Here is a 129,541-nt window from a genome sequence, read left to right on the forward strand (position 1 = left end):
TTTTTTTTTTGCTGTATTTTTGGTCAGAAAATGTTTAGAACATATTTGAGCTGCTGGCTGCTTGAGGGCATGAGTAAAAGTGTGTTGCAGTTGCTATGTGTATGAGAATCTTCACTGTTTACTGGTAACTCTCTGGAACTCCATATCTTGGGTAAGTCCTTGATGGAGCAAAACTCCCTATGAAGTTATTGGGAGTCTTGTTGAATTCAAGAACTGTAGAACTTGACCGTTTGAGATTTCCTCAGCACTGTGTCTGTGGGCCAGATTCTGTACCCACTAATGTAATGTCACTGAATACATTTTTTTGTCAAATAGATGCAATACTGACCCCAATATGTATTTTTTGATAGTGTGTCTGAGCCTGTCACCTGTAACCATGTTTTATTCCACTGGTATTGCTGCTATTACTTCATAATGCTTCAGAATGATTTGTATTATGCTGAGTTAATCAGTTTCCTTTGACTAGCCAAAGCAAAGTGCAAAACCCCTCTACATCATACTTCATTATTTTTACTTTGAGTCTAGACAGCTACAGAGCTTTTAACTTGTACATTACCAGTCAAATCCAGCCCCAGTCTAGTAGTGACCAAAAGTTGCAGCCATTAAAGCCCTATTGAACAGCATGTAAAATGAGTTGAGTTGAGGAAAGTGGATTCAGTCCAGAATCATGCAGACAAGTGACCTCATTTCATGGAGACTGAACTTACCTTTTCACTGGAGGGACCACCTCAGAGTTGAGAGATGCTGGTGGGGGTCTGAGGCTGTTTTTGCTGCCCATGCTGTGGGTCTATTCTATCTGAAAAGAGGACTTCAGCCTACAGTGCTGTCACTCGAATACTAAATTCATTCAATCACTAACCAATTCTAATGCAGTTCTTCCAGGACATCTTCTATTGTTAAAACTCTCACCTTCAATTATTTTCATTCTGGGAAGGTGAAGGGTAAAAATCTAGCAAGGTATTTTTTTTTTCTGGAAGTTCTTTGTGGGGAAAAAAATTTATATGCTGCATGCTCACCCACTCTTTTCTATAAATAAATTACCTTTAACATTTGGATATTTGCTATATTCTAGTGGACTGTCTGAAGTGTTGACTACTTTTTTTAAAGTACCAGTCTGATCACTGTCACCAAATAGTGAAGTTAAGTTTATCACCGATTTTTGTGCACATTAGAAACAAACAAAAAGACCCACAATTCCAGCAAGATGATGTAAAAACTCACTCTACAATTTTTAAATTATTACTGCCACTATTTTAAAGTGCTAAGTTTGTGTCTCTGACTTGCAAGCGAGGTGGAACACCAATGCCTAAAAGGTTAAAGTAGTTCTTGCATGTGTATCCATTGCATACAATTGCTGGTTGTGTGTAAATATATGTATATATTTATTTATTTGTAGTTGCTGCGGAGAGAAAACTCTCCAAACTTTGGGCAGTCTTATCCTGTTGGTACATGCAGCTCATGTTGATACTGATATATGCATATGAAAGGCAGAATAGACCCATTTTTTGTCTAGATAGAGCGAGTCACTCTCAATCTTTCAAACACTGTGAATATCTATTATGCAATCTTTTTGTGTTCATGTAACCCTACTGTTTTGACTAGTAATATACTGTGTTATCTTTTAAGTCTAGAAGTTCTACTTTATTATTTGTTTTTGGATTAGTTGTGGTAGGGGGTAAAAATAAGCATTTTATCTATGATGTTATGAAACCAGCTGCCGATGTTTGTACAGCTGTAATATACTCATGGTATAAGTCACTCTATTTTAATGGCAAAAGTTTCTCCTTTCCATGAAAGGAATCTTTGTTTTTAAAAATTTAAATATATATAAAAATATATGTACACTTGTAATAAAGGATGGATAGAAAAAACAGATTTGAATGGATTCACAGTGCTATTCATGGTGTAAATGTAAATGTTCTTTCGCGAGGCATTTGGGTTGAGAAAATGTTTTTTGACTTGCTGATGAGGATGTCTGCATTGTATGTAATAAACCAGAGCCCACACAAGTTAAAACTCATTAGCCAAATCATTACAGTAACTTTTTATCAGTGGGGACTGGCAGGAAGAGAGTAAGCTTTCTTTTTTTTTTTTTTTACAATGGCAGTACTTCCAAATCCATCTATGTCTTGTTTTCAGGGTCCAGTCTAATTCTGATTAAAATCAGTAGAAAGACGGATGGGAATTGAATCGAGGCTTAAATGTACAAATTAGACTCTGCAAGAGTGAGGTGTTGGTTCTAGATGATTTGTGGATATGATAGTTGCTGCTCCAGGAATTAGAGCTTGTGGAAGATTCCAAGTGGTGTGAGGACCATTTCCCCATCTTGATCATCTCTGGGTAAATTAGCTGCCACCCACCAGAATCGAACTAGCATTTCTAAAGAACCCTCTCTTCTGTAGCATCTGGGTGCTGGTGTAGTATCTGACGTGTAAGGAACCTGTCTCTTTCCTCAGAGCATGAATTGCATTTAACTTTTTAATTACAAAATTTGCATTCTCTCTTGAGGACAAAAATAAGTCATTTGAAGAGGTGCCAATAACTTAGTGGCTGCTCAAATTTCTCCCTTTTTGACTGGTTTGCTGTAGATTCTCTGGCAAATTCAATTTCCTGCTAACTTCTGCGCACCCCATGGGTTATTAAGCTGCTATGTTTCTTTATATTTTTGGTTTCCTTCTGACCATTTCATGTTCTACAGTAAAAAAATCTCAATCATGAGATTAGAGATGTTAAAGTCTCATCTTTCTGTAATATATACTGTACTTATTTTATCATTTCCTCCCCAGGTTTTTCTCTTTACCCCCAGAAATACTTGATTTCCTTTCTCTTTTTTCTTAGTTCAAAACTGAGTTTCCCCAAAATGATTTTTTTCCATATTGGGATTCTCTTAATTCCACATTAAACTTCTCAAAAGGACTCTGCCATTTCCAGTTTTCTTCCATCTGCCAGACCATAGTGTTGTATTTGTTTGCTGTGGTGCATTGGCCAATAAGTGGTGTTAACCTTCCACACAGTGAAGCTGTCAGTATTAGTTGCTGGATGTCCTCTTTTTTTGAAGAGGTAGACTTTGCTATGGGATTCATCACTGTAGGATCTGAGCATCTTGCCAACATTTAATAAATGTTTCCTCACAACATGTACAGTACTTCCTTATGAAGTAGGGAAGTATTGTAATTACTAGTTGCAGAAAGCCTGTGATGTTGCATGGACAGAATTCATAGTCGTGGCTTTAGTTTTGTTTTGTTTTTTAAGCCAGAAATGGCTGAGAAATTGCATTATAACGGACTGAATCGCCGTGGTGATTGAACCCTGTGATACTCAACTAAAAGAACTTTTGACTATGCTTATATCTGTTTCTATCGCTTCACAGTGACTCAACAGCTATTCTAGGCTTTAGATGTTCTGGGTTATTGTTGTTTTGATTTGAGTGTGGGTTGTGTTGTGCTGGGAGAGCTGTATGCACAGTGGGGAGGGACTATGTGCATTTAGGATTATGAGGATGCTGGTTACATTGTTGTGGGTGATTTTGAAGAACTGTGGTAGTTCGGCCAAGTAATCCACCATCTGTGCAGTCTTGCTCATACAAACTTCCATGCAAATTAGCTGTAGAGGTAAGGGCAGTGATTGGTTGAGTTACTTCTGATCTCTCAGTAGTCTAAGACAGTGGTCCCCAACCTTTTTGTGGCCAGTAGCACATTCATGTTTCAGAAGAGTGTGGCAGGCACCAACAGTTTTTCAAGGCTTATTTTGTATTTGTACATTAAATAATACAAAAAAATCATATTTACTATTACATAATATATGAATCCATAAGATAAAAAGGGTAATTTTACATGTAAATGGTATTAATTAAATTATTGGCAATTTACTTTCACCTTACCATGTGAAATTGCTATTTTTATCTACCTGTAAGAAAAATTAAGGAGTTTTTACAAAATAAATACCATAAACAGTTTTCATCTTATTTTAAAAAGGTAAAACATCGTTGAACTGCTGGTCCAAATACATTTATTATTCTTTCTTTATCATAGAATGAAGCCTGCAGCCCTGGAGTTCTGTCCCCGGCAGGCATGGGGCTGTGGCTTCTCTCCCCTGCTGGGCACTAGGTGGGTTAACATAAATGCCCCGATGGGTGCCATGGTGCCCGCGGGCACTGCATTGGGGACCACTGGTCTAAGACTTTCCGCATGGCATAGCTACGTAGCCTGCTGTCACATAGGCGTAGGCTGAGAACTTAAAAATTGGATGGTAACATACTGTGAATCCCAGTGATGATTGAACCTGATGATCTGAACAAAGAGCTCTCAGCTATGCCTGGAGCAGTTTCTTCGGCTTCGTGCTGACTCAACAGACATTCTAGACTTCAGAGTGACAATCCTGGAATCTTATATAGATACACCAAACCTCTAAGATACTAATAGCGCACAAAGTGTACCATGACTTTGAGGCAAACACAGGAAGTGCTTCAGAGGCTAGGGCATAACTTTAGTGCGTTCCACTCAGACCTGTGGGAAAGTGAAGGGGTATTTTACTATGGCTGGCAGAAAAGGGAACGTTGCAAATATCTGAGATACAGACGCAATTTAAGGTAAAACAATAGTGCCTATGTGGATCGTGGAGGAGGACGGTCCAATAGAGAGTAGGGACTCCTCAGGTGTAGTTCTAAAGGCAAATAGGAGCTTGCAGGTTTCCAGGCCAGGATCAGTAAGTGGTGTGTCTTCTTGGGGCCCCTCTGTGACAGCACTCTGCCTAGTCTCTACTGTCTCCTCACACGTCCTGCATAGACCTGAACCTGGTTGTGACATCCACCAGTCACAGCCTGTTCACATGCAGTTCCCTGGCTCCTGCTGCTGCCAGCTGTGTATGCAGTTCCCCAGCATTCAGCTTCCTTGCCAATCCCAGTTTGCCATGCACTGGGAGGGGGTGATAGTGAACCAGGAGCATCCACCTCCTGCCTCCTCCAGACACCCACAATCCAGCCCCCTTCATCTCCCTGGACACCCAGCATTACCAGCCCCTTGCCTCCCTCTACACACCCAGCCCCCAGAGCTCCCTTCATCCCCCAGCACCCTGCTTCTCCTAGGCACTCAGCACCACTTTCTGGCATTTATAGAGCTCTTGACACCACCCCACCTTGGCACCCATAACCTTGTCTTCTACACAGAGCCTCTCGCCCAACCCTCAGCCCTGCAGTACCCATAATGCTTCCACAAGCTCTCATCACCATTCCAGTACTTAACTCAAAATCCTTTTTTTTTTTTTTTTTTTTTTTTTTTTTTTTTTTTTTTGCACCATCTAGAGACTTTTCAAGGTGAAGGCACTTAGCAGCACTGCACAAGAGGCCTTTGAGTGCAGAAGCAATTCCTCCACACCTCAATTCCAAGGAAGCAACAGGTGAAGAAATATCCACCTCCATGAAGTAAGTTACAGTCAGGGGAACATGAGACTTTTGGTGCTCTAAGGTGACCAGACAGCAAGTGTGAAAAATCGGGACAGGGGATCGGGGGTAATAGGAGTTTATATAAGAAAAAGACCCAAAAATCAGGACTGTCCCTATAAAATCGGGACATCTGGTCACTCTAAATTTTGCTGTGATGCCAGGAGTTAGTGATCAGCAATACAGTTGAAAACAACATGGCAGTATTCCTCGAGGTATAATTGCGGACCCACACATCACTGAAGCTCTGTCTAGTCAATTTTTAATGTGTATGTCAAAAAAACATGGTTTTAATGAAAAAATCTTTAAGGAAAAAAATCATTTTCAGTGACAAACTGGGAACTGCAAACTTTTTAGTAAACGCTTTTGAGTTTTTGAAAATTGAATTGTTTAGTTACATTTTTCATAAAACAAACCCAAAATTCAGTTGAGAAATTTTGACATGTGACCTTTAAATTAAAAAGGTATTTTTGAACCAGCTTTAACTACAGCAGCAAGATTTTAATGCGCCTCTGGAACAAGGGAAAATCCTGAGGCTATAGTCAGGACTACTGATCTGTTGCCTCCTCACTGTACTGTCAACAGTGTCTGCAAGCCCACCCACCTACCATGCTGATCTTTGAAAGGCAAATTTTATTCTTTAGTCAAGCTGTTTTTCCTCCTATGATCCTAACATAATTAGCAACAACTGGCATTGCCCACTGGAAGCACAAGAGGGCACTAGTGTCTATCAGAAACAAAAACAGCTCATGGCAAAAGCATGTGGTTTAGTCACTTCAGTGAGACTTTTCTTGCCGTGACAAGCTATGCAGGTACTGCCAATGGGTGAGAAAAAGACCCTTTTGTTCTAATGGCAATAAAAAGACTTGTTGCACAAAACAGTCTAAACCCAGAGAGGAGGGGGTGTGCAGCCCTGACAGAGGAGGGCTGAGTGAGGGCGAACAAAAGGGCATGGTCCACTATTGTTGTGCCACTTCTGCAGAGTTACTTCTCTGATGTAAGACACTCTGTATTTGAAATGGACAGAGTTCTGACTAGGAAGGATCTTGCAGCCAGTGTTAGTGGCTTGGATGGCTTTCCTGTTTTTTTTAGTACATAAAGGCAGGTACACTAACCCTTTCAGCGCCCTGACATCATCTTATTGAACTCTCATTAGAGTTGTATCTGTTCATAGAATATCAGGGTTGGAAGGGACCCTCAGGAGATCATCTAGTCCAACCCCCTGCTTAAAGCAGGACCAATCCCCAGCTGGCCCCCTCAAGGATTGAGCTCACAACCCTGGGTTTAGTAGGCCAATGCTCATACAACTGAGCTATCCCTCCTGCATGTCTCTGTGTGGTATAAATACGCTGCCAGGATGCATCAGGTCACAGTAATATACATTCTTAAATGCTGTTCACTTTTGCTGGATGACATTTGTAACTCAGATGACATTTTCAGGAATAACGTTAGCTTTTAAATGTAGCCATCAGGAAAAATCAGTGGGATTTTGTGCTAAAAGGATTTGATTTTGCTCTGGACAAAGGCTTAGAGTAGAGAGAGTGAGGAAGTCTTCTGAATTTTTATACAAACTAGTTTCCTCATCAGAAGCTTTGTGGCTCTCTATCCTTGCCTAGGACATGAGCCAGTGGAACAGATCTTAGCACTATTGCTTCAGATACTCAAGGGTATTTGGTAACACTTGCTTTGCAGTATATGTTACACTTCCTGCTCCCTGAAACTTCCATTCATGTTCAGTCTCAGGCTCTCAAGTGAAATCAGTTCAGTGGTGTCCACTGTGCCCTGAACAGTAGTTCACAGTATCACACCACACACGTGGATTGAACAGACAGTGTCTCTCTAGAGAAGCCAGACTGAAGCTGGAAGAAAAGTCTGAATCATCCATTTTGGAATGTGTGGTTCACTCCAGATCAGTTAGCGGTCACTGTCAACTCTCAGTCCGTCTGCCTCCACTAAATATAAGCACTGAACTTTGGTTCCAACCGCATCCACCCCACTTGGCTGCTGCCCTGCCACAAGCAGGAATGGTTCACATTAAAGATAAATTTACTTTGTGTTATTTTCCTTATCCGAACGAGAAGCAACAGTATGTGGCAGTTTGCCCCAGTGAAGGAGGGTGTAATGAGTTTATGGCCATGATATCTCTCTCCTTTTTTAGTAACCTGATAAATACATTCATGGATCTACCTATAGATTGGCACTCCACATTTGCCCTCTGCAAAGACTGTGATACCACAGTATCTCAAACTGCAAGTACAGGGAGAAACCAAGGTTACAGCAATTATCCAGGGCAGTGAATATTGCCTTTTCAATTATGTCTAATGTAGGAGTGTTTTTTAAGCTACTTACCATTTTGCCCTGGGTATGGCCAGTGCTCAGAGCTCTGAAAACCTTGCATTGCACCCACTGCATTTGTGAATAAAATAAACCAACAAAATGATGAACAAGATAGCGATTAGTCGTCATTAGAGAACTGGCACCAGCTCTCATGCTGTCTTCTATCATCTTAGCCTTCCAAATTCTCAGCACTCAGGGTGGCATGAAAGTGACATATGTTTGGTTTTGTAGTTTAATAGCTGGGTCAATAGCAATTGGATCTGAACATACTTACACCTCGAGGAGGTAGTCTTGGTAAATTTGATCTAGATACAAGTTCTGCAGGTTGGGCGTATCTGTTTGTTTACTCTGGGGTTCTTTAATTTTTTGTCTAACTCAAAAAGAGATGAACCTTTTCTTGTAACTTTGAAATAAAATACAATTTTGGCCTGAAACTTTCTGGGCCAACTTTTTAAAAATGGAGAGTAAAGGCTGTCCTGCAAAAAAAAAAAAAAAGTCCTTGTACTAGTTCATCCATGTTGCCATGTGAAGGTTGGGTAAATACATGTATAAGTGACTAGTTACAATAATTGATCAGCTAGTATGTACAGTTGTGCTAATGCTGCACACACATAAGTGTGTGTTTTTCATGTGCATTTCTGGCATGCTCAACCAAACTTTTTTCCCCTCTGAAAATGCGGCCCGCTGTGTCAATGGTCAGCCTTGAAGGAATTTGTATCATACTGTTATAAAACCCTGAAAATAAGGATTTATAATTGAGCCATTAGCAGGCACAACTGTATTGAACTTCTCAATCCAAGTACCTTCAAGCCAAGCCATTTTCTAGCCACTCCTAGTTTACTAGAATTGCTGGTTTTGCAATTAGCTCTGCAGGCATGGACCAGTATGCTGGGTCTTTGCCCGGGGGCTGGGGCTTTGCCCATGCAAATCTGATTGCAAGATCAGGAACGATACATCGGCTTCCCTTACCTGTGCAAATGAAGCAACTGTTGATTTCAGTGGGAGCAGCTCCCATCGGTTTGGTGGCAGAATTTGACCCATGGTTTTCTGGACACCTTACAGGAAAATTTCTTTGAGTTTAGTTCTAGGATGCCAGTTTGTAATTAAACCTGGCATGTGGCGGTAGAGCAAAGAACCTCATGCTGCTATTGTAAAGATAATAGGCTTTTCATCCTAATGCTGCAATGTTCCCTAAATACTCTGCAACACCTGTTTGTATACAATCTAAATCTACCTTTTCATACACTCATACAAGCATTATTCCCCATGCTGCACTGTGACCCCAAAAGCCTGTTTCTAGGTCTTCTGGGTTAAGCAGGGGATTTTTCACAAAATGCCTTTTTTTTTTTTCTTTCTTTGTGCGCAGATATGAAAGAATGAAAATTTGTTCTTGTTGTAATCTGGCTCCCGGCAGTGCTTCTGATCTCGCTCCCATTGCATCTAGCAGTGTATACTGTGGTAGTAACATAGGCAGGGCGGGAGCTAGAGTACTTCCTAAATTACCAATCTGACTTGAGTCTGGCTGTGTGTCTGTCTCAAAATACATGGAAACACAGGATACTTGTAGGAGGAAAGGAGAATGGGAAGCTCATACAAGCCCACTTTTTTCTTCCTCTGCCGCCTCCTTTGAGACAGTGGTGGAACCTGCTAGGCACCAGCTGTTTGTATTGATGATCGTGTGTGTGTGTGTGGGGGGGGCCTTAGTGGAAGGATTGTGCAGTGGTTAGGGCACTGGCTTAAGAGATGGGAGACTGAGCTTCAATTCCATGTGGCTTTGGGCAAGTCACTATGTAGAATGGGAATAATAAGGCCTATATCCCAGAGGTGTTATGTGGGTAAATATATTAAGAGTGTGAAGCACTTTATCTATTATTGAAAAGTGCTATATAAGAAATAGCCATTATTATTATTAGCAAAATCAGACCTTGCTCTCTCATCAAGTGATCTCATGTCATCCCCAAGTCACTTCCACTCATAAGAAGTACTTCTCAGATCTGATATCTACACAAGTTCATTATCATTTACATGGTTTACTCTCCTCTACTATAATCACTACATAAAAATAAAATATGAAGAGGTGGTAACATACACTCAGATACTCAGATCTGTTATGTCCATATCTTGTTTAGTAATTTGTTTTTATGCCATCTGAGAAGAGGCCTAAGAGATCTGTGTGAAGCAAGATCCTTCAGTTGTAATTAATGTGGACTCCTCAACCCTTAACTCATATAACAGCTTTCTAGCTATTCCCCTAGTTTGCCCAAATGTTATATTCCTGGAGGTCAGAGTAGATGATCACAATGATCCCTTCAGGCCTTGGAATCTATGATATCTTGATCTCTGCTGAAGTTTAGGTGAAATAGCTCTACATATCACAAACATTCCTGGTTCCCTGCTTACTGATACTAGCTTTGCCATAGTACCATGTAATCAATCGGAAGCAGTTTCAAATTGTAACTAAAAGGCTCTCTCCCTCTTGCCACTTAAGAATTATCAGCTGGTCCTGAAGTTTTGTCAGTCTTCAGCCACTCTAACTTCTCTGGGGTAATTTTGACTGACTTTAGTATTCCTCTTCCCTTGGAAAATCTGTATCCCTTTCTAGCATGAGTTATCAATCGTCATTAGTGATCAGAGAAGCAAAAGAAGGCATTGTATTTCTAATACAGTTTCCCTGCTGTGCCAATAACGTCCCCTTGCCATTTCTTGTAGGCTAGCTCTTCATCAATGACCTCTGCTTGGTCCCTGGGTACCTGAAATATCTGAATGTCCCGAGTGGTGGTGGTGGTGGTAACCCTCTCTCTCACTGCTGCTCCTTCAAAAGCACTTCTGTGCTATAGCCATAACCTGAGGTGGATTAAGATTTATTAAACATTTGGGCCTCCCACACTCCTGTCGCCATGAGGTCCTGCCCCCTGCTCCTCCTTGTCCACCAAGGACTTGCCCCCTAGCTTGGCAGGAAGCCAGAGCTTGGCTATGGTAAGAGCTGCCCAGGGAGCTCAGGCCACTGTGGGGAGACCTGACCCTCTGTCATAAACAGATAGTTAAGGGTTAATGTGTCTCTTACCTGTAAAGGGTTAACAAACAGGGAACCGGACACCTAACCAGAGGACCAATCAGGAAACAAGATACTTTCAGATCTCGGTGGAGGGAAGCCTTTGTTTGTGTTTTTGGGTTTTGCTTTGTTCTTTCTGGGTCCTGGAAGGGACTAGATGGGCAACCAGTTTTCTTGCCAATCTCCGTGCTACAGTCTCTTATATATTCAGAATAGTGAGTATTTTAGTAAAAAAGGCGGTTATAGTCTTTTAATTGTTTCTGTATTTGCAAATGTGTAGTTTGCTGGAAGTATTTTAAATTGTATTTTGCTGGAGGGAGGCTTCTTTCTAGTGTCTATAAGCTGACAGACCCTGTAATATTCCATCTTGAATTTACAGTGATTTTCTTTATACTTCTTTCTTTTAGTAAAAGTTTTGCTTTTTAAGACCTGTCTGATTTTTTTCCCTTGTTAAGGCTCAAGGAAATTGAGTCTGTACTTAACAGGGAAGGAGAAGGGTGGAATCCCTTTGTTTTAGATTCACGGAGTTTGAATCTGTATTGCCTCTGGGTGAGGGGAAAAGAGGAGTAGGGGGGAAGGTAACATTCCTCTCTGTGTGGTGATTCAAGGAGTTTGAATCACGTTGATCTCCTAGTGTACCCAGGGCGGGAAGAGCTGGGAGGAAGAAAGGAGGGGGAAGGGAAATGGTTTATTCCCCTTTGTTGTGAGACTCAAGGAATGTGGGTCTTGGGGTCCCCAGGGAAGGTTTCTGGGGGGAACAGAGTGCCCCAAAACACTATATATTTTTGGGTGGTGGCAGCTTATCAAATCTAAGCTGGTAATTAAGCTTAGAGAAATTCATGCTGGTATCCCATATTTGTGGACTCTAAGGTTCAGATTTGGGAATTATACCATGAAATGATGTGCAGCGTTGGGATAAGAATCCCAAAGCCAGTGAGTTAAAAGCAAAAGCCAGTAAGATTATTATTTTTCTTTTTTCTCTGCTAGCTGCTTATAAGCAGAGAAAAGGGGGTTTTTTAAAGCAAGTCTGCAGGTTTTTTTTTCTTTCTCTCTTCCTTCTGAGTACACTGAAGGCAGAGAGATTAAGGTTTAACAAGGGCCTTTTGTTAAACAAAGCAGGCTTAAGTGGTCAGCAACAGACTCCAGCAAAGCACATCTGCAAATGCAAGGGATTTATTTCTTTTTAATGTACTGAGGAAGGCACTGTTGCTAAGCATCCCTAGGAAGGCAACAAATAGGCAGTAAACACCAGAGGGCACCCCAACACAAGAAAGCAGGAACTATGCCTATCAAGGACCTGAAACAGGAACTGGCAAGACTGGATGCAGAGGTACACCTCAGAGATGCGGACTACAAGCAAGACATGGAAAGAAAACAAAAAGAAATAGAAATAAGAGAAAAAGAGGTGGAGCTGAGAGAAAGAGAAGAAAAAATCAGAGAGGAAGCCTACAAAAGAGAACAAGAAGCAAAAGATGCAGACCACCGAAGACAGATGGAACTCCAACGGGAGGCCCACCAGCAGGCTATGGAATTAGCAAAAACTAAACAGAATGACACAGCCAATCCTACCAACCCTTCGCCAGTTATTGTTCCACATCCCAAAAACTTTCCCACCTACAAGGCAGGTGATGACACTGAAGCCTTTTTAGAAAATTTTGAAAGGACCTGCCATGGATACAGCATCTCTGAAAACCAGTACATGATGGAGCTGAGGCCACTGCTCAGTGGACCCTTAGCAGAGGTGGCAGCTGAAATGCCTAAGGAGGCCATGAACGATTATAAACTTTTTCAAACCAAGGCCAGATACAGAATGGGGATAACACCTGAGCATGCCAGTCGGCGGTTCAGAGCCCTAAAATGGAAACCAGATGTGTCATTCCCCCAACACGCCTACCACATTGCAAAGAATTATGAGGCCTGGATATCAGGAACAAAGGTTAACAATATGGACGAGCTGCACCTCCTGATATAAATGGAGCAGTTCTTAGATGGTGTTCCTGAGGAAATAGAGAGGTACATCCTTGATGGGAAACCCAAAATGGTAACCGAGGCGGGGGAGATTGGAGCCAAATGGATAGAAGTGGTAGAAAAGAAAAAAGCTACTGTCAAGGGGAGCGAATACCCCAGGGGGCACACTGACAATAACCGAGGGCAGCCCAAGACCCCACCTACAACCCAAGGGAAGCCACAGATGCCTTATTCTCCCACCTCATCAGTCTCCCAGTAACCCACCTCGGCCCAGTGACCAGTCAGCTGGACGATGCTTTAAATGTAATGAACTGGGACATATAAAGGCCGACTGCCCCAAGAACCCCAACTGAGTGCAGTTCATTACACCACCATCATACCAAAGATCCCCAGGCCCAGATGCCTCTCAAATTCCCTTGGAGCGAAGGGAAACTTTGAGAGTGGGTGGAAAAAAGGTTACCGCGTGGAGAGACACAGGGGCACAAGTGTCAGCTATCCACCAATCATTCGTGGACCCCAAATTCATCAACCCAAAGGCCCAAGTGACTATTTACCCCTTCATGTCACAAGCTGTAGACTTGCCTACAGCTAAACTACCTGTCCAGTACAAAGGCTGGTCAGGAATGTGGACTTTTGCAGTCTGTGACAATTATCCCATCCCCATGCTGCTGGGTGAAGACTTGGCCAACCAGGTGAAGCGGGCCAAGAGAGTGGGAATGGTTACACGCAGCCAAACCAGACAAGCTTCCCGACCCATTCCTGTTCCTGAGGCGTCCACAAAGGCCCCGTCTGTGTTACCAGAGTCCCAGACAGAGGTAGTGGACCAGGATCCCCTACCAACGACTGAAACAGCCACAGTGCCTCCAGTCCCAGACCAGGAACTGGAAAAGCAACCAGCACCAGAACCGTTGCCAGCACTGATGCCAGCACTTGCAAACCCATCTTCAACCCCAACGCCAGAGGGTGCCAGCGAGCCTGAACTGGCAGAAGCAGCAGACAACCACACCCAAGAGGCTCAGCCAGAGCCTGGAATACCACCTGGTGCACCAGTGGAGAGTGGTTCACCAGCAACGAAAACAACCCCATCACCTACATCGCTTCCAGAGGGACCAAGCCCAAGTCCACAGTCTAAGGAAGAACTGGTGTCTCCAGCTTCAAGGGAACAGTTCCAGACTGAGCAGGAAGCAGATGACAGCCTTCAGAAAGCTTGGGCAGCGGCACGAAGCACCCCACCGCCTCTCAGCTCTTCTAATCGATCCCGGTTTGTTGTAGAACAAGGACTTTTATACAAGGAGACTCTTTCTGGTGGACACCAGGAAGACTGGCATTTGCAAAAACAGTTGGTGGTTCCAACTAAGTACCGGGAAAAGCTCTTAAGCTTAGCCCATGATCATCCCAGTGGCCATGCTGGGATGAACAGAACCAAAGACCAGTTGGGGAAGTCCTTCCACTGGGAGGGGATGGGCAAGGACGTTGCCAAGTATGTCCGGTCTTGTGAGGTGTGCCAAAGAATGGGGAAGCGTCAAGGCCCCTCTCCAGCCACTCCCCATAATTGAGGTCCCATTTCAGCGAGTAGCTGTGGATATTCTGAGTCCTTTCCCAAAAAAGACACCCAGAGGGAAGCAGTACGTACTGACTTTCGTGGACTTTGCTACTTGATGGCCAGAAGCAGTAGCTCTAGGTAACACCAGGGCTAAAGCTGTGTGCCAAGCCCTAACAGACATTTTTGCCAGGGTAGGTTGGCCCTCCGACATCCTTACAGATTCAGGATCTAATTTCCTGGCAGGAACCATGAAAGAACTGTGGGAAACTCATGGGGTGAATCACTTGGTTGCCACCCCGTACCACCATCAAACCAATGGCCTGGTCGAAAGGTTTAATGGAACTTTGGGGGCCATGATACGTAAATTCGTCAATGAACACTCCAATGACTGGGAGCTAGTGTTGCAGCAGTTGCTTTTTGCCTACAGGGCTGTACCACATCCCAGTTTAGGGTTTTCACCATTTGAACTTGTGTATGGTAACGAGGTTAAGGGGCCATTACAGTTGGTGAAGCAGCAATGGGAGGGGTTTACGCCTTCTCCAGGGATTAACATTCTGGACTTTGTAAGCAACCTACAAAACACCCTTCGACACTCTTTAGCCCTTGCTAAAGAAAACCTAAAGGATGCTCAGAAAGAACAAAAGGCCTGGTATGATAGACATACCAGAGAGCGTTCCTTCAAGGTAGGAGACCAGGTTATGGTCTTGAAGGCGCAACAGGCCCATAAGATGGAAGCATCATGGGAAGGGCCATTCACGGTCCAAGAGCACCTGGGAGCTGTTAACTACCTCATAGCATTTCTCAATTCCTCCCTAAAACCCAGAGTTTACCATGCTAATTCTCTCAAGCCCTTTTATTCTAGAGACTTACAGGTTTGCCAGTTCACAGCCCAGGGAGGAGATGATGCTGAGTGGCCTGAAGGTGTCTACTACGAAGGAAAAAGTGATGGTGGCGTGGAAGAGGTGAACCTCTCCACCACCCTGGAACGTCTGCAGCGGCAACAAATCAAGGAGCTGTGCACTAGCTTCGCCTCATTGTTCTCAGCCACCCCAGGACGGACTGAACGGGCATACCACTCCATTGACACAGGTAATGCTCACCCAATTAGAACCCCACCCTACCGGGTATCTCCTCACGCCCAAGCTGCTATAGAACGGGAGATCCAGAACATGCTCCAGATGGGTATAATACGCTCATCTACCAGTGCATGGGCATCTCCAGTGGTTCTGGTACCCAAACCAGATGGGGAAATACGCTTTTGTGTGGACTACCGTAAATGCAGTAACTCATCCAGACAACTATCCAATGCCACGCACCAATGAGCTATTGGAGAAGTTGGGACGTGCCCAGTTCATATCTACAATAGACTTAACCAAGGGGTACTGGCAAGTACCGCTAGATGAACCTGCCAAGGAAAGATCAGCATTCATCACCCATGCGGGGGTGTATGAATTTAATATGCTTCCTTTTGGGCTGCGAAATGCACCCGCCACCTTCCAAAGGCTGGTAGATGGTCTACTAGCAGGATTGGGAAAATATGCAGTTGCCTACCTCGATGATGTGGCCATTTTTTCTGACTCCTGGCCCGAACACCTGGAAAAAGTCTTTGAGCGCATCAGGCAGGCAGGACTAACTGTTAAGGCCAAAAAGTGTCAAATAGGCCAAAACAGAGTGACTTACCTGGGACACCAGGTGGGTCAAGGAACCATAAACCCCCTACAGGCCAAAGTGGAGGCTATCCAAAAGTGGCCTGTCCCAAAGTCAAAGAAACAGGTCCAATCCTTCTTAGGCTTGGCCGGGTATTACAGGCGATTTGTACTCCACTACAGACAAATCGCTGCCCCACTGACCGACCTGACCAAAAAGACCCAGTCAAATGCAGTTAAGTGGACTGATGAGTGTCAAAAGGCCTTTACCCAACTTAAGGTGGCGCTCATGTCTGACCCTGTGCTAAGGGCCCCAGACTTTGACAAACCATTCCTAGTAACTGCAGATGCATCTGAGCGTGATATAGGAGCAGTTCTCATGCAGGAAGGACCGGATCACAACTTCCATGTTGTCGTGTTTCTCAGCAAGAAACTGTCTGAGAGGGAAAGTCACTGGTCAGTCAGTGAAAAGGAATGCTATGCCATTGTGTACGCCCTGGAAAAGCTACGCCCATATGTTTGGGGACGGCGGTTCCAGCTACAAACTGACCATGCTGCGCTAAAGTGGCTTCATACTGCCAAGGGAAACAACAAAAAACTGCTTCGATGGAGTTTAGCTCTCCAAGATTTTGATTTTAAAATTCAACACATTTCAGGAGCTTCTAACAAAGTTGCTGATGCACTCTCTTGTGACAGTTTCCCAGAATCCACTGATTAAAATTTGTCCTTAAAATGTAGAAAGTCTTGCAGTTTACATAATTAGTAGTATATGTAAAGGTGCATGTGTTGTATTAATCTGTTTATTCTAAAGTTCTAGGAAAAAATCACCGCCAGTGAGGTTCCCCACTGTCTGCGATTTGGAGGGCGTGTCATAAACAGATAGTTAAGGGTTAATGTCTCTTTTACTTGTAAAGGGTTAACAAACAGGGAACCGGCCACCTAATCAGAGGACCAATAAGGAAACAAGATAATAAGGAAATAAGGAAAGCCTTTGTTTGTGTTTTTTGGATTTTGGTTTTTGGGTTTTGGTTTTTGGGTTTTGCTTTGTTCTTTCTGGGTCCTGGAAGGGACTAGACGGGCAACCAGTTTTCTTGCCAATCTCCCTGCTACAGTCACTTATATATTCAGAATAGTGAGTATTTTAGTAAAAAAGGCGGTTATAGTCTTTTAATTGTTTCTGTATTTGCAAATGTGTAGTTTGCTGGAAGTATTTTAAATTGTATTTTGCTGGAGGGAGGCTTCTTTCTAGTGTCTATAAGCTGACAGACCCTGTAATATTCCATCTTGAATTTACAGTGATTTTCTTTATACTTCTTTCTTTTAGTAAAAGTTTTGCTTTTTAAGACCTGTCTGATTTTTTCCCCTTGTTAAGGCTCAAGGGAATTGAGTCTGTACTTAACAGGGAAGGAGAAGGGTGGAATCCCTTTGTTTTAGATTCATGAAGTTTGAATCTGTATTGCCTCTGGGTGATGCTGATGGTGATAGTGTTTCTGTTTCCTTTCCTCCCCTGCCCCATTTTCCCCTACCACTCACAACATCCAGTTGTTGAGCTGTCATTGCCAATTGATTTTAAAGTAACCACCCCTCAAATCGTTTGTGTCTGTGCTTTTGGTGAGGGGAAAAGAGGAGGGCGGGGGAAGGTAACATTCCTCTCTGTGTGGTGATTTTGAAGTTTGAAGGAGTTTGAATTGCGGTGATCTCCTAGTGTACCCAGGGCGGGAAAGAGCTGGGAGGAAGAAAGGAGGGGGAAGGGAAATGGTTTTATTCCCCTTTGTTGTGAGACTCAAGGAATGTGGGTCTTGGGGTCCCCAGGGAAGGTTTTTGGGGGGACTAGAGTGCCCCAAAACACTATATATTTTTGGGTGGTGGCAGCTTATCAAATCTAAGCTGGTAATTAAGCTTAGAGAAATTCATGCTGATATCCCATATTTGTGGACTCTAAGGTTCAGATTTGGGAATTATACCATGACACCCTCCACTTGCCCTGGGTGGTACACCTTGGGGCATGGGCGTGGGGCAGGGACACTGGCTGGGGGCTGCTTTTGGGCACCCCAACCCCCTGCCCAGGGTCCAGGGCTCCCCACAGCAGCCTGGGCTCCCTGGCTGGCTCTTACCACAGCCTGGCTCTGATTTCTGTCCTGGCCAGGGGTAGGGCTCCAGGAAATCTTAATTCCCCCTACTTCTATATAGGTTTCGGCACTCCAACTGAGGCCCCTGGGCACGGGTTCTGTGGGCCACTACCTGTAGCTAGGGCTGCTGAATCTGCCTGTGAGCCAGCTGCATGGCACTACACGTAACCCGAACTTTGTGGTGCAGGGTTCCCCCCAGGCTGGAGGTGGTCCAGAATGCAGCATACACCAAGGTGAGCTCAGAATCTCTATGACCATATGCTGACCTTCCTGGTAGAGATTAGCAGTGGAATAGGGGAAATCAGGGCACATGTATGGGAGGTTTTCTTCAGCAAGGATAGGGAACGATGACTGGTAGGAATAAAAGTAAATGAATGGATTGGGAAGGAGGAAGGAATTACTTTGCTTCCTCTCCTCCCCTGCCCCATTTTCCCCTACCGCTCACAACATCCAGTTGTTGAGCTGTCATGTCCAAATGATATTAAAGTACACCCCTTGCCCCAAATGGTTTATGTCTGTGCAGTCTGTGCTTCTGGGATTGAAAAGGACTGTACTCCAGAATGCTTTGCACATAAGGAGATGATACTGATTTACTATGAAAGCTTAAAGATTCTATATCCCATTGTGGAAGTGCTAGAAGGTTCTATGGCATGTTTGGTTTAGCCATGGAGTATCTTCCTGCTCACCCCCGCAGATGGCGAGTGCACAATCCTGTTCAATTCTGAACTGGTAAAGTTAGTCAGGAGTAGGAATTGACTGGAGGAGGAGCTGATTAGCAGATTGTGGATTAAAGGTTGAATAGCTGAATCTGTGGATGGAAGAGCCAGTTGTCTTAACTCAGAGACGGAAGAGACACAAGCCACCTGTGTTCCTTTTAGTAGATACAGGACTTAGGCACTGAATTCTGTGAGCAAAGCAAGGTTTTAGCCACACCCCTTTCATTGGCATCACCCTTTGGCTAGCTTAGACAGTCCCCCAGCCCCACCCTCAAGCATGCGGGCCTAGCAAGTTGGGCCAATAAAATATACTCTCTCACCTACCTTGGCTTTTGTGGCTGGCCTGTGAGAGCATGTCTTTCCCCAGTCATTGTATAGGGATCCTAGGTGCCTAACTCAGGCTTTGTGAATCAATGATTTTCCAGGCATCTAAAAGTTAATCATTGCAATGCTCTGCAGTGTAAGGCCTGATGTCCCCTGGTGGATCTGGAGCTACGTCGCTGTGGTAGACCAACTGCCTTTTCCATCTAGTTTATATGTGCAAAAAAGAGCCATAACAGTCTTTCAGTGGAACTGAGCATCGTGATGCTGAAGTTCTGTAGCGGGACTATGTCCCGCCATTGCTTGCCTGCCCACCCGCCCTCATGTTCCCAGCAGCGTTTTATTTTATTGCTGTAACATAAGACAGTTGTGTGTGGAGGCAACGCTGGGCTGTAAGCTTATGTCATGATTAACAGCAGGCTCAATGGCGCTGCAGCTGGATGTGATTTTGCTTAATGCATTTGCACGACAACTCAGCCACAGTGTGTAAAACATTTCTTTCTAATTTGCGTCAAAGCAAACCACTTCCAGAGTCAAAACAACATTATTGCTGAAAAATAAAGTGCTGGTCCTGGCGTCTGAAGAGAGGATGCCATGTTCTTTACACAGCAATTGCCCTGTTTCCTGCAGCTTGATGCTGACTGGGCTCCTATATACAGTTGTATGAGCAGGATTAAACTTTAGGGCCTGATTGTCACAGGTATTGTGCACACTTAGTTCCGATTGACTCCTGGCTGCATTGTGGCTATTCGGCGCTTTTTCAAAAGCAGGAGCAGCTGCCTTCCATTTCTCACCATTGTGCCAGCTTCCTAGTTGATGCTGCCTGATTCTCATGTAGCTGCAAAGCTTTTAATATAAGTAAGTAAGTATTATCATTATGACATTTGTTTACTGGGCAAACAGCCATGGCTCCTCCTGCTGTTGTGAATAAAGGAGGGGTGGACGCTGTCCCCCTTGACGGTGGGTTCGGTTGTAACGTAGCACAAATGGAAGTGCTGCACAGCACAGTAATGCAGGGCCTACGGGGGTAGAAGGTGCATCTTCTAGAGGCCTGGGCTGCTGTCAGCTGGCGTGTTGTCCATCTCCATCACTCTGCAGCTCCCCCTGCCCCAAACCTGCACCTGGCTCACCAACAGCTTTGTCCTTTCTTCTCCCTCTTAACTCACATCTTTCCTGTGTTTGTAATGAAAGGGAAAGGATGAAAATGTAATTACTAGCCTAAACTCTTTGGACAAAATGTTCAAATTTGTGTACCTAAATTTAGGCGTCTAAGTAGTTGGTCTGGTTGTCAAAGATGGTGAGCCCCTACACCTCCCACTGACGTCATAGGGAACTAGTGCTTCTCAGCATCTCTTGAATAGCCAGACTCTTATTTAGGCACCTAAGTTTGAACATGTTGGTCTTACATACTGAGCTGTTACTTGTTAAGTACTCATTTGGCGGGCTTGGCTTTGAACAGCTTCCAAAGAATGCTTAAAACACTAGTCACCAGTGACAAATGAATAATTTAATCTGATGCGTCAAAGCGACAATGCAGATGTTTAAAAAAGCTGCTAAGTACTCAATTTGTGGACTCACATATCATCCAAATGCCTTGCCTGCTTAATCTCAACCCTTGTGGGGGCGAGGGGGAATATCTGTGGTCTCTAGCCTCAGGCGATAAGAGATGTCAGGCAGAGAAGAATTCTTTTGATTAAGTGTAGTAAAACCTGGGCTTTCAATGGAAACAAATTACCTTAACTGTAGAGATATTACTGCAACATCATCATGCTTGTTAGATCAGACTGAGTGTATAAGGTTCTTTATGTAACGTGTGGTTCTTTAAATAAGCCCCAGCAGTAGGTGAAGCGGCAGGCTATTCGTACACAAGCTGGGCCTAGGGTGAAGCACAAAGCTAAACCCTTCAAATAACGATTAGCAACTCAATGGTTTACTGTACAAATGCAGACACCTGCATGAACAAGGAGGCCTTACTGGATGATAGCTAAGCAGGTTGCCAGCAATAAGTGATGGGTTTTTGAGGGTATGTCTACATTGCAGCTGAAAGTAAGCCTTCCAGTACAGGTAGACAGGCTCATGCTAGCTTCGCTTGAGCTGGCATGCTGAAAATAGCAGCGAGGATGTTGTGGCATCACTGTGAACACTGTGTAAAATCATTTGTGTGTCCGCTTCTTCCTGAGCAGCACACAGCTGATGCTTTAGCCTCATCATGAAAGCCATAATCAGAATGATTATTTTTGTCATGAGGTACTTATGTCATTAGTTCATCAGATACAAATATTGCAAGGTTCTTACGTTCCGGAAGCACAGTGAAATTCATCCAGTTACTTAAAAGCACATATCTGCTTTCTACCACTCTTTGGATGGTTCTTGTACCCTCTTGAGCATTTTTGCCTTGTACACCCTAAACAGGTTCCTTGTAGTACCTGTCAAAACAAACATCTAATCTGTGGAAGTCTGCTTCAGTCCTAAGTTCTGTTTTTACAAATGTGTCTGCATGGTCTCCAAATGTTTGGTTCCAAACATTTGTAAAAACAGAACTTAGGACTGAAGCAGACTATGCCTTGTACCAAAGACTGTGCATCTATCAGTCAGCGTCTCCCACAGGAAGAACTGTTGATGGGCAGTAGATGTCAGCTGTCAATATATCATGCAGTATTACCTTTGTGACAGTTCTTAGACTGCCATTTGTCTGTGCTGATGCCAAAGGGATAGAAATTAATTCATGTTTCAAAATCTGTTGCAAATTCACAGTGCTGCACAGGCTGTGATTAGTCACTGAAGAATGTTTGTTTCTGCCCACCTTCATGGCTGAGGCCTTTCCTTTGACTTCTTTCCTTAGCTCATATAGCATGGAAGAAGTTGAAGCATTATTTTTTTGGAAGTGGATCATGAACATGTACACTTCCAGGATCCCCCTCTTGTGTTGTCAGCCATTTCTCAACAATGCTGTCCAATTGCACTTGTCCTGGTATCTTTGCATTCAACAGTGCCTCCTGTATGGCTTAAGTAGCCAGGTCTTTTGGTGCAATATTTTGCAATGAAGTGGGTGGTTCCAGCCCAGGTAAAACCTTGAATCTTTGACGAGTTCATAAGAGTGCATCCTCATCTTCATTGCATGTTGCTTCCTTGCCTGTTTTGACTCATTTTGAACAAGTGGGTTATGCAAGCCAACATGGAACATGGCTCTGCTATCCTCTGTGATAAGGGCTCAGGTTATAAAACAAGGTCTATCTGCCGAGGGCTGAGTGAGCCTTGATGATACTACAATTCCACCTCCTTTCTTTCCTATGGAATTAAGCCACTCTTGGCTCTGATCAGGGTCTATTTGTTTGAACTTCTGACACCATCTCTTGGCAAAAAAAGTTCCCTTGCTGGAACTGCTTAAGCACGTCATTTGGTAATTAATGCATTTCTGCAGTGTAGGTGGCAGAACCCTATCTTGCATAGTCTGTGTGGTCAGATCTAATGAAGAATGGTAGCATACATTTGAAAGTTAAGAGATGAAGCTCCCAATTTTCTTTTCTCTGGGAATGGTTGAATAAGAGTAGTCGGAGCACCATGCATTGCCACCAACACCTGAAGTTCACACTACCTTCTCTTTTGTTGGTCACAAATGCAGAGGTGAGATTTGGCAATCTTTGTGAAGTACGAACTGACATGCTCTCACCATGAGACTGTGACTGATAGGCTCTGCTGATATCATCTTTGCGCTCTTGATCATGTGCTTTCCTAAAGTCCAAGAGTTGTGAAAGAAAGCACCGCAGTGCTTGAAATGTCAGTTTATGGGCCCCATCACCCTGGCATCTGATTTGCCATTTGCCATGAGTTTGGTCCAAGAACTCCACTTTGAATCCAGGCACCTGCTAGCCCTAAAGCTGGTATGTGCTGGCCTATAAAAGTTCATTGAGATATGGAGGCCTTCTAATCACGGAATAAGCCACTCCCTGTATTTTTGTGTGGCCGATTTTAGTTCCATCAGCTTGAAGTACAGAGCTTCATCAACAGTTAGAACCACATACTGCTGCCCAAGCACTAATCCAGGCTGGTGCAACCATTTAGGCGACCTAGACGGTCGCCTAGGGCACTGGGATTTGGGGGGTGCCATTTTCTTCGGCAGTGACCGCGGCAGCTGGATCTTCAGCCGCCCTGGTCGCCGCTGGCATTTAGGCGGAGGGAGCTGAGGCAGGGGAGCGTGGCGCCCCTGCAACAAGGGGGGGGTGCGGCACGCAGGGGAACTCCCTGCCCCAGCTCACCCCTGCCCCACCTCCTCCCCGAGTACGCCGTGGCTGCTTCACTTCTCTCTCCTCCCAGGCTTGCGCCACCTAAGCTGATTGGCGCCGCAAGCCTGGGAGGCGGGAGAAGTGAAGCAGTGACGGTGGGCTCAGGGTGCTCGTGCTCGTAGCAGGGGTGAGCTGGGGGGGGGGGTGCCTCAGGGCGGAGAGCTGCCGCAAAGGGGGCGCCTCAGGGTGGAGGGGGGGAGCTGCTGTGGGGGGCTCAAGACGTGAGGGAGGGTGCATGGTGGAATTTTCTCCTAGGGCACGAAACATCCTTGCACCAGCCCTGGCACTAATGAGATGTTTGCATCTCTGTACAAAAAGGTACTTGGGGTGTCTAGCTCATGGGCAAGGGCTTGAATGACTGCAAATATCCAATGGTAGCTATTACTTGTTCTTCTGTCATGTTGAAATATGTCCGCTGACATCCAGGATTCTCATTTTGACATTTAGTGATAAAGGCCACATCAACAGCTCCTGCCTGCACAGCAGCTTTGCAGTTTTCTTCAGAGTACCCACTCTTTGCAGACATGGGCCTTGAATACTATTTTAGCTTTACTATTTCTTATATTGGCTGGTATGATTGTGGCGACTGCATCAGGAACACTCTATGTGCTGCTGTCTGATTACTTTAAATCAGTGAATAGCGGATCAGGTTCTCTTTGCCAAACAGTGACTTGGGTTGCATGGAATGTGTTTTTGCCATCCAGTGAATAATAATGTATTTCAGTATTGTCAGCTGTATAGTGAACAAACTTCCTGCAAACAAGATTGGGAAGAAAAACAGCACTGTTTTCAGCATCTGTATTTTGTAGGTTCTCTCTGCTAGGGCAGTGCACACCTTTTAGGATTGCTTCATAACAAATGCAGCATTCAACTTTTCCATAAGGTTGGCCAAGTTGTTTTGACCTTGTTTCCTAATTTGGTTGCCCTGCTGAGACCAATATGCTTTGGTGTTCCTTTCTTTCTACCATTCACCCCATATATGTCTTGAATTCACTCATTCACGCAAGAGATTGGCCTTCATACAGCACATGGAGGAATAGGTACAGACTATCTGGAATGCAAGAAGCTGCATAATCTTCACTGACATTGAAACCTTTGTGGCCAGGGTGTGACAAAGTATATTCCTGGATTTTCAATGCAACATGTGCCAGAAATATGAATTCCTGGGAATGGTAAATGAGGATAGCCATCTTGACAAGAATCCATCATTTGTGAGACAGCTACATACACACACACACACTTAGCTGGGACGAAGAGTATTTGTCTCTCAGCAGGAGACTGGTCAGGCAATTAAATGAACTGAAATAAATCCCCAGTATGAGCTTGGAAGTTTTTCCTTGAATGGTGATCTACATCTGATGTAGGAATATGGAATTTCAATGCAAGTTTCCTTTGAAAGATTGGAGTAGCAATGCCAAACCTGAAGATAACATGAAAACACGGTCCTGACTGGCTGCATACTGAAGTTCATTTTGAAGCCAAAGCACTGCTGGGTCAGTAATTTTGGTGACCCCACTTTTTTTCAATCATAGACCTCATAAACAGGATGTAACATGTCAGTCGGTACTTGACTTGAGCAGCTATAAGGTCATTGACTCCAGCTAAATGAACACTCCTTTTGTGATCAAATACAGCTGCCTTCATTATCTATCCACTCATCTTGAAATGTAATTACAGAGATGAGTCTGGGTTTAGGGTGCATTTCTTGACAAAAAATGCAGCATCTCCAGTCACAAAGGTTTCACAGAGCTGGACTGTCTTGTATTATGGACACTGGTGTCTTTATTGGGATCACTACAGCTTGCCACATATGAGACATCAGTTGCAGATGCTCTTGCTTTCTTGAACATCTTGAATTTGCCTTTGTCAATATATTGGGCATAGCAACTTTGTGGATACTGTCTGTTCTGAATGAAAGATGGTCTCAATTCTGCCAATGGCCGCCCAGTATTTGTCATCTTGTGGTTTCTTTCTAATGGCTGTTGCATCCCTTATTCTTTGCAATCCTTGTGCGTGAAGCAGATGAACATCTTCATTACTTGTTTCTTTGGAGTGGCTCTCTTGAGACTTACTTACTACCAGATCCACAATTTACCTACAGTAACAAATATGAGTGTCATAAATCACCTCACAGAATTATACAATATCAAGGTTGGAAGGGACCTCAGGAGGTCATCTAGTCCAACTCCAAGCAGGACCAATCCCAGATTTTTACCCCAGTTCCCTAATTGGCCCCCTCCAGGATTAAGCTCACAACCCTGGGTTTAGTAGGCCAATGGACCACACTAAGTTATCTTGCCCATTCTTCTAAACTTAAGGCAGGACTAAGTAATAACAAGACCATTCCTCACAGGGAATTGTCTAACCTGTTCTTAAAAACCTCCACTGACAAAGATTCCACAATCTGCCTAGGCAATTTGTTCCAGTGCTTAACTACGCTGACAGTTAGGAAGTTTTTCCTAATGTCCAACCTAAACCGCCCTTTCTGCAATTTAAGCCCATTGCTTCTTGTCCTGTCTTGAAGTTAATGAGAACAATTTTTCTTCTCCTCCTTGTACTTGAAAACTGTTACCATGTCCCCTCTCAGACTTCTCTTCTCCAGACTAACAAACAAACCCATTTTTTTCAATCTTCCCTCATCGGTCATTTTCCAGACGTTTAATCATGTTTGTTGCTCTTTTCTGGACTTTCTCCAATTTGTCCACATCTTTCCTGAAATATGGTGCCCAGAACTGGACACAGTACTCCAGTGGAGGCCTTATTGTTGCTTTCACTATCTGTTTAAGTTCATGCACATGCTGCTAGTATATCAAACATTTTTGGTAATGCATCCGACGAAGTGGGTATTCACCCATGAAAGCTCATGCTCCAATACGTCCGTTAGTTTATAGGGTTTCACAGAACTCTTTGCTATATTAATTTGCAAGTTTGGGGGTCTAAACATCAACATTCAGCTTGGTAACAACCATTTTCAAAATCAGCAGGTTCAAATTGTTAGAAAAAGTTGTTACCTACTTTTAACAAAAAATATGTCTTGACCACTTATAGAGGATTGATTCTGAGATTTCCGTCTAGTCTACATAAGAAAATGATATCTAAGGCCACATGAAGGACTAGCCTCAAGAAAAAGTGGGGCAGAGCCAGACCATCTGATTGCTCAGAAACTGATTTACTTGTGTTAGTGCAAAACCCTTGTGCGGCTAACTTACTTGAGCTTAAGAATGCCTTGTTTTGATTTAGTTTATCATGTTTTTACTGACAAGCTAAACCCACATAGGTCACTTTTTAATCCAAAATAAGAATGTTCACACAAAGGGTTTGCTCAAACTGTATCTTTACAAGCCCTTAATCTCTGTCTGTTATGACTGTGAATAAAACCTCCAAAATATGACCCGAGTGTAATCAATACGGAGACATTTGCCTGAATTTGCAGCAAGCCTGAACCAATAACTCGGAGGTGCGACCTACCCCATTCATCTCAAGAGGGTGCTAATTCAGACGCCAATGATATTACTTTAAATGTCAACTTTAACTAGTTCATTGTTGATCAAAGCATGTAAGAAGGGAAAGGACGTGTCATATATCATTAAAATGTGCACAATGAACTCTGAGTAACTCGGATTGCAGGGGGAGCATGATTGGTTGCATTTCCTGAAAAGGGGCTCAGATTTCAAAAGTCTGGGAAATACTGAATTAAGGAATTTAAAATATTAGTGACTTGGTTATAGTCTAAACATCCTTCTCTAGCAGTTTAATTTTTTCTTATTTTAATTTTCAGGTGCTTTGGACTCTCTCTCTCTCGCACACCTTCTCTCCTGTTCCTTATGAGACCCACTGACCTATCCTTAATACTTTGCAGAGAATGACCACTTTCCACTTCTAGCGTAAAGCTACATTTTTCTTGGTGATGAATTCCCAACTGTGCACTACTTTTTGATAAGATTATGGTCATTCTATATCTCAAAAGACCCCGCTAGTCCGTAAGGATGTGGCTTTGAAAAAAAAATCTCTGTGTGTATACATATAGGTCAGAGGCTATGTTACATGCACAGACTGCACTGGATATACTTCTTTCCTCATGCCTCTTCTCCCTCCCCATCTATCTTTGACTATCCTCTTCCTGCATCCAGCTCTGGTCTCATTTGTCTAGTAAATGGCCTATATATTTGACTGCTTGGGACTATTATTAATTACCGGTATACTCAGCAGAGAAAAACTGAGCCAGAGGGGATGCTTTCAGCATTCCAAGTGGCTTGGGCCAGGCCCAGTCTATCCCCTCCATGAACAAAAGCTGCAGTCTTTTTCGTTGGCTGAAAAGAGCTACACACTCCTTATCTTCCAACTACTGCCCACTGGGGGAACGCAAAGCCTTTTCCAGTAACCAGCCCCGCTCCTCACAATCTCTAGTGGTTTGGAAAAACACTGAAATAAAATAGCTTCAATGATGAATATTTAAAAACAAATTAAACATTATTGTGAGCATTCCAGTACTAATTATGGTTTTCCAAGCCCTGGCTAAAATGAAGAGCAGCCTTTCTTTGTGGTATAGCTGCAGCCAAGGCATGAAGCTATGTGCAGACAATAAAATAAGTAAAAATACATATACATACAAATAAAATCAAACTTCAACAAAGGTTGAGGTTTAGTTTAAGAATTGGCGAAAGAGGCATGATAGTTAATTGTTCCTTTTTTTAAAACTCTGAGCTGATTTGTGTAAGTATAGACAATTACAGCTCTATTTAAGCCCCCAGGAGCTGCTGGTGCTCAGAACCTCTGCAAAAAAATCAAACCACTTACTTAGGGGTAATAATATTTTCACAAGCACGTACCTGACTTAAATCCTATTTTCAAAAGTGATTTAGGGTCAGATTTCCAAAGGTATTTAGGAGCCTAAAGATGCAAGCAGGCACCTAGTGAGATTTCAAAAGCACCAAATCAGGTAAGATGTCTAATACACATTGATTAATTGAAATCTGGAATTTAGGTCCAGGTTCAGGGAGTAAAGCATCTAAATACCATTTAGGATCTGGGCGTTAGGATTTAGAGCCAGATTTACAAAGGCATTTAAGCACCTAAAGAAGTAGATAGGTGCCTAGTGCTACATGGACTTGAGAGTTAGGTGTCTAACTCCAACTGTCTTTCTGCATCTTTATGCACCTAAATACCTTTCTAAATCTGGCTCTTAGTGACTTGTCCACATTCATATAGCAAAATAAATTACATTGCTGGGAAAGATGTAATATATACTCCTTGCTATGGACTGCATTTCCTGATGCTTATGGTGCTGCACATTTTAATGGCAATAAAATGACTGCCTCTAGAGCTGTGGTCTTCATGGCATGAACTATAGAGCAAGGAGCACTTTAATCACAGAGTGAGTGAAGCAGCAATGCAAGAGAGAGTTCACAAAAGGAACAGCTGAACTCTAAGCTGTAGACATGTTTTGGCTTCATTAAGGGTTTTACCCTATTTTAGGAGTCTGTTATCCAGACTGTACGCTGGTTATGATTTTATAATTCTTACCCTTAATTTGCTTGTATTTTCATAATAAAACATCACTTCCTCTATGACACATTAGCCTCTTAGGTTATTATTAGTGCAACCCCGACAGACCATAGTTCTATCTAGGTACTAATGGAGCCACAAAACACTTAATAATAAACTTATTCTTTTCACACTCCTATGAGAGGTTTAGAATGGGTCCCATAACACAGTTATAATACAAAGTGATCTGGTAGGCACAACTAAACCATGTTACACCATAGTTAGGACACAACCATGTTATTACTCCACTGAGCCCCAGACCCAGTACATTAACCACACAGCATCTATCATCTCTATGATGGGGGGGAGGGGGAGGGAAGCTCTATCATAGTGGTAATTTTCGAGTAGACAAGGCCTTACGGCTAGAAAAGAGGAATAAAAAGAAAAGCAGCTACCAGGAGAGTGTAATAAGGCCACCTCTTTTAACTTGCACCTCAGCATGCACATTACACCAATTTAGATCTCCGTTTCCTTAAGAGGATGTGAGGGAGTCTTACTGCATAACAGAGTCTAGCTTACATTGCTGTATTAAAGCCATTTCAGTTCATGATACAATTTAGAAGCAGTCTGTCTCCACCACTCACATCCCTCTGTAAAAATAAAGGGACATCAAATACAACACTAAGATTGAGGAATCAAATCCTTATAAGCAGGAAATTCCAAAACCAAAGGTTTCTAGAGTAATGTTAATTTTGCTGCCCTGCATATCCTGTACATGTTATGATACAGATCAAACAGAGTAATGCACTACGGTAACAAGGAAAACAGGAATAGAAAATGCTACATTGTGCAATCTGGCAGAGTTAATGTTAATGTAGAAACTTTAACTTTTGGTATTTGCTGACATTTGAGGACTTGATTTCTCAACCTTAACAATACATTATTGCTAGGTTTTGTATCATGTAGATTTTGTAAATAAATACCTAGCTTTGAAGAAAAGCCTCAGCAAGGAAATAATAGTTTACGAAAAAATCAAGTTTGAAGGTAAAATTTTTTGAAGTACCTTCAGGCCAGATGGTATTTAGGTATCTAAAGGTGCAGATAGGGGCCTAGTGGAATTTCAAAAGCAGCTAGGTGCCTAACTCCCACATAATTTTATACTGTGCATTTCATTTTATATGCTAATATTACTCAGTCCAACCCTTTCTCCTCTGATTATTTTAGGAACCCTTGGACTTCATTATATCCTCTGTCCTGTCCATATGAAAATAAATTCCACCCAGAAGATGACTAGCTTTTTCTTGTGTTACAGCTAAAATCAGGTAAAGTCAATCCAGGAATTTTAACCTGGCTGCATTATTAGGAAAATGAGTTTTCTCACATCACACAATTACAATGCTGATGCACTGAGGGTCAGAGATAATACCAGAGCACCACATGCAATGTAGCAGCTGGTATACATTCAAGGGTGAAATTCCAATAGCAGTATGCTATATAATTGCGGGATAAATATTTATGCTTGTGAAAGTTAAGAGACTCAGAGCACTATAAACTCAAGTCTTTCAGATAGGCAAATGCAATTTAAGCCTCCTCACAGAGCCCCACCAATGACCTCTATCCCAGGCTAGAGGCAATACAATCCCTAGAGGCAAAAAGTCAGAGTGAATCACTGGCCTCTACTGAGCATTCAAACAGCACGAACACACATTAGATGTTAATAAAACTCAACTACATACCTCAGAATCTCTTTCAATCTGTAATGTTATTTGAAATTGCTTAAGACTCCTCCCTCAATGTCATTTCATTCACAAACCTCAACCCACCATCCTACACCTTCAGCACAGGGAAGATGGCAAAAGCAGCTAGAAGAAGACTGCCATAGTAGTTAAAGCATGGTACTTTAAGTTAGGTTGTTTGGGTCCTGTTTTTTTCTTGAGGGTATAGGAATGTGTTAGGAATAACCCAATGCTAGAGAGAGAAGAGCAAGTCAGCAAGATATGTGCCTAATTTTAACCCGAACATCAAACCAAATATTCCCACCAAGTTTGAGATACTGAAATGAAACAGAGTATTTAAAGACTTGTATTTTTTACCGAATTAACAGGACAGAGATTCAGCCCTTCCAGTGCAAACTGTCCAAGATCAGTGCACTGCTGATTTAATTTACTTATTTCCCAATGCTAAACATTTGCTCTAAAACTCTGTGTTCATGTTGCTCCCCTAAAAGGAATAATCTATTTCTATGCCATGCCATCCGTCATGCTTGGTAGCCATTTTCAATACCTGTTATCTTTGGAACAAGAACATTATCAGCAAGTTTATGGCTTTGTTAATGCCACATTGAGGAGTGTTTATTTTAACTGGCAGTTTACATCTTAAAGCATGGCTTTATGACAACAAGATACATTTCAGTCTGAGGAACTCATTAATAATACTTTAATCCACAGAAGCCTTAGCTTTTATTTTGATTTGCTAGACACCGGCAGATTTCTTTTCTTGACTTGTCCTCTCTGGACTTGCCGAGCACGAGTTCCGAATCCCAAGGATTGCAGCGATTCCGCTAAGTACTTCTGGCAGGGGGAGATGCACAGCATCACCAGCAATTTAGCGTTGCCCCCTAAAAACAGTAAAAAAAACCACACACACTTATTTCAAGAAGTTTTTAAATACTCACCTGCTAACTGCACAGAAGCCAGAGTAGGCTGTTATCAATTCTATGAATCAGAGCGTTATACAAACAGAGCTGTTGAAAGCATATGGGCACTACAGTCAAGTGCTACTACTACATATGGTATTGTCTCATTTAGCTAGCTGACCATTTGCTGTTATTTTTCACCATTTGTAATACAGAACCTTCTGCCCCTTTCACTAACAAGTCTACGTTTTGGGTATCAATGCTTTGTTGTATTTGTAAAATCACCATATCTAAAAGCTGAAGAGATCACTTGTATCTAAGTACTGCAAAAAAGGAAGCTTTAACTGTCAAGAGATCATGGTGGTAGTTTAAGGACATTCCCAAAATCATGCATGGGAATAATTGACATGACTAATGTCAAAGGATGGAAACTGTAGCTCAGAGTTTAGGTAACATGTCCGAAGTCCTACAACATGTCCATACTACAACTTGCATTAAAACCCAGATCTCCTGACTCACCAGCCTATGCAAATCCCTTCACCAGTCACTGTCTCTCTTTCCAGAATTTGAAAATAGGCAAATTTTATCCATTAAAAAAAAAAAAAAAAAAAAAAAAAAAAAAAAACTTACTGCAGATATTTTGCTAAGCTTCAATATTTGGCCTTTCACAGGGTGTACTGATTTCCCAAGGTTGTAGTGCAGGAAGAGGTGAATTTAGAATTCTGTGGCAAAAAATCCTCTTTGAAAATCTGTGCTCATATTATAATCCCCACACCTGAGATTGAACCAGGCAGCTCAAGAGCTAAAAGCTGGTACAGCTTGAGCTGAATCTCACTATCTAGGGGCAGTAAAAGAATCATATACTTCATGGATAGGACACAGAACGGGGCTTACAACACACATTCACCAGTGGGTTACACTGATTTTTGCTATCACTACCACACACATGGATGAAATGTTAGAGTAGAGCAGCCCATCCGAATACCAAAAGAAAAGACAGATACCTTTTCCGTAACTGGTGTTCTTTGAGATGTGTTGCTCATGTCCATTCCACAACAGGTGTGCGTGCTCGCCACGTGCACCGGTGCCGGAAGTTTTTCCCTTAGCGGTACTTGCAGGGAAACGCCCCTAGCGAACTCTGGAGTGATGCCTCCATGGTGCGGTATAAGGGGCGTTGCATGCTCCCCTGACCCTCAGTTCCTCCTTGCCAGACAACTCCGACAGAGGGGAAGGAGGGCGGGATGTGGAATGGACACGAGCAACACATCTCGAAGAACACCGGTTACGGAAAAGGTAACTGTCTTTTCTTTTTCGAGTGATTGCTCATGTGCATTCCACAATAGGAGATTCCAAGCTATATCTGTTGGAGGCGGGTAGGAGTTCACAGACACTCGGGATGGAGCACAGCCCTGCTGAACCCGGCCAGCATCCTCCCTGGTCTGGGAAACTATCGCATAATGAGGTGAACGTGTGAACCGATGACCATATGGCAGCCCTATAGATGTCCTGAATAGGGACATGGGCCAGAAAGGCAGCTGATGAGGCTTGTGCCCTCAGAATCGGTGGCGGGGGGACTCCCGCCAGGTCATAACAAGTCAGATACATGAAGTGATCCAGTTGGAGAGCTGCTGAGTGGAGATTGGCTGGCCTCTCACGAGCTTGGCTGAGGCAATGAACAGTTGTGAAGACTTCCTGAACGGCTTTGTATGTTCTAGATAAAAAGCCAGAGCCCGTCTCACATCTAGCATGTGCAGGTGGTGCTCCTCACTGGACGTGTGGGGTTTGGGACAGAGCACCAGCAGGATGATGTCCTGGCCCATATGGTAGGTGGAGACAGGCCCAGTGTGGTGCATGTGGACAGGAGGAGGGAAACGTGAGCCTGTACCTGTGACCTGGAGCTGCCCTTGACCAGCCAGTCGTTGAGGTAGGGAAAGATCTGGACCCCCCGGTGTCCGAGGTAGGCGGCTACCACAGACATATACTTTGTGAATACCCTGAGAGCCGTGGACAGGCCAAATGGGAGGAGAGTAAACTGGTAGTGCTCCTGCCCCACCGTGAAACGGAGAAAACGCCTGTGCCTCTCGAATATATGGATGTGGCAGTATGCGTCCTGTAGATCGAGGGTGGTGTACCAGTCCCCAGGATGGGGATGATGGAGGCCAGGGAGACTATGCGAAACTTGAGCTTTACCATGTACTGGTTCAGGCCGTGCAGGTCCAGGATGGGCCCAAGCCCCCCTTTGGCCTTCGAGATCAGGAAATAGCAGGAGTAGAACCCCTTGCATCTGAACTCCGCTGGCACCACCTCCACTGCTCCTAAGCCAAGGAGCTGCCTCACCTCCTGCTCGAGTAGGCTCTCCTGAGAGGGGTCCCTGAAAAGGGATGGGGATGGAGAGTGGGTGGGTGGGGTAGAAGTAAACTGGAGGGTGTAGCCGGAGACGATGTTGAGGACCCCTCGGTCTGAGGTCAGCCGCAACCACTCCGGGAGAAAAGCACACAACCGGTTGCGGAAGGGAAGCTTTATTGTGGGTGGATCCCTGGTATGAACTGGTAAGTTGCCCCCGGGGATCCTGTCAAAACTGGTGATTTCCCGCCCGTTTACCCTTAGAGGGCCCAGGGTGGGGCACAGGCCGGGATTACCTTTGCGGGCACTTTTTTATAATCCCTTGACTTCTTATAAGGGGGCTCATATCTGCACGACAGGAGGGCCCACGATTGCCTCATTGGGGAGGATGGGGATGCGGTACTCTGCGTCCCCACCAGTGCCGCAGGTTCCACCACTTGGTCCCCTTCTGAGTGCAGGACCAGGGATGACGCCCCACCAACTCCTTTCTATGGCACCAGTGGAGCGGGCTGTCCAGCCTGAGCAGCCTGGCCCATCAGCTGATGACTTCGAAGGGAGGTCAGGCTGGAATACGATTGACCGCTATCCCGGGACTGGGACTGGGATGAGTGGCAACGTCAGGAGCGGTGCTGACTGCGAGACCGTGATCCCAGCATGGAGAAGCGGCTCTGACGGGCAGATCCATGATGGTGGGGTGCCAGCGATTGATGCCTAGGGCTGCAGGAGTGGTGCCACAGTGGGGGCCTTGAGCAAGACAAAGAACAGGAACGGCATCAATGCCCGTACCACGAGGGACTACGGAAGCTTCTCAGAGACAATGACCTCCAGTGCTGTCTGTCCTGGTCTTGACAGGGCACGCTATCCTTGCAAGGTCTATGTTTCCTGGAGGTGGAGCAGTGCCTGGAACACCTGCCAGTTGGTACCCAGCAAGAAAACCTGGTGGGGGTTGACAGAGACCAGTGCGGGCTGTGCCCAGGGCGGTCACTGAGTGGGGAACATTGTCAGGAACCTTCCCTTGATCGTGAGTGGTACCGTCCAGGCGGCGACTGCGGAGATCTGAGCAGTGGCTTGTCTCTGGACCAGGGAGACAACAATACTAGCAGAGTCATAACATCTTGAAACGCTTGTAGGGCATCTGGTGTGGAGGGCTCCCGAATGTAGCCACTGGTGTTTGGGGAGGCAGGCTCAGAGTGGGCCAGGCTACTCTGCTCAACTTGAGTAGGAGGCCGCGAGGCCAACAGGGACTGAGAGCTACCTAATGCAGGTCTAGTCTCTCCCCCAGTCTTGCTCTGGTGTCTTGGTGGAGAAGACGTCTTCTTCACCTTTTTGGAGTGTCCTGTGGATGGGGAGCGGTGGCAACTGGTGATGGGCACCATTGAGTTGCTGTGCACCGATGCCACCGTGCTCAGTGCCAACTTGGAGCGGCGCAGCGGTGTTGGTGTCAGGACTGACTACCAAAATGGCTTGGAGCCGAATGTCCCGCTCCTTCTTGGTCCGAAGTTTGAAGGATCTGCAAATCTTGCAGCGATCGCTGAGATGGGTTTCCCCCAGACAATGTAAACAGTCCACGTGCGGATCACTCACGGGCCTAGGCCATTTGCAAGTGTTGCATGACTTGAAGCCTGGGGCACAGGGCATGTCCCAACCCGGGCACACACAACTAATTCTAACTAAAACTACTTTCTTTTAAACTACAGGCACTATTAACTATGAACTAACATAGTCCAAGAGGGAAAGCTACAGCCGAGCTGGAGCAGAGCAGTTCCGAAGCACCTTTACTGGCCGCAAGAAGGGGCTGAGGGTTGGGGAAGTGCGCAGCGCCCCTTATACCACGCCATGACAGCGCCACTAGGGGCACTCCCCATGGATACGACTAAGGGAAGAACTTCTGGCACCGGTGCACATGGCAAGCACGCACACCTATTGTGGAATGCACATGAGCAATCACTCGAAGAAGTTGTTGTAACACTTAAATGGATGTTGAAGCGTGTCCATTTATTGTTTCGGTATTGTGCATTCTGGGCAGCAAGAACAGCCACAAAATCTGCAAATTTCTTACACACGTATTAACAAAACCCTGGAAGAGTTAAGCTTAACTTTTACAGTCACTTGATATTAAACCTTAAATTAATGAATTAAACTTCACAATATCTTATGGAGGTAGGTCACTGTTATCAGGTACCAATTTACCAACGAGAAAAGCAAGACTCAAGAAAGTTAAATGACTTAAGCAAATCAGTGAGAAGAGATTCCAGAACAGAACCCGAGTTCTGACTCCCTGTGCCCTGCGATAGCCTCCCACACAACATTGCTCCACACCATATCCTTACAACTTTTGTTCTACCATGCTACACAACATCAGTGGGAAAAGATCAACAATAAAAGATCCTAATAAAATGTTTAAAAAAAGTTTGGGAGAAGAAATGTAACTCAATGTTGTTACATAAAAGGCAAAAGAAATAATCACCTATGGAGTCCTGGAGTAGGTGGGTAAGTTTGCTGTTTCTATACGGAATGTGAGAGCGCTGCTCTGCTATTGCTCCAAGCACATCTGACAGAGCTGATAAGCTACGGTTAATGAACGAGGTCTCTCGCAGGGCTACTCCTGTCACTCCAGACATACCTAATGCAATACAAGGAAACAACAGTCAGAATAATCAAAGATTCTTTGTCATCTTCAGGCATCTGCTAAGCTCAATGTACATAAGCTCTGTGCATGGTATATCACTTGGACTTGAAGTGTAACTTTTTTGTTTTAATAACACATTTAAAGACAAGTGGTAAACATCATTTACTATCTCTCTTAGGTACTTATATGGCCCCCATTGCTGTCGTATCTGAGCACCTCATAATCTTTGATGTATTTAACTAAACTGTCTTTTGCAAAAAATATCCAATATCCATGTTCACATATATACATATTAAAAAGTCAGAATACGTTATACTGTATATTTTTTCCTGACTTCACTCCCTCACATAAAATGTGAAAATACAAGTGAAAGCCACTTGTCCTGTTCTGAATACGAAATATCCCAAATACAGGAAGAAAAAGTACTCCTAATACCATTGACAGAATTATTTTTAAGTCAATATAAATCGGACAAGTTCATTAATATATGAAGAAGTTACAAAGTTTTAGCCATACAGGATTTGTTAGGGAAAATATTGCCTAATAAAGCATCGTTTGCCTTGAAAAATTCAAAAATATTTTATTAATTTAAACAGATAAACAAACCACACACAGGAATCGCATCCTCCTCCACTGAAAGGCATCCACTTCTGAGGTGAAATCCAGCAGCCGTTTAATAATGCACAGTAGCACTGCATTGTTCAATAACACATAGCAATACTCCTATTCTTATGAAAAGTGCTACAGAATCTTGAATGATCACAGGTGGTCTGGGACATTGCTTTTATTTCTCATCTGTACTTCTCCAGTTGTACAATATCTTCTGTGTCCATACTTGTCAGTACTAGGGCACTGAATCAAGTGCTAAATCAGAGAGAAGACTGGAAGACAATTCAGCAGGACAGTATCCCTTAAGTCACAGTGACTCAGAAGGAAAAGTGCCATCCCTTACCATTTCCTGCAGTAGGTAGCTGTCCAATGAATGTTTCTTATGGGAGAACTGAACTGGCATTAGACTGATAGGATCACAGCTCAAGATGGTATAGCAACAAGCAGAAAGACTGCATACTGGATATGAAGATAGCTATTAATGTATTCCTACAAGTATTTACCGTATGATCTTAGGTAGTAGTTTTGCCTAAGGGACTAGGGTGTCCTTTGATCTCTAGCCCAGTGTAAGAGTTGGCACATAGTTGTGCTACTCCAGTAGTAACCCAGGAAAGGTTGCCTCTAAAGCCTGGTTTACACACAAAGTTGCACCAGTTTAACTAAATCAATGTAACATCACAGTTTAGTTAAACTTGTTCATGTTGTATGTGGACAAGTCCTAGGAGGGAGAATTCCTTCCCTACTCTTGCCATGCTCCCCCGTGAGTAATAATGCGCTACCAGCACTAACCAACAGCAGATTAGTACCCTCCCCCACCTTTTCCATGCCTGCAGCTGAGATATGGGGAACTCATATAGTAGTGACGTTGGGGATGGGGCAGAAGAGGATCTTATTCCCCTTATGCCTTTTTGTGTAGGCCAAGCCCACGATCTGACTCAAAACGTTTACTTACGTTTTTATAGCGAAGGCCACTCTAGATAGATTTATAAGGAAATTTGACAAGAGTTTGCTAAGAACTAACATTCTGGCTCATAGACAACGATGTGAAAACAAACTACAATCATTTTAGATGTCCCTCAGGAGACCTATCAAGTTAAGGGGAAAAGGTGCATGTCTGCATCAGATTCATGTACAATAAACACTTTAAAAACTCTTCCTCACTTAAATTTGTCCCAAATTTGAACTTTCAAAAGATAATGTGCTAAAATCTGTTCTAAATTATACCTATGTAAATCCAGAGTAATTTTGATGTATTTGGATTTTCACCAGCATGGTTAAGAATAGAATCGAGCCCCCTGCATGTGTTGGGCCAGATCCCCAGCTGGTGCAAATCAAAATTGCTCCATTAACTTCAGTGCTGAAGTACATCATTTTACACCTGTTGAGGATCTGGCGTGTTGAGTACACAGAGCATCAAATGCTTGCCCTTGTCAAACTGAGGGAACAGACACATACAGTATTGTCAATTACATGTTCACCAAAAGGTTTCTAACACCCCCAGCAAATTAAAAAAATATATATATCTATTCCGTTATGTTTTTTATAGAACAAAAGTTAACAGTCACCAGCAGAAAGAACTCTTGGCAGTAACCTAAAGAGTTCTTTCATAATACAGATTCAGTTTTCAAAACATTATTCCTGGAACGGTACATTTAGCGGTGTGGCTTTTCTTGGTAAAAAAGCTTGTCCTTCAGGAAATAATCAAGTTTTTGAAATTATTGTGTGCATGGAGGAGGAGGAAAGTGCTTTGAAGGAACAATGAAAATAATATTATCTTTTCAATACACCAACTTCCTTCCAGATTTTTTCCACAAGCAGGCAGAAAAACCCACACACAGCGGTATGCTCATGACAAATATTTAGTATATTTAAATAATGTATGCACTTTGATCATTTCTGTACAAAAATAAGAACATGCTAATTTTTCTACATATTTTTGCACTGTAAAAATACAACTTTTAAAAACAGTCTGAACAAATAGAGCATGTACACCCTGCATGTCACCATGGGCCTGACTGTCCACTGAGTTGCTTTACCTTGTGCCACCCGATCTTAATGAAGCCCCAGTGACATTAACTCAGTGGTGAATCAGACCCAATAACTTCATTTAAATTTGGATGCATGTGTCTAAATCACCTCTTATGAAGAAACACAAATACTCAGTTAATAAGCTAAATGCAATTACTATCTCCATGGGATGGAAGGCTCTATGCTCTCAGTTCAAAATAGCCTTGTCATAAAAAGGTCTGCGTACCAACACATTCACTGCCCGCCAAATCCACCAGCTGTAGTTTAGTTTTGATGTGCTTCAGTTTCTCAGTAGATTCAAACTGTGCTGGAGAAGAGGCTCTGGAAGGAAAGATGAGTTTATCATCTTTCATTTGTTGAGGAAAGGTGCAGAAAAGCTCTTTACTTAGCCTTGGACTAGACTGTTCATCTGTCCATAGAGGAGCTGGATGATGGAAACAAACAAATGAGGAAAGTTTATTTTAACATCACAAAATGGGCAGCAAAAAAATGCAACAGTGATGGGTTAACCCAGTATCTTCTGTTTCAGATTGTTTTGTCGGCTATAATTAATGACCCAGGCAGGTTGGATTACTCAGATGAACAAGTATGAAATCTTGGTCTATCTTATTTCACTGCCAATCAGGAAGGTGATACCAACTAGGTAGCAAGGCTTATTTTTTTGTTTTGTTTTATTTAATATCGCCAACAGCTCCATCACTACATTCAACTCCACACTTGTATGGCAGGTAGGGTACTACTGAGAATGTGCAGAAAAAGTCATGTTTGCAATTGATTGTTGCCTAGCAGTCCCTTGATTCCTAGGATGGAGTGGGACTTGGTATCTTTAAGAGCCTTGAGCTCTGCAACCCATTTCCAATGCTGCTGGTCCTTCAGCTACTACTGCTCTGGCCAGAATTCTCTCTCTTGTTGTCTCACCCTTTGTTGCAATTCCCTCTGGAATCTTTGGAACTCCTCTTTTCTCCATCTCTGCCTAATGAGCCACAAGCAACTTTAACAGTACCTACTTGTTCAGGTAGGTCACCTATTATTATTATTTATGTGTATTATCATAGTGCCCAGCAGCCCTAGTCAAGGGTCTTATTCTGTCAGGTGCTGTATAAACACAGAACAAAAGATAGTCCCTGGCCCAAAGAGGTTAGTAGTCCTGGCCTTGGTTCTGCAGCCACAGTTGGAGGAACCCAGACCTTGCAAGTCATCCGGCACCTTAGCATTCTGGGACCTGATCTGTGCTTGGGGGGACAGGCAGATTCTTTGGAGGTCCTTCAGTGCTAGCTTCACTTCTGATATCTTGGCTATCTCTCCCCTAGGCAGTAGGATTCTGGGCAAAAGATTTTTCACTGGGCAGTTTAGCTTTGACTTTCTTCTCCAGTGTCTTGCTTTAATCTTTCCTCTCCTAGGCTGGAGTGGAGTGGCAATCTACCCATGACAGCATACGTCATAGAGACAGAGCAGCTGTGTTGGCTTACATAGAAAAGAATGCTTCAGATGAGAAAGCATGAAAGTAAAATCTCTTTCTCTTCCTCACTATAGGGCAAGGAACTAAAACAACCCTCTCCCCACACACACAACAAAAGTTATTGACATAAAATCCTAAAGCTCTGGCTTTAAGTCCCATTTCCAAAGCCTAACTACCACTCCTTAGCTTTCTGATTTTATCTAATATTTATTTCTTCAGTGTCTACCATTTGGCAATTTGCTGCGCCTAGGCCTTAAGCAAGGTGTGTTTCTTATTACAGAGGCAGACCACACTGTCACAATTCCACTTTGAGGTCACATTTTGTAGTGCTTCTCCACCTACTGTAATGCTCATTCAGCTATCGTAACTCTTATTCTGTGATCCTGAAACTTGGGCGTCCTCCATCCATCAACATATGGCAGAAATTTCTATTTGGCCTTGCTGTGAGGCTTAAAGAAGAGTAGTGCAGTAACTGGCATAGCGTGTCAGCTAATGAATGACTGAAGGAAGCCCGGACTAAACAAGATGGCTGGTGAGTTAAAATGGCTGTATTTTGTAATGTCTGCCTGATTGACAAAGATCTGAAGCTGGATAGATCTAACATCTGGAGTGGTAGTGCTGCAGCATCTGAAGTAGCTGTGTTTTTTGGCAGGGGCTGCAAGTAAACCAGGGCACCATTTGTTCTGTTTTGCTAATATCCTCTGTTTAATTTCCGATAGAGATCTGGAGAAAAAAGTTTTAAATATTTTCCACTTCCTAAAACCATATTGTTGTTGCAGGGTATGAAGGAGACAGACCACAGTGCTACAAATGGAGAGTCTAATTACAACATGAGCAAAAGGAAAGGAAACAAAGTTAACCTCACAAGAGCCGGAACTGCTCCTAATGCAACAGACTGGCAAACTTATATGTGACACTGAAAAGCAAGAAGAGACACAACTATAATATAAGAATACAGGGTTTTCCATGCTTGATAAGATCATTGGTTTGTCTACTCTGGGAGGGACCAAGTGAAAACCCCCTTAACACACCTAACTAATTGTGTAATGTAGTATGTAAAGAGAAAATCCCTTCTGCCCCAGTAGTGATCATATGCCCTGTGAAGCATAAACTTTTTGTTCTAGCTCTGATCTTAGCATATATAACTAAATAATAATTCCTTGTAAAATTATCCAGCTCCACTATTTGATTCTATGCCTGTTAGTAAGAAAAAATACACCATAGACTGCTTCACACTGCATGCCCATAAGTACTACAGCAGCATGTAAAAATCATCACACAATGTTAGAAGTGTTAAGAAAACATCTCAAACACAGCAACATTAAGAGGTGTTCCAAAAAGCAGCCAAAAGGTTAAATAGAAAAGAACAGGGGGTTTAAAGAGTGTAGCAAGAGACAGTCAGAAGAGAGAAAAGAGCAATAAGAAAATCCTTCAACCCAGATACTGCATTTCTGACACAAATGGCTCTAGATATATTTTAGCACTATCCTGCTTACCAACGCTATCTGCAGAGACAGCCTTCGTGGTTATGGTCAATGTCACTACCAGATGAGAGCGAGAGGAATGAGCATGCACCAGTGTTGGATGTTGGACCCTTAGCTGCAGACCTTTATCAACTAGCTGTAAGAATTCTACAGCATTTTCAACAGTCCTGGCAAAACAAAATAGTATTAGTTGATAGTAAAGGTGACATTAAAAATGTGGCGACTTGAACATGAATTGATAATTTCCTCTTATGCCCCTCCCAGTTCCCAATCCCGGCTCCAAAATGCTCCCCTTGTCTCCTTTGCTAACTCTTATAGAATCATAGAATCATAGAATATCAGGGTTGGAAGGGACCTCTTGAGGTCATCTAGTCCAACCCCCTGCTCAAAGCAGGACCAATCCCTAGACAGATTTTTGCCCCAGATCCCTAAATGGCCCCCTCAAGGATTGAACAATCCTGGGTTTAGCAAGTAGAAAGTTATCTCCATAAGTTGCTGCCCTGCAGAATCTTTCAACTAGGGCAAGTTCCATTTCAGCCCAAGATGAAGCTGTGCCTCCTACTGAATATGCTGGCACAATGCACTGTTAACCCGTGGAACTCTTTGCTAGGGTCTGTTGTGAAGGCCAAAACTATAAAAAAAAGAATTAGATAAGTTCATGGAGGATAGGTCCATCAATGGCTATTAGTCAGGATGGTCAGGGATATAACCCCACGCACTATGTGTCCTTAAGCCTCTGACTGCCAGGAGCTGGGCCTGCACGACAGGGGATGGATCTCTCAAAAACTGCCCTGTTCTGTTCATTCCTTCTGTAGCATCTGGCACTAGCCATGGTCAGAAGGCAGGACAGAGGGCTGGATGGACCATTGATCTGACCCAGTATAGTCATTCTTATGCTCTTATGTAGCCTGGACACCTTGTATCTAAAGTATACAGCCCCTATCAACACAGCACCTGAGCACCTCAGAATATTTAATGCATGTGTCCTCACAACACTCTGAGAGGCAGGGAAATATTATCATCCCCATTTTACAGACTGGGAACTGAGACACAGAGAGGCTAAGTGACTTGCCCAGTCACACAGGAAGTCTGAGTCAGAGCAGGGAATTGCACCTAATTCTTGGAAAAAGTTCAGTACGGTTTTCCACTGAACATGGCTCCTAGCTCAGGCATCCTCTTCACTGAAGTAAAAAGTCTAGGGATCACTAAGATTGACATGAAGAATGGAGACGTAGATTTGAGAAACTCAGGAGGAGGATTCACCAGAGTAGGGGACACAAATGTGAGGCATTTTTTAACTGGTGGTAGGTTAGCCAACTTGATTGACATGCGGAACCCGAAAAGAAGGAATAGAAAAAGATTTTCCCTAAGAGGAGTCTAACTAAATGAACTATATCATATTGTAAATATTACACTGCACACAGACAGGTTTTCAGGGACCAGCTGCTACATAGAGAGGCCATGCTGTAGTTAGGCTGAAAATTCGGCCCTGGATATTGTCTAATACCAACTTACACATACAAGAAGGAAGAACATGAGGTTTGGCTGATTCAGTTGGATGTACATGTTAACAGGAAAACTTCCACGGTGTTCTATTTAGTGTATGGAGAAGCCAATGAGACTCAGTGGGCCAGTACATTTTAGATGAAATATTAACACAAAGGAGGATGTGTTTTTATTCAAAACGCCATATGTTTGCTTAGACTTCAGACAGCAGGGGTGGCCTTCCTCAACTGTTTCCTTGAGTTGTTTGGGTTTGTTTTTCATTGTTAACCTTTTTAATTAATTATTAATATAGTCTGTTTACGAATTTGACTTTTTTGCTGCTTTTATAGTAATCAAGATATAAATACTGAACACTTATTGATTGACTTAGATAAACATTTTCCAAAAGTGCTTATCCAAACCTCTAAGCACCTTTGCCATGTATTGAAAATTAAAGAAATAAATCTTGAAGTCACCTCAAGAAGAAAAGAAAAACAAAGGAAACCCATTCCAGCCACAGTTTCCAACCCCCATGGCACAAATCTCAGCCTGTACTGTACCTTCCCCTCCCCAAAAGCTGGGAAAAAGAGGGGTCAACAACTAGCCAGGCAGAACTCCTGTGATCAAGTAGGCACAAAGGTTATTTTTCAAGCATAAATTAAAGCCAGATTTGAGTCATTGGGATTCCACAGTCAGAAGGTGCCTGGACAGTGCAGTGAATTAGAGGCAGAGAGATGGGCAATGGCAGAGGGCTCAACTGATAGCACAATGTGCTGGGATGAGCTGTGTGGGCTGCCTCACTTGGGAGGAGGAAGTCCAAGAACTCAGAACTGAGGAAGAAAGAGCCCATATAGTACTGGACTGGGAGCAAGAGTGTTTCCAGACTGCTCCTAAAAGTGTGGATGAATCTGAGCCCCCAATTAGCCTTAATTCACTCCCTGCTTCTCTTTTCAGGAGTACAGATGAGGGTGCATTACTATGCCTGGAAATCAAATTTAACCCAAAGACTTTCGTATTCAGTGATCTGAAATTGAATTTTACTAGGATGAACCTTAAAAGTTTTGTGTTTAGCTGTAAATAAGTAGGAAGAAAAAAATCATTCCTAGATTACTATAGTGACTGTAATTCCACAGAGAGGAAAATTACAAATCCTAGATTCTGGAAAAAGCAATTTTACAGTTTCTATGTGGGCTCCCATTTTGTATGAACAGTTCAGTGGAGAGAAAACGTCAGTAAATACAAATAACCGCGGAGAAAGAATTATGTCTTTTCAACCCTCCAGAATATTTGTTGTATTCTATCAAGATTTTCTGGCAATAATATAAAACCACATAAACAAATCTCAAGTGGTTGCTTATGTTACTAAAACCCACAAGATAAAAATACTGCTGTCAATTATTTCCATTGAGAGTGCAGTTTGTTTTAATCCATGGAAGAAAAAGATACTTCTTGCTCTGACTCCCAATTCCACTGAAGTAGCATAGAACAGCTTTGACAGGCATTATGATTAGAGATGTTTGAAAAAAAATCATGTTTCCACCAGCAACAGAACATTTTATGGTTTTGTGCTGAATTGTTCAGTGTGATGGACAGTTTTCAGAGAAGAAAATTAGTGTTTGCTCTCACACACCTCTTCTTGTTCTTGGCCTCAAAAAGACACCTACAGAATGATTTGCCCAAAGAACTTTTTCCTCAGTGTGTCCCACCAGGTCCTTTGGGAATCCTCTAACACAGCGGTTCTCAAACTGTGGGTTGTGACCCCATTTTAATGGTGCTTAATGCCAGGGTTGGCATTAGATTTGCTAGGGCCTGGGGCTGAAGCCAAAGCCCGAGGGCTTCAGCCCAGGGTGCCGGGGCTCAGGTTTAGGGTGACCAGATGAGAGGAAGAAAATATCAGGACACATGGGGAAGGGAGGGGTGATCCCCTGGCGGAGGGGGAAAAAACAAACAAACCCAAGTGCTGCCGGCGGAGGGACAAATTGTGTCTCGACCAAAGATTGGTCGGGATGCAGGACAAACACTTAAATATTGGGACGCCTGGTCACCCTACTCGGATTACAGGCCTCTCGCCTAGGGCTGGTTTCGTTCTGGAGTGGCAGAACTCGGGCAGGCTCAGAAGGGGATCACGGTGCAATTAAATTTGAGAACCCCTGCTTCTAACATTTTGTTGGGGTAGGAATGAAATGGCCAACACCTTCCTTCTACCTGCTAATGTCATCTTGTAAGTGCCACGACTGCTGCCTGTCACCTCTAACTCTCCCCCATTTTTAATTGTGCTGTTCCCGCAGGCTGTGCAATGCGTTTGTTTAAGACAGGAAAGTGGTCTTCACTTGTTAGGACATGATTTTTATCATCTACATTGTGTAGATAGGAGCCTTATGAAAAAACAAGAAGGAAATATTTTACATTGGCTGTGTGCACTGGACATGTATATATAGTGGGCCTGATTCTCATTTACACCACTCTGATAGTGCAGCCAGGGCCGGTGCAAGGATGTTTCACGCCCTAGGCGAAACTTCCACCTTGCTCCCTCCCCCTCCCATGCCCCTGACCTGAGGCGCCCCCCCTCCGCCCTGAGGCACCCCCCTTGTGGCAGCTCCCCCCCCCCACTCTCCGCCCTGAGGTGCCCCCCCGGCCCCAGCTCACCCCTGCTCCACGCACGAGCACGAGCACCCCGAGCATGCTGTGACTGCTTCGCTTCTCCCGCCTCCCAGGCTTGTGGCGCCTAAGCTGATTGGTGCCACAAGCCTGGGAGGCGGGAGAAGTGAAGCAGCCACGGCGTGCTCGGGGAGGAGGTGGGGCAGGGGTGAGCTGGGGCAGGAAGTTCCCCTGCATGCCGCCCCCCCACCCTTACTTGCTGCAGGCGGCCCTCCCCGCTCCCCCCTGCCCCAGCTCCCTCCGCCTAAATGCTGGTGGTGAGGCAGCCAAAGATCCAACCACCACGGTTGCTGCCGAAGAAAATGGCGCCCCCCAAATCCTAGCGCCCTAGGCAACCACCTAGGTCGCCTAAATGGTTACACCGGCCCTGAGTGTAGCTGCAGATTATGCCCACTTTAAGGCCCTGCTGCACAGTCAGAACAGCTGTAAAGAAGAATCAAACCCATTATACATATATGCTGTAGAAAAAGTTCTATCTAAAAATATAGAAAACAGAAATTAGAAAGGATGGCTTAGCAATCTACACCTTTGGATTGAACGACCTAGCCTCTCTGGGACCACAGGTTTAAATTCCAGCAGCGTCAACACCACGTTAATCTTTCTAAATGAGATAAGCAGAGTGCTAAAATATGTACTATGGGTAAGTATTTTGGGTGACCACTTATAAAATGAAATCCTCTCTCTTCTGTGTGGATATTAAGGACTTACGACATTTTTCTTAAGAGTAGGGTTTGCTCTGGTGTGTTTGAACGTAATTCTCTTCCTGGCCCTTATGGAAAAGTCTCACAGACTTTAACAGGAATTAAACCAACAGGGTTCTATAGAAGTTACTCCAAAATCCCACAAAATATAATATAGAGGGCTATTCTTTCTTTAAGTATTTTTAATTATCCTATTTCATAAAATTCTACACAATGGTCTAAAAAAATCCACAAAAAGGTTATCATTTTCTATAAAGTTCTATCAGACTTTTTCACATTGTTCCCATTTTTCACAATGTGCTAAGAACTGCTTTGCACTTGACTGCCATCCCTGCCATACAGCTGACTGCATTTCAAGGCTGCTGTACATAGGGTGTATACAACTGTTATAACACATCTTGGGAGGGAAAGTGGTGTATAAATATAAACCAATATTAATTTTATTATTATTATTACTGCAGAATATTCAAATTGAGACTGAAAGCCAAGTGTGACGTAATTAATTGAATTCTTAGTGAAATATTAACAGTAAATGGAATCATCCAGGGCTTTTATATGTACCGGGGAAGGAATGTATGCTTAGAAATACTCATCAGTGCTAACAATTATGTCTCCATGCCTTGTAGCTGACACATATTATAACAACACTGGATCATGATATTGCAATAATGGTTTACTTATTGTGCTGTGTACTCACTCATAGGTAAGCAATGGCACATCGCTCTTGCCTTCCTTGGTTGTGACAACGTCACGTTTAACGCCAAATACTCTTCCACAGCTGTCTTTGGCCAGAAGATCAAAAATTTCATTATTATATACTTCTACAACAGAAACCTCAACCCAATGACTTCCTGGTGGCTTTTCTGAAATAATCCTGAAAAGAATTACAGAAAAGAAAATGAAACAAAGCTAAAATGGCTGAAATCAAATCCTAAGTAAACCATCCTTAAGAAAGAGTTGCATCAGAGCTGATTATAGTCCGATGAAAGTACTTATCAAACAACCACAATCATGAGAGTATGTTGCTTTCCACGTTAATGTAAAGGTTGAAGAACAAGAATGCATGCACTTAAATTATAGAGTAAATATGTCACAGGGAGAAAATTACCTTGTTTTGGTTGCATTTCAACCCTATACTATTTGTTCCTGGACTGTGGGCGATTCTAATGTCTTGTTACTATTGTGACACCAATAACTCTTGGGATATGCCAAAGGATTTAAAACTCTCCAATTCCTAAGACCTAAAGAGCAGCATCTGTGTGGGAAGTATAGGGTTGTGAAAGCCCACTGTTGTTGCCACAGGGCTTTGCTGCTTTTACAGATCCAGACTAACACGGCTACCCCTCTGATACTTGACACTACTGTTGAGAGTATGGGGGAAAATGCACAAGACATTGGGGCTAAAATAAATCCAGAGAATTTATAAATTAAGCCCTTGTCTATACAGGACAATTTTCCCAGTTAAACACTCTAATATAAAAGTGGCCTTTTTTTGGTGTAGTTTAGTTTAAACCCCTTCCTAAGCAATATAAGCTAAATCAAGAAAATAGCACTTGTGTATAAGAATATGTGCGTTCACACAGGGAACTATATCAGTATAACTATATTGGGTTTAATTCACACCTTCGGTTATACTAAAGTAAGTTATCCCATGTAGATAAGGCCTAAGTAGAAAATAAATATCCATGATCAAATGTTGTTCAAGTTCCAGAAAAATATCTCACTCTCCTCCTTTATTTTAATGACTCCAATATGCAAACCAATAAGTTACCTTGTAAAATGTTAGAGGGGGGTTAAGAAAGAGTGTAGAATGAAAATTTAGACTCAAACTTAACTATGGATTTGCCACCAAAGCCACTATAATTAACTGTTAATCATCTTGAAAAGTTAAATCTGAACAGCAAGAATATCATGTGCTGAAGAACAGCTCTGTGTAAGATCAAAAGCTTGTCTTTTTTACCAACCAAAATTGGTCCAATAAAAGATATTATCTCACTGACTTTGTCTCTCTAATATCCTGGGACAAACACAGCTACAACAATACTGCAAACAATGTGCATTTTTTCCCTTTTGCATACAACTGCAATGTAAAAACTGGCACTCAAACGTTATTCTCATTCCCATGGTCAGCAATACCTGAAGACTTCTTCTGTGGCTTTAGGAATAATTCCCAGCTCTGGTTCATCTTCTATTGAAAGAGTGACATCATCCTCAGATTGCGGTCCCAACATTGTGTACGTCTTCCCACTCCCTGTTTGTCCATAAGCCATAATACACACATTGTATCTGAAAATCAAAAGGGCCTTGTTTTCTTATGCCAAATTAACAAATTTATTTGGTATTTAAATGGCTAAACCAAGAAGTATTTGGAAAAATATCATTGCTTATTTTAAAATATTTAATTTTAAAATATAATATAATATAATATAATAGTAATAATAAAAATACATATTTCCATGTGGCCTTTTTGTAGATCTGAAAACTTTTTGCTAAAGTAAATTAAGTAACCCTCACAATATCCCTGAGGTGGATTTTTTTTTTTTAAACAGATGGGAAAACTAAGCCATAAAATTAACAGCTGGATACATACAAATTTGCAACAAACTACCCAAAGGTACAAACTAATACTAAATGCAATTCTGTTTGTGGACCTTTATTTCAGAATAAAAGTGGCTAAAGTTGATTTAGTTAAAATAGTCCATTTGTTACATACCTTGCCTCACACCACTTTTTTTTTCTTCTCCAAAACAAGAGTATCCACATACAGATTTGGACTGAAATAACAAAACTGATTTTAATTCACACCTTTTGTATTTCAATGCACATTTATGCGTAGACCAGCTATAAGTGAGTAGGCCACAGAATCATAGCACTGGAAGGGACCTCAGTTGGCCATCTAGCCCAGTCCCCTGCACTCAAGGCAGGACTAAGTAATACCTAGGTAGTAATTTAGTATTACCATGTCAACAGAGCAAGTCAGTGGAAAGCCAGGAATGGAAAGCCAGGGGTCCCAACTCGCTTCACTTCAGTCCACAGATAAATGATCCAAAGCTTGCTACCCGCTGTCTTGCACCATGTGTAGTCATTTATACCCACACAAAGTGAGTGCAAAATGGCAGTTAACATGCTTCATTAATTTTAGTTTTGTTAGTAGTAAAAACTAGGGCCCTGTCTCACTGCTAATAAAGGTGTGTTTCCTCAGAGTAACTAACATTCATGAGCTAACCAGAGCTGAAAACACAGCAGAGACAAGGTACTGTACTTTGTTTTACCCAGAGATAAACTATGTAACATTAATCACAGGCTGGGTATTGTGCTGACCTTGCCTAATTTACCTCACAGTAAAACTGAAGTGCCTTGTCTCCACTGTGCCTGGGGATAGTTCATTAGTTGCATAGAGATAAAAACAGTGAAGACAAGGCCTAGGTCTGACAGGCAGAGTGTGAGGAAGCTTGCATTCCAACTAGGTGATAACCAAGGGCAGCTCCAGGCACCAGCATGCCAAGCGCATGCCTGGGGCGGCAAGCCACGGGGGGCGCTCTGCCGGTCGCCACAAGGACGGCAGGCAGGTTGCCTTCAATGGCATGCCTGAAGAGGGTCCGCTGGTCCCGCGGCTTCGGCGGATCTCCCGCAGGCGTGCCGCCGAATCCGTGGGACCGGGGACCTCCCGCAGGCAAGCCGCCAAAGGCAGCCTGCCTGCTGTGCTAGGCGTCAAAATACCTAGAGCCGCCCCTGGTGATAACTGAATCGTGAAGAGGATTAAAAAACTTAGCTCTGTGAACCTGGCATCTTTGTCCTGTTTTTAACATGCTGTTTCAGGCATGTGCAGGCAACAGAAAAGACGTGCTTTGCTGAGCTCCACTGACTCAGCTGTTATTTTTTTAATTTGTTTATCTTTTCAGATCACAAAACTTTACATACTGTCCTGACAGACACTGTAGAGAGTTATGTTCTCAGCTTACAAGTGACCTTGCTGTACCTAAGAAAGTTTTTTAGAGTGGGTTTGGTAGGATGAACACTGATAGCATTGTAGCTGACATGGGGAGGGAGCAGATCCTCACAGCAGTAAACAGTCATAGATCTGAGTCAATGGAGCTATGACAATTTACCCCTGCTGAGGATCAGCCCCAGATGGGGAGCAAGTCTGCAAGATTGGAAGACAATAATAACTAGAAATCTGGACTTTAGACTTGATGGGCTAAATAACTCAGACTACAACGGAAAACAATGTAGAGTACATAACAAAAGTGGAAGGATTGGAAACTCAGGCTGCAAATCTTGACGATGGGATTTCAAAAAACATTCATCGTTGGCCTAACTCTGTCTCTGAAGTCAATGGCAAAACTCTCACTAATTTGAGACAAGTCAATACATTTTTGAAAATTCCACCCTGAAAGTGCACTGTCTGATCAAGATATAGGTTCTACAGGCCTGGTGACTGAACATAGAGTTTTAAAAATAAAATGGGACATGCTTGTAAACAAAATTACAGTCTTTTAGTTTGTAGTTAACTGGGTTTCCCCAGGAAACAGAGGATGGAAGTCTGAAAGGTTTTGTTTGTTTGGTTGGTTTGGTTTTTTCAAGTATGGATATATAAAAGTTGCTAATTCCACATATTCCTGCTACTTCAGCTTCCCTCTTAGTTACTAGCCATTTACCCTTAAGAAATTCAGCATCATTGGCTAATGCCAGAACAATTCTAATACTTGTACAGATAATGGGATTAAATATAAGTGTTTGAAGACAAGTATATTTGCATAACCTTGAGTATCAAGGATCTTGATTTGGGGTATAATCCAATTATATGCCCTCTCTGGTAAAGCCAAAAAGAGCTTCATTGAGGTAAAAGAGAGTTGGGACTCGTCATGGTGGTATTAAATCCAGACAGGTTAGCTCTAGAACGAATTGTTTGGTGTCTCAACAGAAGAAATAGAAGCAACTGACAGAATTAACACAGATTGAGTTTTATCTAGTTTACTTTGCTTATTTTTTAGTTACACCAGGGTGGCTTTAAATGAACTATACCATTTTTATCCCCAAATTACTAATCTGCAAAAATTTTTGGTAAATCCTTATTTCTGTGTTTGAACTTTTTCTTCCACATTTGCTCACATAGTTATATCGTTCTTAAAAAGACTTTACTTTTAAACTAAAATACCAACTATTAAGTTTAATAGCACTCAGCATCTAAAAAACCTCAAATGTTCACTCTGATAGAGTTAGGACCAGAGGGGAACACAATCCAGGAAATCAAAGTAAGAGGAATTTCCTTTTTCTTTAAAAAATGAGCACAATTTACTCTTAAATCTTGTGAGAGAAGGTGATGTTATTTTAATCCCCTGCTGAGCTTGTATTGGGAACTCTAAACTTTGAAGTCTGTTTTTTTTTTCTGTTTTGTAAAGGAACAATCTTTTCTTCCTGAATGCTTACACTGAAAAATAATACAATGTAATTTTAAAAAGATGTTTAAACCCCACCACAAACTCCATTTTTTATAAGTGGATGTTTTGGAGCTCAGACTAGAAGCAGCCAGAAGGGGCAGATAACTTTAAGGATCAACATAATTATGTCTGTTTCACATTTATAATAGGAAGGCTGTTCAGAAACATGACTGATGCAGGAGCCTTTCCTTTTCTGATAGTCTGCTGTTTAAATGGTGCATCCTGAAAAAAAGACAGACCTTTAAGTTTTCAATAACAGAACATTTCCTAAATGAATATGAAGTTTCAGGACAGAGATTTTAGAACGGAGCATACTAATAGGTGGAAGCTTCTCTCAATATACACATGTAACCTGCACTGGGGTTAATTGAAAGTAATGCACATAGATAGATAAGTAGGTTGGGACCTAGGGCACAATCCTGAGCTGAGACAAGCTCATGCTCTCTGCAGCTGGAAGAGTGGGGAGAGACAACAGTAACTCTAAGCCATCTCTAGATCTATTCCTGATCATGTGGTGTTCCCAGGTGAAAGTTATGGTTACTTTACCTTGTAGTGGCTAGAGCAGTCCCTTAAGGGCCATTTGGATCAGCAGAACTCATCACATTCAAGCTCTATCCCCTCAGGTACTCTCTCTTGTCACTATCTCACCCTTCCATACCCCCTGCGCTGTGTGAGTATGTGGGGTGCCTAAGACTTCTACACACTTGGGGAATCCTCAGCAGTCTCATCAGAGCAGCCTTAAGGTCACTTTGAGCTGCTAGGGCAGTTTAAGGGGCAGGGTACTTGTAGCCTTGGTCTGTGCAATCCCAGGTTTAAGGGATAAGCATGCATTTCCTAAGGGTTGTCAGTATTCAAAAAAAGAAGAAAAAAAAAAAAGTTCCATGCATAGATGCTAACTTTTACTTTTCCCTAGGGTGCTCCACCCCAAGGCCTCGACCCTTCCCCCAAAGTCCCGTCTTCGCTCTGCCTCTTCCCACCCCTGCTCTTCCCCTCCTCTGAGACCCAACCCTCACTCCGCCCCCTTCCCCCGCCTCTTCCTGCCCCATCTGCACCTGCTCCCTGAGGCCACTGCCCACTCACTGGTCTCCACCTTCCTCCAAATGCTTCCCCAAGCCACTAAACAGCTGTTTGGCAGCACCACCGACCACCTGTTTGGTGGAGCTGCCTATCAGCTGTGGCTGGTGGATGTTCAGCACCCGCTATTTTTTTTTCCATGAGTGCTTCAGCCCCAAAGCACATATGGAGTCAGTGCTTATGATTCCATGGTCATGTGGCTACCCACATGATTCATATGACAACCCACATGATTCATATGACATCGTAGAGACAATGTCACGAAGGAAATCTGAATCAGATGGAAAAAGAACATCCACAGTTCAGTTGGATCAGGCAAGGAAGAGAAAGAAAAAGAGAGGAAAGGAAGTAATTAATGGATTTCTGTTTCATTCCCACTGTTTACAATTACAACCACTTCAAGGCCTTTTTTCCAGAGGACTGTAAATTAGCCTTAATGGTTTTGCTGGCCAGAAGTAATTAAAATGTATATCAATATTTATTTCTGGTAGTGTAGTTTCCAAAACTGTTTTTAACTCCAGGGAATCTATTTGATGCTGTCTCAAAGTCTACAACTGAGGATCATTAATTCTTAAGATCCTCAAATGCTATTGAAGAAAGGTAGGTCACACTGCCTATTATTTTTTAAAATGTTTCAGAATTTAGCACAGCATAAATTTTTACCATGCAGAAAAAATAAAAACAAATATACTATTAACTTAAAAAAGAAATTACAGTTGTCTGAATTTGTTTTACCTCTGTTTTAAGTGGCACCTATATTTACTATAACTGAAAGAGGCCAGAGAAAAATAATTTTATCTCTTTTTTTTCCAATTTGTCCACTTTGATAAAAATTTCAAAATAGTCACTTCCATTATTTCCTGTGTGAGTGCGAGACTATCCTAATACTGAGTGACTGTCAGATTACAGCATTGAAAATGTGATTGTAAACCCACAAAAACTGGCAAGAGAACTTGGGAAATAACTCTTTAAGTCATTTTTAAAAAACTGAATGGATTTCAAGTTGGTCGTGTCGCTTTACATTGTTTCCTCCTACTTTTCAACTTACCCATCCAGCAGAGATGTAAGCAAAGGGGCCACATCTGCAAACACTGTGTCTTGAGACTCAGCAGCACTGTAAACTCTGAGGGGGAGGAAAATGGAATGATTCACTGAACAAAAATGATCACTGTATTTCCAGTGTAATAACACAGACCAGAAAAATAAAAGTCAGTTGCTGAGTGCCACTAACGCACAACTCAGGGTTTGCTGATGTGTTTCTATGACAACAACAATTACAGATTGTGTTTCAGAATACTTATTTACCTTTGAGACAGAAAGATCAGTAGAGGGAAACTACTCACTGCTGTTCGGAAACTGGCTTTCTGAGCCAGGAAAAGAAGAGGAAAGGAAAAAGAGCTGAGCTACTAGAGCTGCTACTTTGTTCAGGTAGCTGAGGCAGAAAATTTGGAGAGCACTGTAGGGCACAGCCGAGCCCTGCAGATTGTGTAGAGAAGTCTGAGCTGCCTTTGGTATATACTAGAAGAGATGCACACACTAAATGTCTTGGAGCAGGGGAGACACAAAGATCTAAAAAAGTAGTTTGTTTGTTCAGTGTGGTCCAGTGGTTAGAACAGGGGACTGGAAATCAGAATTCCTAGGTTCTACTCCTGTCTTTTGGAGGGGCTGTGGTCTTTATTATGAGGTGATTTTTAAGGGGGGCAGATTCCTGGGGATATGAATTCTTTGCACCCACAGAGCTGCCTCAGGGAGATAGGAACACTGGGAACAGAGTACCTAAAAGGAATTTTAAAAAATAAATAAAGGGTTGTGCATTGGTGACTATCCTTCTGCTAATCCCGCCCAATCACCAGGTCCCAGCAGTCTCCTTAGACTACTCCCAGCTGTACTGACCCACACTTTGTTTTCTCCCAGTTGTCACTTGGCTGGAGACCCTGATTCCTGTGTTATGACATTAAGGAGGCATAGTACTCCCTTCTCTCATTCCCTAGGGCACTGGCTGTTCTCCCAGGGAATGGGGTTACTCAGCATGTGCTCCCTCTCATAGTGTCATAGAGTTTAAGGCCAGAAATGGACCACTTTAGATCAGCTAGTCTGACTTCATGCATTGCATAGGCCACCAACACCGCCAAGCACCCACACACTAAAGCCAACAACCAAAATGACACCAAAGTATTACAGCCCACAGGGAACTACTAGACTATTATGTGCCACAGGAAAAGAATAAAAGGGACCGAGGTGCAACAGTGCTCGAGGGCCCCATAATGGCAGGAAATGATTAAGTAAAATATACCCAGATAATCCTGGCAAGTGACCCACACCCATATGTTGCAGAGGAAGGCCAAAAAAACCAAAAGTCACTGCCAAGCTGACCTGTGGGAAAATTCCTTTCCAACTCCACATATGGCAATATGGCAATCAGATAGACCCTGAGGATGTGAGCAAGTACCAGCCAGCCAAGCACTTGAGAGAAAACACCTCTGAGCACTAGCCGAACCCTGCCTATGTTCCATCTCCAGCCGTGGCCATCTCTGATGCTTCAGAGATAAAAAACCCTCTCAGAATACATTGAGGCAAAAATCCCTTCTTGACCCCTGCAGGTGGCTGGCTGAAACCCTGAAGCATGAGTTTATGGAGGCATGGTACATATGTGAAGGGTAGCACCACAAACATTTCACCTTTTCATTATTAAATATCTATTGGTATAGCTCCCTGCATCACAGCATCTCATCATCTCACAAACATCATTGAATTTATCCTCATAACACCTGTGTGAGGCAGGGCAGTGCTTTAATTCAATTTTCCAGATGGGGAACTGAGGCACAGAGAGACACTGTGATTTGCCCAAGCAGAGGCGATGTGTAGGGAGAGCATGTGGGATCAAGTTGTTGTTGCAGGGTATGAAGGAGACAGACCACAGTGCCCTCCCCCAGATTGGCTCTGTCCTTCTCTCCCTGCACCTCATACACGTCCCCCCCCCGCCCCCCGGCACATTTGGCTGCTCTCCCTGGTAGCCAGGAGGGTAGTGCGATGGAGCTGCTTGTTTCTGCCTAAGAGAGTCTGGCTGGGAAGCAGCGGCAGCCTGCTCCCTGCCTGGGACTGGCTGCAGGAGTGAGGAACCAAGTAAGCCAGAAACATGCTGGAGGGGAGAGGGGGCTCTGGCTCGCTCGGCCCCTGTCCCTGGCAGCTGGGGCAGCAGCAGGCTGCCCCCCGCCCAGGCCCTGCTGTCAGGGACAGGGGCCAAGCGAACCAGTGCCCCTCTTCCCCCATGGCATACACAGGCCCTGTCCCCGGCAGCCGAGCCTGGGCAGGTAACATGGGGTGGGGAGAGCACGGTGGCTCTGGGCTGGGTGCAGAACGGGGGGGTTTCCAGGGGAGAGAAAACATTTGGGGTGGCCACATGTCCTCCCCTTTAGATTGTGCCCCAGCATGGGGAGGCAGGAATCGTCTATGTGCCCAAGGCTACACAGGAAGACTGGAAGAGCAGAGAATTGAATCCAATATTCCTAAGTTTCAGTTCAGTGCCTCAACCGCAAGACCATCCTTCTGATAAGCATTTTTCACTGCACAGAAACAGATGTTTTTCTTTTATGTTTAGAGTTGTGTGTTGCTTTTAAAAATAAGTTTTTGAGGGATATAATCATTAAATTGAATGAGTTCTTCCACTCCTTAGCAAGTGGCAATGATAACATAACTCTTGGAGCAAAACAATGATAATACTTTAACCAACTGTACACATTTTTCAAACTCAAGTAAAGACCCCAGCTAGTTTATATAGGGTACTTCTTAATCTACCCCTACCACCTACCCCTTCAAAAACAAAGTACAAAGAGCTCAGAATCCATACCTGAAAATAACAAATCAGAACCTCCTCCATTTCATGATAATAAAACAGGACATTGACTCATTCATCTCTTCTCTTAGCATCATGACTAAGTAACTCCCTATACATTACCACTTGAAACAAGTACAGTATTGTTTATACAAGATGTACAAAGACAATATAAAAATCATTATCCACACTTAAGAATTTGACATATAAATGTAGATACGTCTCTTTGAACAAACTTTATTTTCTGATGCCTCCCTACTTTTCCTTCCCTTCCTGCTCAACCTTATTCTCCAATGAATGATTATCTTTTCAAGATGTTTTGACCCATTAGCTGATTAGAAGCAGGAATTTGGGTAGCAGCAAACAACATAAAATAGTCAATTTGCATGTAATCAAATATTCTGCTGTTTATATATGCTACATTAAAAATATAAATTAATGGATGTCACATTCTGCTCTTAACCATTTACCCGTAAGGTTCTTCAGGTGTATAATTGACCAAGATCCTGCCACTCTAATTCATTACATGTACAAACACAGACTAAAGTGTTTGTGTACGCTACAAATATAACTGTGTATGGTATCAGAGGGGTAGCCGTGTTAGTCTGAATCTGTAAAAGCAGCAAAGAATCCTGTGGCACCTTATAGACTAACAGACGTATTGGAGCATGAGCTTTCGTGAGTGAATACTCACTTGGTTGGATGCATGTAGTGGAAATTTCCAGGGGCAGGCGTATATATATATATATGTGCAAACAAGAAGCATGCTAGAGATAACAAGGTTAGTTCAGTCAGGGAGGATGAGGCCCTCTTCTAGCAGCTGAGGTGTGAAAATTAAGGGAGGAAAAACTGCTTTTGTAGTTAGCTAGCCATTCACAGTCTTTGTTTAATCCTGAGCAGATAGTGTCAAATTTGCAGATGAACTGAAGCTCAGCAGTCTCTCTTTGGAGTCTGGTCCTGAAGTTTTTTTGCTGCAGGATGGCTACCTTTAAATCTGCTATTGTGGGTCCAGGCAGATTGAAGTGTTCACCTACAGGGTTTTTGTATATTGCCATTCCTAATATCTGATTTATGTTTATTCATCCTTTTCTGTAGGGACTGTGCAGTTTGGCCGATGTACATAGCAGAGGGGCAATGCTGGCATATATTACATTGGTGGATATGCAGGTGAATGAACTGGTGATGGTGTGGCTGATCTGGTTAGGTCTTGTGATGGTGTCGCTGGTGTAGATATGTGGACAGAGTTGGAACTGAGGTTTGTTGCATGGATTGGTTCCTGAGTTAGAGTTACTATGGTGCAGTGTGCAGTTACTGGTGTCAGGGGACCCAGTGACTCAGGAACATAAAAACCGCCATGCTCACTCAGATCCGAGTTCCATCTAGCCAAGTATCCAGCACCAGATATTTCCAAGGAAGGTGCAAGAAATGCTGCAGTCAGCAGCTGTGGGATAATCTGTCTTCCATGAAGGTCTCATCCTAATCCTTAATAATCAGAGATTGTTTTAGCCCCTGAAATATGAGGGCTTATAGCCTTTCCAATTTTTTTGTTAGCATTAACTATTATAACTCCAGGTGTTCTTGCTACCCATAAAAACATCCAGTCTCCCTTTGAATCTTGCTGAATTCTTGACCCAGATAGCATCCTGTGGCAATGAGTTTCACAGTCTAATTACATGTGTTAAAAAGTATTTCCTGTTTAATCACTGAATAGGCACTTGTCTGGCTTGATGGACAAATTGTGCTTGTCTTGCCATTCCACTGACATGTTTTAAAAAAACAGAGATACCTACAAATATGCAGATATGGTAAAGTACTTATATTGAGAAAACAGTTACTGAATAACAAAACTACCTCCTGGTTATGTATGCATGCGCATACATACATTGCTGCATGCTTTTCGAGTCAGATCTTCAAGGTCAATCTGGCTGAACAAAAACATCCCCAAACTGCTTTTTCTCTGTTTCATTATTCACCCACACCATTTGAAATATTCAGTAGCACCAAATCCCCGATCTTAAGGCAACGAGGTTCCATCTCAATTTGTCTTGAACTGATTTGATATTTCTCACTAAAGCATGTCAAAGCATCTCTCAAGAGATCCTCTGAGGACTGTTACGAAGGATTAACTGGGAAGGTGTTTATATGGGAAGTGAATACTCAAATTGCCCTATATTGGTGCTGATGAGTTTTTCAATCTGTTGACAGCAGATAGAACACAACTTGACTGACTCTCTGTTAGCAGATAGAAAAGACGGTTACTCACCTTTGTAATTGTTGTTCTTCGAGATGTGTTGCTCATAGCCATTCCAGTTAGGTGTGCGCGCACCTCGTGCATGTTCGTCGGAAGACTTTTACCCTAGCAACACTCGGTGGGCTGGCAGGGCACCCCCTGGAGTGGCGCCGCTATGGCGCTTGATATATACCCCTGCCGGCCCATCCGTCCCTCAGTTCCTTGTTGCCGGCTACTCCAACAGCGGGGAAGGAGGGCGGGTTTGGAATGGATATGAGCAACACATCTCGAAGAACAACAGTTACAAAGGTGAGTAACCGTCTTTTCTTCTTCGAGTGCTTGCTCATATGCATTCCAATTAGGTGATTCCCAAGCCTTACCTAGGAGGAGGGGTCAGAGCGAGACGTTGTGGAATGTAAGACCGCTGAGCTGAAGGTGGCATCGTCTCTGGATTGCTGGACCAATGCATAGTGCAATGCAAAGGTGTGAATGAAAGACCAGGTAGCCGCGCGGCATATTTCCTGGATGGGAACATGTGCCAAGAAAGCGGCAGATGAGACTTGAGCCCGGGTAGAGTGGGCGGTGAGATGGCTGGTTGGAACGTGAGCCAAGTCATAGTATGCCCGAATACAGGATGTCACCCAAGATGAAATTCGTTGGGAAGAGACTGACATGCCCTTCATGCGCTCTGCGACCGCTACAAATAGCTGAGGTGAACGTCGGAAGGGTTTGGTCCCCTCGATGTAAAAGGCGAGAGCCCTGCGGACATCCAGAGTATGCAGCTGTTGTTCACGGCGCAATGAATGTGGCTTCGGAAAAAAGACTGGCAGAAAGAAGTCCTGATTAACATGGAAGGCAGGGACCACCTTAGGGAGGAATGCCGGGTGCGGTCGCAGATGTACCTTGTCCTTGTGGAACACCGTATAAGGGGGATCCACAGTCAATGCTCGAAGTTCCAAGACTCGCCTAGCCGAGGTGATAGAGACGAGGAATGCTGTCTTCCAGGACAGGTACAGCAGTGAGCATGTAGCTAAAGGCTCAAAAGGGGGGACCCATGAGCCTGGTTAATACGAGGTTTAGATCCCCGGTAGGGGTTGGGCGTTTGACCTGAGGGTAGAGTCTCTCCAAGCCTTTGAGGAATCTGGAAACCATGGGGTGAGAAAAAATGGAACTGCCAGTTTCCCCAGGATAGAAGGTGGAAATAGCTGCAAGATGCACTCGTATAGAAGAGATCGCCAGGCCCTGCTCTTTGAGGGACCATAAATAGTCCAAGACAATGGGGACTGATACAGTTTGTGGAGTAAGGTCATGCTGGGTGCACCAGTGAGAAAAGCGCTTCCATTTAGTGAGGTACGTTGTTCTCATGGAAGGCTTTCTGCTTCCCAGCAGCACCTGCTGCACGGAGGTGGAACAACGCAACTCCGATTGGCTCAACCAGACAGCAGCCATGCTGTCAGATGAAGGGACTGCAGGTCCAGGTGGTGAAGCCTGCCGAAGTCCTGTGTGATGAGATCCGGACAGAGTGGCAGGGGAATCGGATCTGTCAGAGAAAAGTCGAGCAGCAGGGTTTACCAGTGCTGCCTCGGCCAAGCCGGAGCGATCAGAATTAGGTGGGCTTTGTCCCTGCGGAGCTTGAGTAAAACTTGGTGGACGACAGGGAATGGTGGGAAGGCATAAAAGAGGTGACCTTTCCATGGAATTAGGAACGCGTCCGAGAGGGAGCCCGGGGAGCGACCTTGTAGGGAGCAGAACAACTGGCATTTCCTGTTCACTTTGGAGACAAAAAGGTCTATGTGGGGAAAGCCCCACCTCCGGAAAACCGAATGGAGAATGTCCGGACGGATGGACCACTCGTGTGACAGGAAGGATCTGCTCAGTTGATCTGCAAGAGTGTTCCGCACTCCTGGGAGAAAGGAGGCTACTAGATCTATGGACTGGGCTATGCAGAAGTCCCACAGTTGGATCGCTTCCTGACACAGGGGGGAGGACCGTGTCCCTCTCTGCTTGTTTATGTAATACATAGCCGTTGTGTTGTCCGTGAACACTGCAACACAATGGCCCTGCAGATGGCGTTGGAACACTCGGCACGTCAGCCAGACCGCTCTCAGACATTGATGTGTAACGTCAACTCCCGGGACGGCCAGAGGCCTTGAGTGCGAAGGTCCCCTAGGTGAGCACCCCATCCCAGGGACGACGCGTCCGTTGTTAGGGACGTGGAGGGCTGGGGTGGATGGAACAGCAGACCTGCACACACCAGGGATGACGTTCGCCATCAGTCAAGGGAACCCAGAACCCTCAGCGGAACTGTGAGTATAATGTCTATGGCGTCTCTGCCCAGACGATAGGCTGAGGCGAGCCAGATTTGTAGAGGACGCATTCGCAGTCTGGCGTGCTTTGTGGTGAATGTGCATGCAGCCATGTGACCGAGGAGGCCAAGGCAAGTGCGAGCAGAGGTTGTTGGAAAGCTCTGAAGTCTTTGTACAAGGGAGACTATAGCCTGAAAACGATGTGGGGGTAAACTGGCCGTCGCAAGGCTGGAGTCCAGCATGGCCCTGATAAACTCTATCCTCTGCGTAGGCACCAGAGTGGACTTCTCCAAATAGATTATCAGGCCTAGACGCATGAACAGGTCCCTGATGATGGTCACATGGCTGATGACTTGTGCCTCGGAGGCCCCTCGAATAAGCCAGTCGTCGAGGTATGGGAAGACATGTATTTGACGACGACGGAGGGAAGCTGCGACGACCGCCATACACTTCGTGAAGACCCGAGGGGCCGAGGAGAGGCCAAAGTGAAGGACCGTAAACTGATAGTGTTGATGATTCACCAAAAAGCGCAGATACCGTCTGTGCAGGGGGTAAATTGCAATGTGGAAATATGCGTCCTTCATGTCGAAAGCGGCGTACCAATCTCCGGGATCCAGGGAAGGAATGATGGTTCCCAGGGATACCATGCGGAACTTGAACTTTTTGATGAATTTGTTCAGTCCTCGCAGGTCTAGGATAGGCCGGAGGCCCCCTTTTGCCTTGGAGATTAGGAAATATCGAGAATAAAACCCCTTGCCCCTTAATTTCTCCAGTACCTCCTCTATAGCTCTGATTGAAAGGAGCCTCCGGACGTCCTGGAGGAGGAGTTGCTCGTGAGAGGGGTCCCTGAAGAGGGACGAGGAGGGGGGGGTGGGAGGAAGGGGGAGAAACAAACTGAAGATGGTATCCAAGCTCCACCGTGCATAGGATCCAACGATCTGAAGTTAATTGGGACCACGCAGGGAGGAACGGGGAAAGGTGGTTGTAGAACTGAAAGGGATCCTGGGAGGCAATTGGTACTCTGCTCTCGGGTGCACTCTCAAAAGTTTGATTTGGGTCCTGCTGTTGGTTTGGTGGGACCGGAACTGTTACCCCCTTGAGGTCCAGACTGACGTCTGCGGTTGGTACGACCTCGTCTTCTGGCAAAGTCTTGCCTTGGCTTAGGTGGGGGGTAAGGGCACTGAGGCTGGGAGCGGAATGACCGTCTTTGAGTCTGAGGCGTATGCATTCCCAGCGAATGCATAATTACGTGGTTGTCCTTTAGACTCTGCAGTCTGGGGTCCGTTTTTTGTGAGAACAAGCCCTGTCCATCAAATGGCAAGTCTTGTATGGTATGTTGAAGTTCAAGTGGCAGGCCGGACACTTGCAACCATGATATACGTCACATGGCTATTCCAGAGGCGACCGTTCTAGCCGCCGAGTCGGCAGCATCTAGCGAGGCCTGTAGGGAGGTCCGCGCAACTCTCTTCCCCTCCTCCAGGAGCGATGTAAATTCCTGGTGGGAGTCCTGCGGGACCAACTCTGTAAACTTCCCTACCGCCTCCCAGGTGTTGTAGTTGTACCTGCTCAGGAGGGCTTGTTGGTTCGCAACCCTGAGTTGGAGGCCTCCCGCGGAATAGATTTTCCATCCCAACAAATCCATTCGCCTGGCCTCCCTAGATTTAGGCACAGGAGCTTGCTGGCTGTGGCACTCCCATTCATTGACGGACTGTACAACCAATGAACAGGGAGGCGGGTGCACAGAGGTACTCATACCCCTTGGAGGGCACCATGTACTTCCGTTCAACCCCTCTGGCTGTGGGTGGGATGGATGCTGGGGATTGCCAGATGGTGTCTGCTCTAGCCTGGATCGAACGGATGAAGGGGAGAGCCACTCTGGTTGGTGTCTCCGCCGACAATATACTTATCACCGGGTCCTCCACCTCTGGAACTTCCTCTACTGGTAAGTTAATATTCTGGGCAACATGCCGCAGAAGGTCCTGGTGTGACCTGAGGGCAATCGGAGGTGGGCCTGATGATGATGTCCCCGCTACTGCCTCATCCGGAGAAGAGGAGGATGATAGCCCAGGGACGAGTGGGTCCTGCACTGACTCGTGATCCTGGGGGACCTCTGGAGCCGTAGGATCGTGCGGTTCCGGTGCGTGGGTACTGGTTTCCTCTGTACCAGCCGGGTCAGGTCTGCTTACAGTGGCCTCTGGCACGCGGTGCTCTGAGTGACCGGAGCGTGATGGGCCAGCCGGTTCGCCTTGGGCTTGATGATAAGCCCAAGGTGTCCAAAAGGACCAGTGATGAGGTCCGTGGTCTGGGCCATGGGTATGCGTCTCCAAATCCCCATAGGAAGCACTGTCCGCATGGGATGAGGCGGATGGGTGAGGAGAAGGCCACAGGGGAGCTGAGGCCGATTGGATCGGGTCTCTGCGTCCAGTCGATCCTTCTCTACACGGTACCGGAGAACGGTACCGGGAGTTGTATCGGTGCCGAGAGTGGGACCGGGACCTACGACCAGCGCAGTGCCAGGAGGTCGACCGGTGCCTTGAATCTCCGTGCCGAGATCGGCTGTGAGAGGTACAGCGGTGCCGGGATCTGGACCAGTGCCGAGAGTACCGAGACGGCGATTGGGATCTCGAACGGTACCGCAAGTACAACCGGTACCGAGATGGAGAGCGGTACCGGGACTGCGAGCAGCGTCGGGATCGATGGCGGGACCGAGAGTGCCTGTGGGACCTGGATTGTGACCGGCGACGTTCAATGATACCAGGTGAAGATGGCCTCATCATGGCAGGCTTGCCCAATGATTGAACAACCCGCACCAGCGGTGCTGGGGGTTGAGGCAGCTCTGGCTCCGTCAAGGCAATCAGTTCTCGTGCTGTGGAGAAAGTCTCCGCCGTAGAGGGCACGACAAGCTCGACCACAGCGTGTGCCGGGGAGCTGATAGGCTCCGGACTCAACCGCTCTTGTGAGACCGGAATCAATGGTGCAGAGGTCTGCGGTGCCGCGGCAGTTGGCGGTCTGACTTGGTAGTATGCTCTGACTGCAGCGCAGATACAGGGGCCGCAGAAGTTTTATGCCTCTTGCTCCTTGCGGAGAGGGAGCGGTGGCGGGCAGAAGCTTGGGCCGGTGAAGGCTGGTGCCGAGGAGCCTTTACTGTAGCTGTGCGTTCTGGTACAGAGGAGGCACTTGTCCCCGGTGCTGCAGATGGTGCCGAAGATGGAGGGGTTAGAAATGCCTCCATCAAAAGTTGCTTCAGGCGAATGTCCCATTCCTTTTTTGTCCTGGGCTTGAAAGCCTTGCAAATTCAGCACTTGTCCGCGAGGTGGGATTCGCCCAAGCACTTTAAACAGGAGTCGTGCGGGTCTCCTGTGGGCATTGGCCTATGACAGGCCGCGCAGGGTTTGAAGCCCGGTGAACCAGGCATGGGCCCCGGTACCAGGTGAGGAGAAGGGGCTAAGCCCCGATCCTCTTTAAGTATATACAAAAACTACTACAATAACTACTAAAACAAAGTTAACTAGAACTATAAAAAAATCAAACTATATACACAATAACAATATAAATGAGCGAAAAGCTAGGGAGGTGGAGATCAGCTAAGCCGCGCTCCACTGTTCCAACGACCGACACAGGCGGTAAGAAGGAACTGAGGGACGGAAGGGCCGGCAGGGGTATATATCAAGCGCCATAGCGGCACCACTCCAGGGGGCGCCCTGCTGGCCCACCGAGTGTTGCTAGGGTAAAAGTCTTCCGACGAACGTGCACGTGGCGCGTGCACACCTAACTGGAATGGATATGAGCAAGCACTCGAAGAAGAACACAACTTGACTGACTCTCCGTTCAAGGCTAGAAACAGACTTGTTTTAATTAGTTATCTGGGACAATGGAAGGTACAGCAAACTCAGGGAATCTGCTTGTACAAATTTATTTATTCTACTCGAAAGATTACAGATTTTCCCCAAAACGGATATTAATGTTAATTTCATCCTGAAAATTATTAGCTTCTTTTTTATCTTGTTAACTGATTCAGTGATAAAATTATTAAAAGCATAAAATGCTGAAAAATGGGATTTTCTTCCTGAACTGAAATAAAATATTTTGACATTTATTAGTTCCATAAAAAGTTGCTAAAAAAAATAAACATTTTGAGTTCATAAGAACCATATGCTCTACTGTTTATAAAATGAGCTGTGCTGGGACACTGAAAAAACATTCCCCAAGAACAGCATTCTTTGGGGGATTTACATTTTTTAAAAAACGTTTTCCTGATTATCTGGATGGTCACCACATGTCCAGAATCACAGCACCTCCAGAGTGCTTTGCAAAAGTACTCCATACACTTTAATATATTGTGGCATATCTTTAACACTAAGAACTGATACCTATATTAAATGCCTAAAAACTTTGTTAACAAAGCTAAGGTTGCCCAGTGATGCCTTGTGCGCTTCTACAATGTGGAGAGTGGCTAACTCAAACCTCTGAAAGCCAGGAAATGAAGAGTTATGGTACATGCCACCCCTGCAATGCAACCTTAATTCTGCCTCCTGAAGTTGGCAATAGCCGTGGAGAATGGTTCAATAAGGAGTGGAGGTGCCATAAGAAGACATGAAGATGTTCTAAGAGAATGTGCCATTATCTGTGTTGTGCACCACAGATTTGAATTCCAGCAGTGATCAGTAGGTATATTCCAACTGCCATTCACTGTTAGGTGCAGCTGTATTGAATGATGGAGGAAATAGTTGAAGCAGAACTATGCCTGTGATTTGAGGAGAGGTGCATGAATACTTTGAAGGATCAAGCATACCTTATTTCAGGACCCAGTTCTATAGGCTGTGTCAGTACGGATAGTCAAAAATCTGGTGGCATGCATGACAGTAGTCTCCAGGATTTAATAAGGGGTAAATGAAGGCAATGTCTCAGAAGGAATCCTTAGGGCAAGAGTGAAGGGGTGGTAACATTTTGCCAGTCAGGGGTGGTTTGTGTGAAGAAAATTCTGTGTTTGAGTGTAGGCAGATCCTGTTTGCTACACCAGACCTAAATCTGCGTTTCACCTTAGCAAAGAGATGGTGTTAGACTTTGTCCTATAGTGCTCAGCTGCTCTGCTCCCAGAGCGTTCAGCAGCATCTGTAAGGGCAGAGTGCTAATTTGTGTATTATTGGGGTGTTGGGGCATCACTCCAAGAGGGCAGAAATAAGGTTGTGTGGAAGGGCATGAGGCACCATTGCGTAACCTTAACTCTGCATTAAGCATGTCACCTTAAGCTACGCAACGACTGAGACATCGTACTGCCTGGAAACTCTCTTGCTTCAACAGAGCCCTAGTTTTGCATCAGATGTACATTTCACTCTTTTAGGCGCATCAGTTTGGCACACGCAGACCTAAAGTTCTAAACTATCTTTAAAATCTTTTTTCACTATTGCTTCCCTAAAGGGGCAATGAGTACCATGCACCAATTGGGATAAATCCTAGGCAACTGGGATCAATGTAGGGTGCCTCAGAGCCATAGTCTGAGCCCCAGGTGTGCACAAAATAATGTTACAAGAATAAGGTGATTTTATAAAATGTTGAGTTTTTAGGAGTGTGGGCACTATATCTCAGGAATACCTTACTCAAAAGACCTCAAATTTGGACCACCAGCACTTCCATGAGAAATGGCAAATTCCAAGACAATCCAAGCCAGCACATGGATTTTTTGTGAGCTTGAAACAGTCCACCTTTAAAAAGAAAGTGATGCTTAACCTTAACTATAGCAGAGCTGAGGCTTCACTACAATTCTACATTGTGGGTAGCAAGGATAGACTAATGGACAAAACACTGGACTAGGATTCAAAACACTTAGGGTTAAATGCTTGGTTTGGTCACAGATGTCCTCTGTGACCTTGGGCAAGTTAATTAATCTATCCTGTGGCTCAGTTCCTTATCTGTAAAATGGGAATAATAGTGCTTTCCTATTTCAGAGTGTTGTTGTGAGGATTAACAATTGCAATGCGCTCCAATACCACTATGATGAGGGCCATACAAGCACCTAAGATAGATATTAAATTTGGAATATTAGCTCTCTTCTTCATTTGGAACTGTAGGATGAAAACACTATCTAATCTAATTTCTGCAGTGCTTTGTGTCATGGGAAGCACCTCATCACCAAATAAATGAGAAAAATGAGCACGTTATGCAATCAGCTCCTGCTATGAAATCAATTTTCATATTTACAGAATTGTACAACAATCCAGAAAGCTTTTCAAGATCACCCACCTGTCAAACTGAAATGTCTTGTTGATCAAAGTATGACCAGGACGATTGCATTTTACAAGGACAGTTTCCTAACAGAAAAACAAAGTGATTACAATTAGAACATATAGCATAAGTGAACAAACAACAAAAAGCCTCTCTTCTGGCCAAGTTCATCATCAGAAGCAAGCTCCCCACAGACCCGGACCCACCAACTGAAAACGGGACCAGACCCTGCAAAAACAAAGATGCAAAACCTGCAAACATATCTCCACTGCTACAATGATCAACACCCCTGACAATACACATTTCAAGATCCATGGGTCCTACAGATGCTTATCACAATATGTGATAAGACAAGAGACATTCCAGAAGACTGGAAAAGGGCAATTATAGTGCCCATCTATAAAAAGGGAAATAAGGACAACCTTGGGAATTACAGACCAGTCAGCTTAACTTCTGTACCCAGAAAGATAATGGAGCAAATAATTAAGCAATCAATTTGCAAACACTTAGAAGATAATAAGATGATAAGTAATAGTCAGCATGGATTTTTCAAGAACAAATCATGTCAAACCATCCTGATAGCTTTCTATGACTGGGTAACAAGCCTTGTGGATGGAGGGAAGTGGTAAATGTGGTATATTTTGACTGCAGTAAGGCTTTTGTTACTGTCTCACATGATCTTCTCATAAACAAACTAGGGAAATACAACCTAGATGGTGCTACTGCAAGGTGGGTGCATAACTGGTTGGAAAATTGTTCCCAGAGAATAGTTATTAGTGGTTCACAGTCATGCTGGAAGGGCATAATGACTGAGGTCCCGCAGGGATCGGTTCTGGGTCCGGTTCTGTTCAACATCTTTATCATTGATTTAGATAATGGCATAGAGAGTACACTTATAAAGTCTCCGGATGATACCAGGCTGGGGAGGGGTTGCAAGTGCTTTGGAGGATAGGATTAAAATTCAAAATGATCTGGACAAACTGGAGAAATGGTCTGAAGTAAACAGAATGAAATTCAATAACGACAAATGCAAAGTACTCCACTTAGGAAGGAACAATCAGTTGCACACATACAAAATGGAAAATGACTGCCTAGGAAGGAGTACTGCAGAAAGGGATCTGGGGGTCATAGTGGATCACAAGCTAAATAGGAGTTAACAGTGTAATGCTGTTGCAAAAAAAGCAAACATCCTTCTGGGATGTATTAGCAGGAGTTTTGTAAGCAAGATACAAGAAGTAATTCTTCTGCTCTGCTCCGCACTGATTAGGCCTCAACTGGACACAATTGTCCCGTTCTGGGCGCAACACTTCAGGAAAGATGTGGACCAATTGGAGAAAGTCCAGAGAAGAGCAACAAAAATGATTAAAGGTCTAGAAAACATGACCTATGAGGGAAGTTTGAAAAAATTGGGTGTGTTTAGTCTGGAGAAGAGAAGACTGAGGGGGGATATGATAACAGTTTTCAAGTACATAAAAGGTTGTTACAAGGAGGAAGGAGAAAAATTGTTCTTCTTAACCTCTGAAGATAGGACAAGCAGCAATGGGCTTAAATTGCAGCCAGGGAGGTTTAGGATGGATATTGCGAAAAACTGCCTAACTGTCAGAGTGGTTAAGCACTGGAATAAATTGCCTAAGGAGGTGGTGGAATCTCCATCATTGGGGGTTTGTAAGAGTAGGCTGGACAAACACCTGTCAGGGATGGTCTAAATAACACTTAGTCCTGCCTTGAGTGCAGGGACTAGACAAGATGACCTCTCGAGGTCCCTTCCAGTTCTATGATTTTATGTGATGTACTTCATCCAGTGTGCCAAATGCCCCAACACCTACTATTTGGTGAAACCAGATGTACACTACACTCTTGAATGAACTCACACAGAAAGATGATAAAAGACAAAAACACCGTAACACCCATGGACAACACTCTTCACAGAATGATCACTCCATATCTGACCTCTCAGACTCTGTCCTCAAAGGAAACTGACACAACACCTTCAAAAGATGAGCCTGGGAGCTTAAATTCATAACTTTTCTAGACACCAAAAATCATATGCTTAAAGATACTGGATTTATGGCTCATTACAACAATCTGTAACCCCCAACCCCCCTTTTTTGTTCTTTTACTGCAAAGGTGTTAACAGGCTACTTCACCCTGAATGGTCTCTTAGGGTATGTCTACATCTACAATTTTGCAGCGCTGGTTGTTACAGCTGTATTAGTACAGCTGTATAGGGCCAGCGCTGCAGAGTGGCCACACTTACAGCAACCAGCGCTGCAAGTGGTGTTAGATGTGGCCACACTGCAGCGCTGTTGGGCGGCTTCAAGGGGGGTTCGGGGAACGCGAGAGCAAACCGGGGAAGGAGACCAGCTTCGCCGCGGTTTGCTCTCGCGTTCCCCGAACCACCCTGCAAACCGCAGGGAAGGAGACCTGCTTGCTCGGGGGTTCGGGAAACGCGAGAGCAAACCGGGGAAGGAGACCAGCTTCGCCGCGGTTTGCTCTCGCGTTCCCCGAACCACCCTGCAAACCGCAGGGAAGGAGACCTGCTTGCTCGGGGTTCGGGGAACGCGAGAGCAAACCGGGGAAGGAGACCAGCTTGATTACCAGAGGCTTCCTCAGGTATGCTGGGATACCTGCTTATTCACGGAGGTCAAGAAAAGCGCTGGTAAGTGTCTACACTTGATTACCAGCGCTGGATCACCAGCGCTGGATCCTCTACACCCAAGACAAAACGGGAGTACGGCCAGCGCTGCAAACAGGGAGTTGCAGCGCTGGTGATGCCCTGCAGATGTGTACACCTCCTAAGTTGCAGCGCTGTAACCCCCTCACCAGCGCTGCAACTTTGTGATGTAGACAAGCCCTTACAATGTGTTAACTACTTATGCTCAACAATCTGTTCCACCTTGTACTTAGCTGTGACACTCTGAGTACCTTTCCCAGACCTGAAGAAGAGCTCTGTGTTATCTCAAAAGCTTGTCTCTCTCACCAACAGAATAAAAGCACCTCACCCACCTTGTCTCAAGAAATGTTTACGGTGCTTAAAGTTTCAACATACAGCATGAATTTAAAAATTATCATACTAGAAAAGACCACCTAGTCCCAGACTTGGTTTTCATTAGGAATTTATGTTGATACTACCCGACTCACACCTTGAACGATGTTGTTATACCAACCTAACCCCTGGTGCAGACAGTGCTATATCAATGGGAGACTTCTCCTGTTGACATAGCTACCGCTTCTCGGGAAAGTGGAGTACCTACGACAATGGGAGAGGCTCTTGTCTGCATATGTTGCGTTTTCGCTGAAGCACTGCAGAAGCGCAGCCGTGCCACAGCATTGTAATTGTAGACTTGCCCTTATATCCTGTTTCCAACATTCACCAATTCTTGATGTGTCAGAGAAAAAGCACAAAATCTCCATAATGCAGTTAATTCCTTAGATTGTAAACTCTTACTTAGATTGTGTACTCTCTTGGGCAGGAGAAATCTTTTTGTTCTGTGTTTAAAGTACAGCACCTTGTATAATGGGGTATTGGTCCATGAGTGGGGTTCCTAGAGTCTACCACTATACAAATAACAATAATTAAGAGCAATAATTTTCTTTATGACTGTTGCCAGCAATCAGTTTAGATCCAGGAGTTGAGCCAGTCAGAAAATTTTAACTGTTCAAAACTTACACAGGAAAATGTTCTGAGGACTTTCCCCCCGCCCTACAGTTCAACCAGCTCTATCTTAAATAATAAGAATCAATAACTTTTGTAGTTGCCATCCTAACTATTTTAACTGCAGGTGGTACTCTGATTCATATAGAAGACATATATGCAAAATGCCATTTCTGGACTTGATTATTTACTCATATTTTTGTGCCCACAATTGAACTGCAGACGCAAATTACACAGAAATATCATGGTAATCCACAGTGGAGAAAAGGGACATAGTAAAATTGCTGGCGTTCAATGAGACTTGAGTAAAATGCAATTTCTAAATGTATTATGTAGTAGTTTTTGCAGGTGTCAGTGGCTCTTTAAAGCTTAAGCAGAATGCAATCACAGCACCTTGGCATGAGTTACACAATAACTCAAATCCTGGAGTGCTTTTCTGTTCTCCTCAAATGTGTTTTCAACTGCAGACAAAAATAAAGTAAAATCGCAAAGATTTACAGTATTTCCCCCCAACAGCTCAAGAGATGGCACATAAAATATTTTTAATGACAACTCATCCAATGCCAAGGAGTTTCATAGCTATCTCAGATTTTATTATATTTTACTGGGAGTGCAGAAGAAAAGTCTACTATGTTTCCAATAACAAAGAATCAGAAAACTAACTTGGAAGGGTAACACTAATTCCTTTCAAATAACAACTCAAACCAGTGGCTGAGTGTGTTCCCAATACTCTGAATGATGGGCTTTATTGTTGAACCAATGTCTCTGCATAATAATATGCCCAGCACTCAGGTGGCTAATACATCAGAGACAACAATACTGCAGATGCATGAATTTCTTATGTTGAATTTACAAGGAGTACTGCTTCCTCAAGGAAGACAAGAGTTGGTGCACCATTGCTGATTTACCTACACCAAAACTCACCCTGTAGAGCAGGGGTAGGCAACCTATGGCCCGTGTGCCAAAGGCAGCACGCGAGCTCATTTTCAGTGGCACTCACGCTGCCCAGGTCCTGGCCACCAGTCTGGGGGGCTCTGCATTTTAATTTAATTTTAAATGAAGCTTCTTAAACATTTTAAAAACCTTATTTACTTTACATACAACAATAGTTTAGTTATATATCACAGACTTATAGAAAGAGACCTTCGGAAAACGTTAAATTGTATTACTGGCACGCGAAACCTTCAATTAGAGTGAATAAATGAAGACTCGGCACACCACTTCTAAAAGGTTGCCGACCCCTGCTGCAGAGTCAACTGGCCTAGGCTGGCCAATATACTGGGCAAATTGAGAGGAGATATAAATGGTGGTGGAGATATAAATCAGTGGCAACTGGTGTACCTGACAAATGGAGAGGGCAGAAAGGTGGGGTTATTACAGAAAAAGAAACCAACAGATTGTGGAGTGAAAGTCAGGAGTGTGAGGTGAGGCAGTGGCTTTATGAAATGGAATCTATTTCCAGACCAGTTTCCTTCCAAGATAAGTAATGAGAGAGAAAAATCTCACTTGTTTAGCATAGAAAGGAAAAAAGTGTTTGTGGGCAGAGGTTTTGATAGGGGAATGTATGGTAACCTTCCTTCTTTAGGGGCTTAGTATGGCTTAAGATAGCTTCCATTGCTGCTGGCCTACAAAAGCTCTGCAGGTTTCTCTAGATACACAACCATGGAGGTTACTCCCTATCCAGATGGAGCAATTTCCCTGTCAGTAGTGGCCATGAAATACCTACAGTTGTATTATACAGCCATCCATGAGTGCTTCCTCTTCTAGTGGCAGTCATAGACTCCTCCCAGTCCAAATGCCATTATGGCAATTAGGCTCATGGAAATGATGTCAGGATACATCATAAATAAGGCTAAGATTTTGTCACGGTTATTTTTAGTAAAAGTCACAGACAGGTCACAGGCAACAAACAAAAATCCACGGAGACCGTGACTTTTACTAAAAATAACTGTACAAGCCTTGGCAGAGGTGTAGAGCCGCAGCCCCCACCATGGGGCAAGGGCGCATGGGCCCCACGAGCCACAGGCATATGGCACCGGCCCCCACAGCAAGGCTATGTAGGGAGTATAGCCCCAGCTTCAGCTGCTGACAGCTGAAGAAGTCACAGAGGTCCAGTAAAGTCACGGAATCCGTGATTGCCGTGAGTTCCATGACTAAATCATAGCCTTAATCATAAATATTCTCAGTCTGTCCCTGACACCCCAATGTGAGGAGTTCTGGCTAAATAAAATTCAGAGAACCAAGGAAAGAAATTTAAATGAGATGTGAGGACCAAAGATGAAGTCTCTGGGTCTGACAGACCCATAACAGAGTTGTCACCTAGGAAGAGAAGGATCCTATTGGGCTGAAAATTTACATTCACTCAGTACGATTCCCAAAAAACAATAGGAGTCCCTCTGCATCATCTTTGTTACTGGAAGAAAGGCTCTCTCTCACCAACCATCTTCTCGTGACCATCCCAAAAACGAAGAGGTTTTAAAAGTTGTTTAACAGAGAAAAACAGGCAGCCAGTTCACTCCTGGGGGAATTCTGTGCCAAAAAAATTAAATTCTGCACCCAATATTTTAAAATTCTGCATATTTTATTTGCCAAAATAACACAATATAATCATGCCAGTTTCAATTATTTTGGTCGTTTATTTCAAAATAAGTTTCAGCAAATATGTCTTTTTAAAATCTTTTTCTGACAAAGATTCCTTATTAGGCATATTCATACAGAACTTTGAGTAATAATTCATTTAAACAACAATATAGAAGCATATTTCCTACAACCCTCAGAAGCAGTGCAAAGGCGTGGGGGTATCGGGGTAATGGAGGAACTTCTTTTTCTTCAATGCTTAGCCAAACAGGCGGCCGTAGGAAACATTTGGTCCGTTCTTCCCAACCGCAGAGGCCTGAAGGCCTGAGAATCCAACATCGGAACAGACTTGATGGACCCATGTAATATGGAGTCTGCCTCTGGGCTGCCTCCACCCCTCGATTGGTGGAATTTTATCCCAGATGTTACAAGCCACCCGGAGAAAGATGTTCACTGGAATGTCTTGTGGCATCCTTGTGGACATGTCTGAAAAGTGTAAGGTACCGCTTGCAGACAATGGCCCCAGTAATCTGTAGACCCAAACAACCATAAAACATCTGCATTACAAATGAAGTCATTCCACTTTATGCCCAGTATACGACATTCACATTTTCTGTGGAAAGCTTCCAGCTTTGTCCAGTCTGTGCAGCATAGTGTCCATGTTTCACAGCCGTTCAACAGTATGGGAAGGATACAGATCCCCGCCCCCTCAGTCCGACCTGTACCTCATTATGGTGGAGGGGGTGTAACATCTGAAGTAGGGGATTGCTCGTTGGACCTATGCCATCAGCGATGAAGACTTGTCTGAAATATCACCTTAGGCATTATGCAAAGTGGACAGATCCAGCGTGAACCCTGAAAATGATGGCTAACACAGACGGTGAAGATGCAGGGTAGTAGCTGCACCTAGCTACGGGAGGTGAAGGAAGTCGCTGAGAAAGACTCAACAGCTCGGGTCATACTGCATGAAGTCAGTGCTGGCAGACCAGGAAAAGGGTCGTGTTACTGCGCTTCTGGCCATTTTTCGTCTGGTGTGGAGAACTGGAACCCTGCCACCCACCTGGAAGGATGGTATTGTGATCTCACTCTATAAGGGCAAGGGACTGCGCAGCGAATGTAAGAGCTACAGGCCGATCACCTTGCTCTCCATTCCAGGGAAGGTGTTTGTGCATGTTTTGCTGGCACGCCTGGAGCCTTTGCTACATCGGAAGTGGCGTCCCCAACAGTTAGACTTTACAAGGAACAAGTCCACATTAGATGCCATTTTGGCCCTTCGATTGTTGTCAGAGATACACTGGAAGTTCAGGAAGCCCCTGCATGTAGCATATGCTGATCTTAAGGCTGCATTTGATTCAGTAGACAGTGTTGTATTATGGAAGGCCTTAAAGGGCATAGATGTCCCTACCACTCTGCTGGACTTGATTAGAGAGCTGCATAATGGAACCACTGCCCGTATTCGTCTGGGGAGACGGATGTCAGTGCCTTTTAAATCAGTATCTGGTGTTAGGCAGGGTTGCATTCTGGCCTCTGCACTCTTTTGTCGGGCAATGGATTTCATAATGCAGCATTCCGCCAGATCCATAGGCATTGAGATCAGTGATCTCTCGCTCACAGACCTTGACTACGCTGATGACATTGTTCTTTTAGTACAGAGCCCTGACAGGTTTCATGAGGCACTCCAGCATATGCAGGAGGAGTTAGTGAAGATTGGTCTCCTTGTTTCTCGGTCAAAGACAAAACCGCAAAACCTAGGACCAAGTCCACCTATGACTCCAATCTCTTTGAACAACGAAACCGTCAAATCAGTTTCCAGCTTTTGTTATCTTGGTTCTATATTTACCAGCTCCTCCAATTCTCACACAGAGGTTCTCCATTGGATTGGCATTGCAGCATCTGCCAGGGGCCGTTTACAACGGATATGGAAACAACATCAACTTAGCATGACAACCAAGTTCAGGATTTATTTGTGCTGTATTCTTCCCAACAGAGGAGCTGAGGGAGAGGAAGTAATTGCTGAGAAGGAGACTGGGACTGAACTTGGAGGATTTTGGGTGTAGGTGGGAGAAGTATGGAACAGGTGTTTTCTTTGGGGGAAGGAGGAGGAGGAGGAAAGGGATTATTAGGGATTTGTGGAGCCTTCCTCCATGCAGACCCTGTCTGACCCCTAGCCTCTCCCATTCAGTCAGGCACCTCTGCCCGTGCGTCCCTGCACCCCCACTTCCCATTCAGCCAGGCATGGCTGTCCCTGTCCCCCTGCACCTCTACTCCCTATTAACTAGGCACAGCTCCCCTGTCTCCATATGTCCCTGCACTTCCCCTCCTCCATGTGGCACTGTACCCCCACTTCCATTCAGCCCCTGGCTCAATAATGTCACCCCATTAGCTCCTGTGTCCCTGCCCCCATCTGTTCCCCCCACTAACCCTTCTGAAACCCAGTCTGTTACCCCTCAGCATCCCTGTGAGCCCTGTTCCGTCTGTCTCTGCTGTATCGCATTCCTCACCTGGCCCTGCACAGAGGGCACTGTGAGAAAGATAGCCTCTGCCCCCTCCCTCTCTGTAGCTGGCTGCTCCAGTCCGTGAGCCAGCTGCCGTCTCTGCTGGCACCACATCAGCCACTGGTGGGTGAAAGGTGTAATTGCAGTTTCCCTTCACCGCCCCATCAGAATCAATTATTCTGCAGGGGAAAAAAATCTGTGAGGGACATTAATTCTGCGCTTGCGTAGTAATCCCTCAGGAGTACCAGTTGCTCTCTCCTCTCTGCAGACCCAATGCACTAATCACTCCCACAAGCAGAACATCCCCAGTGAGAGACAGGGACAAGCAGAGGATAAGAAGCGCAGAATGCATAAGGTAATGGCCTCATTTATAGAAACTCCCCTTCACCCATGCAACTGTACAATTTTGGGGCTGCTCATTGTGTTGATCTGTTCCCCAGTTAGGTCAACCTTGTGTACAGCCAATACCCACATCCTTCCAAAACTCAAACAGATGGAGAACTTCTATTAAAGAGAGTCCACAATAAGCAACTAGCATCCCCACACCACCAGCTTCAAGAAAAGTCGTTGTTACTGTTCAGTTGAACAGTTAGGCTTACCACATGAAAACAAAGAAGCAGCCTTGCCAAGCAAATGTTGAATGAGAAAATCTGAAAACCCAGACATATGCTCTTTCAAATCTCACAAACCAACAGATTTGAATTAAATTAGAAATTAAACAAGAAAATACCTTATAGACAGTCACCCTGGAGCCCTGATGCAATAGCCAGATTCTCCATATGAAAATGATTTTATTTATAGATGCAATCTAAGGCTTTAAAATCTTGAATTAGCTCAGAAATTGAAAAGAAATACTGTGCTGACTAGCCAATAAAAACCTAAACCCTTTTTAGACTTTGGATTTGAAATGACGACTCTGAAGACAAGACGTACAAGACTGTAAAACAGATCACTCGCCTCTTTTCCAGATTTAATGATAAGAATCCTTAAATAAACAGGATGGATGTGACTTGAATTTTACTCTTCTCTGAACAGTCTCAACCCCCCTTACCTCCTTCCCAAATCCAAGGTTATTTTGGACATGTTTCAGCACTGCCTATATTACAGTTCAGTCTGTGTTAAGCAAAACCTTATTCAACACAGTTCTTGACAGGTAGGTAGCAAGGGTCCACCTACCGCTATAGATATATCTGTTGGGACCGGGTTACAATGGAACTGTCCCACTTGGCATGGTTAAAGCACAGCTCAGTCTTGTAGCACAGACAGGACAGAATCACGACATATCTAAAGATCTAGCACAGTTCAGGGACATGGTCAAAACATAGTTAGATCCCATCTGTAAGACCAAACTATGTAGGGGAATTGTCTTGTGACTTGGTCCCCCAACACACCTGTATTTGTACTCTAATGAGAAGAGCGTACACAGGTGCCTAACCATGCTATAAGCACAATTTTGTAAAATATTTTATAACATGATTAGGCCCTATCTACCATGGTCTAGGAAACACTGCTAGCCTCTTGCTAGCAAGATCCATGAATCAATATGGTTCTCGCTAATGTGTTTCTAGTGCCAGTGTTGACAGGGCCATACAGGGAGGGATATGCAATAAATAATCATATTCTGCACTGAGTACCTCATCATTGTATCTATAATAAGTTTACACTACACACAATAAGCCTTACAACATCCTTGTGTGGTAGATACTATTATACCCTTTTAGCAGATGGGGAAACTGAGGTTAAATGACATGCTCAAGATCACACAATGCATCAATAACAGAGCAGGGAATAGAACCCAGGAGTATTAACTCCTGTGACGCTCTAATCACCTGAGTATCCTCAGAACAACTGAGTTTGAAGTCTAGCTAGGACTTTTGCCCTTACCTGTAACCTATACCTTCAGGATCATTAGAGATAAGCAAAAAGTCCTGAAAGGCAGTCATAATTACAGCCGATCAATTTAAACAAGAGAACTATTCAACTCAGTACCTATATCAGGAGCAAGGACTGTCTTCCCTGTCTTGCCCAAACTCATTTAAGTTAGAAATATATGGCTAAATCATTTCCAAAAAAAAAGGTATTTGGGCTGCAATTAAAAAGGCATCATCAACTCAAAAAAAAATAAAAATCATGTTTCTGTCTGAAAAACTGTATAACTACTCCAGTTACACGTAATGCCTAGATTACTAGAATTGAAAGAAGTTGATGAAAAACATTTTTTTCAGATTTGTTTACTTTGTGCAGTTGACAGTCAATTGCGTATAGTCAATTATATTTACTCCTTATATTCACTGTCTCTTTAGCTGAAAAATCTCCTATGAACATCAACAAGGAAGCAGAAAATCCAAATTTTCTTTAAAAAACAAACAAACAAAAAAACTTATAAAAAATGTCAAGACACGGTATTTAGTTGGTGTTGGTCCTGCTTTGAGCAGAGGATTGGACTAGATGACCTCCTGAGGTCTCTTCCAACCCTAATACTTTATGATTTTAAGGATGTGCGATCAGAAACCGGAGTGTTTAGAATCAGTAAATTTTAAAATAAAAAAAATTCAAGCTGACAAAGTCCTTTATGAAGACAAAACACAGCTTCTCAGAAGTTTCATTTTAAAACCGGGCCCCTGCATATAACCCTGTTCCTGTGATCTTTCATAAGGATTTTTAAGTATAAGAACAGTTTGGCCCACTGGAGTTTATAAAGTCAGTGATCCATTATATGAACTAAAACCTTGGCCTTGATATAAGTAAATTGTTATAAAATAGCCTGTCATAAAATCCACCAATTATCCAAAATTATCTACATAGGTTTTCTTGACACAGTAAAGCCTAATAGCTCATAAATGGGCATCACATTCTACAGTACCATATGTAAGTGATGGCAGCAACAGTACTATCTACACAATTATGTTCTTGGAATTATTTATTTCCAAACATATTTATTCTTTCTAGACAATTCTTCATATATATCATTAGCTTCCTAATTGTGTTAATCTACGAGTCCATTCTAGGCCATTGGGGACCATCTAGTACAGCTAATAATTAGGAAGATTTAAATGCATGTGATAGTTTGGAAACTTTTCAGTTGCATTCTAAGCACTACCCTAACAAAAGGAAATTTGGCTCCACACTTATATACTATGTAAACAACACAGACAGGGCCGGTGCAACCATTTAGGCGAACTAGGCGGTTGCCTAGGGCGCCGAGATTTGGGGGAGCCAAAAAGAGCCCCCCCATTTTTTTTTAAATGGTTGACCGGGTCAGGGCGCCGCCGCGGCAGCCCGCAGCCCAGGGGTTCCCCCGGGTCAGGGCGCCGCTGCGGCAGCCCGCAGCCCAAGGGATCCCCTGGCCCAGGGAAACCCCGTGCTGCTGGCTGCCGCGGAGGCGCACTGACCCTGGGTCAGCGCGCAACGCCGCGGCAGCTGGCAGGCCAGTGGCCTCCTGGGTCAGGGCGCCACCGTGGCAGCCGGCATCCCAGGGTGTCCCCCGGGTGAGCGCGCCGCCGCGGCAGCCGGCAGCCCAGGGGGTCCCCCGGGTGAGCGCGCCGCCGCGGCAGCCGGCAGCCCAGGGGGTCCCCCGGGTGAGGGCGCCGCCGCGGCAGCCGACAGCCCGGGGGTCCCCCGGGTCAGGGCGCCGCCGCGGCAGCCGACAGCCCGGGGGTCCCCCGGGTCAGGGCGCCGCCGCGGCAGCCGACAGCCCGGGGGTCCCCCGGGTCAGGGCGCCGCCGCGGCAGCCGACAGCCCGGGGGTCCCCCGGGTCAGGGCGCTGCCGCGGCAGCCGGCAGCCCAGGGGATCCCCTGGCCCAGGGAAACCCTGTGCTGCCGGCTGCCGCGGAGGCGCACTGACCCTGGGTCAGCGCGCACCGCCGCGGCAGCCGGTAGGCCAGGGGCCCACTGGGTCAGGGCACCGCCGCGGCAGCCAGCAGCCCAGGGGGTCCCCCGGATCAGGGCACCGCCGCGGCAGCCGGCAGCCCAGGGGGTCCCCTAGGTCAGGGCGCCGCTGCGACTGCCCAGAGGTTCAGGCTGCCGGCGGCGTGCTGACCCAGGGGAATCCCTGGGCTGCTAGCAGAGGCTCAGAAACCAGAATCCCTCTCCCTCCCAGAGCAGGGGCTCCAGCCTATGCAATTTTCTCATGGGGGGGGAGCGGCGGCTGGGCAGAGCTGCGCAGCTCTGCTTAGCGCACGTGGTAGGAGCCCTGTGACGGCGCGACACAAGGGCTTCTGGAGGAAAGCTGGGGCTGCCCCCTGGCTCAGCCTCCACATCAGCCCCAGCGAGGGGCAGCAGAAGAAAAGAGCCTCAGCGGTGGTCTGGTGGAGTGGAGGAAGAAAGAAGACCCTGACGCTAATGTGCTGGGCAAGGTAAGCAAGTGCTTCCCCACAGCTCGGCCTCAGGCGCCTGTGCTCCTGCCTCCTTGGTCCTTGGCTGGTCCCTGCTCCTGCTCCCCTTGTATGTGGGTGGCTCGAGAGAACAGCAGCCTGCAGAGCTGAGCTGCCCCAGCGCCCCCAGGCACCCCCCTTGACCCCATCCCCCCCACAGCCCTGACCCCCAGCTCCGAGCCCAGCCCCTCTGAGCTGGACACCATCCTGACCCCATCTCCCCACATCCCTGAGCCCAGCCCCTGTGAGCTGGGCACCCCTGAACCCAGAGCCCAGCTCCCCACCCAGCCCTGGGCAACAACAGCACCACCCCCAGTCAGCGACAGCCCATTGGTACCAACCATCACAATCACCCATCATCTGCCCATTATGTAATTGCAAATGTATACAGACCATTACAGCTTTTAATGTTTTTAAATAATGTATTTAGTGTATTTTCAAATTATTACAAGTTAATTTTTGAATGTATTTCACAAGTTATTTTTTACTTTTCCTAATACATGTTACTATAGTATTGCAAATGTTTTATGGAAGGGGCCCCCAATTTTGCTTTGCCCAAAGCCCTCTGAATCCTCTGGGCAGCCCTGTCTGAGTTTTAAGCCCTGCTGCTATGTTTTGCCTGCAACAGGTAGGCCTAAGCCTGTGAGTGATCCCCATAGCAGCTGCCTGAAGAAGTGCTTGGGGGAATCATGCAGAAGGAGCGTGATATTTATTTGAGTTCTCTCCTCATGGAGGCTGTGCTCCACTTGGTGCAGGACAGCAGTCTCAGCAGGACTCTAGGACCAGCACCTTGCCTCAGTTTGTGGACTTGTACTGTACCCATCACCGGGCTGAGTCTGGCACTGTTACCCCTCACCAGTGCCCAAGAAGCAGTCAAAAAAGTTGGAAGGACTGGTTAGGTTAGTTGTCGTGCTGTTGCTTGGCCAGTGTAGAGACCACTGAATGCATAATATTCCTCTGTGATGTTCTGTCCTGAGCACAATTGGCATGTTATGAGGTAGTGCCTGTGAGGGACAGGTGTCTGTTTATGTCATCTAGCCATCATGTCTTAGGTCTTCGGGGGGGGGGGGGAAGCTTTTCCATCCTGCTTTCATTGGATCAAAATCAAAGATTATTTTCACAGGGAAGTTAGTAGGCATTTAGAGCAGATGAACATACCACCACAGAGAGCACTTGGCAACCATTTGAGTGTGTGTGACCTATTTAGTTAGAAAATGGAATTTTTCATTCAAATTGAGTTTGTACCATTTGATGTTTTTAATCATTTGGAGGTGCATAGCTAGTTAGGCAGAATGGGTTCCGCAGCACTCCCAGTCAGATTTTGATATGAAGGAAGGACGTATACGTGACTAAAAAAGGTGTATTTCTGATTACAATCAACATTGCTTAATTTTAAGGGAAAGTCATCTTGATCTCTTAATCAATATTTACGTCAAACAGTTGATGAAATTCAAATAGTTAATTATAGTAAGTGACATGCATTCTCTATCCTTTACTTTTAATAGTGAACAAGAAAAAGGACTGATAGGAATAAAATTTCATTTTTTTTCGTTTACAGTTGATGCAGCCTCATGGCAGATAAAAAAAAAAAAAGGTCTGGGGCACAATTTCGTGACCGCATATTGTGCATAATGTATGTGATTTTGGGGGGGAGGGGGGGGCGCAAGATGGAAGTTTCGCCTAGGGCGCAAAATATCCTTGTACTGGCCCTGAACACAGAGCATCTGACTGAAAACTATAGCAGCTAAGAAAATTAAGGCTAAAACCTGAATAAACACTCCATCTTCAGCTCACAACTTTTCAATTTTTATTTCTTGGTAAGGGCATCAATTAATACTGGAATGTCATCAATTCTCATTCTCCTTACTCTCATGGATTTAAGACAGGCACTTCAACATGCCTGAATATAACATTTTGTAGGTGATTGTGCCAACTCTTTGGATATCATATTTTCATCCTGATCCACAAGCTATGTTGTAATAATAAAAACGAAAAGGGTCTGACATTTTAAAAAATAGTTAGAATGAGCACAAGCAGCTTGACAGGAGAGCTGGAAGTCTGGAGCAGTCTAAATATTACAAACAGAGACAAGGCCTGATTCCCTCCATGGCTGCACCAGATGAACCCAGGCCCCAGACTACCAGCACCATAAAGTTCATCAAAAGCCAAGATGCAGCAGCAGATGACAGAAGAAGGAGCAATCGTCTCAAGTTGCAGTGGACGAGGTCTAGGTTGGATATTAGGAAAAACTATTTTACAAGGAGGGTGGTGAAGCACTGGAATGGGTTACCTAGGGAGGTGATGGAATCTCCATTCTTAGATGTTTTTAAGGCCTGGCTTGACAAATCCCTGGCTGGATGATTTAATTGGGGTTGGTCCTGCTTTGAGCAAGGGGTTGGACTAGGTGACCTCCTGAGATCTCTTTCAACCCTAATCTATGATTCTATGAAATCACTTGCTAATGAGCTAGTCTCTGGGTATGTCTACATGACCCACCGGATCGGCGAGTAGTGATCCATATATCGGGGATCGATGTATTGCGTTTCGTCTAGATGCGATACATCGATCCCCGAACGTGCTCCCTGTCGACTCTGGAACTCCACCAGGGCGAGAGGCGGAAGTGGAGTCGATGGGGGAGCAGCAGCCGTCGATCCCGTGCCGCGAGGACGTGAAGTAAGTCAATCTAAGATATGTCGACTTCAGCTACGCTATTCTCGTAGCTGAAGTTGCATATCTTAGACTGATCCCCCCTCCTGCCTCCAGTGTAGACCAGGCCACTGATTCAGAAAACCTCTGATGATGCTTTTCCCAGAAGGATCAACATCTGTCAGCAGGGTGGGTTGTTTCAGGTAAACACTTCCAGCCTGTTATGGGAATGCATTGCTGGTAGAGGACATGACTGACCTTTGGTTAACGAATATTATATGTAGTAATTTAACACTTGTGGTATTCTTAACAACATGTCTGAGAACATACCGCACAATAGAGCACACATCCTAGTTTCTCTAGAGGAGCTCTGGAGTTCTGCTGCTCACTCGATCTGTTTCACTGTTCCATAAATATCTGCCTAGATCACTTTTACTTTTCCACTAAAAAAACCAGCATACTCCATTAAAGGGACAATGTCGGTTCCAGGATATTTTAACATAGGTCTTCACTGGAAGGAAGTGTCTTTTGGGACCCTAAACAGTTATTTAAATATGTCCATAACTCATCTGCCGATGTCTTAACAATGATCAGGATCTTCTATTTATTTAGGACCCAAACAAAAACTATGGTCCATATTCTACTCTCAGCTACACCAGTGTAAAGCGGGAATAACACCCTTTCTCTGATTTCACTTACAGCACTGTAAGTCAAACGTAATTCAACAAAGTCAATGGAGTTACACTGGCATGCGATCAGGGTAAGTGAGAGAAGAATTAGGTGCAATGGAGTGCCAGCTGTACATTAGTGTAACTGAGAGCAGAATTAAGCACACTGTTTTGTGCTGTGCTGATAAGTCATGTTGAGCTAAAATGCTTTGGGATGAAAAAATGCTCACAGATCAAATTGGGGCGGGGGGGAGTGGTTAAACTCTATTCAGGCTCCACCCACAAAGCCACAGGAGTGGGATGCTTCCTGATGGACGATCGATATGATAAGTAGTGAAACGGTCATTTGCTAGGTTGGTGGACTGTATATAACTTTGAAATTGTTCCTCAGCATGGGTCTCCTGGCTAGCAGGACACAGAACTAGTCACTAGAAATAGAACTACTACAACAATTTACATTTTGTTTTCAATGCTCATTACTCAAACCAAATTATTTTGCATGTGAAGAAACAAAGCGGGTAGAAAAACAGTGGCTTGCCTTTCTCATTTAGAAGTGCTTTAGACATTTCCACATCTTTTGTCTCTTTTCTATTATCATTTAATTTGGTCCTGATTCTGAATATACTTTCATTATTAGACATACTCACATCATCAGTAGCATGTGCCACTTCTTCTGAAAGCTTTCTGTGCCTATTGAGGGGGAGGGAGAAACAAAATCATTTTTTCATTCATCTTAGAAAAATGTGAATTCTCAGAATGTCTGTGAACTATGTAATTATCTAAACAATGTCAAGAATGAAATCTTAAAAAGGAATCGCTTAGAATTTTCACAACTTTTGTAGAAATATCATAACCATAAAGTAACTACATACTTTTTAAATTAACAAATATAGTATTAAATTGCAATTAACCACAGTAATGGAGTTTATTTAAACAAGAAAATTTATGATAAACAAATTAAGAATAAAACTACATGCAAACCATTCCAATGATGCAGAAACTCTAATGGCAATATAAAAACAAGTGATGTTTGGTAAGAGTTTGCTTAGCAGATTCAACATTAGTAAATTCAACTAGACACTTTCTTTTAAAGTATTTGATCTGATCCTCAAACACTTGTTGACATAAATGATTTTACATATATTGCTAGTCCAAAACTGACTGAGACTACTGATGTGTGTAAATTTACTCATGCTTGTAAGTGTTTGCAGGATTGGACCCTTAGTTTTCATACCCTGTTTGAACACTGTTCCAGCTCATTAAGACAAGTTAGGCTTAGCAATCAGTTGTATGGCATTATTTATTTTGTTCTGCATTGCAATTCTGCAGCTAAATGTATTATTATTTCAGAGGGTACAGAAACAGTGATCAGGTCTCTTACACGTACCAAAAGCTTACATTATACAAAATTTCCTCAGCAGGCTCCTGGAAATTTCCTGAATAAGTTTTTTTTAAAAAATACTTAAAATGACTATATTTTGAACAGAGTTAGCAAAAATAAATAGGCTTTTCAAATATATTCTAAGCCAACAGGCAGATACACCAGCCAGGGAAGGTAAAATAGAGCTCCAAACTATTGGTAAACCTAAAGTTCTTTCCAAATGTCTACTTTTATTAACAGGAAAATTCAAAACAAGCACTTTGCACCGACTAACAAACAATAGAGGTCTTTGCAGCTTTCAATAAGGGGAGGAGGAGAGGACACAAACTCATCTGAGCAGCCATTCTGGCTGCTTCCCCTGTGCTTTTATAGCCCCCATCACAGATCGGCCATGAAATAGGCAGTGGACCTGGGTTCTCTCTGTGACCTCTTACTTGCTGGGCCTTAAGGATCACCTTTATACTTTAGGGCTCTTTCTCTCTCTCACTCCCCTTCCCAAATTAAAGGTTTTAAACTGTAGTTTCTACTTTCGGAAGATCACAGTGTGGTTGGTGTTTAGCCACACACATAGCTCTTTTTTCTCTGTGTCTCACTTGCTATTTTAATCCCTCCCTTCTTTTCCTTTAGCCATCTAAGAAATTTCCTGCTTCTTACTTACTCAAACCTAATCCTGCCTTTCCTCTTCCATCCCAAAATGTGTTGGCAATTACAAGTGATTGCATAATGGGCTGGATTATAGGACCAAATACCCCATTAGTGTAAGAAGATGCAACTCCACGGAAGTGAATGGAATTGCACCTATTTATGCTGGCAGTGAGTCTGGCCCACAGTATCACAAAACAACACATGGAAGACAACTGTTTTACTGAGCAACAGAAAAGTGTGAGATTTCCTTCTCTAATGTCACATTATCAATTTGATAGAAGAAAGCCGATGTTGGCAATACTTTTGCAATATATATTTTATAGTAAGATTGCAGTTCTCCCAAGAAACCAAGAAAATATTTATTTTCACACACATCCCCGCACACACACCCCACACTGTTCTCTCTGTACATCACTATATGCATCAACTAAAAGAATAATATTTCAAAAGTAAGTTACCTATATTGTGAGACTGAATGTCCAGAAGCAGTATCAAAAGGCAATAAGGGACGGATCCTGCAGTGCACTCTGATATTTCCCCTCAGTTCCTGGGATTATAATATAAAAATGTAATTAGTACAAACTATTACAAGGGGACATGCATGTAGGCTCTGGTCCTGCAAATACTCACGTTTAACTTTTTAAGAACATGCGTAAGAGTTTGCAAGGGAGGAGAACGGAGAGGCTAAGTTATGCTCCAAGGATTCTCCTTTTTAGAGCAATAGGCACAAGTACTATATTTAAAAGACATTTCTGATTAGGAACAGTATGGTATGGCTTGCTGCAAAAAGCAGATGTGCCTCTGTAAAGAAGCATATGGTACATAGACAAAGGATCTGATACATCAAGTAGGAGCATATTCATTAGTTATGATGTTTGGGAAATTATGCATATAATTGCAGGAGGTCTCAATGGTTCTCTCATTATAGATACTCATCATAGGCGGCAGGTTTGTATAATTTTTAGTGGTGCCCAAAATGGTGGTGCCTGCCCCCCCCGGCTCCCGCTCTGTAAGCCAATATAAAATGAAGCTACAACACGTCGGCACCACAAGGTTACAATGGTCAATTAAAAGTCGAAAGTCAGAAGCAGCACTTGCCTGCTTCAATATACGGTATTATATTTTGTTGCACCTGTTGTGACAAAGTGGGAATGTTCTTAATGTTTTCTCTGAATACTGTGTGGGTGCCTCAGTTTCCCCTGCAAGGTGCCAACTGAAGGTGTTGGGGACAAAGAGATCAGGTGGCCTCCTTGTCCAGAAGAGACACAAAGGCTAGAGGAGGGAGTGTCAGTTTGGAGCTGGCTGGGGAAATGAGGCGAGGCCCAGAACTTGGGTCTAGGCTCCCCACGCTCCAAGATGGATCTGACTGAGGGGTCCTGTTTTCTGTACCTACAAGCAGGGCCATCCTTAGGATTTATGGTGCCCTAGGCAGGATTATTAAACTGGTGCCCCTGTGCCTGTCTTGCTCTTAGCAACACAAATATAAGCTTATAGAACTGGAAAACTTGCCACATGCATGTTATTAAAACCGGTTTAAGTTAATTAAGCACACGGTCATGCTGATGGACTAGCACTAAAAAGTAGCACTACAGAAAAAATTCTGATTTGACAGAATGATGCAAATAATATAATTTTTTAAATGTGTCAAAATTTTATTGGAAATTTATATGAAGAGGTATTGAAACAAGGATTAGTTTTTAATTAAATGCAACCTTTCTGGCTTTTTTGGCTGCAAAATCAGTAATAATGTCATCGTATGACAAAGACAAAGTGATGTCTTGTTTGATTGCAAGAATAGCAAGACCAGTCAAGTGTTCCTGACTCCTTGTAGGGCAGAGATAGTTTTTAATGAGCTTTAGTTTTGAGAAACTCTGTTCTCTTGATGCTACTGTTACAGGAATTGTCAGTAGAATATGAGTGGCAATGTACACATTAGGATATATGTCAACAAGTTTGCTGGTATGAATAAACTGTACAATGTCCATCATCGATTTTGCATGTGGCAACAACTCAATTCTTCATACAGTTCAAGTCCATTTAAATCAAAATGATCACCGTGCTTCAGGAGGCTCTCTAGGTCAGGGTCCCCAACGTGCTTCCCGCGGGCGCTATGGGCCTCTCAGTGCACCCGCATACTGGCTGGAGGATGAGCATCTCCTGACACCTCTGGATGACACCACTTGCCGCCAACAAGCAGCGTCATCCAGAGGCGTCGCTGCCAAAATGCCGCTGAATTTCGGCAGCATTTCAGCGGATGCTCGTCCGCCACCACGGTCCTTCGTCTGTCGCCTGCCAGACGAAAAAGGTTGGGGACCACTGCTCTAGGTTCTTGCACTTTGTCATTAGTTGATCTTGTTTTCCTATTTTGTTGAATTTAGTCCTGCTCAGCCCACTTCCAGCTGAGTGAATGGAACCCCAGGCCGACAGCGGGATGAGTGGCTCAGCCGGGGTCTCAGCCATCTGCCTGCTCAGCCTGCTGCCAGTCTGGGGTTCCTTGGGGGTGTCCAGGCCAGCAGCAGGTGCTGAGTGGGGCTGGCAGCCAGGACCCCAGGTGGCAATGGAGCAGCATCCAGAACCCCAGAACAGCGGCAGGCTGAGCTGCTCAGCCCACCGCTGCATGCCATCAAAAATCAGCTCGCGTGCCACCTTTGGCACATGTGCTGTAGGTTGCCGACCCCCGCGCTATACACTAGTAAGGAGATGAGCATATTATAGTTGTTGGAGGGCTCTATTTAGCAGTAACAGGGCTATAGGAAAGTCAGTCAACATTTTTTGTTTCTCTGATGAAAACTGGCCCACTCCCTTCCCCATACCAAACTTGTCACAAATAACTGTCAACAACTTAATTTACTTTGAATTCAGGATTGTTAGCAAGCATTTTTGGCAAACAAATTTGCTCAATGACAATCAGAATGGCATCAGAGTACTGCTTTCATGCTTGGCTCACCCCCCAGCCTGCTGGTCCAACAGCTGCAGTAGAGGAGGAGATAGGTGGAAAAATGCAGGACCCCAAAATCCACCTCTTGGGGTGCAGAGTGGCAACAGCAGCAGCAAACCCTAAGGTCCAATCACACGCCAATGGGCACCACCACCAGCCCAACGGACCATGGTGAAGTTAGCACAGCATGTGATCTCAGGGACAAGGCACCCATGGAGCCACAGCAGCTCATCCTGCCCTGTGCAGCTCCCCCTGGATGAGATGGATCGCTGCCAGCCCTGGGAAGAGACGCGCTCCCCAGCTAGGGTGACCAGATAAGGCTGTCCTGATTTTATAGGGCCAGCCCCGATATTTGGGGCTTTGTCTTATATAGGCACCAATTACCCCCACCTAGGGTGACCAGACAGCAAGTGTGAAAAATCAGGATCGGAGGTGGGGGTTAATAGGAGCCTATATAAGAAAAAGACCCAAAAATTGGGACTGTCCCTATAAAAGTGGGACATCTGCTCACCCTACCCCAACCCTGTCCTGATTTTTCACACATGCTATCTGGCTATCCCCAGCCCAGCCGTGTGTGACCATTCCAATCCTGGCTGCCTGCGAGGAAGTGAGTTACTTTCACTGTCATTCCTCAGCAGGTAGGCAGCCAGCCTCCCCTCCCTCCCCTCCCCAGCACCTCACCCAACCCAGCCCTGACGCCAGGGGAAAGAGTCACACTCACAGATGAGTTCCTTCCCCCGCTCCTTCCCAGAGACTTCCCAGCAGCCAAGCCCCTCCCTCAGACTGTGCTGCATTCGGCTCTTTCTAGGACCCAGCACTCCACTGCTTCCCGTCGGTCCATATTCCCAGCAGAGCGGTGCCCCCAGACCTAGTGGTGCCCTAGGCGGCTGCCTGTTCTGCCTATGGCTAAGGATGGCCCTGCCTACAAGCTCTGTTTTAGTCTGTGATCCTGTTATCTAATAAGCCTTCTGTTTTACCTGCTGGCTGAGAGTCACGTCTGACTGCAGAGTTGGGGCGCAGGGACCTCTGGTTGCCCCAGGACCTGCCTGGGCACACGCTGTGGAAAGCGCACAGTGTGGAAGGGCATGCTGAATGCTCCGAGGTCAGACCCAGGAGGTGTAAGCTTCTTGCCCTGGAGACAGTATGCTCAGAGAGAGGAGGCTCCCCCAGTCCTGACTGGCTTTGTATGGAGTAGTTCCAAAGCATCCCAGCATCCCCTTCCGCACCATGCGCTTCCCAGAAGTCCACACAGGCACTGACACACTCTCCTCTGGCCTTTGTCTCTTTTCCAGGCATTAGGAGGCCACCTGATCTCTTTGTTCTCTAACACCTTCAGTTGGCAACTTGCAGGAGAGCGGCCCAGGCCATCAGTTGCCCGGAGACAGGGTTTCGGCCATTCTCTGTGCAGACGGCATCACACTGGCACTCTAGGGCTCTACAACAATCACACACCCTTATCCCACCATCTAGATCCTTGAGAAATGCATAGGGGAAACTGAGGCACCCACACAGTACTCAGAGAAAACATTAAGAACATTCCCTCTTTGTAACACCTGTATACTTTAAAGGGTGTAAAATAATCAAGTATTGTGCTAAACATGACGATACTCCAAACTGACCATCAAATTTAAGTTGCATGTTTTTCCCCTCAAGTGAGGGCTCTGGGGTGGGGCTGGGGATGAGGGGTTCACAGTGCAGGAGAGTGCTTGGGGTTGGGGTGCTGGGGGCGCAGGCTCTGGGGTAGGGCAGGATTGGGGATAAGGAACTTGGGATGCAGACAGGCTGTCCCAGGGCTAGGGTCAGAGAGGACTCCCCCCCACCCCACTTACTGGCAGCAGCAAGCTCCAGGGGAGGGACCCCTCCTCTCTCCCCTTCTCCCCCGCCCCGCAGCACACTCACTCTGCACCACAGTCACTGCACATGCAGGGACTCTCTCAGGTACAGAAAGCCCACTCGCTTCCCCTATGGTGGGTACCAGGGTGGGGGGTTGCCATCACTTGTGACCTCCCCTGCTGTTGCCCATGGGTGCCGGGGTACAGAGCTCCCAAGCATGTGTGTGCCTCCTCCCCTCCCCTGGTGCTCCAAGAGGCTGCCTGCCGCTGATCTCTATAGCCTTAGGCAAAAGCAGCACAAACAAGGGAGAGAGGCACTGGCTGTTTTCTTTCAGGCAGGGAAGCTCCAAGGCGGGGTCAGGGCCAGCTCCAGGCAGGGCAGGGCCAGCTCCAAATATTGGTGGAGCACAGCCCTCAGCCTTGAATATTCCTGGTGCTTGAGCACCTTGAGCCCATGTAACCTGCCGCCCCTGATACTCACAACTAAACTGTTGTGAAGTATTTTTCTCTTTTGTTTTTCTTGCTGGTATCTCTCATTAACTTCATGTAAAGACTGCTCGAGATCAAATGCTTTTGTCCGGAATGCTGGAAGAAGAAAGCCATTTTAAAAACCCAAACTCTTGGGATATACAGGTAGGATTTTCAATAGCACCTAAGTGAACTAGGAGCACAGTTACTATGGACACAAATACATAACTTTGAAAATGTTAAATTATTAGACGTACAAGGCATTCAAAGATCATCCAGATCTGCCAGTCCAGTTAGGCCAGTGCTATTTGTCACTATGTGAGAGATCAATGTACAGAGGCCATCTTGGGACTCCGGCTGTTTAAGCTGGTAGACATCAGACATGATGTAGTCGTGATGGGCTTTTTCTTACACTGAGCAAAGAGGTGGTGATCTATACCATGCTTACCACCTCTTCTGCAGACTCATTAGGCATCAATAGTGGCATGTACTCCGCTCCTATGCAGAGGAAAAGTGCTGAGGCAGCTGCAACGGTGGGTGGCTTCTTAAGGAGTTAAGGTGGAAATGGAGGAGTGCTCTAGCATGAACAGACAGACTTTAACTTGCTCTTGGATACCCATGGAGTGGCGAGTAGATAGGAGAGTACAAAACTTTTGCAAGATGCAATGATATGAAGTATTTTGAGAAAATACTTCACATGTGATGGAACAGAAGTCCGACTGTCCTGGAAAATGGAGTCTATACATATAATGAAGGCAGAAGAGTCATTACTTCATGCCTCTGCTTGTTCAGCTCAGCATAAATTTTCAATACGGTAAGAAGAGAATTAGACATGCAACTCATTCAGTGTGCTGCTAAGCCCTTGTAAACAGAGCTGAAAATGTTCCCCCTAAGATGCCAGAGTACACTTCATTTCTAGGATTTTATAGAAAGCTTAATCTTTTGAAATCCCATGAAAGTCCTCCTCACACAAACTGAAGAGGGATGGATAGAGCAGAGTAAAAGCTCTCCAACCTCACAGATGATTTTGTTTCAACCTCATTACATTCACACTGAAAGGTCCATGTGGCAGATGAGAAAAACCTGTAAACTGTCAGAGAAAGCAACCTCTCAGGAACCCCAGCAAGAAATCCAAGTCCCCAACATTAGCAAGGTGTCCAGTGACACAGAAGTACAGTACTCCACAATGTGGCTCTAGAATTGGACTAGCAATAAGGCCACCAGGCAGTATTCACCTTTTCATAAAGAAGTTAATATTGAATTTTAAGATCTCAACATGACAAGCATGTAACTTATACTCCTGGCTAGGAGCTAAAAATCTGAAAACTTTAAACAACATTTGTCTTATATTGGAATTTCCCCAAATATTATTTTTGCCATTCCTAATCTGTACGCCTCACCCGTCAGCCTTGAGGTATTCTCCAGTACGCAAATTTCCAGGGGTACACAAAACTGTCAGCTGGAGGGGCAAGGCAAGACCCAGGAGCTGCATGAAGAATGGTCCCTTTCTTGCATTCAGTAAATCCAGTAAACTTAGTTTGAGCAATCATTTGTGGGTTAATGTTGGGTTAAACCTCAACAATAAGGGGGTTAAATGTTTCAGTTTTACCCTGGAAGCCTAAACAGAAACTTCTCTCTTTGGCCACATAAGACAGTAATATTTTTTTTAAAAAAATATACATAGCAACACTCAATTCTTGTATTTTCTTGGAGAAACCAACAGAGAAGGAATTGTTTTATGGAATTATAAGAGTGACCACTGCTAGGCTGCAAGACATTATCCATTATAGGCCTGAACTTGACCACTTGGCACAGCTCCCTCACATAAGATTTTCCAAGTGAAGCCCCTCATAGCTAAAGCATGATGTAAAAATCTCGTTTGTTTTATACTAATCCTCTTTAAGAAGTAGCATTTAGGACTATTTTTTTAGCAAGCTGGAAAGCAAATGGTTTTAGTTATTGGAGGTGATCTTTGTGAGGTGAGCTTCTGCAAGAGGTCTGGTGAACATTACAAGCTCTGCTCCACTTAATTTGTGCTTTAGTTTAAAAAAAAATGCTAGTCCTTTTTGTTGTGAAAGTAGCTGTGAAAACAGTAATCAATCGTTAGCTTGTCACAATGGTCACTAGTTTGTCACAATGGTTTTTCGAAGACAGATGATTCCTTGGGATCTGCAGAAAACAAATAAAGGTCTACAACAAGCTTTGTTTATCCAAGCACTGAACAACCCTCTACCTCAAATCCTTGCACCTGACAGCTGGTGTTTTCATACATGTTTTTCCAACGCTCACTTCCATAAAAGGAACAAACCATTATGCCGCTCATGTTTTGTGAGGCTTTATATGCAGTAGAGATGGACCCTTTTAATGAAAGTGCCACAAAGCCCATTTTCTAACAGGCAACTACTTCTAAACCTTCCTTGTGTGGAACTATTTGTTTATGTACCTGGCCATTTGTTACCATTATCATTTGTGTTCTCCTGGAAATCCTGCTTGTTTCCCCTGTGAGCCGCTCTAGAAGTTATTTCTTATTCATATTATGGTAGTGCCCAGGAACTCATTCTGACATCCATTGTGCTAGGAACTGTACTAACATAGACTAAGACACTGCCTCTGCCCCTGGAAGGTTACTTTCTAAGTAGACAAGACAGACACAGGGTGGGGAAAAGGGTATCCTCTACAAGCAGAATGAACACGAGTGATAGTTTGCAAACATTGTGTTAATGTCATAACTTTTCACCTTTTCTTCCCATACTGGTTCCAAATTTTAAAAATGAGGCCAATCAAACCCAATGGAAATGGTTCCCCTAGGTTAGAGAGCCATAATACAGTATGCTACACATCACTAGCCTTTTCAATGTTGTTGCAGTTATCTTGCAAGAGAGGTTGTATAAGAAGGCAAACATCAGTTATCTTTTCTAAATGATTAGCACCAGCCTGAGTAACTGGTTTTGTTGCACACTGTTTTAGTCTTAACTAGATGCAATCTACAGGTTGTCAGATACTCTATTTGTCTGTAATACTGCTCTTTAGGATAATGCATTTTTATAATATGCAGAGCTTTAGTTTGGTTTGCTTTTTAGTCTCCCCACAAGAAACTGAGGGTGAATTGATACAAGCTTTTAAAGTAGCAGGTTTTTTTGTTTTGTTCTTAATGTCAGAAGGAACATTTTGAAGGCACAGAAAAGTCCGGGAAGAACATTCATTTGGGCCCAGATCCAGCCCCTTCTCTTCCCCAAGTGCAGGGGACATCCCAGGCAGCAGAGCTGGTGAGGCTGAGCTATGCAAAAGTAGGCAAACGCAGGATTCCAGGGGACCATGCAGAGAATGCACATCTCCTGCTTGGTGCAGAGCTCAGATCTTGGGGAAAAAGGCCCGGAGTGACAGCACATAGGGGGCAGGACTTGGGCAGGCTAGGGGATGAGCTGCTCCACATCGCCTTCCATCTTCCCCACCACAGGAAGGAGAAGCCTGTGTAAGGAGACATGGAGGCTAATTCATAAAACCTATCTATAGCTTACTGGGGTGGTGGAATAATTCTTCCCCCAGTTATTCATTTGGTCAGGTACAGGGTTTAGAATTCGCTCCTTCGTAACTTCTAGTTGCTAACTTTCTAATCACATAAAAGCGAACACCCAAGCCCTGCCCCTTCTCTGAGGCCCCACCCACTACATTGCCCCTCCTTCAGTGGCTCGCTCTTCCCCACCCTCACTCACTTTCACTGGGCTGGGGGAGGGGGTTGGGGTGCGGGAGGGGGTGCAAGCTCTAACTAGGGGTGCAGGCTCTGGGGTGGGACTGAGGAAAAGAAGGGGGATCCAGATTTGGGAGGAGGGCTCAGGGCTGGGGTAGGGGCATGGGCTTACCTCAGTCAGCTCCCGGTCAGTCCCTACTTGTCCTGGCACTGTGCTATGCCCTGGAAGTGGCCAGCAGGTCCGGCTCCTAGGCGGCGGGAGGAAGGGGCCAGGAGACTCCGTGCGCTACTCTTGCCCACAGACACCACTGCCCCCTCCCCCAGCTCCCATTGGCCACAGTTCCCAGCCAATGGGAGTGCAGAGCTGGTGCTCGAGGCAGGGGCAGCACGTGGAGCCCCATGGACCCCCGCCTAGGAGCCGGACCTGCTGGCCGCTTCCAGGGCACAGCATGGTATCAGGATAGATAGGTACCAGCCTGCCTTATACCTGCAGCACCGATGACCGGACTTTTAACGGCCCGATCAGCGGTGCTGACCAGAGCCACCAGAGTCCCTTTTTGACAGGGCATTCCAGCCGAAAACCAGACACCTAGCAACCCTAGTAACTGCTAACTAGCTAAGCACTGACAATACTAGTTCTTCAATCTTTTGAAGACTATTCTGGGTCCAAGAAACTGATATGGCCTTTTTCAGACAGTATCTATATAATGGATTAAGTTAAGAAGTCTTCTTAAATTTTCAGAAATTTGCCACCCATCACAAAAATAGCTTGATTGATATATGAGTCTCAGGAGGACCCCTGTCAGGCAGTCTGACAATATTTTTGCTAAAATGATAACATCTACGTTAACCAGGCAACTATGGTAATAAGGACAGAATAATGGGTCTGTTCTTGGTTTGGGAATTACTATTATTCACACTTCACATAGCAAAGATGGCAGTGTCTAGTTTTCAGATTGAGATTAAATACATCTAATAAGGGGCTACTCAGTTATTTTACAACTGAGTTCACTCTGTACCCCCCCAGACTCTGGCAATTCACATACTTGGAATGCTTTTTAACATTTCTTCTATGGGTATCTACCTATCAAGCATTTCAGCTTGAGCCTCTATTTTATGAGGCTAAACAGGTAATATATGATTTCCCTGATTTCCCTGGTATATATATTTGGGATTACTATTAGTAAGGGATAAAGTGTACATCTCATGACAGTAATTCTAAATATATCTCTATGATAGTAAAGACTGTGTAACTGGCCCACCAATTTTATTTTGCTTTACCAAATGGACAAATCTCCAGGTAGAATCCATTCCATTATGACCTGTGAACCTGGCCTGTTTGTTTAAGTTTATGATACTGACAATGTAGTTTACTATTTCGTTCATACTCTTTCCCACCTCTACCTCGTTTAGTTAAGAGGGATAAGGGTATCCGACCACATACCTTTTGTATCATGCTAAGTTCCATTTAGTTTGGGTCAAACAAATTTACAGCAGAAAAGTTCCTCCTACCTTTTCCAATTGCATTTATTTTTAAAAAATACTTTCGAATTTGTGTGCATTTGGTCAGTCTTTTGAGTCCTTCAAACCCAAATTTATCCTACAAGAATATTTTTTGTGCTAATGCTGGGCCTTGCTGGATATCTTTACTATTTACCATTATTAACATTTATGTAAGTGTTACACTTGGAAATATTTCCCATGAGTTAATAGCTCACCACTTCTTGACATCCTTGTAAATGTCACTGTTACATAAGGTCCCAATCCTGCATTGTGATCCACATGAGTGGAACTGCTGCACTCACACACAGCTCCACCGAAATCAGTGGCTGCACCCAAACAGATTACAATGCAAGACTGTGGCCTAATTCAGAACATGAATATTTTATAGTTCCAGGTACATAATATTATAATTAATAAATTACAATAATGAGCTGAAAAATATAGGTTAAGAACACAGAGACTTAACCCAGGCACCAACATACTATTTTGATATGTGTTGACGTTTCCCTTAGCTGCGACATCACAGACTGATGTGTTTTAAGGGATGTCAACAGCAAGACTAGAACAGGGCAGAGGACTTTGTGGGACCTATAAAGAATACTTTAAAAACTAGTTTACAACACTGAATTTGTTTATGGGATAATTGCCCCACAGAGGCTGATAAATTGGAGCATTCAGCTTAATCTTGGTTCAATTTTCTACTTTGCTCTCCACTACCGTATCAAAGTTGGTCTGTTTAATTGTTTTCTTCATCTCGGCAGTGGAGCATTCTAAACCCAAGCAGAGTGCATAGTCTTTGTTTAATCCATCTGTCTGACTAATAAGCAAAAGTTCATTGGGACTGATCCAGCACACACATGCCACTGTGCATTCTGATTGCTACCATTACATGAATAATCCTCCTGGAGTCACATAAACCCCAGACATAACGGATTTTTGCAGCATAAAAATGGACAATTGTTTCTCATGTATTGCAATACCTGGGGATAATACTGCGAGTTGCTGAGCGGCCCACAAACTTCAGTTTTTACTTTTTATTCCTGCACTTTGGATAAATTAAATCAGATTTTGAAGGTTACATTTTAAAAACTCTGGCCCCCAATCCTGCCATCAGATTTGCTAGCACAGACTCATATGCCTGTGTGGTGTCCCACTGAAGTCAAACATCAGCACTGAGTTTTGAAAACAATCTTTATAGTGTAATTTTACACAGTACTTTGTGTGTGTCTGTTTTTTAATGAAGAAGTATATTTTCCCCCTAAAACATAGGAAAAAAATTAAAAACCCAGTTTGCCCTATTTTCTGACATTATTCTGAGAAGGTTGTATTCTCCTGAGATTTTCCCTGGTGCAGTCAAAAGTACAAAGTTTCAGCTAAGGTAACACATTTTTTATTTTACTATTCCAAAATAATCAAGATAACAAGACTGAAATTTTGACATTAAAATGTTAGAACTGGGCCAACTCGACAGTCTAGTAGAAGCTGCAATCAGCACAAAAAAATCAATCCAAACTATTGTCAAGCATGCTGCCCTGTGAAAATATTTGATTACATACATATTTTTGGTAGTACCTGCTTAAGGAAAGCCAACGATCTAGAAACCTAAATGAAAAAAAAACAAACCAAAATTTAAGTGACACCTGTGTCAGAACCAAACAAAACACATGAAAGAAATGTAATATCAATGTTACAATGAAACAAAAATGCGGGGAGCCTTACTGTGCATAGCTTCATTCTGCAGCTGGATCCTTTGGACAGCAGTCAAAACTTGGTAAAGAGAATTCTTGCATTGATGTTGAAAGTCTCTTGAAAGCTCAAGAGCAAACGAATGGAGATTCTTCAGGTCTTGCTTAAGTCTCTATGCAATAAGCAGAAAACAGCATCTTAAGAGATGTAAAAATAGCAGTCGGAGAACTGATAAAATATCCATAATGCAAATAATTATTGTCAGGTATCACAGCCAAGAAGAACGTTTATATTTCACATAATGAATTGGTTTATTTAAGGACCGATCTTGCAAGATGCTGAGTCATCTAATTTCCAACTGACTTAGAAAATTTCATAGCAAGTGCTCAGACCATCACTGCATCAGACCCTAAATGTGGCACAAAGTATCCTTTTTTTATTTTCAGAGGGGTAGCCCTGTTAGTCTGGATCTGAAAAAGCAGCAAAGAGTCCTGTGGCACCTTATAGACTAACAGACGTCTTGGAGCATGAGCTTTCTGAGTGGTGCCACAGGACTCTTTGCTGTTTTTTTATTTTAACTAAAACCAAGACACTTTAACAGTGCGTGATGTACATGCTTATGAATCACATATACAAGTAATTTTAAATACAAATACTTTATTCTTACTTTGCACATTTTATATACTTTGTTCAGTAGCTACTAGCTCATCCTCAAACTTTTCTAGAATTTACCACTTCTTCTGATATGAAAGAAGATGCATTTTACAAAAATCTGGTTCCTTTATAGTGTGGGATACGATGGTTTTTATTATTAGAATACATTAATACAATGTATATTATGTGAATATTCAATAGGTATAAGAGCACCCAAAGCATCTTAGAGTTAAAAATTGAAATAAGTAAAAATAAATGAAATGCAAGAGAGAAGTGTGGTCTGACTGTAGGAGCTAAGGGCCACGAAATCTCCTTCTAAGCTCTTGGACAAGGCACTTACCCAATCTGTAAAATGGGATTAATAATGATTTACCTCACAGCGGTGTTGTGATGGTTAACACTTTCTAAGGCCCTTTGAAGATGACAAAGTGCTGAGCATTACTCTGTGGCACTTTAATAATACTAGTACTACATAGTCAGCCTTTCACTGTGAATTAATTATGTGACTAATTTTTAACAGTAAGAAAATAAATTGTACTGAAAGTTAAAAAAAAAGTCTGCTGCAGCTTTACCTCCAAAAAGCTACAGAACACAACAGGGTACGAAAACCAGTGTTTTTCAGTGACAGTTCTAGGAATACAGGTAATTTAGAATTGTATCCGGAGAGCTTTTGCCTCTTGTAACACATTTATCTCCTTGTTGATAGAAAGCCATCACAGTCCAAATGTGTTGCATCCCAATCAGCTCTGCCATTCTATCTAACCTAAAATTTAAAATAGTATTATAAGATTTTCTATGAAGGGTCATTCTAATGAGATTAGCACACTTCATTTATTAAACACCACATTCCTCTTTTCTGTTATTTCTCCTTTAAAGACAGTTCAGATGCACTCCTTTTATACAGGTTTTAGGCATCAACTCAGAGACTCATGTTCCTCTAAAAAAGCTGACATCTGCAAGTGTCCTTGAGAGAAATCCACAGCTTTACGGCCTGTTTGCAGCCAGTATCTTTTAACAGAGGTATAACACGTTTTAATATAATTGTGTGGACAGCTCTGGTGTTTTCATTTCCTTGAAAAGGTTTTAGCTCCTGTAAAACAAACATACACTGACCAATAAAATATAAATAAACTGCTCATGGGTTCATTCCCACAAGCCCATCACCTGGGGAACTGCTGATGAAATTGATGGGAGTGTCACATGCAGAGGTTTTTAGGATCAGGCTATCTTTCAGAAATTATTAACATACTTAGACTTAGAATGGACTGTTTCTTTTTTAACATATTTTACGACTGCTTCAGTGCACTGAGTATCTCTGCATTATTACTAAGATTCTTTACCTGTATTGCTCCATAAACCTGGATTATAACGGAGCTCGTGCCTCTACACAAGTTCTGTTGCTTGTCATGAACAAAGCTAAGCTGTGCCACTTCATTAGTGTCTCTTCCAATCAACCCTCGACACTGTTAAAAATAAAAATCAGAGAATGTCACTTTGAAGATTCACAACTTTGTAAGTGTATGTTTTGGTCTAACATAGGAGATTTCTACATTAGCACCAGCCAGGGAGTAGAACACAGGCACCCAAATGCCATCTCTTAATACAGTATATTCCATATTTGCAGCAGTGAAAGAAGATCAGTCTGTGAAAACCATACTTTAAAAAATAACCAAAGATTATTTTTTATTCATTACGGATAAAAAGACAATGCTTCATCAGCTTTATGGGGAAAAAAAAGTTAATACAAGTCACCAAATTTTACAATAGTTTTCCTTCAAACTACGAAAATGAAATATTAAAGACCTTAACCAAATAAAACTAAAACTAAAAAATGGGAGTGAAGGCTGTAATGCTCTTCTTTTCTAATCCCAAACAAGAGGGCTAATTATTGCAGGGTTTGTCAATTAGTAGATGACATTAAAAATCATACAATATGTTTTGAAGTCCATAGGCACAATGGAATAGGTTAAAGAAGGTGTTTCAGCCTACTCTCTGAATTGCCAGGCTTATGTCACTATAAACACCTTCCTACTATTATTTCAGTTGTGTTTTACATTGGATTATATTTCCCTTGGATTTTCATTTTTATTGAAGCAATTTAATTAAATACTCAGACCTTGACTTACCATTGTGGTACTCCAATTTTACACCAGCAGAACTCCACTGAAATCAGTGCAGTGACATTTGTGTAAATATCAAATAATACAGTGATACACTAGGCCCTTAGTTTAAAGTGGCCAAACCAATTTTTTTTAGGATGTATAGAAAAATTAATATCGAAAATCTAAAAGTGTAAACTTAATCTAAAAGCTAGAAGGAAAAAAATGGATTTTGTAACTGAACTGAAATTACAACCTTTCTTATATTGAAGATCACCAGAAAATGAAATCTATGCAGAGAACTTGTGAAATTCTGCAGAGCAATATCCCGCATAATATAAAAAAACAAGCACTTTTCAGTCATCATCCTTGTTTACAGGCATTCTTGGCACCACTAAAGCTAGCTAACGTGTCTTATTCCAATTCCCCCCCATAACCTGTTGACACCTGTCAATTCTTAACTAGTATTTGTACCCTTCTTTCCTATTTCTAAAGTGTACTTGTATGTACCATGGAACTTGCTTTCCAGTTAATTCAATCTATAAATGAGTCGTGGCTGCAGTTCCCAGTTGTTTAAATTAAGATAGCAGGATAGAATGCAATAACACCACTTCTAGTGACAATATAGAACTAAATCCAATGAGACAGTGGATTGTTTAATTCAGTTAATTTGCCATGACAGTTATGGTAGAACCAAAGATTCAATTACAGCTGACACATGGAAGACAACAAGAGCTACATGATGCTCAGTGAACTTCTGTTGTCAAAACAAAACAAAAACATAAATAAGAATGATTTATGCTCTCCAAAAAAATCTTGTACTTATCCAAGCAGGGTGAGGTTCTCAAAACTTTTTCATAGTATGGACCACATAGTAATAGAAAAATTGTCTTCCAGAGCAGAACCCCTCCAATTTAGGATTGCAAATAATGAAATAGGAGGATCCACCCAAACATATAACATCCCTGGAGCAGCTACAATCGCTTGCACAATAAAGGAAAGCAGGAAAATATTTAATATTTTAAAAAAATCTAATTTTAATAAAATTTAATAACTAGCAACAAGGAGGAGAAAAAGAACTAAAAGCCCAAATCCTCAAAGGTATTAAGGTGTCTAATTCCAATGGATGTTAGGTGCCTAAATACCTTTGAGAATCTGGGTCCAGCTTTCCCAGCTTTCCACCCTCTCTAATGACTCCAGGCATCACAGTTTGACAACTGCTGGAACAGAAGGTCACCTAATTTTTCACCTTTACTAGTACTCTCAAATCACTGTAATCAATTACTCTTTTTACATGTAAACAATTGGGAACAACAAGTAATATAGGAGGCAGAGAGAGATTCTCCTGCATTTTGAAGGGTTGACTCCTCTTTTGAGAGTGCTCAAAAGATGCAGGTAATATAAAACTCCATCTTAGAAATACCCCATGAGAAAATCTTCATTCCTCCATATCTTAGCACAAATCTTTCTATGTTAATATTTAAAAGGATACTCACAAGGTTTTTTGATCTGAAAAGTCATCCAGTCTTTAAGCGCTACCTAAAGTACAGCAAGTCAGAACTTTTTGAAAAAGGCTACCTGACACTAGAAATATAGTAGAATGAAAGCTGCATGATTGTCTATGGGATGCAAAGAAGGCATTTTATAAATTCATATTTTTATTATAGACTTGATTAGCCAGAAATTGTGACAGCTCCTATATACTGATCACATGGCATTTTTTCTTTTCGTCTATTTTATAAAAGGACTCCCAGGATTCAAATCTCTTAGGTGCCATTTTTCACTTACTGCACATATATAGTCCTACTGAAGTAAATGGGACTACTCATGCAAAATGAAGCACATGAACAAGTCTTTGCAGGATTTGGGGCTATGTTATTCAGAATGTTTGAGGTTATTAAAATTAAGAGCATTTAAAACATTTAATTTAAATTTTTGCTATTAATTCTGCTTGTTTTATTTTTTCTATTTTTCTCACAGTGGACAATAAAAATAGTTTGGTCAGTTTCACTTTTTCTTTAAAGTCAGCTTCTATTCAATTTCATTTTCAGGTTTTACCTTTATTATCAATACTCCCATGACCTTATCTATGCAAATAGTTTCCTCTTTGGATTTATTATTTCTCTCAAGTATTTGCCACCCAGAATTTGTAGGATTGTGTTAGCCCAGGAGAAGCTGAAAGTAAAACAGACTACAAATAGAAGAGAAACTGACCAGTTTACTTGCATTGTCCAAAACGTGGCCCCAAAAGATCCATGCTTGCAGATCTACGTGTCTTCATGGAAGTAACTGCAGGATCAGGGCCCTAGTAGGAGGCAAACAAAAGCAAACTGCATGGAGTAATAAAATAAAGTAATACACAGTTTTTAAATTTTCAGTTTTAATAATTTAAGATATTAAGAACAATACTAGTAAAGAACTAATATTTTAAAATATTTTTCTATCTGAGCTTATCCCTCCACGTATATGATTCAAGCAAAAATAAGAAACATTTAGAAGACACGCTTATTTTGTTTGTTTTTTTAGTGGAAGAGAATTCAGTTTTCTATGCTATTCAAAAATGACCCCTCCAGTGTAATGCTGGCAAAATAGTAAGGTTATTAAAAACACGATTGATTAGGAAAAAATGTAGAGGACTAAATTGTGGCTTTTTCATGGAATCATAGGACTGGAAGGGACCTCAAGACGTCTACCCAGTCCCCTGCACTCATGGCAGGACTAAGTATTATCTAGCTCATCTCTGACAGGTGTTTGTCTAACCTGCTCTTAAAAATTTACAATGACAGAGATTCCATAACCTTCCTAGGCAATTTATTCCAGTGCATAACCACTGACAATTAGGAAGTTTTTCCTAATATCTAACCTAAACTGCCCTTGCTGCAATTTAAGCCCATTGCTTCTTGTCCTGTCCTCAGAAGTTAAAGAGAACATTTTTTCTCCCTCCTCCTTGTAATAACCTTTTATGTACTTGAAAGCCATTATCACGTCCCCTCCCTCAGTCTTCTCTTCTCCAGACTAAACAAGCCCATTTTTTTCAGTCTTCTCTCATAAAGGTCTAGAAAACATGACCCAATCATTTTTGTTTTTCTTCTCTGGACTTTCCCCAATTTGTCCACCTCTTTCCTGAAATATGGCATCCAGAACTGGAAACTATACTCCAGTTGAGGCCTAATCAGTGGAGAGTAGAGGGGAAGAATTACTTTTTGTATCTTGCTTATAACACTCCCGTTAATATAGCCCAGAATGATGTTTGCTTTTTCTGCAACAGTGTTACACTGTTCACTCATATTTTGCTTGAGATCCACTATGACCCCCAGATCCCTTTCCGCAATACTCCTTCCTAGGCAGTCATTTCCCATTTTGTGTGTGTGCAACTGATTAGTCCTTCCTAAGTGGAGTACTTCGCATTTGTCTTTATTTTGTGTTCATCCTATTTACTTCAGATCATTTCTCCAGTTTATCCAGATCATTTGCAACCCCTCCCAGCCTGGTATAGTCCGCAAACTTTATAAATGTACCCTTTTGCCTTTATCTAAGCCATTGATGAAGATATTGAGCAGAACTAGATCCAGAACTGATCTCTGTAAGACCTCACTTGAAATGTCTTTCCAGCTTGACTGTGAACCACTGATAACTATTCTCTGGGAATGGTTTTCCAACCCTTTATGTACCCACCTTATAGTAGCTCCATCTAGGTTGCATTTCCCAAGTTTGTTTATGAGAAGGTCAAGGGAGACAGTATGAAAAGTCTTACTAAAGTCAAGATATACCACATGTACACTTCCCTCCTATCCACAAGGTTTGTTATTCTGTCAAGGAAAGCTATTAGGTTGCTTTGACATGATTTGTTCTTGACAAATCCATGCTGACTGCTACTTATCACCTTATTACCTTCTAGTCGTCTGCAAACTGATTGCTTGATTATTTGCTCTATTATCTTTCCTGGTACTGAAGTTAAGTTGACTGGTCTGTAATTCCCTAGGTTGTCCTTATTCCCCCTTTTATAGATTGGCATGGTATTTGCCTTTTTCCAGTCCTCTGGAATATCTCCTGTCTTCCATGACTTTTTGAAGATAATTTCTAAAGGCTCAAATATCTCTTCAGTCAGTTCCTTGAGTATTCTATGATATATTTTATCAGGCCCTGTTGACTTAAAACATCTAACTTGTTTAAGTAATTTTTAATTTGTTCCTTCCCTATTTTAGCCTCTGATCGTACCTTCATTTTCACTGGCATTCACTATGTTAGACATCCAACTGCTACTAAACTTTTTAATAAAAACTGAAACAAACAAACAAAAAAAATCATGTAGCACTTCTGCCATTTTTCATTATTGTTTCCTCCCCTTGTTCAGTAGAGGCCTACTCTGTCCTCTTGCTTCTAATGTATTTGTAGAATGTTTTCTTATTACCCTTTATGTCTTTAGCTAGTTCAACCTCATTTTGTTAATTGGCTTTTCTAATTTTGTCCCTACATACTTGTATTATTTGTTTATAGTTATCCTTTGTTTGACCTAGTTTCCATTTTTTGTAGGATTCTTTTTTGAGTTTCAGGTCATTGAAAATCTCCTGGTTAAGTCAGGGTGGTCTCTTGACATACTTCCTATCTTTCCTATACAGTGGGATAATTTACTCTTGTGCCTTTAATAAAGTCTCTTTGAAAAACTGCCAACTCTCGAACTCTTTTTCCCCTAAGACTTGCTTCCCAAGGGATCTTACCTACCAACTCCCAGAGTTTGCTAATGTCTACCTTCTTGAAAGCCATTTTCTTTATTGTGCTGTTTTCCCTTCTACTATCCTTAGAATCACGAACTCTATCATTTCGTGATCACTTTCACCCAAGATGCCTTCCACTTTCAAATTCTCAACCAGTTCCTCCCTATTTGTCAAAATAAAATCTAACTTCTCCTCTAGTGGTTACTCCACCTTCTGAAATAAAAAATTGTCTCCAATACATTCCAGGAATTTATTGGATAATCTGTGCCCTGCTGTGTTATTTTTGCAACAGATGTTTGGGTAGTTGAAGTCCCCCATCACCACCAAGTCCTAAGTAAGGGGTAGATAAAGGGCAGCATACTGTGTGATTTTTAGCCAAGTCAATTGAATCAATATGCTGTGAATGTAGACACCCTTAAAGTGATTTAAATATGGTTTGTATCTATTTATTTGTGGAGCAAAAGAAACCAATACAAACAAGTTTAAGATGATATAAGTGTGTTCACTCACAAGGGTCAATGGTTTAACTAAACCTGCTAATTTAAACCCAGCATAAGTTTGTGTGTAGACAGTTCTGTGGCTCAGAGAGCCACAACCTCCTTCCTGGTTATCCCACTGCTCCCAGGAGGGACCAAGCTTCACCAAATCTATATCCAATGTAGAAGTTCCTCCATGCTGGCTAGTGCAGGGTGGGAATGGAAGTGTCACTATACCCCCAACCCAACCACCTGAGCAAAAGAGGCTCAGTAGCCACTTTGCAAAGCCCACTTCTCCTCCCACGTTGCTGCCGATGCAGACAGCTGGCACAAGGGTGCGTGCTCTCCTTTATGCCTCTGGGCCAGTGCACTGGACAGGCCAACATTTAACTCAAAGGAGCGGCACTGATGGTTTCTTAAGAGTCCAGTCAAAGAGTAAGAGTGACATGGGGTAGGGCTGGTGTTTCAGTAGAACAACTATCAGAGGGGTAGCCGTGTTAGTCTGGATCCGTAAAAGCAGCAAAGAGTCCTGTGGCACCTTATAGACTAACAGACGTATTGGAGCATGAGCTTTCGTGGGTGAATAGCCACTTCGTCGGATGCATTCGTCATGCATCCGACGAAGTGGCTATTTACCCACGAAAGCTCATGCTCCAATACGTCTGTTAGTCTATAAGGTGCCACAGGACTCTTTGCTGCTTTTACAGTAAAACAACGTTTTTCACGAAAAGTGTCTGCTTTCTGCAGAAATTTTCCTTTTTTCCTCAAAAGACTTTGGCTAAAAATGGGCATTGCTCTCCCATAACGCACCACAACAGGGACTCCACGTTGCACAGCTTCCTCTCACCAAAAAAGGGAGACTCTGATGCATCATGGGAGCTGTAGTCCAGCTGGCAATCCTGGCCCACAGGGGAGAATGGGGACAAAAAACAAGCTGCAACTCCCATTTTTGGCAAAAATCTGGTCGTTTTCAGCCAAAACTGCTGAAAACTCAAAATTTCCCACACAAAATTTCCATGAAAACCTCAAAAAAAATCTTTCATTTTCCCTGAAAATTTCCATGAGGGTTTAAATATTTGCACCAGCTCTACTGGGAGCTTTTGTATAAGGGGAAGAAAAAGGTAAGTGGGAAAAAAAGGGAAGGATATTCAAGGTTGTAAAACCGAAACAGCGGTCCCTTCCCTCCACTCTACGAGGAGGAAAGGATCTGAAGTTTATCATGAAAATGCTGAAACCACCTGTGACTGCAGATTGCATTATGCTTTTCTACACATAGCTTTGTACTTGCATTTCTGTTAAGTAAAATGATATTTTGATTGTCAGGAACCATTTGGCAATGATTCCTCCTCCTTGTGGTGCATTCAGGGTGCTCCCCATATATCTTTATCTGCTCCAGCCACACAGTATATTTGGCAGTTAACAAGTGAAACTCTGCAACGGATTTTTCTAGCAGCAATGACTAGATCTGTTACAGACTGCCAGCTTGATTAGCCCTACAGGCAGAATATTGAAAAACTTAGTCTTATCTACATAATGCTTTAGTCTACAGAAGAAGTGTAAATATTAGCCTCTGTTCGCGTGTCCTGCACTAACTGACCCACGTAGACTCTGCTGGCACACACTAAAAGTTCCCAGTACACGTTAATATAGAACTGTTTGAAACAGGACTGCATTAAATGCACACCAGTGAACTTCCAGTTTGAGCCAGAAAGGGCCATATGGGCCAGTTAATACATGACACACTAGTGCAAACTAAAATATAAAACTCTCTGGTGCAGACTAAACACCACGTAGACAAGTCCTCATACTGGCTTTGGTTCTGGAGGAGGGTATCTTGTTTACAAGACACATTCTTCCCTCTGATGCATCTTACTATCCAGAATGGTGTCCATATTGTATGCTTGAGAACAAAAGGGCATTTCAAATTCCTAAGAATACCTTCACTAAATGCTACAAAAGACAATAGAAATATATTTCGCTGAAATAAAGTACAGTATTCTTTTGTGTACCCAGCAAAAGTCAGCTCAGATGAACCATCTGGCTTGCAGTCAGGACTTCTTATTTTTTTAATTAAACCCAATTTCATCCATCAGAATTAACCAAGACATAGTGAGGGCAAGTGGCTTTCCTGAGGTCACACAGCAATTTAATGACTCAGCCTGGATTAGAACTTCTCAGCTGACAGTCATTATTACCTCTAATCCACACAGCCAGTCCTGGTCTTGCACAACAAACAACTGCTCAAATTTCTTTTAATCTCTAGAGACCCAGATTTGAAGAGGCAAAATATTACTTATGAAGACTGTTCATTATTTCAATAATTGCTCCAGAAATAGTCCCTTCTGATCAGCGGTATCATGAAAGAAAGTGGGTTAGTTTAGCCATAGCTAGGCTTTTCCAATCGCTTATATGACATTTGTTTTACTCCCTCCAACACAAGACATGTATGTAGACAAATATCATGAAAACACTGAATAGAGCATCTTTGACAGGCCCATTAATTATAAAATGCAGGTTCCTGAAACTGACTTATGGCCAAATATTTGAAAAAAGAGTGGCCTCCTTTTTGTGGGTGTAAACTGCACCCCCTACATTTTGCAAGTCCAGTTCAACTGCAAGAAGAAATAAGGTAATTCAGTGTGAAAGTGCTCAAATTTGGTATGCATGTTTACTCCCTCAGTTCATTTTTGAAGGCATGAAATTACAGGTAAGTATTCTAGTATTTGCACTTCTGACAACCTGATTTGCACCTGCAATTAAAGAAAATGTGAAAATTTTGCCAGCAAAAATTTATACTCACAAAAAGTGAGGCTGTGCCTCTGTCCTTCGAAAGTTTACCCCACAGGAACATGACACAATTTGAAAATGAGAAAAAGGATTCCAACTTCTTTTTTTAGGTGGTGGGTTTTAGCTCCAACTCATAAACAACATGGATACATCCCCACCCACTTTACAAGATAGTAAACATGCACAATATAATTACCTCTGCAAGTTTCAGATGAAGAAGAGCATTTTCTGTTTCCAGCACAACTATTCTTTCTTCTTTAGCCTGAAAAAACAACAACTGATTGGCTAGTTTCTGCATCCTCACCCTCAGCAATAAAACGGAAATAATAATTTCTGAATGCAGTCAGACCAATAATCTTTTCACAATCATATACTTTTTATTCAGCATCATGACTACAGCAGTGTAAAAAGTTGGTGTGATATAATATATTTTATCTTAATATACATTTTTATAACCACTTAGGATAAATAATTCCCATTTATTAAATTGTCTAGTTACTGGTTCTCACTTTTTTTCAATATTGAGATCTACTTTCCCATACTGGTACTCCCTTCCAACCTAGCTGGGTTAGCAGCTTGGGAAAATGGGCGTGTTTACGACACTATGACATCTGTTTGCAACTCTGCTGGGTGTGATGCCCCCTAGGTTGAAAATCTCTGAGCTATTGTGTCAGGCTGTCTGCAGATTCATGCACCCATCACTGTACCACTGAAAGCTCAGCTCTCCTTTTCAAGATAGTCTCCGCAGTCACAAGGCTAGAAATATTTTTTAAAATAATGAAAAGGGTTAAAAAAGGAGGGTCACTGCAGCCCGCTCATGACCCTCAGATTGAGAACCCTTAGTCTAGTCTTAGTCCTTTTAAGCAAAGTAAGCTGTCATGGGATAAGAGGGAAGGTTCTCTCATGGATTGGTAACTGGTTAAAAGATAGAAAACAAAGGGTAGGAATAATCAGTTTTCAGACTGGAGAGAGGTAAATAGTGGTGTCCCCCAAGGGTCTGTACTGGGCCCAGTCCTATTTACCATATTCATAAATGATCTGGAAAAAGGGATAAACAGTGAGGTGGCAAAATTTGCAGATGATACAAAACTACTCAAGATAGTTAAGTCCCAGACAGACTGTGAAGAGCTACAAAAGGATCTCTCAAAACTGGGTGACTGGGGTCCTTGGTTTAACTAAACGTGCTTATTTAAACCCAGCACAAGTTTGTGTGTAGATAGTCTTGTGGCTCAGAGAGCCACAACCTCCCTCCTGGTTATCCTACGGGATCAGCCCGGGCCTTGTGGCCCAGCAGCGGGTCCGGCAGCTGGAGCAGAAGCTGCGCGTGACTGCAGACCGCGTGTGGGCAGGGGCCAACACAGTAGGATAACTGCTCCCAGGAGGTATCAAACTTCACCAAATCTATAACAGCAGAAGTTCCTCCGTGCTGGCTGGTGCAGGGTGGGAATGGAGGTGTCACTATACCCCCAACCCAACCACCTGAGCAAAAGAGGCTCAGTAGCCACTTCGCAAAGCCCACTTCACCTCCCATGTTGCTGCCGATGATGCAGACAGCTGGCATATGGGTGCATTCACCCCTTTCTGGGCCAGTGCACTGGACAGGCCAACATTTAACTCAAAGGAGCGGCACTGATGGTTTCTTAAGAGTCCAAACTCACGGCCATGAAAAATGAGTCGTGGTCCATGAAATCTGGTCTCTCTGTCACAAAGTCACTGGGCGGATGCTCTGGAACTACTCTGTATGAAGACAGCCAGGACTCTGTTGTGCCTCCTCCTCCTTCTTTGTCTCGCTTCCCGGGCAAAGAGTCACCTGGTTGCATCCCCTCTCCTGGGTCTCAGGTTATGAAGGGCACCAGTCATAGCATATGTGCAGGCAGCTGGAGAAGCCTCACCTGTCCCAGAGGTTTCAGCCAAAGTCACACACCCCTATTCCCACCACCACGATGTTGGTGAAGCACACAGGGAAAGTGAGGCACACACAGTATTCATGCAAAACAGTAAAACTCACATAGGCTCACATACAACATAACAAGGGAAAATCTGCGCTTTGTCACACTCCCACGATGAAATCTTTTTTTGTGTGTGTGTGCACTTTTACTCTATACTGTACTATATAGATTTCATGGGTGAGACCAGTGTTTCTCATTTGGGGGTCCTGACCCAAAAGGGAATTGCAGGACAGTCACAAGGTTATTTTAAGGGGGGTTGCGGTTATTGCCACCCTTACTTCTGTGCTGCCTTCACAGATGGGTAACCAGAGTGTGGCGGCTGTTGGCTGGATGCCCAGCTCTGAAGGTGGTGCCTAGGGTTGCCAACTCCGACTGAGGCGATTCCAAGAGAATTTTTTTTCCCAACATGACATAATGTCATTTTCTTTAAATATCCTATCTATATCTCCTGGATTGCTTTCAACAGTCACCAGGAGATTGATGCTGATTCCAAGGGACTCCAGGTAAATCCTGGAGGATTGGAAACCCTAGTGATGCCCCATCAGCAGCAGCGGAGACCTAAGGGTGGCAATACCCGACCAGGCCAACCTTACTTCTGTGTTGCTGCCGGCGGAGGCTCTGCCTTCAGACCAGGGCTCCCAGCCAGCAGCCACCACTCTCCAGCTGCCCAGCTCTGAAGGCAGCGCCGCCGCCGCCAGCAGTGCAGAAGTGAGGGGCGCACTACTGCAACCCCCCCAATAACCCTGTGACACCCCCCAACTCCTCTTTGGGTCAGGACCCCGACAATTACAACACCCTGAAATTTCCGCTGTTTAACAGCCTATGACCGTGAAATGGCCCCAATGGAGCGTGCATCGGATAGGGCGCTTCCGGCCCCAGCACCCCAACCAGCTCTCTGGGGACCGGCCCAGGAGGCAGCGTCTGGGGCGGGGCCAGGGCGATGACGTCACCGCCGTGACGCACTGAGGACGGCCAGCCCCCAACAGGGAAGGGGGCAGGGCCACAGGTTCCCTCCCGAGCGTTGGCCCCTGCCCGCACGCGGTCCGCACTCACGCGCAGCTTCTGCTCCAGCTGCCGGACCCGCTGCTGGGCCACAAGGCCCGGGCTGATCCCGCCATCCGGCCGCATCCTCTCTCCCGTCCTGCCGCCGGTCCTGCGCGGTCCCGCTGCGCGCACCCTACCCCTCACCACACGCAAAGAATCACTTTGAATCGACCAATCAGACGCTGTCATGGGGCTTCGTTTCGGGTGCTATGGGGACAGCGCTGTCCTCCCTCCCACTGCACTAGGCCAAGACTCTGATTGGCTGGAGGAGGGCCAGGGAGCGTGTGACAATACCAGAGCGCTCACCGAGTGCTCATTGACGAGCGTTAGGGAGGGTCTGCCAAGGCCCTCTCTGGGGCAGCGGCGGAGAGCAGGGATAAGGACACTTGAGACATTCGGCCTCCGCTCAACCGAACCTGTTGCACGTAACTTGCTCTCTGCTCCGTCATGAGTGACGGCCGCAGCCTACCAATCCAACCGCGACAACGGGGGGGCGGGGAGGGACGAGGCGGGGCGATGGCGCCTTCCCCGCAGACAGGGCAGCGTGCCCGCCGTCGCCTGAGTTCCGCAGCGCATGCGCCCTGGAGGGGTGGGCTGTGCGGCCGCGGAGCCAGCCGGGATGGTGGCTTGAAGCGCGTGACCACCAGCTGCCGGGCCGCGCACTGGGGAGCAGGTGGCCCGCGCTGGAGGGGGGGGGGGTGCTGCGCTACCTGGGGGGAGCAGGGGGCGCCGCGCGAGCCCCAGGCTGGTCCTGTGCGCCCGCAGGAGGGCCCCCGCTCGCTGCCTCCCTGGAGTTGGGACTTGGAGGGGAGGGGAGGGTGGTTCAGGCTGTGGAAAAGTGACTGGGGCTCCTAGCCCATCGCTACAATAATACACAGAACCGCTGTGCTGTGGTCGGGAGAGGGCAGTGCCAGGGTGCTGTGAAAAATCAGTACAGCTCCCTCCACCCTGCACTGGGAGTTTTCACTTTTTGGAGCTTGTCCCACACAAAGAGCATATTTGTGCCTCTAGATGCATGACACCAGGAAAAGCTCTGGTCATGTCACATTGAAAGATGTTAACTGATACTAAAAAATATACTTTCGGGTTATGACCTCTCACTTTTCCTCAGTATGTAAAGTGAGGTACTACAGTGCATGCTAGAACTAATAGGTTCATAAAGCAATTCTCTCTGTTTTTTTAAAGACCTACAGCTTTCCAGTTCACTGGTAAAATGCAGGAGAATCAGAAACGAGAGAGTATATAATGTTAAAAAAAATTAGGACAAGTTTTAGCACCACAGTCTTTAGTCCTACATATTAATGAGACTACGTACTGTGCTTTACTGGACCAATTTCTGTTGGTGAGACAAGATTCAAGCTTACATGGTTCTGAAGAAGAGCTCTGTGCAAGTTTGGAAGCTTGTCTCTCATTAACAGAAGTTGATCCAATAAAAGATATTACCTCAGTATCCTGGGACCAACATGGCTATAATATCACTGTGTAATCTGGCATGTCAGTTGTACAATCAGATCTATGCACTTTGGAATATGATAAACAATCTTTCATTTGCCTAACAGCTTTCCTCAAGAAGAATCTCACAGTGCTTAACTGATTTGTAGTAGGAAATCACTGACAGAACTATGGATCTGGGGTGTTGTATGCTATGGAGATAAAGGCACAGTTCATTTGAAGCTAGCATTGTGTGCCAGTTTATCAAATCCAAAAGAGGTGTCTGAGGTAAGACAAGTTAATTTGACATAACTCATCTGGCAAGAGAAACCAGAGTCACAGCTAATGTAGATTTTATGTTCAATTAAAGACCAACACGGATTAAAGTGTTCATAAAAGAGCTCACTGATACCTTGTTGGTGATGGTGGTGGAATACTCCAGACTTGTCATCCTGGGAGACTTCAACATTTGTGTTGACAAACCCATAGGTACAAAACTCCAAGCTCATAAATAAACTAGCCGAAGGCCAACTTCAGGCTCATCTTAATGGAGCTAATATCCTAGACCTGGCACCATCCGGATTCACACCAAAACATGGAACTGAAACCACTTTAGTGGCACTGATAGATGATCTCTTCCTATCAGTGGATAGAAGGCAGACATCCATTGTCATTCTTCTGTACCTCTCTGTAGTATTTAACACTGTTGACCATACAATACTGTTGTCTCATCTGAGGGAGGTAGGAGGGTAATGTGCTTAAATGGTCTGAATCCTTCCTGGAGGGACACACCCAATAAGTAGTGATGAGAAACTGCACCTCTGCCACTAACCTTCTCACTTGTAGAGTTCCACAAGGATCAATTATCTCTCTAGTTCCATTCAAGATCTACATGCAGCCACTGAGTGAATTGGTCAGATGACATGGACTCAAGTGGTAGCAGTTCTACCTATTCTTCACTATATACGACCACACCACTCAGTTGAACAGCAGCTGGGTGACGCTGATCCTGAGCAAGACAGAGGTGATGCAGCTGGGCAGAGGAAAGCATTTTGAAAAGTTTCAGTCCAGTCCATAGTATGGGAGTGCTGCCTTGATTCCTCACTGATGCTAAGCTCTCACATAGCTGCATCCATGAGTAATGCTTTCTACCTTCTCCATTTGGGAATGAGAGTCCATCTCTTCTTCATGAATGATGACCTAGCCTCAGTTATTCACATTTTTCTCACTTTCATCAGGACTACATCAGTGCGATATACCTGGGCATGAAGCCCTCAGCCCTTAGGATACTCCAACAAGTACAGACCACTGCAGCTTGTCTCCTAAGCAACACGGGCTACCGTGAACACATCTGATCTGTGCTTTGCTTGTTACATGGGCTTCTTAAAGAACATAAAAGTCAAGTTCCAGGTCTCAGTCATTCCCTTCAAGTTGCTCACTGGCCTGAACCCAGGATACCTAGAAGAGTAGAAGAACCAATACAGAATAGAATTAATAATTCTCCAAATCCTGATAGTACTCCATGACGAAAGCTTTTCCTCATTCTCTTCCATGAGGGATTAGTTTAGTTTTGCCAGATACTTTTGGCTGTTCACATGGCTTTGGCACCTGCTCCTCTAATTACGTTATCTAGTGCAGTCCACGTAACTGTTTGCTCTTTCGTGGAGTACTAAACTGCCTTATGAGAAATCTATTAGGAAACCCTTCATGCAAGGAATTTCTTTTTACGGATCCAGAAACTCGGCTGAGTACTTTATGTAGTTACTTCATATGAAATCTTTATGATGGGGAATATAAATGTGGCAGTTATATAGGAGCAGGAAATAAGCAATATTTACATGTATGCACTGTGATTTTTCTGGCAAACCAAAGGATCATAATTATAGACACAGTTGAATTCTTGTGAGGCAGTCCAACTCTGACAGACTAAATCAAACCTCTCTGCAGAGTTCAGTGAACAATAGTATGCCAAGATACCATCGTTTCCCTACACATCACTTAAATATTGCAGCACCATAAAAAGCCAATTTCAGACTTGGAAGTTCCTCAGGTGTGTATCCTGGCAGCAAGTTTTGTATTGGTAGGAAGATGAAAACTGACGAATGTGGTTCAAAAAGATTTCCAAACTGCTGTGTTACTGACGACTTTCAAAAGATGTTGGCACTAAAAGAGGCAGACAAGTTTGTGTGTGAAAGGGAACATGCTACTGCAATTTACTGGCTTTTGAGAAGATGACAGGCTTCACAGAGGCTGGGATAATGTGCATTTGTGTGTGCCATTTTGAATGTGGCAAAAGTTCATTGCATACCTTCTGGGCCAGTTTTCCCTGTCAGAGTAAACAAACAATGTATTAACATGGCATTTTAAAGATTTGGGCATTGGCTTATTAAAAGGCAGTATCTTGAGTGGCTGATATTTACCACTTATATTCAAAGGTCCACCTGCAGGACTCTTCTTTCCATTTAAACTGCAGTTGTTCGCTGTACCAGACCAGACTCGCCCTTTTGTTTCCTTTCCCTTTAAATTATACTGCAGGAGTCTATTATAAAATCCTCAGAACATCACCTTCCACACTGAGTAATGAAAAAAGACTTAACCAGTATTAATATTTTAAAGCAAATAGTATTGTAGTTTTGAACTCCTATACAGCTGCCACTTTACATGCAATGCTGATGGCCCTGGAAGCTAAGGTCTTTTTTCTTCCTGTAACACTTATCTAACATGTAGCCACAATCCAATGAGATATGATACTATCTTGCAAAAGGAACTCAGCTCTGAACCAGCACAGCACCACACGTCCAAGCCCCTGGAATCTGGGAAACTGGAACATCAACACCTTCAAAGGACCTTGAATCCTATTACCCGCACCTTCCTCAAACCTCACCACCACCGCGGCTGAGAATTAAAGGGCTCTGGGCTCCCCACCGCTGCAGGCAGCCCAGAGCCTTTTGAATCCTGGCCATGGCTGGGATTTAAAGGGCTCTGGGTTCCCCACGGTTGCGGGCAGCCCAGAGCCTTTTGAATCCCGGCCGTGGCTGGGATTTAAAGAGCTCTGGGCTCCCCGCCTCTGAGGGAAACCCAGCGCCCTATGAATCCTGGCCGTGGCTGAGATTTAAAGGGCTCAGGGTTCCCCCCCGCTGCCGGCAGCCCAGAGCCCTTTGAATCCCGGCCGCGGCTGAGAATTAAAGGGCTCTAGGCTCCTTGCCGCTGCGGGCAGCCCAGAGCCTTTTGAATCCCGGCCACGGCTGGGATTTAAAGGGCTCTGGGGTCCCCGCAGTTGCGGGCAGCCCAGAGTCTTTTGAATCCCGGCCGTGGCTGGGATTTAAAGGGCTCTGGGCTCCCCGTGGCTGCGGGCAGCCCAGAGCCCTTTGATTCCCTACCGCAGGCCGCACAGTGAGCCTCTGCGGGCCGCATGTTGTGCAGGCCTGACAATCACTTGATGTCCTTATTTATTTATAAGATATATTCTTATTCAAAAAAGAAATTCTTTCAGGGAAGTTCTACAGCCTATGTTATGCAGGTGGTCAGACTAGATCAGGAGTTCTGAAACTTGGGGTCGGGACCCCTCGGGGTTGCAAGGTTATTACATGGGGGGCGTGAGCTGTCTACCTCCACCCCAAACCTCGCTTTGCCTCCAGCATTCATAATGGTGTTAAATATATAAACAAGTGTTTTTAATTTATAAAAGGGGTCACACTCAGAGGCTTGCTATGTGAAAGGGGTCACCAGTACAATAGTTTGAGAACCACTGGACTAGATGATCACAATGGTCCCCCTTTTGGGCTTGGAATCTATGAATCTATTGTTCCTCTGGCTCCAAGCCCCACACATTGACCAAGATCACCACCATGGTTCACTGATGAACCACAGCAGGTGAATCACCCCAATCAGAAAGTTAGAATGCCAGTGGCACAAAACACATTCTGAATCCCACTGCCAACAGCACAAACAATCCTTCCGGCAATGGCAGGAAAGGAGACAATACAAGCCTTCAACTCGTCCACAATCAGTGCAGCAGAATCTCAGCCAGCAGAGCTATTCTGCATAGTGGAAGAATAAATCCAGACTGCATAGTCCAGACAGACCCAAGCATTAACTACTTTGAAAAGTTGGTGGCACAATTCACTGATAGATAACAGAATACCTATGGGACTAACTAGGAAAAAAAGTCCTGGCTGACCAAGCTTTATCATCAACCTACCATCCCCTGAGTGAGTTTGGCCACATCACACATGCCAAAACTCTAAAAGCCCTGAAAAATATTAGAGGCACAACCTGTGAAATGGATCTAAGCCCTCTTGGCTGGTAAAAGGCAGTGCAGAATGGAAATGGTCAATGCCTCCTTTAGAGAAGCACAACTATCAAACTCCTTAAAAATGCATTAGTTCACTCAAACCCCATGAAGTCAATTTAATCACAAAGATCTCTCTAACCACCATTCTGTCTTCAGTTTCTTTTTCCTGGGCAAAATAACTGAGAAAGTAGAAACCACCAGCCTCCAGCACCATGTGACATCAGCCAACATCCTGGATACCTCCCAGTTGGGTTTCAGACTAGGGCACAGCACAGAGACTGTTCTAGATGCACTAAAAGACAATCTCCTCATGGCCATGGTCTCAAGCAAGGTCTCCATGCTCATGCTACTGGACCTCTCTGTAGCCTTTGTTACAATGGACTACAAGGTACTGTACTAACCTGCCTATATGACATAGCAGAAGTAGATGGCTACAGTGCTCTAATTGTTCCTCTCCAGCAGAACTCAGAGTAATGATGGGTAATTTAATTGCTCCACTTCTCCAAAGGCCCTCATCTGCAGTGTCCCACAGGGATCCATACTATTCTCTCCTCTTCAATATCTACATGCGATTACTTGGGGGCGGGGGGGAGTCATGGACTTAGCTGCTAGTGATATTCTGATAATTGTTTCATTCTCATTTGATGCAACCACTGCCACTTTTAAAATGTCAGAAAACCTACAGGAAATAAACTCTTGGATGAAGAAGGAGAGGTTTCTTACCTAATAGTAACTTGAATTCTTCAAGTGTTTTGTCCCTATGAGTGCTCCAACATAGGATGCATGCATGCCTGTGTGCTCTCAACTGCAGAATGCAAGGCTGTGTATGTGGATCTGTGCCTGCACACAGCAGCACTGTGGGGCCTCCAAATTAGGCAATATTGGGAGGCATGGACCTGCTGCCACTCAGTTCCTTCTCGACCGCAAAAGCAGAGTCTCCACGGCCGAGGGAAGGGAGGGTGGGAGTTGGAGCACCCATAGGGACAAAACATCTAGAAGCACTCAAGTTACCATATGGCAAGTGACATCTCTGTCTTTGAGTATATGTCCTATGGATGCTCCACCATAGGACACTCCTAAGCAGTAACTCAATGAGGAGTTGGGTGCCGAGGAGGCAAATCCAAGACAGTTCAGAGGACTGTTTCACCAAAGGTGGTAGTATCCCTGGAAGCAGGTAAGATGACGTAAGGCTTGGCAAAGGTCTGAATAAAAGACAAAGTTACAGTCCTACATATTTCTGTTATGGGAACATCCTTCAGTAGAGCTATATGAGTGGACTGGCGGGCCACATGCCAAAGGTTGCTGATCCCTGGTCTAGAACTTTCTCAGGTACTGTGAAAGAAATTGGAAAGACTGTCACTGTTTGGGGTGTACACATACCTTAGTCACATCTTAGTCAAGTCGTTAATACATTGAATACCGAATTTTGATCTGTGAACCACTGAGATAACTATTCTCCTCTGGGACAATTCAGATCTTAAAGCCCAAGATAAAGTATGTGAGACCTGGGAACACAGCATCCTCTGTCGAGAGGATCTCGCTGTGGAACAGTCTTCTAAAGATCAGGCCAATCCAGTCTTGCTCTCTTTAGGAAATGGTGTCCGGCCTTCCTCCATGAGAGAGCTTTCCTATCATAAGGGACACTCAGTTCAAACACCCGTTTCATTCCTAAACCCCTTCCAACCCTTGCCCCCCCAAACAAACAAACCCGAACCTACCTCAAGCAGAGTTTTGACCACTAAAAGGGAGACATGCCAGAGACTTCATGAAGTCCATTAGAAACTTTGCTGTTGCTATCCATTTTACGTGGAAAGCATTCAGATACTTCACTGATGGGTGGCAGTCTAAAATCCTACAATAATGGAAGTACTCAGGATCAGATGCATAAGCTACTAATGCTCTTCACATTAACCCTGACACAATGAGCATTAGATTAATCAGCTCCCCATCCAGCATTATAACATGAGAGTGTATATATTATGGCCTTCCAGCATGCAGTAACTAGAAACAAAAAGGATGGTAATGATCACTGACAATCTGCCAAACAGTGACCCTGTCTCTGCCCCTGCAGCACCAAACATATGAGACTGTCACCACTGGATGTCATTGGATTATTTTTGTACTGCATACAAGATAGTAAATTGGCTGAGTGCACTTGATAGTAATCAGAGACTGCGGTTTTGTACACACAATCATTGAAGCTTTACAAAACATCTGACCATTTGATCTCATTACTATTTCCTAGTAAAATGATGTTCAATAAATAAACTTCAGGCACATGGATCCATGTTTCAGTTTGTTTAAATGACTCTCACTGTTTCAAACAGACATACTTTTATTTTCAACCAGGAGGTTGAACAGAGTGGCCAATAAATGCCTGAACAAATCCTTCACAAGTTTTGACAGTACCTTTTAGCCTCTAAATGACCCAGCGCTCACACACTTGCCAGTGCAACTCTCTATAGCAGATAGTAGAGTTTTTTTCTCTAAGCTGAGAGAAAACTGGGTTACTTACTGGTACCTGGAGTTCTCCATGCAATCACATTCACTCATGCACAGTACTCAGCCAGAGAGCGATTAAAATTTAAAATACAAAATGCAGATTATGGGGATTCATAAATGCACTGAACAGCACATTTTCCATCACACCTGATAGTAGACCACTCTTCAGTAGCTGCTTACCTGCTTGATGTGAGAAAAGCTATTGACATGAAACTTCGCTTGCATTTCTTTACCTCTTTTCTTCTTGTTCGTTATACATGGTCACTTAAATGTGTATCTTGAAATCACATGGAAAAAAAAAAGTTTCCTTGTAAGGCAGTATCACATTTAAGTGAACACAGTTGTAGTCTGTTGTGATTGCTAGAGTTTCAAGGTTGCCCTAACCCCAGTAGTGTAAGACCCACCATGTTTTTTGTTTGTTTGTTTTTTTAACTAGAAGCCGGATCCACCCAGAAAATGTGAAATTCTGGTCTGAGCCTGGACAGCCCGCAGTACTAACACTTAGCCTGAAATATAGCAGTATCTTCAAAACACTGTGCAAATGTTAATTAAGATGTTCATAACAGATTAGCACTCCCTGTGCCATAAGTGCCTGGATCCTGATCTTTTGCCAAGCTATTTGTGTTGATCCCTTGAGCTGTATTGGATAAATGTTAAATGCGTTCTCCTTCTGGTCCTGTAAAACCCGTCTTCTAACATTGTTTGAGACATATCCAGTAAGAGGATTTTTTTCCCTAACTATGATCATAACTTCATACTGGAATAACCAGTTGTCATGCTGCAGCCATAGCATGGGAATTGTGGGCTGCGGATTAATTTAAAACTAGAGAGGGGGAGATCAGAAATAAGTCAAGAATCCATTTTTGGGTTTAGTTCTTATTAAAAAAAATGTTATCAAGAGATGAGGGTGTACCCATTCAGGTAATAAATCTCTCTTTCAAAGACCCAATTTTTTGTTAACTCTAGCCTGAGCTGAACTCTAGGCTAAATCGGTCTGGCCCGGACTGACAAACCTAGGTTTTGGGAGACCAACTTTATAGCCCCATTGCTGTACCTCCCTTAGGGTACATCTACACTACTGTCAGGAGGGGTGAGTGCAGCACATGTAGCCTTACCTGAGCTAGCTCACTAAAAACAACAGTCTAGCTGTCTGAGTACAGCTACACAGCCATTTTTAGTGAGCTGGCCAGAGGTGCCCTCCCCTGAGCACGTCTCGCCCTCACCCCGCCTCCTTCCCTCCAGCACTTCCTGCATGCTGCTGAACAGCTGATCTGCAGCGGGAGGGGGATCTACTGATGGGGGGAGCTGCCAGTGGGTGCTGAGCACCTACTGGTTATTTATTTTTTGCATGGGTGCCATGGAGTCAGCACCTGTGCAGCTAGCCCAATCAAAGCTAACTTGAGCATGTCTACATGTGTTGCAATCACATCTCCTGAGTGCAGCATAGACATACACTAAGCTTCAGCCACTTAGCCTGCATGCACCATTTCCGTGCATGCCCTCATCTCTCTCCCCCATTACCCCTTTTTTTCTTTAGTATGAAAAAGTAGTTTCCACACCTTAGCTTCCCATAGGCAGAAGCATGTAAGGGGCCAGCAACACCAGCCACACAAAACAAGAGTTAGAACAGAGAAACCAGGCAATAATGAATGAGCATGTGCAGAGCTGCCAAGTGTCATGCATGTAGCAGCCCTGTCTGCATTTCCAGAACCCAGCTGGGTTGTCAGGCATCCTGCTGGGCTGCTGACAAAAGCTGTAGCAGCTCCAGAGGCCACTAGTCTAATGGACTCTCTTCAGCTCCCTTTGCAGGCTTTCGTTTCCCTCACATGGAGTTCTGCCATCAGTTGGTGCTCACGTACTTCCTGGGCTCTTTGATGCTGCAATTGGGCCAGTATCCCTGCAGTTGTCTCCTTTGTGGCATCTGTGGAAGGAGGTGTAACGCTGACAGACAAGCTCAAATCAAAGCCATAGGCCAATTCACTTGTGTGTGAATATCAAGGAAATGTTAAGTGGGCTAGAAGGCATATGGCTATTCATTTGTGTGTGGATATAAAAAAATGTTAATGTCATTGTCTTCACTTACCTATAACTGGTTATTGTTGTAGATGTTGTTGTTTACTATCACATTACAGTATGTGTCCCCTGGACTTACTTAACCCTAAATCAAAGGTGTATTTAATTGATGCTTAAACTTCATGAAAGCTAAGAAAAGATGGTTTGGATTGCTGTAACTGAATGCATCATGTTTGCATCTGTGATTGGATTGCCTATCAAACAGGATTGGAGCCTTGGGACTGTAAATGAAGCAGCATACTAACTTCAGAGTGTTCGACAGTGGGAAATCCACAGACCCAGTCTGCATTTAGTCAACAATGGAAGAGCACATGCTAAGGTGGAGACACTTCCGGATTGCTTTCTGGAGAAAACAGCTAGAAAAATAAATCCAGGGGATGATCCTGTGTCTCTGGACTGATGGAGTCTAACAGGGTGGAATACTGAGCAGTTTGACAGAGATCCCTAGAGCTATTCTAGGTAATCCTGAGAGATTTATGGAAAATTACTACACCTCTGCTATCATATTGGATTTACAAACTTTGACTCCCCTGTTAATGTATTTTATCTGCTTTAACCTCTCAATAACTCATTTCTTTTTCTTAGCTAACAAACCTTTAGTTAATTAGAGAGATTGGCTGCCAGTGGTGTCTGAGGTGAGATCCAGAGTAACCATTGACCTGGATTAAGCGACCAACCCTTTGGGATTAGGAGTAACCTAATGTGAGGTGATTTGTGGTTTTAATAATCTTTCATCAGAAAGTCTAGTTTGTCTGGTAGCAAGATGCACTGGAAAGGTGAAGACCATTTGTGACTACAGGTGAGACTAAGTTAGTGATCCAGGAGTACAGACCTGTTACTGGCTTGGTGAAATCTAGTTATAGAATATACCACCAGTTTGGCTGTCTGCCATGAGATTAGCACACTCAGTTATGAACTACTCTAGACAGTGTGACAGTAGAGTCCTTGGGCACCACTACCTTTTCTTCCCCTGGCACCTGGTCAAAACTTAATGCAAACAAACTTTCAAGGTCTTTTTTTCCCACAGAACCATCACAGAACTGTGGTTCACTCGTGTCTATTCTTTAAAGCTATCAATACCTAGTTTTAACTTTTACCAGCGTTGGGGCTATGATCTATAAACTGAATTGACACGTTGAATGTGAATCCTGTCAACTATGCCAGTGCCAAGCTGTCCTGCAGTGGCTTAAGAACACGAGTACAAACCTCAGGGCAAACTGTAGGAAACAAGGACAAATCCCAAATTGATGGTGAGTTCTATACTTCAGTTTCACCAACCAATTATCAAGTGTAAACTCCTCAGACACTAACAGCCTTGACACGGAATCACAAACAGTCCCCTTGGGTACTCTGATCTGTCTCGTCACCCAGATGAGCCTGCCTTTTTTGATTGCTGGTCCCTTACGCCAAGGATCACAGCAATATTCAGGTTACTCGCAGTCCCAAAGCACCAGTCACTTACCGCAGGCCAATTGCACTTTAGATCTCACACTAAAGAGAAAGCTTGTAGCTAATCCTATAAGAAACTATCCCGAGATATATAGGAGAAAGAAACAAGAGTGTTATTTACAAGGTTAAAGAAGGTAAACACACACATATATATACACACACACACACACACTCCTACGTGAGTTCCAATTTGAAAAAGTAATAGATGCTTCTATAATAAACAAGTGCTATATGTCCTTTAGGGCAGTGATTGTCACACTTTTTTTCTGGGGACCCAGTCGAAGAAAATTTTTGATGCCTGCGACTCAATGGAGCTGGGGATGAGGGGTTTGGGGTCTGGGAGGGGGTCATGGCTGAGGATGCAGGCTCTAGGGTGGGGCTGGGGAGAAAGGGTTTGGGATGCAGGAGGGGGTTTTGGGTTTGGGGAGGGCTCAGGGCTGGGACGGGGTTGGGGTTGCAGGAGGGGGTCTGAGCTGGGGATGAGGGGTTTGGAGTGCAGGAAAAGGTTTTGGGGGGCTCAGGGCTGGGGCGTGGACTTATCTCTGGCAGCTCCCAGTCAGCAGTGCAGCTGGGGTGCAGAGTCAGACTTCGCGCCTGTCCCGGCACTGTGGACCGCAGTGTGCCCTGGAAGTGGCCAGCAGCAGGTCCAGCTCCTAGGTGGAGACGTGCAAGCAGCTCCGCATGGCTCTCACATGCAGGCACTGCCCCTTACCCAGCTCCCCACGGTGCTCGAGGCAGGGGCAACACATGGAGCCCTGTGGCCCCCCTGCCTAGAAGCCAGACCCGCTGCTGGCTGCTTCTGGGGCACAGCGCGGTGTCGGAACAGGTAGGCACTAGCCTGCCTTAGCTGGGCAGCACAGCTGATGGGACTTTTAATGTCCCGGTTGGCAGTGCTGACTGGAGCCGCTAGGGTCCCTAGGTGCTGAGCAAGGCAACCCAGTGCCTTAGATGCTGCGATCCAGTACTGGGTCATGACCCAAACTTTGAAAAACACTGCTTTAGGGCTAACTCGGGCTAAGCCCTGGGGATCTTCAGCTTATGCCTAGTGATCCTTGCCTCCTATCCCAAGTCCAAACAGCAGAAATATATTGGTGTTAAGGGTTTTTATACCCTGCCCTCTTTCTGCTTTGAGCTGCAAACTCAGCTGATTGAAGGAATTCACTTGCAAGACATTCATAAAGATGGGGCAAGTAAACAACAGGACGTTACTCACCTTGTGCAGTAACTGACGTTCTTCGAGATGAGTGTCCCTGTGGGTGCTCCACTCTAGGTGTCGGTGCGCCCCTGCGCCTTTGATCGGAGATTTTTTGCAGCAATACTTGTAGCGGCCACGCATGCTTAGAACCTGTCACTCACTCTGAGTATGTCACTAGTGAGCATGCGCGGCCGGTACCCTCAGTTCCTTCTCTACAACGGAGGCTACCCCAACTCCGAAGTAGAGGGGAGGAGGGTGGGTAGTGGAGCACCCACAGGGACACTCATCTCGAAGAACGTCAGTTACTGCACAAGGTGAGTAACCTCCTCTTCTTCTTCGAGAGATGTCCCTGTGGGTGCTCCACTCTAGGTGACTTCAAAGCAGTGCATCTCAAGGAGGTAGGGACTTTGGATCTGGCAGGAATGCCGTAGACAATACTGCCCTGCCTAATCTAGTGTCAGAGAGAGGGCCTTGAGTAAGGGCATAGTGAGTAACGAATGTATGATGGGAGGACCAGGTGGCTGCCCTACAAATGTCAGACAAGGGTACTTTGCGTAGGAAGGCTACCGAGGTAGATACAGATCTAGTGGAGTGTGTCCTGATCAATGCTGCAGGTGTAATGTTCTTTATCTGATAACAGAGGCGTATGCAATCAGAGATCCATTTCGAAAGCCTCTGGGTAGAGATAGCCACGCCCTTGGAATGGTCCGTGATGGAGACAAAGAGTCTAGGAGAGTTTCTGAAGGGTTTAGTTCTGTCCAGATAAAAGGATAAGGTCCTACGCACATCAAGTGTGTGCATTGTGGCCTCAAAGGAGTTTGCATGTGGTTTCGGGAAGAAAGTTGGTAGGTGTATTGGTTCACTGAGGTGAAATGAAGTATGAACTTTTGGAAGGAATTTCGGGTGTAAACGTAGAGTAATTTTGTCCTTGAAGAAGAGCGTATATGGTGGATCTGCCATAAGGGCTGCTATCTCGCCCGCCCGTCTGGCGGAGGTAATGGCCACCAAAAAAGCTGTTTTCATCGAGAGGTGCAAAAGGGAGCAGGTGGCTAAGGGCTCAAAGGGTTGATGAGTTAAACAGGACAATACTAGGTGAAGATCCCATGGAGGGGTAGGTGGCTTAATGTCTGGATATAGGGTTTGGAGTCCCCTCAGGAAACGTTTGGTGATGGGATGAGCGAAAACTGAGGTATTGTCAACTGTGCTATGAAAGGTTGTGATGGCAGCTAAGTGGACTCTAATAGAGCTGAATGATAGGCCGGATTGCTTAATGTCCAATAGATAATCAAGTATGCAGGGGAGAGGTGCAGAGGTAGGAGACAGTTGTTTGCACAGTTAAGCACCATTTTGTGAATCTTTTCCATTTCCGGAGGTAGGTGGTATGGGTGGATTGCGTTCTGCTGTGTAGAAGTACCCTCTGTACTTGGTCGGAACAGTCTAGTTCTCGTTGGGAGAACCATGCAGGTACCAAGCTTTGAGGTGAAGCATGGAGAGATTGGGGTGGAGAAGCTGGCCGTGCTGCTGTGATAAGAGGTTGGGGATGAGAGGTAGGGAGACCGGTGGTTGAATTGACATTCTGGTGAGGAATGGAAACCACGGTTGTCTCGGCCATGAGGGTGCGATCAAGATTATCCTGGCATGATCCGTTCGTATCTTCGTGAGTACCCTGTTGAGCAATGGTATTGGGGGAAAAGCATAAACGAGGGGCTGGTGCCAGGAGATCATGAATGCGTCCCCAGATCTATGGTTGGGTAGCCCCGAGTGTGAAATATGTTGAGAATGACTCTGTTGTCTATCTCCCATTCATGTTCCAAAGGAAAACGTCTGCTTAGCTCGTTGGCAGTGGTGTTCAGCACACCAGGGATGTAGGCAGCTGATATCTGGATGTGGTTCGCAAGGCACCAGTTCCAGAGTTTCATGGCCTCTGAACAAAGAGAGTGGGAACAAGCCCCCCTTTTCTGTTGACGTAGAACATGCAGGCAATGTTGTCTGTCATTATGCGTACATGCTGATTCTAGATTAGTGGGAGGAAGCAACGACAAGCATTCCAGATAGCTCGAAGTTCTAGAACATTTATGTGTAAGGAGGTTTCGGAGTGAGACCATAGCCCGTGGGCTGTTCAGTGAGAGATATGGGCTCCCCAGCCGGTGAGGGATGCATCGGTCGTCATCATCACAGTTGGTGGAGTCTGGAGGAAGGGGACTCCAGAACAGAGGTTGTTGGGGACTGTCCACCATGTGAAAGACTCCTTGACGCGGTAAGGTATGGTTAACTGCTTGTTTATCGAGTGCACGTTCAGTTTGTAAACCGTGGCCAGCCAAGCTTGGAAGCATCTCATGTGGAGACGTTCATTCTGGACCACGAAACTGCACGATGACATGTGCCCCAGTAGTTGGAGGCAGTCTCGGGCGGCTACTCGAGGGCTGCTGTGAAGCCTTGTAGCCAGCAGTTTTATGGTATTGAATCAGTCAGGTGGGAGGGATGCCCGTCCGGTTCTGGAGTCGAGGGTCGCTCCTATAAAGTCCAGGCATTGGGCAGGACTTAATGTGGATTTGTTTTCGTTTATTTGTAGGCCCAGGAATTGAAAGCACTCGATGGTGATCTTTGAGAATTGGAAGGCCTCGGCGTATGTGGAGGTCTTGAGGAGGCAATCGTCTAAGTAAGGAAATATTATAACCCCTTGTTTCCTGAGGTAGGCCATGACTACCGCTAGGAGCTTGCAGAAAACTTGAGGGGCAGCAGAAAGGCCAAATGGTAGGACTCTGTATTGGTAACGTGTCGAGCCAAGGGTAAAACGAAGAAAACGTCTGTGGGCTGGGTGGATAGTGACGTGAAAATAAGCATCTTGTAGGTCGAGGGCTGAAAACCAGTCGCCCTGCTCCAGGGCTGGAATTATGGTGGTGAGAGTAACCATCTTGAACTTTTGCTTCTTGACGAATTTGTTGAGCCTCCTGAGGTCGAGGATCGGTCGCCATCCTCCAGTTTTCTTCTGTGTTAGGAAATAAGGGGAGTAGAATCCTTTCCCCTTGTGGCATTCGGGCACGAGTTCGATAGCACCCAGGTGAAGGAGATGATGTACTTCTTGCTGGAGGTGTGGCTCACGAAAGGTGTCCCTGAAGAGGGACGGGGAGGGTGGGTGGGTAGGAGGTAAAGAGAGGAAAGGGATGGAATACCCCGTTGTGATGACCTCTAGAACCCACTTGTCTGTGGTAATATTCTGCCATTGGTGTAAAAATGGCTGTAGATGGTGTGCAAAGATAGTTGTGGGGAATGCATACTCTGGAGTTGGGGCGATGTTTACGAGACCCTCAACCAAAGGTTCAAATTTGCTTATTATTTTGAGGAAGTTGGGGCATCCTGGAGGAATTAGGGCGACGCCGCTGGTATCTAGGCCTCTGGTGGTGGTGTTGTTGTTGATCCTGAGATCTTGGGAAATGCTGAGTATATGAGGGGTAGCGCGGGTGGTGGTAAGGTTGATATCTGTACTGTCGCCTTCTGTTTGTAGAGGTTTGGATACCTAAGGACCGAAGAGTTGCCCTTGAGTCCTTCATGGAGTGAAGCACCTCATTAGTGGTGGAAGCAAAGAGTTTGTCACCATCAAAAGAAAGATCCTCGATGGTGCTCTGAACCTCGCGAGGCAAGAGAGAAGATGAAAGCCATGATCATCGGCGCATAACCACCGCCATAGCGGTGGATCTTGCCACAGTATTGGCTGAATCCAGAGCTGCTTGGAGAGCCGTGCGGGATATGATTTGGCCCTCGGAGACTAAAGTTGTAAACTGTTGTTTCTTGTTGTCTGGGATGTGTTCAATAAAGTCCATGAACTTGTTGTAGTTTCTATGGTCGTACTTTGCTAGAATTGCGGTATAGTTGGCAATTCGAAATTGTAACGTTGAAGAGGCATACACCTTACGACCCAGCAGATCTAGGCGTTTGCCTTCTTTGTTGGCAGGGTATGGCAGAAATACTGTTGTTTGTTTCTCTGATTGGCTGCGTCCACTACCAATGAGTTTGGCGCAGGATGTGAGAAAATGAATTCAGAGCCCTTCGAGGGAATGAAGTATTTATGGTCTGCTTGTTTGCAGGTAGGCTAGCTTATGGCTGGAGTCTGCCAGATGGATTTAGCAGGTTCCAAAAGGGCTGGATTAATTGGTAATGCCAGTCTGGATGACGAAGATGGTTGCAGAATGTCCGCTAGCTCATGTTGTTGGTCAGGTACTTCCTCCAGATTGATTCTAAGCTCACTGGCAACCCTTTTGAAGAGAT

The 129,541-nt window shown here is 44.1% G+C and overlaps 1 protein-coding gene across 7 annotated transcripts; it reads right to left on the reverse strand.

Annotated features, from left to right (window-relative positions):
• Window positions 1-30,564: 30,564 nt before the first annotated feature.
• Window positions 30,565-121,049, reverse strand: KIF25 (kinesin family member 25). Of its 7 annotated transcripts, none has more exons than XM_050949090.1 (16): window positions 120,739-121,049; window positions 114,175-114,401; window positions 109,535-109,600; window positions 100,602-100,724; window positions 98,641-98,779; window positions 91,744-91,847; window positions 86,951-87,039; window positions 85,114-85,156; window positions 68,071-68,138; window positions 54,511-54,585; window positions 49,084-49,233; window positions 47,645-47,821; window positions 42,116-42,270; window positions 39,387-39,584; window positions 36,362-36,517; window positions 30,565-31,533 (listed from the first exon to the last, which is right to left on the reverse strand). In XM_050949090.1, exons 2-16 carry the CDS (start codon window positions 114,247-114,249, stop codon window positions 31,376-31,378), a joined length of 1,776 nt encoding a protein of 591 aa, XP_050805047.1. In that variant the 5' UTR covers window positions 114,250-114,401; window positions 120,739-121,049; the 3' UTR covers window positions 30,565-31,375. The 7 variants fall into 7 exon arrangements, with proteins under 7 accessions (XP_050805047.1, XP_050805046.1, XP_050805045.1 ...); XM_050949089.1 differs by having other exon boundaries at window positions 114,175-114,540; XM_050949088.1 differs by having other exon boundaries at window positions 114,175-115,220.
• Window positions 121,050-129,541: the final 8,492 nt, after the last annotated feature.

The sequence above is a fragment of the Gopherus flavomarginatus genome, chromosome 4, assembly GCF_025201925.1.
Source record: "Gopherus flavomarginatus isolate rGopFla2 chromosome 4, rGopFla2.mat.asm, whole genome shotgun sequence".
NCBI lineage: Eukaryota > Metazoa > Chordata > Testudines > Testudinidae > Gopherus > Gopherus flavomarginatus.

Coding starts and splice junctions, on each gene's coding strand:
- KIF25 (XM_050949086.1), bottom strand. CDS start 112,520: ATGACAGCGTCTGATTGGTCGATTCAAAGTGATTCTTTGCGTGTGGTG. Junction 109,601..112,340: donor AGCTGGAGCAGAAGCTGCGC/GTGAGTGCGGAC, acceptor TTGTTTTTTCAG/GCTAAAGAAGAAAGAATAGT. Junction 87,040..91,743: donor TACTTCACAACAGTTTAGTT/GTGAGTATCAGG, acceptor TTATAATCCCAG/GAACTGAGGGGAAATATCAG.